This window comes from Magnolia sinica, chromosome 8 (assembly GCF_029962835.1).
Source record: "Magnolia sinica isolate HGM2019 chromosome 8, MsV1, whole genome shotgun sequence".
Taxonomy (NCBI): Eukaryota; Viridiplantae; Streptophyta; class Magnoliopsida; order Magnoliales; family Magnoliaceae; genus Magnolia; species Magnolia sinica.
The window spans coordinates 53,945,870-54,090,048 of record NC_080580.1 but is presented as its reverse complement, the minus strand read 5'-3'; the positions used below and the strand labels follow the sequence as shown (position 1 = coordinate 54,090,048).

The following is a 144,179-nucleotide window of genomic DNA, read 5'->3' as shown; positions in this document are numbered from 1 at the left end:
GCTTAATGTGGAAACCATTAGATGTTGGTATCGTAGGTTGATCAGTGATCACGGTCCTCAATGAGCCGCTGGTCATTTGTTTTAAAGCATTAAAAACTAATTCCAAATGGGTTATTCATGTTTAGATGGTTAGAAGAGACATGCTTCAAAACTAATGGTTGGATCACTTTTAAATCACAAATCAAGGGTGAAATAAAAGATCCAGAAAATGGTACTTTGTTACACTGTCATTAAACAAAGATGAGTTACATGACCACGCAATGGACAACAATGTTGCCATATTACTAGCTCGAAGGTAGATTGCCCAGCTTGAACAGAAGCCCTGACCATGCAATAGGAACAGGATGCGCGACTGCGCAACAACGCTCCATTGTGCAGATATGGCAGTTCACACGTGTGGAGGCCTATAAATACCCCTCTCCTCTCTCATTTGAGACATTAGCAATCGAGCAGCACCAAAAGAATTAGAGAGATCTTCAAGAGTCTTCCAGTTTAAGAGTCGCGGCATTCATGTATCCCGCGGTGCAGCATGGGAGAAGAAAAGAGGAAGCAATTGCAATGAGCAGAGCAGAAGATTAGCCTGTTGCACAATAATTGCGCAACAGAGACTGTTGGCGTGGCCATGCAACATGAGTCCTCGATATATTCGAGAATTATGCATATCAACAAATTAGTTCAGGATTCGACCTCCTGTGCATATATTTTATGCATATCGATGTAAAGTAAGGGGTTTCGAACTTGCACAACTCTTCTGTCATTGTGACAGACTCCACACATGCTGAGATTTTGATTCGATATATGTATTTATGTTTCAGAGATTTTCTAGATTACACGTATTTTTGGACTTTTATGTATTATTTAATTTGGCTCTAACAATTGTTTGGATGCCAATATAACTGTATAGAGTAATCATGTTTATGAAAAGAAAAAGTTCACACCCAGTATATCGGGGATCGAGTGTGTGCTCGACCCTTGAAATTTGAGGCATGTCATAACTACCGTCAAAATCACAATCTAAGGACCTTGCTCATGGATACGTATACATATACATACCTCTACGTTATATATATATATATATATATATATACACATATATATATGTATGTATGTATGTATATACATATATATATATATATGTATGTATGTATGTATGTATGTATGTATGTATATATATATATATATATCTCTGTGTGTGTGTGTGTAGCGTAGGGGTATGTATATATATACATATCCATGAGGAAGGTCCTTAGATTGTGATTTCGACGGTAGTTATGACATGCCTCAAATTTCAAGGGTTGAGCACACACTCGATCCCCGATATACTGGGTGTGAACTTTTTCCTTTCAGAAGCATGATTACTCTATACAGTTATATTGGCAGCCAAACAATTGTTAAAGCCAAATTAAATAATACATAAAAGTCCAAAAGTATGTGTAATCTAGAAAATCTCCGAAACATAAATACATATATCCAATCAATGGAGTACACTTAGCTAGGGATTTCAATATATACATGTTCAAAATGAATAAAATCTGAAGTTTTTATTTTTGCCCAACGTTCCAAAACATCATGGCAATGGTGCATGCTGGTCTAAGCCTGCTTGTCTGACATCTCAACCATCACTGTTATGGGAGCAGATTAGATGCGGTCCTTATCATGGGGCCCAGCTTGATGTATGTATTCTATATCCACAGTGTTCATTTTAGGGCATGATCCCAAAAATGACGAAGATCCAAAACTTCCTAGGACCCACTGTAATGTTTTCCTATGTTTATTTACCATCCAACCTGTGATAAGGTCACATAAACCTGGATAAAATATATCAGCTTGATCCAAAACCTAGGTGGTCCATTAATGGTTAATCACCATTTTTTCCTATAGTATGGTCCACCTGAGAATTGGATCTGCTTCATTTTAGGGCACGAGTCCTAAAATGAATTGGCTAAATGGATGGACATCATAGATGTAGAATACATTCAACAAGGTGGGCCCCACGGTAAGGACCGCATCATCTTGGGTAAGGTTGGGCTGCACCTAATAGGTTCCCCATTATTATTGTTTAATATTTTAGTTAGGTAAACTACAAAGATGCCCTTGGATAATGGGGTAACCATCCAATCAATCACTTTTATTATTAAATGATAAATGCATAACAGTTCAATTAATTAATCTGAAGCGTCTATTAAGTCTAGGATACAGTTCATGGATTACTATGCAAAAATTTCGTGGATCATATGATCTTATCCATCCTTAATTTTCCCTATTTTCTATAGCCATATTTTATTCCAAGCTAAATATGGAATGACTATGATCACCTAACAAAAGGGATTCTTCATAATCATAGACATTATTTGATTAGTATTTGCATTTGTGTTGTAATTGTATTTCAGATGGCTAGATCACATTCTACCATATTTGAGGTACCAAAGTTCGATAGATCTAATTGCATGCTAGGGAAATTAAAGATGAAGGTGGCGTTGGTGAGGAAATCATGTGATTGTGATTAAAGGAAAAGAAAAGAAGCCTATAAAGCTAGAAGATAAGATATTTGAAGGGAAAAGCTATGGAGAATTTTCTTCTTGTACTAGATGATTTGATTTTATTCCATGTTCCTGATTAAACAATTGCTAAAGGTTTGTGAGACAAATTGTAAAATCTGAAAGAAGGCAAATCGTTGTCAAACATGCTTTGTCTCTGATGGTAGTCGTACAAATTGAAGATGAAGGATCCTCTTTGCAAAAACATTTGAATGAGCCAAGTTCGAGCTAGGGTTGCCTGTTAGTCGAGCCAAGTCGAGTTGGGCCAAGTTCGACTCGGTTCGGCTTGTGTATAACTCTATTATGGGTATATTCCCAACTATGGTAATGGTAACTTCATCATCTTATAATTGTATGTCGATGACATGTTGTTAGAAGTATTAATAAAAATAGTATACGTGATGAATGGTGGATCTTGTGAGTTAGGTCCTAATGATTTGGATTGATGGTAAATCGAGTATGTAATGATATATTAGCTTAGGATGAGTAGAAGTGTGTACATGTGTATGTATACAAGAGTATGGACCTTAGATCATGATTCTAATAGTAGATGAAGCATGTATAAGGGTAATGAGTAATATGAACGGATCGGATTCTTGATTGGATGCATGTACAATTGGATATAGAAATCTTGTTGTTGGTTTACTATAATCGAGTAGTCTAAAATTAAAGCAGACGATCATATATCTTTATCTAGTAATGAATAGTTATTGGATGGTTAGTTTGATTAACGATCGAGTAAATAATAATATACAAGGGCCCAAAGTTTATTATGATGTATTGTGAGTCTAAGAGTATGTACATGCACGTTAATCAAAGCATCTCTAAAAACTCTATTCTCTAAAATACACATGTGAAAGGGCACTCATGTGCATACTCATGCATGGAATGTTTTAGGTTGTGGAAGATAAGACAATCTCCACCATCATGGCCAACTTAGTGTTGTTTTGCCTTCTCCCTTACCCCATATACGAGTGCACATGTGCCATGGATATAAGATCCACAGTAGGACCTTTGAGTACTTGTATTGATAGGATCAAGAGAAAGCCAATGGTCTTGGGGGCCATTATCTTGGACTCTGTGACCATGGTGATAAAAGAGTTGATGTTATATGAAAGATAGTCAATCCTTAAACCTAAGGATATGTAAAGGGTTGTTGTGTCGTGTAGTCGGTTGAGCCTTTGAAAAGTGAAGACCAAAGACACAAGCAAAGATGGAGCATTAAGAACTAAAGAACAAGTAAAACATGTGCCTTGGTGACCCTAACCCTTGACCCAAAACAACCCATATGCCTTTAGATGATCTTGACATAATAAGAATACCCAATTGATCATCGTTTAGGTAAGACTTTCAAAGTGACTCTCGATAATTTGTTGTCTATGACTCTTCGTGCTACCATTTTTTTGGTTGAACACAACTTATATATCTTTTATTTTTTAAAAAGATGAATTCACACTCTTTTATTTTTGTTTCAACTTCTGTTTTTATTTTATTTTCTTTCTATCCAGGTACCCTCTCTTAGTTTATTACGCTTCCTCTTACCGCCTTTTTTAGTCTTTTGGAGTTGCCTTATCAAGTGGGCAATTTTCAAATTGAAAATAAACTGGCCATTCTAAATTCTTTTCTTTCGCAACCCGATCAGGATCCAGACTAGATTCAGTGGATTCAATTGAACCTCGCAGTCACCTCCACAAGTGGTGTTGTCGAAGAGATTTCAAGAGTTGATTTCACTGGAGGAGAACACACAAACACGAAAATCTATAATGAAATTGTTTATCAATTTATATTACAGCTGCAGAATTCATCCTCTAGTGGACCCCTTAGCCTTAGGAGACCAAGAAAAACATGATAAATAAGGCTAGCAGAGATTCAGAGCTATTGTGTAAAAGATAGTCCAAAACAACAGTTTTCGATGAGTCTTCGATGGCATTGAAGGCATGCTTGATGACATCAATCGAGATTCGAGAGTCAGAACTATCCATCAAGATTTGACATTTGTTCTAATTTTCTCGATGGCATCGAGAAACCTTCGATGACATCAAAGGGTAAGTTCGATGACATCCATCAAGATTTGACATTTGTTCTGATTTTCTCGATGGCATCGAGACACCTTCGATGACATCAAAGGGTAACTTCGATGACATCAAATGACATTCAATGAAATAAAAAATGATCCAATATATCCAGCAACAAATCAACATAAATGTTTGGATTTCATCGATGGCATCGAGGACACCTTTGATGACATCGAATGGTAAGTCCGATGACATCAGAAATGGTCCAGACATGTTTAGCAAGAAATCAACATAAATGTTTGAATTTCATCGATAACATCGAGGAAACCTTCGATGACATCGAAAGAGCCGTTTTCTGCTCCCTCTCTTTTTTCTTTTTACCGTTGGAACTCGAACTTTTTATAAAAGGCATTCGGTTCTTGGGCATTTGGATGGATTTTTGAAACAATAGAAGGTAGGATGATTCCATATTCATATCCCTCATCCCTAGCCTTTATTCCATGGAGTTCTAAGCAATCTCCCTTGAGATTACAACTCTAATGAGGATTCTAATCTCGACATTGAGATGTGCTTGAACTCTTCCATTTCCTAGAGATTGGACTTAATATATCTTGGCAAACTATTGTCTAAATAGTCTAGGAGACCCATCTAGTTGAATCCCCTAGGAAAAACTTCCCACTATTTGTAGGAGATTCAACCAACCTCCCATCACATTAGTCACCTCAGAAGAGCATCACATGTAAGGTGATTGATCTTTGAGCTAAAGCCTTGGCAAAGCGGCGGCATTATGATCGGGGGAGCATCAGGGAGCTGATTAAAGCACATGAGAGCGGAGTTCAAGTAATCTAAGAAGGCGCTACAAAAGGGGCTCAATCCGACGAGTAAGTTGTCAATTGTAAGAGTCCAGGTTTACTCTCTTTCATTGTGTAGGATTGAGCGTAAGAGTTTGTAAACCCAAACTCGAATTAGGTTTTTATGTAAGACCTTGGCCTTTATGTAGGGCCTAAATTCTAGGTTCTTATGTAGAACTTTGACTCTAGTGTGGAGTCTAAAATTTTAGGTTCTTATGTAGGACCTTGACTTATTAATAGAGCCTAAATCATCAAGTTCTTGTGTAAAACCTTGTCTCGGGAGTAGAACCTAAATTTTTAAATTTTTATGTAGGACTTAAATCTCTGGGTTCTTGTATAGGACCTTGGCTAGGGAGTAGATCCTAAATTTATAGTCCTTTTAAGACCCGTATCCTAGCCTGTACCGTTCCATAGGCTTCCGCGGTCCTCCCGGTCAAATTTCAGCGACCCACGATCTGTTATCGACGTTTGTGCGTGATCCTAAGTCGTGTCCTGTATATCAGATTTGACTCAAATCGAAACTTGTACCCTTACAACCACGTCGTCACCGCGGTTCTGATGTCGCATCTCACGCGCTGAGGCAATACCCGGGCCAGGAGATGTGGGCCCGTGTTCAGTTCGAGGAAAACGCCACGCATTTGCAAAATCCAAGAGAACATCCCATCAATCCCATCAATCAAGTACACATCACCTCACATGTCAAGTACATGCCCCATCCCTAAGCAACCCCTAAAGTCAACTCTCTCTCTCTCCACCCATCAAGTACACCCATCACTCACTTCACCCATCACTCCATCACTCACGCAACCCTCTCTCTCTCTCTCTCTCTTTCTCAAACCCATCTCCCAAGCAAGCAACCATCCAAGCTCTCCATGAGAAGAGCTTGGTGTGGCCCATCTTCCTCATCTCCCATCTCCACCGTCCAATCTCCATCATCTTCCATCATAATGGTAGCCAAGGAGTTAGGGATGGAGCCAAGAAGAAGCAAGAACGGTGGGGTGATTTTTAATTAGGATTTGATGATTTGAGGGCCTACATATGGTGGGACCCACTTGATGTATGCATTGTATCATGTATGGGGGAGCTCATAGTGGCGGAGCTCCTTCCACCTCATCTGATCTCCCTCTCTTTTTCTCTATATCTCTCTCTCTCTCTCTCTCTCTCTCTCTCTCTCTCTCTCTTGTGATGGGTGTGGCCCACTTGATCCACGCCATGTAGCCATGTGGACCCACCTGTTGAATGTGATTCATCCAGCTATCCAGTTGGGATGGTGGAGCCCACCGTTATGAATGTATTTAATCTAAACCGTCCATCTAACGGTGAACCCCATCCATGTGGGACACACCTTGATGTTTATATGTTATCCAGTCGTCCAGATGGGACGGTGGACCCCACTGTGATGTGTGCACTCCCCCTGTCCAGTAAGTGGACCCAAGGTTTGGACGGCCAGGCCCATCCAGACGGCCAGAAGGCCTAGATGGGCCAGCTACTGGCACCGTCCAGCACCCTTGGACAAAGGGAAATTAAATATCAGCTTGGTCCGTGGGGTGGCCCACCCTTTTGTGGACCCCACCATGTACACGTGCCATCCAGACCATCCATTCATTTCGCCTAGGTCCAGCGGAACCACCATGCATGTGCCTTAATCCAGGCCCTCCATTTGTTAGGGGCAGTGGACCCCTTTGACGCATGCATTCCATCCAGTCGTTCATTGGCTAGGATGGTGGACCTCACTTTAATGTATGGGTTTTATCAAAACCGTCCACGCGGGACCCATGCTAGATGTGTCTTACATCCAGGACGTCCATCCAGCGTACCTGGATGCTGGACACTGGTGCCTTATCATCACCATCCAGAATATCTAGACAGTGCTGGATCATTTGGACGGTGCTGTCCTGCCCCACCTTAATGTATTTATTTCATCCACACCGTCCAGATTGTGTTAGACGGTACTAGACAATGTTTAGACAGTGCTGATCATCATTAGTGAGTCATGTGCCCCATATAATGATAGTGTGCAGTGATACACATGTTGCACATGCAAGTATTGAAATAATTTTAGATGTAATCCAGGCTCTCACCGTGAAATGTAAAACCTCCACGACCCACATCATAGGGGGACCCACCGTGTTATGTATGTTCACGTCGTCCATTTGTGTGGCCCACTTGATATATTTGAGGCCCATTGGTGTGGCCCATTAATGCGGCCGACTTGATGTAATGAGGCCCATTTGCTGAGTATACGGGGCCCACTTGTTATGTATATTAGGCCCATGTGATGGGGCCCACCCATTATGTATTAAGGCCCATGGGTTGTGGCCCATTGTAATGTATTTTTGGCCCATATGTGCGGCTCATTGAGTTATATATGTGGCCCTGGAATGAGGCCTATGTGATGTATTTATGGCCCATGTGCAGGGCCCACTTGTTGTGTATTTGAAAACCATATATTCCGGCCCTTGAATGAGGCCCGACTTGATGTATTCATGGCCCATTGTGATATATTTCCGGCTTATATGATGAGGCCCATTGTGATATATTTTCAGCCCAGATGGCAAGGCCCGATGTGATGTATGAGAGGCCCATGGTTGTGACCCATTGTGATGTATTTGAGGCCCATGTCATGTAGCCCATTGTGATGTATATTAGGCCCATGTCATGCGGCCCATTGTGTTGTATATTAGGCCTGTGTGAGCGGCCCAATTTGATGTATATGAGGCCCATGGGTGAGGCCCGATGTGATGTATATGTGGCTCAGGAGTGAGGCCCAGTGTGATGTATATGAGGCCTAGATGGTGAGGCTCGATGTGATGTGTGAGAGGCCCATGCGATGCGGCCCACTTGATGTGTATATGGCCTTATGTGGGGCCACGAGCTCGCTATATGTTTGGCTTTATGTGGGCCACTCCTTGGGAGCAATGTTGGTTAAATGTCCACATTGATGGCCAATGATGGTTAAATGTCCACATTGTAACCTTCCCTTAGGCCGATTGTCGAGGCCAATTATCAATACCGATTATCGAGGCTGATTATCAATGCCGATTATCGATACCGATTATGAGTATGTGACGGCATGGCATCATAATACATGCCCATGCACATCATCTGCATGTTTGTTATGAAATATGATTACCATTACATATGTCATGGGGCAGGTTGTTTATGGGACTTCCTGAGAGATGAAGTTGCCCACATGAGTGCACGGTACGTATAGGATTGCTGCATGACTGGATGGTATGACTCATGCATTTCGCATTTTGTAATATGACCACCGTACGCCCTAGCGACATCAGGGTCATGACCTCCATAGGCATATCATAGACAGCCAAATGGGACATCAAAAATATTTGGTTCTAGCATACAGGTGTCATAGATGTCCCTAAGTGAAAATTCCTAAACCTCCATGGCCAGGAGATGCCCTAACGTTGAAACTAAGTGGATATATATATGAGCGCATGAGGACCGTATACCAGTAGGCCGCATCTCCCATTATGTCGTAGTCGATTGGAAGGGGGTGTGACCTTACCCGCCTGAGTGAGGGGATGATATCTAGGTTGAGTTTGACCAGCTTAAGGAATGGGTCCACTATCGACAAGTTGTGCCCGATATTGGCAGGTAGATAGTGAGGTCTCTTCCACTTACCTAGTTGTGCGCTCTATAGGGGCGACAAGTTAGCGTAGAGTGTAATAGACCCCAGTGATGATCCTAAAGATGTACGGTACTGATATGTGGACTTATTAAGCATGAGTTGCATACTCATTCATTCATTCACTATCCACTCGGGCTGGTGGTGCGCAACTATTTGTTACATGTACCTTCGCAATGGCCAGAATTTCGGTTGAGGCGCACGACTAACTTCAGATCAGGATTTTATCACATTAAGTCTGATTTTTCAAATTTAGGTATGAGACTAGTTTGGATAGAAGTCCCTTATGATGGACCCCATAGCCTGCGATACTACGTACTATCATCCCGACTTCACACTCCAGCTTGGTCATGTCATTCGCATCGTATATTGCATTGCATCCTTAGTATATGATATTTAGCTTACTATGTTTCCGCATTGTATAGCTGATCTTCTTCCTCAGTATATCATATTGGCTTATTATGTCATTACATCGCATATCATGGATAAGGTTGATGATATATTTATGAATTGCTAGTATTTTCGCTTACTCTGATATTCATATGCTTGGCACGTGCATCGCACACACTTTCACCACCCTCTAAGCTTTCTATAAGTTTATGCACGATAGATGCATGCAGGTGGCGTTAGGTCGCAGCAGTGTTGAGCTTAGAGCGTGCAACCGTCTTCTGGAGCTTTAATTTTCGATATATGTATTTCCCTTTCTGCATTGTATTTAACTGTTTATATTAGTAGATATGTGATGATGATGTTACCTTTGTGATCTGGGTAAACTTGCGGTTATGCTTATTACGAGTTAAATGTACATTGGAAAAATTCTCCTTGTAATATCCCAGGATCGGAATCTGGCGTATAGATGTTGGGAGCCAAGAATGGGGTACTAAGGAGGCGGTCGGCACTAGATTCGACGATCGGGAATTTTGTGAGCCTAGTTTACAAGTTTGGGGCATGACAATCCTTATGTAGGGCTATAAAGGTTAGAGGTGAACCTGATTTAAAACCTCCAATAGTGATTTTTAGTACACTCATGGGTTGAGTGCGTCCACCGGGAGTGGAGTAGGCAAGTAGCTGAACCACTATATATGATTGTATTTGGGATTGTCTTTTACACAATTATTTAATTATGCTTATGAGTTTGAATGTTTTACATTATGCATGCATGATTAGATGAATGCTTAGTGAATGATAGGTAGCACATCCCACAAACGCATATACACTCTCTTGATAAAGACTACGTAAGTGCTAAGGTTTCTAGCTCCTATATTGTCAAATTTGGTAGTGCCAAAACCTCTCTTAGAATCTGTGTCTTGTGTAACGCATCTACATAATAAAGTTGTGCATCTCTCAAGAACAAGGGTCTTATGTTCAAGAACTTTAAAGGCAAGTGTACTAGTTCATGTATAACGTCAATAGTGAATTCAAGCTTTCAAGATTCAAGAGTTCAAAGCTTCATACAAGTCAAGACAAAGTTTCTAAACTTTAATAGTCAATTTCAAGCTTCAATGTTAGTCGATTTCAAGCTTCAAGAGTCTCAAGTCAGGCTTCATCCTATGACAAGATCGTAAGCTTCGTCAACTTCAAAGAACGACTATCAACTAAAAGAAAAAGAAGCTCAATGTTCATAAATCACTAACAAGGTATAAATGACCTTAGATTGACCTTTAGGTAGGTCATTTTGAATACATGATTCAATTGATTCATTTTATAAGTGAATAAACTGTTTCTCGACTAGTCCTGGACTCTGTTCGACTAGTCCAAAAAATTCCACGACCAGTCTTAAGTTTGTTGAAAAAATTTTTGAAATTTTTTGTTAAGCCACGACCAATCCTAGAGACTGCTCGACCGGTCGTGTGAACAGTGCACGACTCGTTCACGATCAGTCCTGCAGCTATGACTCAAACTCCAGCGACTAAATCAGGCTCCACATGACCAGTTGTGGAGGTCCCTCGACCGGTCGTGGATGGCCTGTGACCAGTTGTGGAACAGTTTTATCCGATCGCGCTCAAAATTTCAAAAATCTGTTGGTCTTACGACCAGTCGTAGTGTCCAGAGGACTAGTCGTGAACGTGATTTCTTCATCTATAAATATGCAACGAATTTCAGGGTTTTTTAATTTAATTTAAGCTAAATTAATATGATATTCTGAGAGATAAGTTAGTCATTATTTTAAGTTAGCCAAGCTATATGTCCTAGAGGGGTGGGGTGTCACGCCCCAAACTCAGAAAACAGTCTCACAAAATTCCCGATCATCCAATCCGGCGCCAACAGCCTCCGTAGTGCCCCATTCCCGGATTCCAGCACTCACATGCCAGATTTCGATCCTAGGATCCTACAATGAGGATTTTCAGTATGAAATTTTATTTTTGTAATGGAGCATAACCACAAGCATAACCAAGTCACCAAAACAACATCACCACATATCCACTATATCAAAAACTTTAAGTACAAAGCGGGAAGGGAAATACAAGGTGATCAAAAAGCTCCAAAATAAACTGATGCGCACTCCTACATCAACGCTGCTACTATCCAACGCTACCTGCACGCAACAGTCGTGCATAAGCTTACAAAAGCTTAGAGGGTGGTGTAAGTGTGTGCGGAGGGCAAGCCCCAAGTGTGCAATATCAGAGTAATGCGAAAATATGCGGTAAATCCATGAATGCTATCAGATGTACCAAAGCTATATGATGCAAGGCATGAATGCTATCGGCCATACCAAGGCCATGTGATGCGAGGCCTATGTAGCCGAATGTCATATGTAAGATGCAAAGCAATCATGTCAGTCCTCATCAAGTACACATATTAGTACAGTTCCTCTCTGGATATCATCGGGGTCTAATACACCTCACACTGACTGCCTCCTCCCTAGCTGCACAGTCAAGTAAGTGGAAGAGACCACACTATCCGCCTGACCAGTAGTCTGCCAATGCTTACTCGGCTCATCGATAGCGGACTCATTTGTGAGCTGGTCAAACTCAACCTAGCTTATAGCCCCCTCACTCGGGCAGATAAGGTCACACCCCCTTCCAACCGACCACGACACAGTGAGAGACGCGGCCTATTGGTATTCGGCACTCGGGCGCTCGTGTATCCACTTGGTCTAGATGTTGGAGCATCTCCCGGTACCAAAAAAATTCTGAGATTTTCACCCAAGGACATCCTAAGTACCCACAATGCTAGAACCAATATTTTTAGTATCCGATACGACCATCCACGATGTGCCTGTGGAGGCCACGACCCTGATGTCGCTAGGGCGTGCAGTGAATCATGACACACAATGCGAAATGCATGAGTCAAACCGTCAGTCATGTAGCAATCTCACGCGTATCACGCGCTCATGTGGGGCACTCCGTCTCATAAGGAGTCCCGTAAATGTCTCAGCCCAACGGCTTATGCTATGATCAAACATTCCTCATATCAAGCATACATATGATGCATATAGGCATGAATCATGGAGATATACTAAGCATATTACAAAGTGGTGAACCATCAACAAATATGGCCTACCAATGGGCCCTAGGGAGAGTTATGATGAGGACATTTAATCAACATTATTCTTACAACGTAGACGTCAAACCAACATTGCTCCCAAGGCATGGCCCGCCATAAAACATCATTATACAAACCATGGAGGAATCACACATTGCAATGGACCTATATACATCTCATTGGGCCTCGACCCATAGGCCTCAAACACATCAAATGGGTCGTATCATATGAGCCTTATATAATCAAGTGTGCCACATCAGTGGGCCGCACCAATGCACCTTATGTACATTGCAATGGGCCATAACCCATGGGCCTTAGAATACATCACAATGGGCCTTATAACATGGGCCTTATATCCATATTAAGGTGGGCCTCAACAACGAGCTACAATTACATCAAGATGGGCCTAATAACATGGTCATTTATATTAAATGGGCCACCCCAACTGGGCCCTATGCATATTAAATGGGCCATATACAAGATAAGTGGTGATAATGAATTCCACCATTTAAAATTCCTAAGGCCCACCATAAAATATGTTTCCCATCCAACCTAATCATAAATTAACATAGTGATAGATGAAGTGGGAAACAAATATCAACTTAATGGGAAGCTACTATGGCCCTTAGAGGTTTTTGAACGGTGGGCGTCATTGACCACTACTTAAAATGGTGGGGTCCACTTGAACTTAAATCTGCCTCATTCTTTAACTCATGCCATAAAATGGTCTTTCAAAATGGATAGACGGTTTGGATGCAACATATGCATCATGGTGGGGTCCACTATCCGTCCAGCAGCCAGCAAGCAAAATGGCTGGACGGCATGATAAAACACATACATTAAAGGTGGCGTGGACGGTGTTAATAAAACACATACATTACTGTGGGCTCCATCGTCCGCTTGGACAGTGGGAATAAAACACATACATCACTGTGGGCTCCACCATCCGCTTGGACGGTGGGAATAAAACACATACATCACTGTGGGCTCCACATAGGGCCCACCATGATGTTTACCTGCAATCCAACCCATTAAGAAGGTCGCACGGACCTGGCTGAATGGGAAAAATAAATTTCATCTTGATCGAAAACTTTTGTGGCCCAGGGAAAGGGCTTCAAGGGAAGACATTCAATCCCATTGTTTCCTCTGATGTGGGCCACCTAAGCTTTGGATGTGACTGATTTTTGGAGGGGGCCCACTGCTGGAAGTGGCCCACCATATGAACGGGTTGGATGACAAATATACATCATGGTGGGGCCCACATCTGGAGCCGTGGGTCCCTTTCATCCGCCCGCCAGCAGCAAGCACTGGCGCTGCCTGCGTCTCTAACGGCAGCAGTGTCAGCTGTTGCATGTTTGAATTTTTTTTTTAAACGTGTTTTATCACGGTTTTCCATACATGGGGCCCGCTTAAGCTGAATCCACCCCAGCCACTGGATTTCATGGCCCGATACCGTCCTAAAGAGTCCAATATCCAGTATGTTTTAGCTCAAGGTGGGTCCTAGTCGATTTTTAACGGTAAAAATCAATATTTTCTATGCTATGGCCCACCAGAAAAATCGGATTAATATCATTTTTCGGCTCAACGCCTAAAATGAGCCGTGGAAGGGAATGGACAGCGTGGATTGAATTTATACATCCATGTGAGGCCTATACAAGTGACCCACCCCAAAGTTTTAAACCCAAGCAAATATTTAAGTTTCCAGGTTCACGTCCAGAGACGCTGGACTCTCTTTTTCTTTTCTTTTTTTCTTTTTTTGTTTGGGCATACAAATAACGTTAAGGTGGGCCCTGCTTAGGTGGGCCACCACATGGCTGGATGGTGTGGGACATACACACATATAAAGTGGGCCCCCACTTATGGATCACTTGGATAAAATACATGCTTCATCGTGGGGTCCATCCGAGTGGGACATACGGCCACATCATCACATGAAAAGAAAAGAAAAGGAGATGGAGAGAGAGAGAAAGAGAGTGGGACGTGTGTGATGGAGGGCTCTACCACTATGAGCCCTCCCTTGCAAGAAATCATACATCAAGTGGGTCCCAATACATGTGGGCCTACCAAATCAAGGATCAACGGTGGAGATCCATTCTCCACCCAAAATGGACGGTCTAGATGACCTCTTGACATGCAAGGAAAAATAAACATCATGATGGGGTCCATTGAGAATGGCCCCATCATGGAACGATCATGAGCATCAAGGTGGGCCATCGGCCACGCTTAGGGTCCAAAGTGAGATCCATACCATCAATCGGTAGGCCTTACTTGACCCATCATCAAACATGAAAAATCTAGCCTAATGAGCACCCACCGTTCGATCTTCTCGGTCCGTTGGAACGCCGGTCACCTTGTGCTTCACTTTGATGGAGAGGATGAGAAATGAAGGGCTAGGATGATGGATTTTGGGATGGAAAGTGGGCCACACAAATCACATTTTTCTCTCCATGGGAAGGCTTGGACGTGTGCACCTCTTGCTAGCTTGGGAGTTGTGTTGAGAAATGAGAGGGAGAGAAAGAGTTGTAAGGAGAGAGAGTGATGGATGTGAGTGATGGGTGAGGTGATGGTGTACTTGACATGTATGGGTGTGTAAGAGAGAGGGTGAGAGAGAGTTGACTTGGTGGTTGCTTGGGGATAGGGTGAAAGGTGATGTGTACTTGACATGAAGTGATTGATGGAATTAATTTGACATGTTGTAGAGATTCTCTTCGGATTGCAACGCGCGGTGTTTTCTTTGAAATAAACGCCGGCCCACATCTTTTGGCCAGGGTATCGCATCGGTGTGCGAGTCGTGGCGTTGGAACCACGACGATGGTGCAGTCGCAATGATACAAGTCTCGAATTAAGCTGACTCAATTCTACAGGATACGACTTAAGGTCGCGCGCAAACGTTGATTATACGTCGCAGGTTGCCGAAATTCGCCGGGAAGGATCGCGGGAGTCGACGAAATAGTACGGACTAAGATACGGGTCTTACAGGGGATGAATAGGACTATGCCAAATAAAACTTTTAACAGCAGAAAATAAGAAATAGGATAGCCAACAACATAAAGAAAACAAACCACAATACAGGAACGTAAAGTAACCTCAAAATACAAGTTTTGAGAGGTTGATACAAATATTGTTCTAAGGACAACCTTACACCAAAAACCAGAGTTTATGGTAGGACAACCTTATTTCTAGAAAGCTCTTTGTATCAAAAATTTAAACCGAAGAGGAATAAATAAATAGCAAGGAATTGAAATAAATTGCAGGAATTTAAATCTAAGTTATTACAACATTCCCCACTGTGCTTGAAAGGTAAAAATTACAACATTCACATCCACACATACATTCCACAATTATGAATGATAAAAGATAGGAAATATAAATCACACATCCACAAAACATAAAGAATTATAGTGGTTCGCCTGTGTGTTCACCAACTGTTAAACAATAGCCACACAGATTGCTACTCCACTCCTAATATCCTCACACAGGAGATATTAGCGTTCACTATCAAATAGGTTTTCACAGGTTCACCCAAAACCTTCATAATTATGTCTTTTTCAAAAGGCTTACACAATTCAAAAACCCTCACTTTCTGAGTTTTCGGGCTCTCCTCAGACAACCAACAACTTTGAGATTTTTCTCGCTTAACCTCAAATAAAACCAAATAAAGTAAATTACCAAATGTAAAATACTTGTTTTTCTCCTTTGTAGTAGCCCGGAAGAACTAAGTCGGAGTAGAGATTCGAATGTCAAAGCTCAATGTCCAATACTCACTTTATAATGGTTCTAGGTTCTAATAGATTTTAAATTAAACCAAAATGGGCTAGCTTTAATTGATTTTGATTCCAGAAAAAGGAAAATAGAACTTCCTCTTTTTAGATTAGATTGGAATACAAGAAACAAAATCAATTTAAAAAGCTAAAGAAAGAGAATATTAAATATGCACATTTAGCTTAAAATGGAGCACAGACTTATCTCTTAGAAGGCCGGATTACAATTACTTCAGATATCCCTCATATTCAGAGATTCGTGCTCTATTTATAGGTGATCAAATCGCATCTTTGACTGGTCCAGAGATTGCTACGACTAGTCTTAAAACCAACGGATATTTGAAAATATGAGCGCGATAAGATAAGGCAGTTTCACGACTGGTCGAAGGATACCTTCGACTGGTCTTAGGTTGATCACGACTAGTCGAAGCCAAGCAAAATACATCGTTGTAGTTTGAGTCATAGGTTCACGACTGGTCGAAGGAACAGTCGACACTGTTCATGCGACTGGTCGAACAGACCCCATGACTAGTCCAAGCCTAACAAATAATTCTGAATTTTTGCAACAAACTTACGAGTAGTCCAGGAAAATCTTAGACAGGTCGAAGCAGTGCTAAGACTAGTCGAGAAAGATTCAGGACTAGTCTTAGAGCAGACCAGATTCCCAAATATAAAACATTTGCATTATGTATCCGAAATGACCTACTCTAAAGGTCAACCTAATGTCAAACATACCTTAATAGTGAAGGACATTGAACCCTTAAGATATGTAACCTTTAAAGAAAGTGAAGCTTGAAATCTTGATGTAACTTTTCCTTAAAAGCTTCAATTACTCAATCTTGAATCTTGACTTGTAACTAGTAAATTCAATTGAACATTCTTGAGTCTTGACTTGTAAACATGTCTTGTCTTTCAAAGTCAATCTTGCGAGACAATGTCGTGGCTTGACATATCTTGAGTTGAGCATTGTGCTTCACTAATGTAGTCAACATTCATACACTGAGACTCGCTTCATCCATACATGCTTCATCCATACTATGTCTCGAACATTTACAATTATGCAATTTCACAAAGTACAAGTAGTGTTTTTGGCACCACAAATTTGACAACATAAAGGGGTTTTCAACCATAACACTTACAGAATGTTACTAGGTTAAATAATTATAAGTTTAATTCAAAAATATACAAAATCAGAAAGTGTAATGTTCTCTATCCAAAACCCTGTAGCCCCATCAGCGTAATTCCAGGTCTACATAGACCCGCCAAAGAGTTGCATATAGGAGAACTCCTCCTCGTCATCAAAAAAGTACGGATCCGCTTTATGAGTATCGCCATCATCTGCATCTACAACAGGGTCTGGTTGGTGTTTAAGCACCATCCTAGAACGTGGGAGTGAGTGATCAACTCAGTAGAGCTATAAGGCAAAGGTTAACATGTTATCAATTCAATCAAGCAGTAATGATAAAGCAATATAATCGCCTGCACTCCTTTTTGCGACAACATCTTATGATCGCGGCATGCATCCCTTCCTCTGTGCACTTCCTCGCCAAAGCACTATGCAATGCGATGCATAGTCATGTTAGCTAAGTTCTTAATTAGACATATGCATACAACAGGATTGGGAAGCTAAGGCAACTCCCTTTATATCATAACCCAAATATTGATCCATCTAGGGTCGTCAATCCCAGTAGTCACATACGATAGGTTTTTTTCAGGTCGTTACGAAGAGGCTAGTCACCATCAGCGTAGGCTTGGTTTATACTCTAGTTTACTATGGAAAGGCTCGTCACCTCAACGTAGTTTCTAGTGTATGCTCGAGGTCACCATGGGCTCGTCACCTGATCGTAGGCCGACAGCTCGAATACAGTGTCCCATACCACCGTATTCGGCTCACGAGTTGGTTTGCTCACTGGACACTATGGGGAGGCTCGTCGCCCCAGCGTAGGCCGATAACTCGACCACGGTGTCCCATACCACCATGCCCAGCTCATGAGTCTTAGCGAATCGAGGTACCAAGGTTAAACGGGCTTTAGCACTGGTAAGTTGGTACCTTAGATTCAAACAGTAGCGTCCATACGTGGTGAACATACATCAGGCTAATCGGGTTACTTGACAAGCTTGACTAGTACAAGCGTACATCGACTTAATCGACATGGAATGCATAAGCATTCCGCGTGGCCTAACCACTGCCATCAAACGACATACGACTCGAATTCGTCGAACGTATCCGTCGTGGCTAAATCAATTCGGCCACCAAATGTAAATCGTTACCGATTGCTTGGGCTACATTGTAGCCCCAATCACACTCCAACATTAACATCCACGTGTACAACCAAAGCCAGCATATGACAACCAAATCTGAATATAAATCTTATTTGAGCATTTCAATATAACACATACTACACATGTTACCATACATAGGCAGTTCATCCATCGATCACGTAGTAGTAAGGTAGGTTACATACAGAAACTATAACTATAGATAAGGGGATTGAGAATCCTATCTCAACACCCTCATTACATACATTTAAACAAGCATTTTCTCATCCAGGCATTTTATCAAACACTTAGACTACACATATTACATACATGTAATAAATCAGTTAAAACACATGTTATAGCAAATCCTTCTATATAGGAGTTGCCATACATACAACAATCAGGTATTCCCAATCAGAAATCATGGTAAACACAAATCATAATTCCATACTCATTCAGACATTTTGACAAACACGTGGAATGCATTTAAAATCAACATAGTTTACATACATGTCTAATATACGGAAAATATTGTATCTAGGCATATGTGGTAGCAATCAAGTCAGACATAAATCAGTGCCAACATTGAAAGCCTTGAAAACCATAACCTAAACATTTATGGTCCGTACCTTTTGTCGATAAACAAGTATTGAACTCAGTTTGTATGTCAAGTCTTCGTCTACGGCACGACGGCCACCTATAGCATGAGATAGGTTAGCTATTTCATCACTTACACTATTTAAAACCCTAAAATAAATTAGGGTTAGGTTTTCTTACCCGAAACAGAATCAGGATCGCTGGTATAGCGACACGGTAGCGATGGTTAAGCGCGTGGAGTGGCAGGGAAGAATCCCAGGAACAAACTCCAACACTCTCTCTTCTCCTCACTTTCTTCTTCTCTTTTCTCTCTCTTCACTCTCCTAGGGTTAGGAATTCGTATGGAATGAGAGAGGGGTGGTTTAGGCCCTTATATAGGCCCAGAACTAGTGGGAATGGCCCCAGGGCCATGGTATACTTAGCTTATAGCTAAAAGTTGGTTGTTTCGGTCCAACGGAGCTGTTCTGGAGGCCCCTTTTCCATATACGGTCGGACTTAAGCTTCTTGATGTTGGATCTAGGTCAGGCTAAGATCTCGGCCCAATCGGATCAGTGGATCGACCGCGGAGGACCAGTTTCAGTTCAATGGTCACCGGTACTCGATCAGGGTCACAAGTACACTGACCCGTGTTGGAAATTTTCCTTGATCCGAGTGTGTAATTGGGTCAAATTCCTACAGTCTGAATCCTTAGATTTGGCCTGCAAGCGAACGACTCAATTCACTTAAGTTTTAGTTCATTTCCTAAAGATATTCACATTTCTCACACACTTCGCTCCGGGCTCAAGTTGTGCGTTTCGGGATACTATCTGGACTTAATTTCTGAGGTGGTAGTCAAGTCCAACAAAGCGGTCATAACCATATAGTTTTTGGGTAATCGGACTTTCGACGTGCGGTCCAGGTCTGATACGGAGTTTCAAAGTGCTCCCAAGAGCAATTGGGTTTTGAGATGGATCCTAAGTTTTAAAATAATGTAGCGTTAACGGTTTTACTCGTTTTGTGTCTTATAGATCGTATTTAAAGTGATTAGTGCTAATTTCATAGGTAACCTAGTTTAGCACTTAGTTAATTCTCATCTAATTTTTAAAGGATTTGGTCCTTTGTGATTTCTACCTGAGGTGGTACTCGGGTCTTTGTATGGATTTTTTTTTCCTGAGATGTTACAATAACTGGTGCATAATTCTTTAACCAGGTTGTAACTGGTTTCTTTTTATAACTGGTGCATGATTCTTTATGCGTATAATGCTTATGTTTGTATAGAGTGTGTTTTGTCACAAAATTGACAAAGGGGGAGATTGTAAGTGCTAAGGTTTCTGGCTCCTATATTGTCAAATTTGGTTGTGCCAAAACTTCTCTTGGAATCTATCTTGTATAGCGCATCTACATAATAAAGTTGTGCATCTCTCAAGAACAAGGGTCTTGTGTTCAAGGACTTCAAAGGCAAGTGTACTAGTTCATGTACAACGTCAATAGTGAATTCAAGCTTTCAAGATTCAAGAGTTCAAAGCTTCGTACAAGTCAATACAAAGTTTCTAGACTTTAATAGTCGATTTCAAGCTTCAATGTTAGTCGATTTCAAGCTTCAAGAGTCTCAAGTCAAGCTTCATCCTATGACAAGATCTCAAGCTTTGTCAACTTCAATGAACGACTATCAACTAAAAGAAAAAGAAGCTCAATGTTCATAAATCACTAACAAGGTATAAATGACCTTAGATTGACCTTAGGGTAGGTCATTTTGAATACATAATTCAATTGATTCATTTTATAAGTGAATAAACTGTTTCTCGACTAGTCTTGGACTTTGTTCGACTAGTCCTAGCGCTGGCTCGACCAGTCTAAGAAATTCCATGACCAGTCCTAAGTTTGTTGAAAATTTTTAAAATTTTTTGTTAAGCCACGACCAGTCCTGGATACTGCTCGACCGGTCGTGTGAACAATGCACGACTCGTTCACGACCAGTCCTACAGCTACGACTCAAACTCCAGCGACTAAATCAGGCTCCACACGACCAGTCGTGGACAAGTTACGACCAGTCGTGGAGGTCCCTCGACCGGTCGTGGATGGCCTACGACTAGTCGTGGAATGGCTTTATCCGATCGTGCTTAAATTTTAAAAAATTTGTTAATCCTACGACTAGTCGTAATGTCCACAAGACCGATCGTGAACATGATTTCTTCACCTATAAATAGACAACGAATTTCAGTATTTTTTAATTTAATTTAAGCTAAATCAATACGATACTCTGAGAGATAAGTTCGTCATTATTTTAAGCTATATTGTACTCATTTAATATTCTCTTTTATTAGCTTTCTTTGCATTTGATTTTGAATTTTCGCATTCCAATTTTATTTGAAAGAGGGATTGAAGTATTCCCATTTCTTAGAATCAAAATCAAATCAAGCTAGCCCAAGGTACTTTAAATATAAAATCAATTAGAACCTAGAGCCATTTTATAAGTGAGTTTGGACGTTGAACTTCTACTCTGACTTGGTTCTTCCGGGCTGCATCTAAAGGAGAATATCCAGGTATTTTACAGTTTTTGTAAATTCCTTTGTTTAGGTTTTCATTAAGATTGAGCCAGAAAAATCTATATTTTGGTTTGTCTGAGTTGATTAAGAAAACTCTGAGTGTGGGGTTTTTGAATTGTGTAAGCCCACTTGAAAGACACAATTGTGAGGTTTTAGGTGAACCTGGAAAAACCTATTTTTATAGTGAATGCTAATATTCATTATGTGAGGATATTAGGAGTGGAGTAGTTGTGTGGCTGTTGTTTAATAGTTGGTGTACACACAAGCGAACCACTATAATTTCTTATATTGTGGTTCGAATGTTTATTTATTTTTGTGGATGATTGTAATTTTCCTTTTTACATTTGTGGAGAATGTTGTAATCCTTATGTGAATGTGTGGGAATGTTGTAATAGCTTAGATTTCATTCCATTGCTATTTATTTTTTCCTCTGTATCAGTTTGAGTTTTTGATACACAAACCGTTTTAGTAAGGTTGTCCTGCCACAAACCCTTGATTTTTATGGTGCAAGGTTGTCCTTAGAACAACATTTGTATCAACCTCTCAATATTTGTTCTTTTGAGGTTGTCTTTAAATTCAACATTGTGGAATTGTCTATTGCTATCTGTATTTAATTTATTTAAATTCCGCTGTTATTTTTAATTTGACATAATCCTATTCACCCCCCCTCCCCTCTAGGACATATAGCTCGGCCTTTTCAGACTAGTTGCTTATTTGCAAATCCTTTGTAGTCTATGTGATTAGACCCTTTATTGGCTTAAAAGCCTTAGAGTTAATATTGCCTTGATTAGTTTATTTGTTAATTAGTTAAAGTTAGGCAAATATTGTTTTAAATAGGTCCTAACGACCCCCTTTAGGACATAACCTTCATTCTTTTACTCCGTTAACTTTTCGCAAAGCACATCCGTGGTAATCTCATTATGCCACATGCACACAATTTTAGGTGAAGCTTCTCATTGACTGGTTGCCGACTTTACTGAAATATTCGTAACTGTTTTGAAGCAAGTATCTGTCAGATTCGCGTTGACGCTGGTTGCCTAATATGATCTCCAGCCGGAGTAGATGGATGTGAAGACTACCTTCTTGCATGGAGAATTGAGTAGATTTACATGAAGCAATCAGAATGTTACGAAATACAAGGGGCAGAGAACAATGTTTATAGGTTAAAGAGGTCATTGTACAGCCTGAAACAGTTACCTAAGTAGTGGTATAAAAGGTTTGATTCTTTCATGGTGAGTCAAAGGTTTATCAAGAGTTAATATGATTATTGTGTTTATTACAAGATACTTAGTGATGGAAAATTCATTATCTTGGTATTGTACATCGTGACATGCTTATCGCTAGTCACAATATATTTGAGATTGACTTACTAAAGAGTCAGTTATTTTGACATTCGAGATAAAAGATCTGGGGGTTGCAGAGAGGGTTCTTATCATTGATATATATAAAGATAGGAAGATGGGCATGCTTGGTTATCTTAGGCAAAATACCTTAAGAATGTATTGATGAAGTATGACATGGACAAGGTAAAGCTGGTCGGCATTCCCCACGCGGCTCATTTGAAGCTATTTTCAGAATAGTATCCTAAAACAAATGAAGAAAAGCATGATATATCTATTGTGCCTTATTCGAGTATGGTTGGTAGCTTGATGTATGCCATGTTTGTATGAGATCGAATATTTCACATGCAGTGGGTGTTGTTAGCAGATACATGTCTAACCCCGACAAACAACACTAGGAATAAGTGAAATGATTACTTTGATACATTTAAAGTACACATGACTACGTCTTATCATTCGAGAAATCAAGGGCCAACTTGGTAGGTTATATAGATTCTGATTATGTGGGCAGTGTGGATAGTAGAAGGTTGACTTTCAGTTACTCGTTTGTGCTAGCAGGTGAAGTGATCAGTTGGGTGTTGAAGCTTCAGTCTATGGTGACTCTTTCCACAACCGAAGCTGAGTATATAGCATTGACCAAAGCATTCAAGGAAGGTGTTTGGTTGAGGGGGATGATAAATTAATTGAGACTTCAATAGGAGGCTGTAATAGTCAATTGTGATAGCGAGAACATGATCAATTTGGCTAAAAATTTTGTTTATCACTTACGCACTAAATATATTAATGTGCACTACCATTTTATCTGACATATACTCAAGGAAGGAGGTGTAACTCTAAAGAAGTTCACACGAGCGTGAATCTTGCCGACATGCTTACTAAGGTAGTTCCCTCAGAGAAGTTCAAGTTTTGTGTGCAATTTCTCTGGGCTTGGCGAAAGCATAAATGGAAGATGGAGTATACATGAAAAGTGATGGTGGAGTTATGATGCAAGGCGGAATTAGAGATGAGGGAAAGAAGTTATGAAGAATGGTAATTGAAGACATGATGGAGATTATTGTTAATTTCTTAAATCTGTAAACAAAAAGGTTTGTTGACGTCATTGATTGACGTCTCGATCCCATTGACGTATGCTCGATGTCATTAGAAAAATATGGAAATTTCACATTTTATCGTTGTATTGTTTTGGTGCATTCCTCGATGCCATCGAAGGTGTTCAATGCTATCGATGATCTATCGATGCCATCGAAGGTGCCATCGGGCGTATATGTAGAATTGCGTAAGTATGGGATTTATTTCCTATTTTGATCGTGATTCTCATGCAAGCTATATATGGGTGTAATCGGGATTTGAGAGAGGAGCGGGCTTTCTAATTCGTTCTAGGGTTTCAAGGGCATAGCTTGGGGAGATTTAAGGCTTGTTTGAATTGGGTAATCTCTATCTCTTATAAATTTTGCTTTCATAATGTATTACTGTCGTTTTCTACTGTGATTTTTTTTTTCTGAAAGATTTTTCCACGTTAAATTTAGTTTGTTTGTGTTTGAACTTAGTTGTGTGATCAAAGTACTTTGCTTAATTCAACTTTGTGTGCTTACGCGGTTTTGCAACTGACACCGCAGATAACAAATGGTCATTGAACAGCCATCATTAAAAGCTTTCTAGCGTCCACCGTAATGTTTATTGAACATCCAACCTGTTAATAAGGTCGCACAAGCTGGGATGAAAGGAAAAAACAAATATCATTTTGATATAAAACTTCCGAGGCCACAAAAGGTTTTCAATGGTCAATGACTACTGTTTACAGGGGTGTGTTCCACCTGAAAGTTGCATCTAATCAGTTTTGGGATCATGGGCTAAAATAAGCTAGAACAGGGTGGATACATAATGCATAAATCGAGGTTGGCCCCGCTACTCAGGGTCTCACTCGCATCGCTGGTTCCGGAGTCGGAGCCAAGTTCCACTACCTCTCACCGAAGTCGCGCCCTGTTTCAAAACCCCTAAAGCCATTTCCCTCTTTTCTCGTCTCGTCAGCTTTGTACCTTTGTTGCGAAACCCTGGGAAGCGAAAATCTCAGTTTCCCAACCTCTGCAAGTCACTTTCCAATACACTCGCCATTTCCCTTGGATATTCAATGTTTTGTTTCATGCTTAGAAGAAATGTCCTCCAACAAATCATGACCACTGATTTAACAACACCATCACTTACCCATCTCTACTCTTCCCTTCTTCTACAAAACCCATCATCTCTCTCAAACACCACCATCAATCATCCCTCTCAAACACCACCATCACTACAACTCAAAATCCCTCCTCTTTTATAGTCTCATACCTCATAAACTCATGTGGGCTCTCTCCAGAATCAGCTCTTTCAGCTTCCCAAAAAATCCAACTCAAATCCCCAGAAAGGCCAGACTCTGTTCTCAAACTCTTCCAAAACCATGGATTCACCAATACCCACGTCGCAGAAATCATCGCCAAGCGTCCATTGCTTCTCTTGGCCAGCGTTAACAAAACCCTCGAGCCCAAGCTTGATTTCTTCCACAGCATGGGCATTACTGGCCCCACCCTCTCAAAAATCCTATCTGCCGACCCTGTTCTCTTAAATCTCAGCCTAAACAATCAGATCGTTCCAGCCGTCGACTTCCTTAAGTCTTTTGTCCACACCGACGAAAACATTGCAACTTCCTTTAAGCGCAATACCCGCGTTTTTCGGAAGAATCTTGAGAAAGTGATGGGACCCAACATCTCGATCTTGCGGGAGAATCCAAGATCTCGAAGCTGATTACATCCCACCCTCAGACAATGATGCTAAAACCCGATCGGTTTCATGAGATTGTCACATTGGCTAAGGAAATGGGGTTCGATCAGTCAGGCTCAAATTTCATCCTCGTGATCTGCGTGATGTCAAGGATGACCAAGTTGAATTGGGAAAGGAAGGTGAAGGTTTTTAGGAGTTTGGGGTGGTCTGAGGATGAGTTCCTTTCGGCATTTAAATTGCAGCCAATGTGTATGATCACGTCACAGGAGAAGATTAGGAGAGTGGTGGATTTGGTCGGGACCCAGATGGATTTGAAGCCGTCGAGTCTATCAAAACATCCCAATGTTTTCTTACTAAGTCTTGAGAAGACGATCGCACCAAGATGTTCGGTTCTGCGGGTTCTAATTCAGAACAGTCTGATTAAGAAGGATTTGAGTATAACTTGGGCACTGAAAATGAGTGAGGACGACTTCTTGGAGAGGTTTGTGATCAAGTATGAGGAGAATATCCCAGAAATACAAACAATTTATCAAGGTAAGATGGGATTTTAGGATTAGACATTGGGTCTCAAGAAGTGGTCCGGTATCTTAATGTTTCATTTCGTGATATTGGAAGTGCATACATTTGCTATGCATTTTTGCTACATAGACAAATGTATGTTTTTCCAAATGAAATGCATACATTTGTTTTGTATTTCCAATGTCATGAGCAAATGTAAGAATTTTTGTGCTTGTGTGGTAGTTGTCTCTTGTCATGTTGGTTTTGTTCAAATTGCTTTCTTTTAATACAGAAAATTCTTGTTCATTGGAGGCAATGTTAGTTTATTTTGACTTGTTTTTCCAATACATGCATGTTTGCTTATCTATGAGCTGGAACTTGCATTGAAGAGTTTGGCATGATGTTAATCTCAGGATCTTTGCTTGTTTCACATGAAGTACATGTGACCACAAATATTTTAGACATCTGAGCCATGCATCAAGCGAGCCACACCATGTAGGTGAATTGATCCCAAAATCAGGCCGGTCTATTCAGTAGGTCATGTGGGCCACACGTGTGTGAAAACAATGGATGGCTTAAGGAGATACCTGCAGCAGTCCACATGCAACGTGCATGTAGCCTGATGAGTGGATTGGCCTGATATTTTGGTCGGGTTGTCAATATGGTCTGGACAATCCAATGCATGGTGCAGATAGCCAGATATCCCATGTGTGAACACATGTAGAGGTGAACATGGGGTTAACAAAAACTCTAGTCAGAGTTGCTGAGTTTGTATAGTCCAAGAATAAACACAATCCAGAAACTTTCTGCTACACTGGTCATTGAATGCGACAAATCCAGAAACTGCCAAAACCCCTAGTTCTGATATCCTTGTTTTTTCATCCAAGAAACACCTAAAAACTGTTGTTCCAAGCCCAAATTGTTATGTATCAGAATTTTAGTTTTTTAAGAGAAAATCATGGGTTGAAATTTAAAAAAGTATAGTGGCCAAACTTAAACCAGAGTTTAGGGTTTATGCATACACAAACATGCATATATAACTGGCCAAATTTGTTGGAATAAGGCTAAGATGATGATGATGACGACGACGATGACACACACGCACACAACTAGTTGTACATCCAACGAGTTGGTGTGTGGGGCCCACCATGGTGTTTGTATTATATCTCACCCGTCCAATAAAGTTGTCCCATCATGAAAGTTGGATGCCCCAAAAATCAGGTTGATCCAACTATCAGATGGGACACACCATAGAAAACCATGAACAAAGAGCCAAAAAACTCCACATTCAAACTTGGGGCATCCCTTTTTCATGATTGGATCAACCTGATTTTTGGGGCATCCCATTTTCATGGTAGGAAAACCTTGCTGGATTGGGCGAGATGTCATACAAACACCATGGTGGGCCCAACACGCCAACTAGTTGTATGAACATTTCTATATATCTGTATGTGTGAGTCTGGTCTCTCTCTCTCTTGCAAAAGACATGGCTATCCCACTGGCATTCCTATGAATAGCAGAAAATGAATACTAGTTATCCCTACACTTAATAATCACAACTATGCAAGAGAATAACCTACATGTACTCATTGTCTCTGGTGATGCCCATCTACAGTTTTGTAAGGGTCCCCTTCAATAATTATAGGACTAGAACTCCAAGCTGCAACCAAGTGGAAAACTTCCCAAAGGCCACCACATCCGCATGAAAAGAGCCCACCTTACCACCTAGACTAGAAAAAGCCAAGAGATCTCAACATTCTTATTACAAATTACACCTACAAGATTGGAATTAAGCCCTATCCCCGACCAAGCATCCAACAAATTTTAGCTTGAGATGTCCCGGAGGCAGGGGCACCATCCAGGATTACACCTTGATGGGCTTGCATCCACACCTCCAATCCTGTAAATAGCCTGCCTTGGAAGCATCCTCAAACATCGATATTATTGGGGCCCATTCAACAATCAAAGATATTGCATTACTTTTGATGGTTTCTACTAATGCTGCTTTGTTCTAAAAAATTTGATGCAGGATATGAAATTCAAGTATGATGTGCAAGAATTCAGGCTTAGATCATACCAATTCAGAAACAATTACACAAATTCCACATCCCACATGATAGTCCAAACATTCAATGAAAGGGGAATATATGCGGGTCTAGGCCGACACAGGCTAGGGCTGGACCAATAAAAATTATAAGCCAAACGATGTCAAAAGGAAATAGAAATCAACCACACATGCATAAGAATCAGTTCCTAATCCAAGGGATTTCCCAATTTCAATTCAAGGAACCCTAGGGTGAAAAAAAGGGACAAATAAATTAGGGCTAATGCAAATTAAGGCTAGGGTTTAGGAAATAGGAATGAAAAGAGGAAAACCAGAGGAAAAACTAACCCGGAGAAAGCTTTTGCTTGCAGATGGTGACCCGGAGCTGACACACGTGCACGGGTGGGTTGGCTGCACGTGTGATGGAAGCTCGCCTCCCCAAAGTGCACCTAGGCCTTGGTCGGCTGGGGGGGACCTCCAATCCCTCCAAGTTTGACGACGATCCGACGTAAGGTCGAGGCGTAGTGCTCCGCCGAAGTTTCAGCCCTCCTACAAGTCCAGATTATGGAAACTGGCTGTAGGGGGATGAATAACTGTAAAGGCTGAGAAATTAAAAGCAATTATGACGATAGAAGATGAGAGATAGATGGAAGAAGGTAGGGGCGGATGAGGATAGATGTGGTTTCGCACCACGGTAGTTAGCCCTTCGAAGAAAGGAGGGCTTCACACCCACTTTTGAATTCTTCCACAACTCACGAAGAGAGGAGAAAAATAAAGCAGAATTTTTTTAAAAAACTTGAATGAATGAAAAGAACTACAAGGGGTGCTTATTTATAGGGGAAACCCTATACCCCAAAAACTCGCACCATGTGCGCAAGCTATTACTTGGCGATGAAGTAAACTAAAATAAAAACCAAACAAAGAAATCTAAAGCGTTTACGATGTTCTAAATAATAACAATAAGCAAAACCTAAAATATGAAATCCATCCGACGAGTGGGCCACGATCATGAGATCCCATGATGGGCTTTTCTTGACTATCGGGCCCACTATTTTTTGAACCAAAACTTGTCTTCTAGCTAGGAGGCCCACCCTGGACGTTGTCATCGAGCCAAATCGATGGTGAGGTCCTCCTTCTGCGTACGTACATGCTTAGGGGTGGTGGTGTGCGTGCGCATGTGTGCATGATGTCCTCATCAAAATTCCTTCCATTTCTTTGTTTCTATAAAATCCACATGGTAGTGAAAGGCAACAGTCTACCCAAAATTTCACCTCTGATCAGAAATGTGGACTACTGTCTGTCTTGCTGATAAGACCCCCCAGAGAGCCATTCAATGATAACTCTATGCCAAATAACGTGAATATTGGCTATAGAGCTCTCTTGCTAGTGGACAACGCAAATGTCACTGGTCCGTATTTCCTCATGGGCCTAGGACATGAAGCATATTTTGGAGCTTCATAATTCTCTTTTTTATATTTTTCAAAGAAAAATTGTCCACTGTTGATATTTTGTTTCTAGAAGCTAACTAAACAAACACTTCCTTTTTTGGTAGAGTACCATTCCCCACACCCTTGCGTTGGGAGCACCATCACTTTCCCCTGATGCAACTGAAGAATTATTTAGTAGAGAACAACCATTTGATGTCCATTTCCATTATTTTACAATCTCGCACCTTGGCTTCTATGATCTCCTCTTTTAAAACCTCAGTAGCAAGGTATTCAAAATCGGTTACGTTTATGCTATAACCAGTGTTTTAAATATGGACGATATCAGCTGATATATCCCACGATATATCTTGTATCCCACATGTGCGATACGAAACACACGAGTGGTGCTGATATATCTCATCTATTTGATCTAGTGAGCATTTTCAATTTTCGATCCATATTTTTGTTGTAAATCACGTTAAACCAGTGTCAAATGGTTACAAATCTATGATTCTTCATGAATCATGGATTTGGAACTTTGATTTCGAGATTTGGGGGAGATGGGTTAAGTAGCAAAAAATTGAGAAAAATAAAAAATTTCTCAATTTCTCACAAATCAATTACAATCTTTGTATCCAAACACAAAATTAAACATGTATGTAACCTGATCTAGTGATTCTTCTTTTGCTTTTAAATGTATTGCTTGTGTTTCCATACATTTCTTCTTATGTTTATAAATTTTATGAATAGACTTTGAATATACTTGCACCAGTTCAGTTGGAAAGCACATATATTAGGACCCCATACAAAGGAAACCCCTATTATGTGTACTTTTTTTTTCCTGTAATGTTTTGATTTCTAAGTGTGTATTGATGTCTTTTTCAACAATCCCTGAAGTTTCATTAAAAAATTCGACCAATTTCCCAATGTTCCCATGTTTCCTAACAACAATGATACATTACGTGATACGACCAATATATACCATGCGATAACTGATATTTATCTGTATCCCAAGGGTGTGATACATTATGCGATAACGATATTTAAAACATCGTTTGATACGTAACGATAACGATCGACACCGTTACCCAATATGAGGTTGAAACACTGTTACGCAATGCGGGTTGAAATGGTGACCCCCTAAGTTTTGGGCTCGAAAGGGTCATTACGGGGCCATAATGGCTGTTACGGCTTATAATAGCCGTTACGGGGCCATAACGGCTGTTACCTACCGTAACAGTTTTTTTTTTCTTTTTAAGTTGAAAATTTTCTTATTTTATGAAACTTTTCTCTTTCAAATTCTTTTTGAAACTATTCTACTACAAATTCCAACCACTCTTATCTTGAATTTGAGGATCAAAACAAGTTATTTTAAGGATTTTGTTGAATCGAAGATACGTGTTTTTTATTTTGGAAAATCTTCAAAAATGGGTATTTATACCCTTTTCTAAAAATCTCTGTTGTTATTGAAATTGCACATCATGGGCCCATGGGCCATGCGTGAAAGCTTGGCGGAGCTAAGGAGTGGGATGGCTTCCAATTACCTACTTAAACTAATATGAAATTTAAACTAAGCAAGACAATTAACTCTAATGCTTCCACGCCATTAGAGAGTCCAATCACATAGACTACAAGGATGTGGCAATAAGCAAGTAGTCTATAAACATGATAGTGTACTTGTGTGTGGCATATGTTAGCTATAAACCCCTAGCATTCATCTAATCATACATGCATATATTTAAACATTCATCACATAAGCATAATCAAACAAATGCTCAAATAACAATCCCAAACGCAAGCATGTGTAGTGGTTTTGTTTCCCTACTCCACTCTTGGCGGACGCACTCAACCCATGAGTCTGTCGGATTTCACTATCGGAGGTTTTAAATTAGACAAACCTCTAACCTTTACAATTCTACACAAGGAAGGTCTCCCGCAAGAGACTTTGTGGTTTTCCATAGGTTCGCCACAAACCTCGGTCCTACACAAGAACCGACTGATGTACACTACCGTCGGAGGCTCCCGCAAGAGACTTTAGTTGGTTTTCCATAGGCTAACTAACAACCTCGGTCCTAGTCCAGTGACTTACGTTTACTCCTACCGAAGGCTCTCATAGAGACTAACACGTACGCACCCGTATCCAGTGCCCTACACAAGAACTTTGATTTATGCCCTACACAAGAGTTAAGGTCCTACACAAGAACCTAATCGGGTTTGGGTCACAAACTCTTATACTTAATCCTACACAAGGAAGGAGTGTATATGGACTCTTACATATTACAACTTGTCGGATTGAGCCCCTTTTATAGCACCTTCTCGGGTTGCTTGATCAATGCTCTCCCGTGCTTCAATTAGCTCCCCTTTGTTCCCCCAATCCTGATGCCGATGCTTTGCTAATGCTTTAGCTCTAAGATCAAACACTTTACATGTGATGCTCCGATGTGGTGACCAATGTGATGGGAGGTTGGGTAGAATCTCCTACAAGGCTACAACTAATGGGAAGTTGTAAAACCTAGGCAATTCTTCTTGATGGACACTCTAGAGGTTGATAGATACATGGGTTTGCCAAGAGAAATGGTGTCTAAACTTTAGAGAGGGCTTGAGATCACGGTCTTCTTGTAGAAGAGAATGAAATGCTCATTATAGTGAAGAATTACTAAGAAGAGAGCATGGATCTCATTGAGATAGAGCTTAGGAGGTTTGGTAGAGCTTGGTATGCACTAAGGTCTTTATAATGTCAAAATCTATTATTTCCACAAAGATCCGATTGCTAGATTTATAAGAAAAAGGCTCTAATGGATCTATAATGGCTAATCTTCGGTCCCACCAAGTTATGTTTGGTTGCACCGATTTTGAAGTTCGGTCGAACCAAATTAGACTAGATAGCCGCTGGATAGAATTTGTCATTTTCGATCGCACCGAAGGTGATCTTTGGTCGCATCGAAAGTGTCTTCGGTGAGACTGAAGGTGACACTCGGTTGCAATCGAATTATCCAAAATTCTGCCTCAGCTTGCTGTCCTGTTTTAGCCGTTTTTGGTCGGATCGAAGGTGGGTTCGGTGGGACCAAAGGTTACTGAAATTGTAAAGCAATCAGGGATCTCTAAAGCCAATCTAAGGATGACCAATTTAGGCTCTTATGGCTTAAGGGATGATCAATAAAAGGTTTACCTATTGAGTTTAAAATAATCTAGATGTTTAGGTTATTTTGGGTCAAGGGTTAGGGTCACTAAGGCACCTTGTTTACCTGTTCTTTGCTCATTGATGTTCCACATTCACTTGTGTTTTTGGTCTTTAGCTTCCAATGGCTCAACCGACTGTATGACAGGACTCGTGTGATTGACAAATATGGTGCATAAATCAGTGCACTAACAATGGTTAAATATGATGCGCTATTCAAATTAGAACATAGGAATGTGCATTTTACAGATTATGCAACTGATTTTATATATATATATATATATATATATAAATTTTTAGACTATTTTCAGCCGATTTTTAAAAATTAAGGAAAAAAATATATTTTTTCAATCATTTTCGGTTTTAATGGTTGAATATGATGTGTTAATCATAATACAACATATCAATGTGCATTTAACATATTATGCAACTGATTATTTTATTTTATTTTTGGTCGATTTTTAAAAATTAGGAAAAATCATTTTTTTTTTCAATATTTTTCTATTTTAATGGCTGAATGTGATGTTTTAATCATAGTAGAACATCTCAATGTGCATTTAACGTATTATGCAACTTATTTTCTAATTTATTTATTAATTTTTAAATTTTTTGGATTAATGACTTTATGTTTATATTTTCTTATCTTGGACTGGTTTTGGAGTTTCGTAGGGTTTAGAACTTAATTTCTTCTTTATTGATTAGATTCGGTAGTTTGAACTTTATTTCATTAATTTATTTACATTAAGTTTTAAGATTTAATTAATTCATTCTCTTATAAAAATTGTATTTAAACTTAGAGAATCGAGTAAACTCTCACATATGCTATATCTACCTAAGAAAATGTTGGGTCTGGCAAATAAGTGAAGATATTGGATGACAACATTGTCAGACGGTGGGTGGTAGTAGGTACCAAATGAAGTGCAACTATTGTGATAGACTAATAACTGATGGAATGATGTGACTCAAACAATATTTCGCACATTGAAAGGGTAAAGTTGCGGGATGTACCAAAGTACCAAAGAGATAAATGACCTTGATGCAAGCTAGTTTGGATGAGTCGAAGGGGAAATGTGCTGTTGTGCAGAAGAAGCGGCCCGACAGGAGGTGTTTGATCCTATATATATGGGTGTTCGTGATGAAGATATTATTGATTCTGATGAATATTCAGATCGGGAAGTAACTATAGTTACAAGAGATAATGATTAATAACTGATGGAATTACGTGACTCAAACAACATTTGGCACATCGAAAGGGTAAAGCTGAAGGATGTACCAAAGTACCAAAAGAGACAATGACCTTGATGTAAGCCAATTTGGATGAGTTGAAGGGAAAACGTGCTATTGTGCAGAAAAAGAAAAATGAGATTTTGGAGGCGGCCCAACATGAGGTGTTTGGTCCTGAATATATGAGCGTTTGTGATGAAGATATTATTGATTCTGACGAATATTCAGATCGGGAAGTAATTATAGTTAGGAGAGAGAGCTTGCGCTTTGCTCCTGAAGAGGAAGAATGTCAATGCATGTTTGGCGCGAGGGAGTCTATACGTGATACAAGGGAGGGAGGGGAGTGCAATTGCATCCGCAGCATGGTAGTATCTTGTGTTATTGTCCCCCTCCAAAATCCATTTTGATCCCGATTTCTGTCCCCTGAAAGCCTCTTCTTCAACCAAAGCTTGATTCATATCGACTCATGCATCTTTTATAATTATACCGTTTTCAATATAAAGATTGATTACCAATGAAGATTCTATGCTAGAATATTAGGGAGCTAAGAAGTCACAAAAAAAGAATCCAAGTTAAAAAGGTATGTAAAAAATATAAGATCCAGATTATTGCCCTTCAGGAGATGAAAATGGAAGCTTTTGATGATAGAACTCTTGATTCCATTTGAGGGATTAAGAACAATGGATGGATAGCCTTGAATGTAGAGAGTCTGGCAGGGGTATTTTGGTAGCTTGGAACAAAGACATATTGCACTCTGAAGGCAGCCACATTGGGGCTTTTTCGGTGTCAATTGTCTTCAGGTATCTTTCCCAGTTCAGATGGCTGTTTACAGAAGTTTACGGGCCATGTATTCTGACTAGGAGACACCTTTTTTGGGCAGAATTGAATCAAAGCCAGAGCCTCCTTCAATCTTCCCGGTGTGTGGGGGGTGATCTTAACGTCATAAGATTTCTTCATGAGAAGTCGAGTGGTGGGTGGCTCACTAGAAGTATTAGGGGATTTAAGAATGGTTAAATCAGACTGAGATGATGGATATTCCGATTGGGGGGCAGAGGCAACCCAGTCTTGGCAAGGTTAGACAGATTCCTGACTTTAGCAGACTGGATTGACAGATTTCCATTGGTAAAGTTGCGGGGTTTACCCAGAAGATCATCAGACCTTCATCCAATATTGCTGGAAGTATACAAGGAGAGTTGGGGGCCAAAGCCCTTCCACTTTGAGGTTGCATGGCTAGAAACCAACCACTTTGTCAACTTGGTTGAAAACTGGTGGAAGTCCTTCACGGTTTCAGGTTTGGTTGCGTATCGGCTGGCCCATAAGAACCAACTTCTGAAATATAAATTATCTGAATGGAAAAAAAGGAATTCTTTACTAAGAGGGCTGAGAAGGCTGAAATTGGCGAGCTTGATATAGAGGAAGAGGGGTCTGTTCTATCTGTGGAGGAAAGAAACAGACATTCAAGCCTAACAGCAGAATACTTGAGTTCTTGGAGGAAGAAATAATGTGGAGATAGATTGAGGGCCATTTGGCTGAAAGAAGGTGACAAGAACACCAATTTCTTTCATAGTATTGAAAGTGCCCGGGCTAGAACTAATCACATAAGCAGCATTTTGGTTAATGGTCAAAGACTTGAAGCGAAGGCCCAAGTTTGCTCCGCTATAGTTGAATTATTTTCCAAGCTCGCATCTTCTAAAGGATGGAGAAGACCATTGTTAGATAATTTACCTTTTTGGTGTATTTCGGTTGAAGATGAGGAATCCCTTGAGAAGCCGTTTTTAGAAGAAGAAATCAAGGATGCAATTGACTCTTTGGGAAGAGACAAGGCTCTGTGCCCGGATGAATTTCCCATAGCTTTTTATCAAGTCTCTTGGGATACCATAAAAAAGGATGTTATGGAATTTGTCAAGGAGTTGACTGATAAAGGAAGGCTTGCTAAAGGGATGGGGGCTACATTTATAACCTTAATTCCTAAAAAAGGAGTAGCACTTTAAGATTTTCGGGCAATCGGTCTAATAGGAAGTCCCTATAAGATATTGGCATAGGTTTTGGCCAATAGATTCAGATTGGTGTTATCTTTGGTTATATCAGAAAATCAAGGGGCATTCATTGTGGATGGACCGATTCTAGATAGTGCATTACTTGTCCATGAATGCATCGATTCAAGACATAGGGAAGGCAAAAGTGGGGTGGTATGCAAGTTGGATATCGAAAAGGCATATAACCACATAGGTTTGGATTTCCTTTAATGTATGTTGAGTTGGATTGGTTGTGGAAGCAAGTGGATTAGATGGATGATCGGATGTGTATATTGGCCTCATTTTCGGTCTTGGTCAACGGTTCTCCAAAATGATTTTTTCAAAGCTTCGCGTGGACTAAGGCACGGGGATCCGCTCTTTCCCTTCCTGTTTATAATGGTTACCTATGCCTTAAGTGATATGTTATCTAATGGTCAGGAGATGGGTTTAATATCTAGGTTTCGAGGATCTTAGGAAGGGGATAAGATTTCTCATCTTCAGTTTGTGGATGACACACTATTATTCTGTGATGCAGATGTATTCATGATGGACAATTTAAGGAGGATTTTGGTATTGCTTCGAAGAGGTATGAGGGCTAAAGATTAATGTGAGAAAGAGTGAAATGCTTGGTATTGGACTGTCCAGGGAAGAATGATTTTCTTTTGTGAATGCTTTCGGCTATCAAGTTGGGTCTTTCCCCTCCACCTATTTGGGCGTTCCACTATGTTTGGGTAAACCCCCTAAGTATTTATGGAGCAAGGTGATATAAAGGTTTGGATGGAAGCTTTCAAAGTGGAAAGGGAGGCTTTTGTCACCGGGTGGATGCATCACCCTTATTAAGGCGGCTTTGTCTAATTTCCAATTGCAGAGGGATTTCCTTTGGCATGGGGCTGAAGATGAACATAGATTTCATCTTCTTAGCTGGGAGGAGGTTTGTAAATCTCTAGATGATGGTGGAGCGGGTATTAGAGTTCTGGAACCGATGAACGTGGCCCTTTTGGGTAAGTGTTGGTGGAGGTTTGGGTTGGAAGAAGGCAAGTTATTGAGGGAAGCCATTGCATTTAAATATTGCTTGGAGGCGGGAGGTTGGGAGGTCAAGAGATCTTCAGGTCAAATCCTTTGGTTAAATCCAAAATGGGCTTTTCTATTGGAAACTGAAATAGGATATGGTTTTGGGAGGATCCATGGTGTGGTAATAGACCTTTGGTGGAGGAATACCCATCCTTGGCAAGATTAGCCCGGTAAGAGATCTGTCTGTGGCTAGCTGTTTCTCTTTCAACGGCGGGCAGGGGGTATGGTGTCCCCCATGTCGTAGAGGCTTATCTGATGAGCAGGTGGGAGAGTATGCTAGTTTATTGGCTAGCCTACATAATGTATCCCCTTCCCCACTCTCGGAAGATTCATTGGTTTGGCTTGCATCGCCATCCAGGAAATTCTCAATCAAGTCTTTCTATTTGAAGATTCGGAACTCGGACCTAGGCCCAAGTTGTGAGTTCTTTCATGCTTTCTGTTTTTATGGCTCTCACCCCAAGGTGACCTCTTTTGCTTGGTAGGGAGAAATTGCATCCTAACCGTTGACAATCTTCAGAAAAAGGCTACGATCCTCCCTAATATTTGCCTTCTTTGTATGAATGACGCGGAATTGATTGACCAGTTATTCATCCGATGTCTGTATGTTCATTGAGTGTGGATGCATATCCTTAAGCTTTTCAACATAGATTGGGTGATGCCTAGCTCAATGATCCAAATGTTTTGGATGTGGCATGGATCCAGCTTCCTATGCACAATGCTTCCACAAGAAAGTGTGGAAATTGAAAAGGGATTCCATTGAGTGGGCAGTGGGGTCAAAGAATGTTAACACTTTGGGCTGTAATCCCGCTTTGTATTCTATGCTCTGATGTATTCTTTGTTGTGTTGTATCTGGTTCTAGTAGTGTTTAATAAAATTAACTGATTACCCTTTAAAAAAAAAAAAGACAGATTGATCTCAAATTGATTTTCAGCCTTTCCAAGATGAGCTTCAGATTCCAGAACATTGCTAGAAACATCACCAAATGTCTGTTTTTTCCAAACTTTTGAGGAGTTTAGTTCATTGGACGTTTTAGCTTTTTCGCTGCTCAATGTTATGCCATTAGCTTTGGACATTTTTGCCCGCAATTAGTCTTCATAGCGTTTGTTAAGAAAAGGGTGAATTCATAAAAAATGTAGTTGCTTGGCAAAGTAATTGAAATTTTACCGAACAAGGGACGGCATTGATCGCACCCAATTCCTTGAACTGCTAATGCATGTAGCCCGAACCTGCATGAAAGCGTAATCACGTAGAGCATGCATCAAAGGCTTTGTGGGGTCTACTCTGGTGACATCTACTGCTCACATCTATTACATAGGCTCATATTAGGACGCCTGCCCAAAAATTACAAGGATTGGGAACTCAAGCTGGCTACAAAAAGGTAAATTATGAGATGGGTTGCCCACCGTTCCTCTCTCTCTCTCTCTCTGTGTGTGTGTGTGTGTGTGTGTGTCTAGCATTCATTGTACATGGGGAGGAGGAAATTAGGGGGCCCACTTTTGACGCAAGTTTAACAGGTTAGGCTCAGGTTAGAAATGCGCACCATTTAAGTAGTGGCCCTGTTTGGGTTTGGATGAAACCTACCCAGCCCAACCCATATAGAAATGTGGCCCTGGTTGGGCTTGGTATGAAACGCATGCAGCCCAACCCACATAATATACTCTATGTATGAGTCATGCCAGATGACCCGACCCAAAACCCAAAATAACATAGAAAAGAATTGTATAAATGAATTTTTTATTTTATTATTATTATTTTTATGTATATATGTATCTAAAACCCCAAACAAAATAGAAAAAGAAATCTACACATGTATAGATGGGTTTTTGAAGACTGTTGGATGGGCTTGTTTTCATGCTCTGGAGTGACCCATCAGTTCGGATCTTACTATTCCAATCAATTTTGTTTTGAGAAGATAAAGCAATGAAATTAAATGAAGAAGGCTCCCATTTTTGGATTTTGACAATGTTCAGATTCTTGTTTAGTAATTTTCTAATTTCTTATGGTTGAATGTCGACCGTTGGCATTGTTTAAGATGTTATTGGCTTCAACTTTTGCCAATTGATGTTGGACATTGATAATCTTGTTGGTCAGCTTCAAATGAACATTCCATCTGCACTCTTCTATCCTACATAATCACTCTATTTGCTCTGTTTTTAATTTTTAATTTTTTTAACATGCGCACCCCCCAAATGGGCACTCGAACTCATGACCTCAGTGTTGAAATATGCTCTTTCTACCATTGAGCCATGACTTGGAACCTTCGTCTGTCCACCACTTGCACTTGGATAATCAAATAGATGAAAGCCAATCAGATCCACTTTCAGTGATTCAACCAACAAAGCAGCCACGAAACCCACTTATGCATAGTTGCATCCAAACAGGTCCATAGTATGGTCAATATTGCAATTTTTCATAAAATTTTCTTCTTCAAGAAAATGGTCCAGTTTGTATCAATTTGAATTTAGCTATTAAAAGACATGATTTCCAAATAAACAATATTTTGATACTTTCATAAGTATGTTTCCTATTTGGATACATGTGGATATGTAAAAACCTTGTGGAATCCTCATTAAATTGAATTGAATGGAGGACGGTGAAATCTATCAATAGTTGGGTTGTTTGGTTTTGAGTGTTGTTTTCCACGTGAATGTTTAGTCACGGTAGCATGGGAAATCAACGTGTAACCGTTTGCACAATTCAATCAAATACAAGGCCACACGTGTGATCAAGGGCTTGTATTCGGATTTTATATGCGATTTAGAAGTGCGGGTGTGCCAATCGTGCTCGACTCAATATTTGATTGAACGTTGCTAACTGCCATACCGAAATGAATACGTTGTGCCATATTCGAAAACCTTGCTATTGAGTCAGCCAACGGTTGTGATCAACGATCAAGCAATTTGCGAAATGATAGGGGTTAGTCCTTCTCGATAGATTCTTTTTACCTTACGACTTTTTGACTTTTCTTTCACCAATAAATACAATTAATATTTATCAAAGAAATAAAGATGAACAAATAAATAAAAAGAAGTTTAAAACAATGTCAATTTTATTAATATATAAATGTAGCTCATTATAATCGACAAAGTAAAAATAGCTAGAGACAAAGAAAGACAAATATCTAATTTGTCTATGAGAACAGATGATCCATGTGGATGATTAGTAGGATGTGACTAGAAAGATGATCGTTCAAGTAAGAATTCAGTTAATTGGGATCCAATAACATATGTTTGTGGATGGTTAATCTAATCCTACGGTACTGTAGTGATAGCGCCGGACAGTAGTGATTTATGCTAAAACTAGGCCATGCTATGATAGGATGATAAGTTAGGATAGATGTAAAGGTATATGTAAAAGAAGAAAGATTGTGTTTGGCATTGGGCCTTGAGCTCGACACTCCTTTTATAGGTTGTCTAGGCAGAAAAAGACTTGTTGGATTTCCTTGCTAGTCCAGGATCCTCCGCTTTTACGGCATGCATTCCAAATAGGTAGATCCATGTAGATTTAAAATCGTTGGTTTTCGGATCTCCTCTTGTGTGGATGATCTCAAATTGGAGACCTTCAAGACATACCACATCTCAATTTGAGATCAATTGGGGAAACCTCTGCCGTTGATCCCGGACCTCAGATTGATCATAGTCATGCATCTAGATGGCTCAATCAAACCACCTCCTGCAAGACCTAATTGTGGAGCTAGTGGGATTGGATCTACTAGATCGAGGTTTCCCATTTTAATTTTGATTGATGTATGGAGAGTGACGCAATTTGCGGAGTGTCCATCTTCTTTTGATTTGGCTTTGTGTTGCATCTATATTTGCTTGGAGATCAGTTCAATCTTCGGATATTTAGAATCTCCATGACTATTGTGAACCTCCAAACGTCTCTATGAAAATCTCCCATTTTAGAAGGATTGTAAGAGATGACCTCTCCGATTGTATCATAACTGAACCGTAATAGGATTCTTTCTCTCGGCGAGTCTTTATAGTCGTGCTGGGTACGTTGCCTCATCGAAGCGACACGCTAATCACGGCCATGTGGCATCTGATGATTCAATTTCCTAAGGCATGCATACAGCTCTATGCCATTGCATTATGACAGAATGTGTATCATTGAAGCAAAATCAACCGAAGATATCTTTGGGTGTAAGTATGATTTTCATCAACATCTAACCCATAGTGTAGACACATGGCGACTTCTCATTGGTTCATGTCGGGGCACCGAAAATGGGTGTAAACAATACCTCCCACGTTCCTTCATATCAAGAGATGTGATGGGACATTTGACATTCAAGTTTCGACGGCTGTTTTGTTATGGAATGTGGCATCACAAGGTTCTTGCTCGACCATCGTGTGAGTTAATGCGAGCATCGAAAATCACCTGGCATGACTGCTAGCTTTTATTGTGGACATAAAACTCGATGTTTCATTGAATGCACAAGCTTAAAAAATGATGCCCTCGATGGGCAACGACCGAAGCTAATTTCTTAGCCACTATTTTTATATAAAGAACAAAGATAACAATTATTCAATCGATTGAAAGCTACTCAGAGGAGGATGTAATCAATATCCGTAACAACCAATCTTTTAACTCTTGCTCCATCTTTAGTCTTCATTTTGATCAGCCTGCTCAGTGGCCAATCCTTCTTCTGTTTGCATTGATTCCCATAACGTTAGTTTATACTTCTTCAGGTGCCGTTCGTTGATGGAATTTTTTCTCTCTCTCGGTTGTCCATATCACGTAGCAGATATGCTTTTCCATGTAAAACTCGTTTTACTTTCAGTATTCTTTCTCAAGTTCGTGACCACTTACCATACTATAATCCCTTGTTCTAACGACAATATGGTTTTCTAGACCAACTCTCCTTCAGCAAAGCTTTTCTCATTGACTTTCTTTGTAAGCTTTAACAAAGTTGAGCTTGTGAACCTTCAACATATCTAGAGTCCGCAATCGAACGCTATCTCTTCCAACTCATAAGCAGAGCCTTAGTGAACTCTTCAGGGGTCAGCTTGTTCTAATATGTAACCCTTGAGAAGAAATAATAACCTCCATAGGTAACACGACATCATGCCCATATGTCAAGGCAAACAACATTATCCCTTACTAGTCCTTTGTGAAGTTATGTGTGCCCACAATACTTCGGACAACATCATATGCCACGACTGCAGATTGTCCTCTATCATCCATTTAATAATCTTTAAGATTTTGTAGATTTTTTTGGTCGACTTGGCTTGTCCATTGGCCTAAGCGTAATACGGTGTAGAGTATACAAACTTGAACTTGTACGCAATAGTAAGAGCTTGAATATGTCCTAAAAATGTGTCTCCTCTGTCTATTGTGCTTGTTTTGGGAATACCGAACCGGTGGATAATATTCTCCTTGATAAAATCTATAACATCAACCTGTTCGACATTCTTCGTTGGCTGCGCTTCCACCCACTCGGTTAAGTAATCAGTTGCTACGATGATGAAATTGTGATACTTCGAGGAAGACGGGTATATCTGCCCAATTATATCAATGGCCCATCCTTGGAATGGCCCATAATTTTACAATTGGATGGAGCTCTGATGCTAGAACATGTTATAATGGGCTATGCCTTTGACATGCCTAACACCCTTTTGCATATTTCATGGAGTCTCTCTGAATTGTCTGCAAATAGTACCCATGCCTTCGAATCAGCCACTGCATCTTTTGGCCCGCCTAGTATGCTCCACAGATTCCTTCATGTACCTCACCTATGACCACCATGGCTTCATCTTTCCCTCGCTATTTAAGGAGAAGGCCATCAGTCCCCTTTCTGTACAGATCATCGCCTAGGATCAGATAGTGCAATGAAATCCTTCATATTGCCTAGTCAGTCCTGGTACTTGGGCCTTATCAGATACTAAATGATTGGAAATCGCTAGTCATCTGTTGATGTCTCCAGTGAAGCTATCTCCAGAGTCGGGGACCTCTATTGCACTGCTGGCAATGAGCGTTTTTTAATTATAAGAAACCTCTTGGATAAGAGTTTCAACCCTGCTACAATTTATGCTATCTCATTGGCATTGACATTACATTCCCTATGAATACACCTTAACAGAACATCATAAAAGTGGACCATCAATTGTACGACCGTTCCATAGTAGGGAAACAATCCCCAACTTGTGCACTTGTATGTTCCTACCAACTAATTGATCACTAATAAGGAATCACTAATGATTTCCACATTTATGGCTCCCAGCTCAATCAGAATTTCCAAACCAATTATCACTAGTGCTTCATAATCGACCTGATTATTTGTACATTCGAATTCTAGCTGGAAGGTTGTTGGAGCACAAAATTAGTAAAGATGGAGCTATGAAAGTAAGAAGATTCAAGCAATAAAGGAAGAGAGGAGCAAGTGATGTGAAAGAATAAGTTATGTTGCACGTGACCGCGCAACGACCGCGCAACATGATGTCAATCTGTAATCCAGTTGCGTGCAGTGGGCCATTTGACACAAAATTCGAGACTTCACACGTGTAGAAGCCTATAAATACCCTCCACCCCCGCATTTGACAGACATGCAAGTTTGGAGCTCTCAGAGAAAGTTATCTGAATATCTCTGCAAGGTATTCTGCGAAGGAGGAGGAGGAGGGAGTAAGAGGTCTATTGCGCCTGACCACACAATAGGGTTCTGTTGCGCTACTCGCGCAATAGGGCTCTGTTGCGCACATCCAATGTAGATTGCACATACATGCTGCCAGATTCTTCAGAGAGTTTTCAATTCTCATTGGAATTAAGTCATTCCTTGTAAGGATTGTCATTTCATACGAATCAAAGGAGAAACAAATGATTCTTGGACTTGCGCAACACTCCTTCCATTGAAATGAGTGCATCGCAAGTTGGAATGCTGTCGAAATCATCATTTGGACCATCCCATATGATTTTACTTAATGTTTTGTACTCTATATTGGAATAAAGGGAAATATGAGGATGTAAATGGATTCTGGAATCAATAAAACGTATTCAATGATGAATGTTCTCCCATATTCTTTGTTATTATTGAATGGTAATCCTCCAAACAAAATGCTTTCGTTTCTTGTCGAAACAAAGGCGTAATCCTCCCTCTTCTCTATTGGGGAGATAGTGATGATCCCTTCTCCAGAGGAACGCTCTGTCCATGGTCCATCAAATATTAGATGCCATGGGACCATATTAATATTGTATATTACCAGGATGTCTGATGGAATGTGGTTGTCGATCTTGTTAGTGCACTGATTTGTGCATATTGTTTGTCAATCACATGAATCTGGGTGTCATATAATCGGTTGAGTCTTTGGATGCTGAAGAATGAAGACACAAGAGAACATGTGCATCAAAGAGCAAAGAACAAGTAAATGATGTGCCTTGGTGATCCTAACCCTTGACTCAAAACAACTAATTGAACCTTTAGATGATTCTTAGCCTTATAGGTAAACTTTGTTGATCATCCCTTAGCCTTAGAAGCTTAATTGGAATATGATAAGTAAGGGTATAAGAAGTATAAAGCTGCTGTGGAATCATATGCTCAAAACAATAGACTTTCGATAGTACTTGATCTCATCGAGCAGTCCTCGAGGGGTCTTCGATGACATTGAAGACCACTCGATGGAATTGAGTAGGTAACTCATATCTGTCCAGCAAGATATGATTTTTTTATCTGAGTTTCTTGATGGAATCGAGGAACCTTTAATGACATCAAAGGGTCTCCCGATCCCATCGAAGACCACTTGATGGCATCGGATAATACTATGTAAACAGTCCAGCACCAATTTAGCCAGAAACTCGATTTTCTCAATGCCATCGAAGCCACGATCAACGCCATCGATAGAGCCATTATCTGCCCATTTTTTGACTATTAGAGCTTGAACTCCATATATAGGGCATTCGCTTCTGATGCAGGACATGGAAAATTAAATATGATATGCAAGATTGCAGGCTTAGATCACACCAATTCAGAAACAATCACACAAATTCCACATCCCACATGAAAATTCAAACATTCAATTAAAGGAGACCAATAAAATTATGAACCAAACAATGTCAAAGGGAAATAAAATCAACTACTCATGCATAAAAATCAGTCCCTAATTCAAGGGATTCCCTAATTTCAATTCAAGGAACCCTAAGGTGATAAAAAGGGGCAAATCAATTAGGGATCATGTAATATAGGGTTAGGATTCATGAAAAAAACGGCTATGAGAGGATAAAAGAAGATAAAAACCTGAACCAAAAGATGATCCCGCGTGTGGACAGCAACAATGGTCCAGATGGACGTGTGTGTGATCCCGGCCGCACATGTATGGGGCCCACTATTCAGAAAAAGGCCACCTTGGCCCTGGTCGGCCAGGGATGGACTCCAAAACCTCCAAATTTCAGCTCAATCCGATGTACGGTTTGTGCGTAGTGCTCCGCCGAAGTTTCAGCTCACAAGGACAAATTCGAAGTACAGATGGTGGGGGAAGATGGAAAAAAAAGATGATGGAAGATGGGGGTGAATTGGGATCGATGTGGCTTCGCACCACGGTAGTTAGCCCTTCGAAAAGGGAGGGCTTCACACCCACTTTTGAATTCTTCCACAACTCACGAAGAGAGCAGAAAAATAAAGCAGGAATTTTTTTATTAACTTCAATGAATGAAAAGAACTACAAAGGGTGCCTATTTATAGGGAGAACCCTATACCCAAGAACTCCCTATAAATAAAATAAAACTAAAATAAAAACCAAACAAGAAAATCTAAAGCGTTCACGATGTTCTAAATAATAACAATAAGCAAAACTTAAAAATATAAAACCAATCGGACGAGTGGGCCACGATCATGAGATCTCATGGTGGGCTTTTCTTGACTATCGGGCCACTTTTCTGAACCAAAACTTGTCTTCTAGCTAGGAGGCCCTCCCTGGACGTCGTCATCGAGCCAGATCGATGGTGGGGTCCTCCTTCTGCGTATGTACGTGCGTAGGGGTGGTGGTGTGCGGGCGTGCGTGTGCACGATGTCCTCATCAACTTCTTAGGCATTTTGATGAATTTCGACATTTTAGAGACCCTAGTGCATCCCAAGCTCTACCAAACCTCCTAGGCTCTATCCTAATGAGATACATGCTCTCTTTATGGTGATTCTTCACTGTAATGAGCATTCCAAGCTCCTCTATAAGAAGATCATGATCTCAAGCCTTTTATAGAGTTTATACACTATTTCTATTGATAAATCTTAGTGTCTATCAACCTCTAGAGTGTCCATCAAGTAGAATCTCCTAATAATTCAACTTCCCATTAGTTGTAGGAAATTCTACCCACCTTCCATCACCTTGGTCACCACATCGGAGCATCGCATGCAAGATGTTTAATCTTGGAGTTGAACCATTAACAACGCATCGACATCATGATCGAGGGAGAAACTGAGGAGTTGATTCAAACATGGGAGAGCTTTGAATAAGCGACTCAAGAATGACACATCAACGAGGCTTAATTCAACAAATGTCCTTGAGTGAGTCCATAGTCTCTTTCCTTGTGTAGGATTGATAGTAAGAGTTTATGACCCAAACTCGATAGGCTCTTGTATAGGACCTGGCCTCTTGTGTAGGGTCTAATTCACTGGACATGGGTGTGTACGTGTTAGTCTCTGTGGGAGCTTCTGCAAGAGTAAATGTAGGTCCTTGGACTAGGATCGAGGTTGTTGATTAGGCGATAGAAAACCAACTCAAGTTTCTTGTGGGAGCCTGTGGAAGTGTAAGTCAGTAGATTCTTGTGTATGACTAAGATTTGTAGTCAGCCTATAAAAAATCATGTAGAGTCTCTTGTGGGAGCCGATCCTTATGTAGGATCGTAAAGGTTATTGTACACTCCAAGGAAGGAGGTGGTTGACCACATAGATCTCTTATGGGATCCGGTTGATCACGACAATCAGACCGTGATAGGACCCACTGAGAATGAGACAATGTCTAAGTCTTTGTTGAGGACAGTCGCAAGACGATCCTTGCCCCCAAGCTTCTAAAGTAGGGGGGAGCTCCCTCCTGACCACTTGGGGTTGTGGAGGAATCAAAGGAAACCAACGAGGTATACGCCATGGTGGTAAAGGGCGAGGAATTGGAACTCTTATACATTTCTCCAATTTTAAGTCGTTGCCGAACGAATTTAAAGAAATTTGTCCCGAAAAGTTACTCGATGAATTGCCCCACCATGCGAGATATCTAACATCACATAGACCTTGTCTCTCGGGTTGGCTTGTCCAACCGCCCTCACTATCAGATGAGTCCGAAAGAGTGTAAGATACTTCATGGGCAGGTGGGAGAATTGATCCGTAAGAGTCTTTTGAGAGAGAGCATGGATTGTCTTTGAGCACTTGTTTAATTATGCTTATATGATGAATGTTTAATTATATGTATGCATGATTATCTGAATGCTAGGAGTTGATAGGTAGCACATCCTACACACACATGTACACTATCATGTTTATAGACTAATTGCTACATCTTTTGTATTCTATGTGATTGGACCCTTTGTTGGCTTGGATGCTTTAGAGTTAATTGACTTGCTTCATTTAATTTGCATATTACTTTAAGCAGGCAATTGTGTTTGAAAGGTGAAAATTTTAATTAGTCCTAATCACCTCTCCTCAAGGACATAATCATCATTTCTTAGTTGCGCCAAGCTTCCATGCATAGCCCATGGGCCCACCATGCACAATTTCAGATCCTCATCAGGAAATCGGCTAAGGATTGCCCTTTCACCGCTTTTTGTAAAACATATTTAAAAGTGAATTCAGATAGGGCGAGAATCCACTTATCAATCCTTTTGTGTAACATTTGTCGTTTAAGCATGTACTTGATCAGATCAGTTGATGAGATAACATGAATTGTGCTTATTATCAGATAGTGACAGAGCTTGGTGGCGGTGAAGAATAATGCAAAGTACAAGTTTTTGATACCCGTATCTTCACTCTGTATCATGCAATGCCCGTGACAAGTAGTAGATGGATTGCTCCTTCCTGTCGTTGTTTTCTTGTGTGATAATGCACCGATTGACTCTTTTATAGATAAGATATATAGAACGATTTATCTTTCCTTGGAGGAATCAATACCGGGGGCTTCATGAGATCCCATTTCAACTGATCAAAGGCAGCTTGATGTTCTGGTTTCTAGACAAACTCTTGGCCGACCTTTAACTTGATCAAGGTTGAGAATGGACTGATCTTCCTTGTAGAATTCAAGATGAATCAGTGTAGGAAATTTATTTGGCCGATGAACCTCTGTAGTTCCTTCTTGTTCTTAGGAGGTGCAACTTTGAAGATTGCTCAAACTTTGTTGTTGTCCACCTCAATGCCCCATTGATGAACGAGAAACCCAAAAAATTCCTTATAGAAACCTTAAATGCGCACTTCAAAGGGTTTATTTTCAATTTGTCTCCTCATGCACTTGAATGATCTCTTTAAATCGGTAAAGTGATCTCCTAAATCGACAAATTTTACCATCACATTGTCGATGCATATCTCTATGAATTTTTCAATCATGTCATGTAAGATGACATTCATCACCCTCTGATAGGTTGCCCCTGCGTTCCGAGCCTGAAAGGCATCACAACCCAACAATAGGTTCTGATCATGCCCGAACATCGGAGCGCCATCTTCGATATGTCCTCTTCAACGATGAAGATCTTGTTACAGCTTGAATGGTCGCCCATGAAGGACATGATCTTGTGTCCTATGACCCTATCGATTAGTTGATCTGCAATTGGCATGTGATATTCATCCTTAGGGGTCGCTAGATTCAGGTTTCTAAAATTGATGTAGACCCTTAAATTCCAATTCTTATTGATTACCAGAACAATGTCGGAGTTCCAATCAGTGTAGTTGATTGATCATCTTGATAAATCCTGCCTTCAAAAGTCTCTCAATTTCCACCTTGATTTTAAGGGTAACCTTAGGAGTCATTCTCCTTAGGGGCTACTTGAAGGGCTTAAAACCTTCCTTGATCGGAAGGCGATGCTTGACTAGATCTCGGTCCAATTTGGGCACCTGGTGATAATCCCAAGCGAAACAATCTGAGTATTCTCTAAGGAGATAGATCATCTCCATCTGCACCTGTGGATGCAGCTCTGCGCTGATGTATGTGAGTTGTAGATCTTTTTTTGGTCTAAGATTTACCTCAATCAAGGTATCTTGAACATCGACCTTGGTATTATCTATATTGGCGGGTGTCGAATCCAATTCATGGACCGTTATTCCGTCTTGCGCTATTGTGTCCTTCTCCATCAAGCACTCCATAATGTTGACATGACATCCATAGTGATCAATGGTGCTACTGAGATATTGCTCAAGCTTGTCGATGATGGCCATGATTTTAGCCTCTCTATCTTCCTTCCTTATGAGATTCATTATGGAACCTCTTTGACAAAGCATTGGGGTTGTTTTTGATATGGGGTAATCACATTTGGCTTTTCAGAGGACTTTGGGATTCTTCAAAAGTAGTAATAGTCAATTTTATAGACCAACCTTCTATTATAGGCACAACGAGAGGACGTGGCCAATTCTGAATTAGAATAAGAACTGGCCCAGTCGGTAAGTCCCTCAACAGGGTAGTGACACTGGATAAAAGCGTCCACCCCTGCCTCAATTCCAGTGGAGTCCACTTTACTAATGAGAGAATCCCAGTCATGGGCAGGATTCAAGGCGATCATCACATCCATATCGTTGGTTGGATTTATTGCGACCATGACCATTGTTAGTTGCCCATTCTTGTCTCGATGATTAAACATGAAGGGCTATACCTTCCATTGAAATAATTTGCTTCGACCAAGTTTGAATCCACAACGAACGGTCGTTTATCGGCCCAAATGATTTTCCTTGCTCTCATTCCATAGGATTAGGAACTGATGTAGGGAAGAAGGAATGCGCCAGTTTGAATGGATCTAATCCCTTCCTAATATTGCATTGTAGCTGATTGTTAGCTCGATTGCCAAAAAGATGGCCATCACCGTGCTACTTCTTGTCCGTAGTTCTACAACAAGAACCCCTTTTGTATTGGTGATGGCCCCTGCAAAACTAGATATGGTAACCTCGGTGGGCATAAGGTCTTTGGTTGATTTCTTAAGCTTTCAGACTAATGACATCAGCTGCTCCATTGTCGACCATAACCTGTGAGACGGGGTAACTGTCCATATGCGTGGATACGTATAATGGCTTCAGATGCTTGGCCATCGACTCTGGAGGTTTTGACAGGATAACCTCCCGTCCTCTTTAATGGTGATTGTCACTTTGACACTGGGACAATGACCTGCAATGGAAACCTCAGCCCCTGGCGATGTAGGGACTTCATTATCTTTCCCATCACCTTCCTCGTCTTTGATGATGGGAACATCCTTGATGTCACTTTGAGTGAGGGTACACGCCACGACATCTATTCTCGTTGAGGTTTCTCCCGTCTCTTCCACATCCTTGGCCATATGGTTTGGCTAGTCAAGGTGTGCTTGAAATTTCATTGGTAGGATAAATGCCATATTGCAGCTAAAGGTGATAGGTGCCAGAGTCCCAAAAGACATGGTTGTTGCGAGTCCTTCCTTCAGGGTTGTTGCAATTTCTAGATCGACCTCTTGCATAAAATATTCCAGGGTGGGTGATCCTTGGAATGATTGCACAATTGTAGCCGTTTGTAGGGTCTTCACTCATCTTCTTGTTTAGAGGAGAGCTTGTTGAATTGGGTTGCGACCCTTTAATAGCCGTTGTGGACCTGGGGAGTGGCCGGAGGTTCCCCCCAAGTGCTTTGACCCTCTAGTAGCCTTGATAAGTGGCTGACCCCGCTGGAGGTTGCCCCCCAAGGTGTTTGACCTGGTAGAAACCGTTATGGACGGCCGACCTTGTCGAAGGTTGCCCCCCAAGTAGTTTGGCCGTGAGACCATATGGTAATGACTAAGTAGCTGGTTGCCCCCCCCCCCCCCCTCGGTGCGTAATAGTTTTGTTGGTAGAGTATTGTGATTGATTTTATGACTGATCATCTCGGTCATTCCTCATCGTTGGTGGCAACGATGAGGGTCTGGAACTCCCTAGAACCCGCCACCCGAGCAAGGGACCCTGAATCACTGAGTTCATGGGCGTTAACTTAAATACATGCGTACGTGGGGTGGAATTCCCACTTGTTTATATGGCATGGTTAGCATTGGCTCTAAATTCACAATCAGAGTCACACACGATAACACAACAGTAAACAAAAGGCATGTATAAACATAACTGGAACAAAATCAATATAAGTTATCATTTAAAAAGTATAAAAGTCAAATACCATAATCAGGGATGTACAAGATAATGTCTAAAATCAAGAGAGTATAAGGCAACAAAAATAAAAGGGAGTTCCACAACTCTCAATTTGGCCCTACACTTCTAACAATACTCTTCAAGTGCCTCAACCTACTCCTAAGCCACCTGTATATGTCAAATAGAAGGCGTCAGAGGCCTACATACTGAAGAAGTACCTCATAGATTATACCCATAACATAATAATCGTGTATGGAACTACAACAAAACAATCAAGTACACATGCAAGTTACACATGTTATCAATGTGCATAATTAAAAGATGCAAACACGTCCGCACAATAAGCATTTGCAGAAAGTAAATTCTAATCCAACATATAAACACGTGAATTGGACTCTAGGATTGAGGATGAGCATTCGACTGACATGTGAGTGGCCCCTCATGGCTAATTAGTCAATAGAAGTAAGAGAAAGCACACCCATACTACTAGTCACCCGATAAAATTCTTAATAGAAAATGGACACTCATAGTGTACTAGTCAACTGATAAAATGCATAAAAGTACAACTTGTCTAATTAAGCATCCAGAGTAGCCCCCATGCCTCAGATGCATATCTTCAATCAGACATATTCTACTCACCAACAACAAGTTCACAACAATTCTACCTATTTAACTATACTAGTAATGGAGGCACAATCCTTGGCATGTGACACCTAGAGTGAGCTAACTAGCTAATAAAGTACATCGATGGTATGCACATACTGTTTGGCACGTGGTAAAATGTTCATGCTTTGGATGTGTATCTACAATTAAAGGAAACCTAGTATAACGACAAACCAATCTATACCAAATCCAAGTTGGATATGTGTGACCAGCTAGCATGCGGAGTTAACTAGCTGGTAAAGTACATCGGTGGTACACCCATACTGTTAGGCACTTGGTAAAATCTTCATGCCTCAAGATATATATTCCAATCGACACTGTTCCTATTTACAATTGGCAGACCATGTCATATGAGTCTACCCATAATCGCCCATAATCTCTGTGGATATCCCTGGTGATCTCACCTATGACAGTATAATTTACCAGGAGTATTTCCAACTAGCAACCCTTCCACACAAGGTCTAACCCAAAAGGCATCTATGATCGAAAAATCCAATTAAAAGGACAACATGTCTTTTCAAAAGACGGGGTCCATTAGTATGGGGTTGGGTTGCCAGTCCTAGAATACTCAAATAGCAATCCATACAAACATTAACAAATTCCGCATGATCAATCCATATGCAACCATTTACTTATACCAATAATTCATAGGATTGCCAGATGAGTTCACACGAACGTGCATCACACAAATTCTAACACACACAAGTCATGCATACACAAGTAATTCAACACATATTCCTAATATAATGCATGTTAGCATGATTCAGTCAATCTACACAAAATTTTATACATACAAACAATCATAGCATACATCATAAATACTAGCACAATCATACATGCATATGCTGAAATTGCATGGGATAGTCTACCACGGTATGTGTGGAAGCTTGGCGGAGCTATAAAATTATGGCTAAGTCTTAGAGGGGGGTGATTAGGACCAATTTAAAAAAATCTACAATTAAAAATACAATTACCTCCTTAACAATTTATCAATTGAAACTAAGAATGAAAATTAACACTAAGTCTTCCAAGCCAAAGTGGGTCCAATCACATAAACTACTAATAATATGAAAATTATGCAACTAGTTTATATGATAGTGAACTTTTGTGTGCTTTGCAAGTTAAGTACCTAGCATATAATCCAATTTAAGCATTCATATAGTTAACTAAACAATCACAAAGATGAATAGAATTGTGCTCAATTGACATTCACAAACACAAGCATGTAAGTGGTTTGGTTTCCATACTCAACTTTTAGAGGACGCACTCTCCTCGAGTGTACCGGTATTCACTATCAGAGTTCTTAAATCAGGTCCACTTCTAACCTTAACAGCTCTATACAAGGAATTAGACACGCATACTCTCTCGTGTTAGAGGCACACGTTTCCACCCATGTCGATGGCTTCCGTAAGAGACTTTAGTTGGTTTTCTATTGGCTAACCAATAACCATTAACGGTGTTAATCCAAGACCCTACGTACACTTCTGCCGGAGGCTCCCATGGAGACTAACATGTATGTACTCGTGTCCAGTGGACCACGTACACACTCGTGTCAGTGAATTCAGCCTTACACAAAATCCTAGGTCCTACACAAGAACCTATCGAGTTTGGGTAACAAACTCTTATACTCAATCCTACACAAGGAAGGACTGTATATGGACTCTTACAAATGATAAGTTACAGGTCGGATTAAGTCCCTTTTGTAGTGCCTTTCTTGGGTGACTTGATTGATGCTTTCCTATGCTTCAAAGATCGGGAGAGCACAAGGGGAGATGATTGAAGCCGGTCTTCTTTCGCTACCTTGTATCAATTACCTTGCACTTGTTGCTCCAGTGAGGCTACCAAGGTAATGGGAGTGGTTTGGTTCAATTTCCTACAACTAAAGGATTAGTTGGTTTCCAAATAGAGATTCACCTAGATTGGCATTCTAGAGGTTTGAATAACAAATGGTTTTCTTATTGAATTAGTGTCTATCATCTAAAGAATGTAAGGAATCAAAATCATCTTCATAAGGAGCTTGAAATGCTCATAAGAGTGATTAAACACATGCAAGATGACTTCAATCCTTCTGGGTGAGAGCCTAAAAGTGTTGGGAAGTATTGAGTTACACTAGGGTTTATAACTCACTAGAAAACTATCATTTTTCCTAAGAACTGAATGCCTATTTTATAGGAAAAAGTTTAAAATGGCTATAAAATGGCTAGCTAACGGATCTGTCGATAGGATCGAAAGACCATTTGATGGGATCGAAGGTCATTCGATAGGATCAAACTGTCATTCGATAACATATCTATTTGATTGCTAGACTGTTTCTTCAATCACATTGAGATGGTCCTTCGATGTCATTGAGATTCATCGATAGACTGTCGATGGTATTGAGGACCACTCGAAAACTGTTGTTTTGGGCAATATATTTTACAGCAACTTTGCACCTCTTTTAGCCTATCTTATCATGTTCCAATTTGGCTCCTAAGGCTATGTGATGATCAGTCAAGGTTTAGGGTAGTCTGCAATCAAATACAGTTAAAATGTCAGGCAAAGCTTGAGGGTAGTCTGCACCTAAATTGTAGATAGGGTTTGTAAGCTATGAATGCTCTAGCGCGGGCGACTCACGTCGGCAATGAGTTTTATAGTTGTTGGCCTAGGGAAATTAGGGAAAACCTGATCTTAACAATATAGCTTGTAGTTAGAACATGAATTAACGCAAATTAGAACTATTAGGGAAATCCTTCTACTTGATTACTTGAATTGTCTAGCTATGACGACATGACTCCAAAAAATCGCGCCCTAATTGGACAATTGAATGCCACCATGCCCTTGCATGACATGTGCATGCAGTCGGGTTACGTCTTTGGACAACTAGAATGCTTGGAATTAGACATGCACAGGTCCTAGAATTGGGATTTTAGAGAATTTAAGGAAGCAACGAGGAATTCATGGAAATAATCATTGAATAGATAAGGATGGATGGAGAAAACTTGCACACAAGGGCTAGAAGGCTTGCTACCAGGCCGGGACAAGATCTACATGGCCTAGACTTGAGGGCTCTTATGGTGGGAGAGACGGGCAGTTCACAAGCGATGGAGAATGGTCTGAAGCAGAAGTTGACTGGCGGGATGAGTTCCAAGCTCACCCTCCCTCTCTCTCTCTCTCTCAACTAAGAAATGTAGGAATGAGAGAAATGAATGGATTAGGGGCTTATATATCCCCCCCCCAAGGATCAGTTTGACAACCTACTAGGTGATTCAATAGAACAAAAATGCAGCCTGTTAGTCAGACTGGTGAGGTTACCGGTCCGAATGATGGGGATCGATAAGACTACCGGTCGGGCCGACCAAACATGGGTTTTTAGGTTTCCTATTTTAGGTTTCCTAGACTACAAGTCAAGTGGTCAGACCAACAAGTCAATCGTTTAGACTGACTAAGCCTAGATTGGGTTTCCGAGGTTCACTTAAGGTTTAAGCGCGAGGTTTCAACACGAACTCCCATGTATGGGTGTCAATGGGACAAACCAGATATGCTTCATGGCTACGCATGAATCTAAGGTTTGGCTAAAGGGGTTTCAAGTATAGATTAGGCTAGTTACTCTTAGGGTCCTAAAAGACGGAGATTTGATAGTTTGGGTCCCACTGTGGGTACTGGAAAGTTAGGTTAGTCAATATGCAATATAGCTTACTCACGGGCTAAGTGTATTGGAGTTTTAGGGTTTCAGGGTTTGGGCTCACTCAAGGTTCCTAAAGGTTAAGGTCAAACTAATTCACCAAGTTTCTAACCCCAAACACATGTGAATGCATGCATGAGCGCGCAATAAATCGAAAAAAATAAAATCTATCGGTGACAGTTGAGGATATCTGATACTCGAGTATTGAGGTTCGATTTGGTTGGCTCTTGTTGGGAGCTTGGTTGGCTGTTTTGCTTCTCGTTCATCAAGGTGAGTAGGGGTAGAGCGGATGTTACTAATCTTGAATCTCTGGAGGAAACTCTCAGCCATTCTCTCAAATATCTCTAATCATGCCTTATATCCGCCAACAATCTGCTGCATGTATCTGTCCATTTGATCGATAAATGCAGCTAGGTTGCCCAAGATTGGATGGGAAGATGATTCTACTTCAACATTGACTATGGGTTCATAATGCTGGTGCAAGTCTTTTTTCTCTTCCGCAACATCAACAACAAAAGTAGTATTTTTCGATTTAGGATGCATCTTGTTCTCTTGAGAAATAAAAATAGCTTACTGGGTCTCACCAGGCGTGCCAAAAATATATTTGCGCAATTCAATCAAACACAAGGCCACATGTGTGATCGAGGGCCTATATTTGGATTTCAAGTGTGATTTAGAAGTGCAGGCGTGGCAGAGTCGTACCCGACTCAATGTTTGATCGAATTTTGGTGAACCTCGTAACGAAACAAATCTGTTGGATCAGATTCAGAAATCCATCTATCGAGTCAGACACCGGTTGTGCTTGGCGATCAGGCAAGTTGCGAAAGGGTAGGGATTAGTCCCTCCTGATGGATTCCTTTTGCCTTACGACTTCATCGCTTTTCTTTGACCAGTAATTGTAATTAATATTTCTCAAAGGAATAAAGATGGACAAATAAATAAGAAGATGGCTAAAACAATGTAGATTTTATTAATGAAAACCAAATTCTGCAGTTAGTTTTTATTCAAACAGCAGAAAAGTCAATTTCCATGGAAATTGACCCTTAGTGTCAACATGCAACGACCTTATTGGTCCACGTCAGCGCGCTCAAAATGGGTGTAATTAGTCAATGAAAACCAAATTCTGCAGTTAGTTTTTATTCAAACAGCAGAAAAGTCAATTTCCATGGAAATTGAATTCATATCCAGAGTATTCTGGCAATCCAAACACCCATGTCCAAAAGGACTTCTTTGGCATTATTGCTTGTCAAAATGCTCCTACCCATTTCAAACTCTCAAATATGCCAAAATCTTTGAACTCTCCACCAAATTTCACATTGTCTTACCGTCTTTCAGCAGATAGAGATGCATCTTTGTACTATACTTTTGTGAAAATAATGCTTTTAATTGCTTGTGTTCAAGTTACAGAAACCCGCATGCATTCACATGCACCCTGACTTGAATTATCGCGATCCAATTCAATAGAACATCCAAACTAAGCCTTTAAGAGATTATATTGTCATTTTAGCCTTAAAAGTTTACGGAGAAGAAATAGTGTGGAATTGAAGAACATACAATATAATAATTGCAGAGCCTTGTCGTGTTCAAAAATCCATAAAGCCTCTTAAAGCACTCTTCTTTTGCATCCAAGTCTCTAGAGTGGCATTAGGAATTACAGTTTTTGGTTTTGGATTCTTTTCCTCCTCCCCCTTTTCAAAGCAGTATAGAGGGGCTTGCCATTTTGAATCCTCCAACACGACCCCCACTTCAAATGTCATTACATGAGTAGACATTCCTGCAAAAATCATGTAAATTGGAATAAAAATCCTTGTGAGTTAATATGGGTCTAATTGGATTGCTATGTTTTAGTTAGATAAAGTGAAAATGGGGAAATTTTTGTTAGCTCCCTTGGTATTTGAATTGAGGGATTTGAACCCAAATCGCAATTACATTATTTTCAATTGGGGCTTGAAAGGAATTTAACAACAATTTGGGGGCCAATTCCTCAGTACTGAATATTATGATATGTCATTATGATTTGGTCATTGTCTTGATTAAGCTGGATGATTGCAATTTGATCCAACAATGCGTCCAAATTTGTCATAGAAAGAGAGAATAAAATGATTTTTTATACTATGATAGTGTTCTGGATGATACACCAGGTCACAAGCACTTCGAAATATATTTAAAATTGTATTAGCCAAAAGGCTCAGATAGATGGATCCACAAGATTTGACAGTATGTACATGTACATGATTTTAAGGACTTTCATACAAAACCAAAAATAGACAACCTACATTTAGTGATTTAGGAGTAAAAAGGATCTAATCACCCCTCTAATATGATGAGCGTGTGAGGTCGAGCACTGTCTTCCTCAGGGGATAATTACTTTGAATCCATGGAGCTTCTCTGGACTCCTCGCAAAGATTTCTTGAATCTACGAGGAGAGATAGAAAATAGAAATAAATTCTAATAAAATCTGAAATAAATTGATTGATAATAAAAAATGAGTTTTACAATCCCTTAAATAGTGATATGAACCCTATGAAGAAGTTTCGAATCAAATTACAACTCAAACTCCCTCAAATCGTGACTTACTATAAATAGTAACCTTAATATTTATAGATGGTCATGATTTCCACTAGACCTCTTGGTTTTCAGCCAAAAATAGTAAGTGTCCTATTTGGCTTAACCATGTTATTCTCCTAATTTTTTAAAACACTTTTCATAGTGGACACAATTCGTAAAGCTCAAAGGATGAAGAGTTATTATCAAACTAAAACTTACTATAAAGAGTAAAAACGAAAATAAAATGGATTTTTGACCATTGATTTGATGGAATTTCGCAAATTCAGCATGGGAAACCCAACCCAATAGGGTTGGGTGGCTAAATTAGTTTCTCCTACCCTAAAATCATATGTGATACATCGAATAATTCATTCCGGTTTGCGAGATATGCCTGTTTTAAGGTTCCGACTGTTCGGATCACTTCCGCCTTCAATTGGGCCTTCTCTAGTCCATCTTGGACATGAAAGTGTCCGCGGCCTGCTCTACATCATAATCCTATGATTAAGATAGCCCTGACATGATAATGGATAATAGATACTAATTCGTTGTTTCTCTTCCAATTTTAGATGGGATGCATTTATCGAGGGAATCTCTCCGCTTTCATAGAGGGAAGAATATCAAGGATTGGAAGGAGTTAAAATGTGATATAGATCTTATTCCTATTAATTTTCAAGTTCTTTCTCTTATCTTAATCCTCTCTCTCATTTGAATTTAAAATTTAAGAGGAGATGATGGGGACATCACGCGCACACATGCACGCACGCCGCCCTCCTACGCACGTACGCACAGAAGAGGGCCCCATCGTCGATCTGGCTCGATGACGACGTCCAGGGAGGGCCTCCTAGCTAGAAGACGGAGTTTTGGTTCATTGGAGTCGGCCTGATAATCAAGTAAAGCCCATCATGGGATCTCATGATTGGGGTTCACTAGTCGGATTAAGTTCATACTTTAGGTTTTGTTTATTTATATTATTTAGAACATCATGAACGCTTTAGATTTCTTTGATTGGTTTTTATTTTAGTTTACTTCATCGCTACGTAATAGGTTGCGCATATGACACGAGTTTTGGGGTATAAGGTTTTCTTATAAATAGGCACCCCTTGTAGTTCTTTTGATTCATTGAAGTTTAATAAAAAATTCTCACAAGTTTTTTCTACTCTCTGAGTTTTTGAGTTGTGGAAAAATTCAAGTGGGTGCGAAACTCTCCCTTTTCAAAGAGCTAACTACCGTGGTGTGAAGCCACATCTATCCCCATCCGTCCCTACCCTCTTCCATCCATATATCCCACCTTCTACAACCGTTCTCGCCTCGAATCCATTAGTTTTACAGCGGATCTTCTCCCTACAGCCAGTTTCCAGAATCTGGCCCTGCAGGAGGGCTGAAACTTTGGCGGAGCATCGCGTATAGCCCGTAGCTCGGATCGCCCTAAAACTTTGGGAGTTTGGAGCCCACCCCTGGCCGACCAGGGCCAAGGAATTAGTTTCCGAGTGTGGGACCCGCTCGCATGTGCGGCCAGGCTAGTGCACACGTGCGCTAGGCCCTGGCCCATCGTCCGCTTGCGGGAATTGTCTTCCGGTTTAGGTTCTCTTATTTCCCACTTTTCATACATATTTTCATAAACCCTAACTCTAGATTGCATTACCCTTAATTTATTTGCCCCTTTTTTCACCCTAGGGTTCCTTGAGTTGAAATTAGTGAATCCCTTGGATTAGGGACTGATTACTGTGCGTGTGGATGATTATTTCTTATCTTTGAGTATCGTTTGGTTCATAATTTTTATTGATCTAGCCCTAACATGTGTAGGCCCAGACCCGCATAGATTCTCCTTAATTGAATGTTTAGACTTTCATGTGGGATATGGAATTTGTGTAATTGTTTCTTAACTAACGTGATCTTAAGCTTGAAATCTCGCACATCATATTTGAATTTCATGTCCTGCATCAACTTTGGTATCAGAGCTTGGGGTTCTTGTAGGGGAATGCATTACATGTTTAGGGTTAGTTTGTGTAAGTTCATCATACATCCAGTTTCATCACATATAGTTGTTTAGAAGACCGTAGTCCCTGATATTAGTTGTTGAAATTTTTATTAGTAGAGAGTTAGCAATTCACATTGCTGTAACTTTCTGTTTGTCCTTTATTTCGACAACTATATTGCTGGATTTTAGTAACACTGCGTAGTTTCCCTCATATAGAGTCTCATAGGATCATTTAGTCCCATTTAGTTGTATATAGTCGTCATAGAAAGTCCTTAGGTAGAGTTAGCAGTTGTATGCCCCCATGTACGGGTCGTGGTTGGTTTGCACCCTAGACTAAACATGGAACGATTGCAAGAGTCACTAAATAAACTGTTCCAGCAGATTGAGTCTTTAGGTAAGCGCTTGGATATGGACCGATGCTTTGAACAACTTGATGTGCACATTACCCAACTAAAAGCCTTCGCTAGGACAAACCCCACCATTGGGTTAGATGTCTAATCTCAGGCAAGTGGCCAGGAGGATAGACCAATGAATGGAGTTGGCCAAGGAATCAGTCATGGGCATGCACCCGTGCACCCACCCCATGAGGGACATTAAGACCACTATTTTGAGTGGTACAACATGCACGGCCTTGTGGCTAGAGAGGGTGCACCAGAGGCTAGTGTAGAGTTACCCACTGATGCCATTCCGGTAGTGGATGAGTTCCGTGATGTCTTTCCTGATGATTTACCGGATGAATCTCCCCCTAGGAGGGATATAGAGCACACTAGAACATGGGACACCGTAATACTTACAGCCGAGTTTGCTTTTAATAGTTCTGTCGATAGGTCCACAGGTCTCAGTCCTTATGAAGTCGTGACTAGTTATAAACCTGAGAAACCTATTGATCTTGTCCCTATGTCACTGGCCCATAGGCCGTCAGAGCCTGCAAAGTCTTTTGTGCATCACATTCATTCATGGCATCAAGAAATCAGGCGGAAGATCACTACTAGTAATGAACATTAAAATTTTTATGCAGACTAGTATAAATGTTTAAAGGAATTTAATGTGAGGGACTCTATGATGGTCCGCATCAGGTTCGAGTGGTATCCTCTGGGAGCCGTTTGTAAGTTACACGCGCGTAGCGCTGGACCCTTCAAAATTATAAAATGAAATGGTCTCAATGCGTATGTGGCAAATCTTCCACCCTCCATGGGAATTAGTTCTACATTCAATGTGGAGAATCTAGTTGCATTTAAAGGGACCATTGATGCATTGTCCAGCCTTTCGTGTAACCATCCTGATTCCTTAGACCTTTCCCTTGATCCATGGCCCCCTCCCAACCCATCTTCCCAACTTCTACCTCCCATACCTACCCTTCCCAATCCATTTTCTCAGCCTCTAGGTCCCATACCTACCCGTCTCGACCCATTTTCCTAGCCTCTACCTCCCATACCTACCATTTTCGACCCATTTTCCCAGCCTCTACGTCCCATACCTACCTGTCCCGATCCATTTTCCCAGCCTTTACTTTCCATATTTACTCTTCCTCACCTTTCTTCCTAGCCTCTACCTCTCATACCTAACCTTCACACACCCAGAGAGGAAATAGAGGATATCTTGGACCATCAGATAGTTTCAACGTTGGACGGCGGGTTTCAGAAGTACCTGGTTAAATAGAAGTCACGCCCAGCTTTAGACAGCACGTGGCTCACTGAGGAGGAGCTTTAGAGACTTGATCTTGACATCTTGGAGTGGTTTAGGAGTTTTATATCGTTGGTGGAGAAATCTTCACAGCCGAGGAGAATTAATGGGGACATCACGCACACACGCGCACGCACACCGCCCTCCTATGCACGTACGCACTGAGGAGGGCCCCACCCTCGATCTGGCTCGATGACGACGTCCAGGGAGGGCCTCCTAGTTAGAAGATGGAGTTTTGGTTCATTAGAGTGGGCCCGATAATCAAGTAAAGCCCATCATGGGATCTCATGATCGGGGTCCACTAGTCGGATTAAGTTCATACTTTAAGTTTTGCTTATTTATATTATTTAGAACATCATGAACGCTTTAGATTTCTTTGATTGATTTTTATTTTAGTTTACTTGATCACTAAGTAATAGGTTACGCACATGGCGCGAGTTTTGGGGTATAGGGTTTTCTTATAAATAGGCACCCCTTGTAGTTCTTTTGATTCATTGAAGTTTAATAAAAAATTCCTGCAAGTTTTCTCTATTTTCTGAGTTTCTGAGTTGTGAAAAAATTCAAGTGGGTGTGAAGCCCTCCCTTTTCGAAGGGTTAATTACCGTGGTGGGAAGCCACATCTATCCCCATCCATCCCTACCCTCTTCCATCCATATATCCCACCTTCTACAGCCGTTCTCGCCTCGAATCCATCAGTTTTGCAGTGGATCTTCTCCCTATAGCCAGTTTTCAGAATCTGGCCCTGCAGGAGGGCTGAAACTTCGGAGGAGCACCGCGCACAGCCCGTAGCTCAGATCGCCCTGAAACTTTGAGGGTTTGGAGCCCACCCCTGGCCGACGAGGGCCAAGGAATCAGTTTCCTGGTGTGGGACCTGCTTGCATGTGTAGCCAGGCTAGTGTGCACGTGCGCCAGGCCCTAGCCCACCGTCCACTCACGAGAATTTTCTTCCGATTTAGGTTTTCTCTTATTTCTCCCTTTTCATACTTATTTTCATAAAACCTAACTCTAGATTGCATTACTCTTAATTTATTTGCCATTTTTTTCACCCTAGGGTTCCTTGAGTTGAAATTAGTGAATCCCTTGGATTAGGACTGATTACTGTGCATGTGTGGATCATTATTTCTTATGTTTGAGTATCGTTTGGTTCATAATTTTTACTGATTCAGCCCTAACATATGTAGGCCTGAACCCGCATAGATTCCCCTTAATTGAATGTTTGGACTTTCATGTGGGATATGAAATTTGTATAATTGTTTCTGAACTAACGTGATCTTAAGCCTGAAATCTCGCACATCATATTTGAATTTCATGTCCTGCATCAAGAGAGTTAGAAGATAGATATCTAATTGAAAATGTTCCGAGTTTTAACTGTGTGGCATCTATCTACTAGTGGTTGTCCACAAGTGAGCTCCATGGGTTTATATCTAACATCATTCACTTAATTATGAGGTGGAAGAGGCACAACAAAGATTATTCATTAACTTATTATTATTATTATTTTTTTAAAAAAATCATGATGAAAAGAATCAGAAGTGTGGGACCAACTGAAACCATTATTTTTCATGGATGTTTGAGTACTAAGTGATCATCATAGTTATTAATAATAACTTGTTAGAAAGAAGAAGAAAAAATAAAAAGAAAATGGATCAAAATGCCCCTGATCAAAAGAAAATAAACGAAAAGGAACAAGTGAGAAAAGACATGGAGAATGAAAGAAGAATGAGAGGGGTAAAGTTTGGCTAGACCCTTCTTGCTTACATACTTTTTAAGTAATAAAACAATAAAAAGATCAACTTTTTTTTTATATGCCTTACAATATACTTTTTATACCTTAAATTCACAAAATAACATGAAGTGAGAGGCTAAAGGGCCAAAATACCAAAGACAAGATGAGACGTATGATTGTATGGCCCTTATTATCTTCACCTAGATGGGCCATCCAATCGCACCAACTCCACCTATCATGTGAGTCTTGTGGTCAGTTTATCAATTCGACAACGAGTCACACTAAGGAGCGAGTTTTCTAGTGACTCAGTTTGAAATCTCATCGAGTCAACTCAGCTAAGTTACAACTCGAGTCACCAAATTTTAGAATTATAGCCCCATACTTTGAAATTTAGGTCCCAAAATGGCATTCAAAGCTAAGAACGTTTGGTTAGGAGTCATGACTCAGTGAGTCACCGGTGACCCAGTTGCATTACCTGTGTAGAAGAGCCAATTCACAGGCCTCTTAGTGACAACATCCTCGTAGTACCATATGAAGTCCACCTTCGTCCATACATTGCAAAGGAAGCCGTCCATGTACTCCTGGCCTAGGTAATCGGCACCGTCGAGCCAGTCAGGCTGCAGGATCCCAACGTTGAAGTGCATTGTCTTGCATTGCTTTGTAGAGTCCAAGGTGTAGTAGAATGAGGTGCCATTGGTCCACTCAAGATCATAGAGGATGTTACCAAGTTGGTGTTGTATGATGTTGAAGTTCCTGCCATTGGGCCAATCATAGTAGAGATCTGGTTATCTGGAGTGGCCCACTTCGATTGATGTAGAGGAGGGAGTGGAATTGGGTGGGCCATGGAGTGGGTGTTGGGTTTGATGAGATTGATGAAGGTAGGAATGAACTGATGATGCATATCAAGATCAAGAGGCACTACACCAAAATCCTTAAACTGGAACGGTTGGGATTTTGGTTCAGAAACGGCTTTAAGCCGTTTCTGATTTGAATCGGTAATGAACCAGGGTCTTTAGTTTTGACATGGTTTTTAGACCGTTCCAGAACCAAAAACGCAACCCTGCTCCCCGGCCCTAATCTCTTTCCCGCTTCCTCACTCCCAGCCCTCTCTCTCTCTCTCTCTCTCTCTCTCTCCTCCCCCCCCGCCACTCTCTCTCTCTCTCTCTCTCTCTCTCTCTCTCTCTCTCTCCCTCTCGATCTCTCTCCCTCTCTCCCACTCCCTCCCTCTCGATCTCTCTCCCGCTCCCTCACTCCCTCCCTCTTGATCTCTGCCCTCTCTCTCTCTCTCTCTCTCTCTCTCTCTCTCTCTCTCCCGCTCCTCACTCCCTCCCTCTCTATCTCTGCAGCTGCAGCAGATCACAGATCGATCGACTTTCGCTGCATCAACAATTAGGGTTTGGACTATCGATTTGAAACAAATTGCGGCATCTACTGCAGATCGACTGACATTTGTGTTGACATCAACATCTCTACCTACAACCCAGACACCACCGTCGAAGGGAAGCTCATCCCCAAGAAGAAAGAGGGGGTGTTTTGTGTTCAAGTCAATGTTCTTCCCCTACAGGCTTTCTTTTCTTTTTTCCTTAAAAACTGGTGTTCATGCCCCGCATCACTTCCATGGGTTCTTCCTGTTCAAAATCATTTCTTCCTCCTCATAGGCAATATGCAGACCGTACTGGGGTTTTTTACTTTATACAAGTGGGGCCCATGTTTCAGAGATCCACAACATTGGCCTCATGGGCCTCACCAGAACATCTCCCATATATATATAAAGCCTCTTGAGTGGAGATCCAGGGTAATCCCCCACATCAGCTTATTAATCAAGATTTTGATTAGTTTGATTTTGTAGTAATATTATTATTAATATTACTTATTTTGCGAAATCATTTTTACCCATTGAAAGATTGTGATTAATAAGGGATTAACATTATCCCAATAAGAGGGCCATTTCACCTTGGGATAGCTGATGATTTGATCATTACATAGGTCAAGTAAAAGGAGATAAGTAGCCCCATTGCATACATCACAACAAATCAAGAGAAAATTACTTGTGGTCAGTAAAGCACTCATCCACTGTGATTCCCAGTCCCTCTGCACTCTCCTCATTTGGGTGACGATCAACGGTCCTGATCTTCTAATTTTTAGGCCAAGTGCTTAGGTATTTTTGGACTGTGTCCACTAGAGGAACAGTTCTGATCATCTAAGCATGCAGCCACATGGACTTCAATTCATCTATAATAGCATCAGCATGAGCCAACCAATCAATTGAACTCCATTGCTCAGCACGTACTATCCTTTCTTTGAATGCTTGACGATGTAATGAGACTTGAAAATCTCAAGCGTTTACAATCCAACAACCGCTTTACATGCCATCACATGTGCCTAGATAGAAAACAACTGCAAGATCTAAGCTGTCCATCAGTTGGGCCCTGTTCCTTCAACGGCCTGGCCCAGTAATCAATTAGATCTAGCAGTCGATCCATCAGATGGGGCAGAGTCTAGAAAACAAATGGACAGCTAAAACATGCTTGGCCAGCCATCAATTTGTCCTATATGCAGTGGCCTACACAATCATACAGATGGGCCATTGCCCAAAAATCAGGGGAATCGACTATGTTAGTCATCTGATCAATGGTACAAATGGAATTAATGCAATACTGAGTGCACTTACAGAGCTTCTGTTGGGTCGCTTCAGTGTCATTTCTCAAAGAAGAAAAAAAACATTCTTACTTGATGGATAGATTGGAATCTGGTAGCAAATCTAAGTGCCACTCTAATTTGCAAACCTTGGTCAGTCCTGCCTGGTGCAGGGTAGTGGACCTCCCACATGTGCCCTCTTTCAAGCATTTATGCACTTTGCAAAAGTCTCAAATGACACCATAGCCTATACATGTATTACTTTAAAAAATTCAATAACTCCAGGGGAGGGTTCTTGAATCTGGAGATGTCTAATGATATATGAGGGTGAGTTTGGATGTGGCACTGAATTGAATTGCATTTGTGAACTTTGGGTGAGCTAGCAATTGAACTATTAAAAACGTTCAATCCATTTGAGGTGACTGATTGATGGATGACCAAATTGGTGGCAATGCATTACAGTCTGTAGCTAATGCGTGAGATGGTTTGTCTTCATTACAGGGGAAGCTAGACCATATGAAGAAATAGATAATATCTGTCCAGAGCAAGGAATGATCCTCGCAAACACCACTGCTGTAGGAATGCAACCTAATTCAGATCAAACACCTATTGCCAAGGTTCGATCACATGTTACAATGCATACTTGGTTCATTTGAAAGGAATTTGTGCAAGTGGGGTCCGATTGTATAAGTACTGTCATAAGTTACCTTATCTGTTGGTTTGCATGAGTTTGGTATTATTCTTTCACATATTTGCTATTGTTGGCTAGTTTGATTTTCCTTCAAAAAACTACTGCCAGGGTTATATTGTTTATGGATATGGATTGCATTTTATATTTATAAAGTAAATAGAAGGTATTGTTCTTTCACAGATTTCCAACAATAGAAGGTATTGTAGTTCCTTCAAATTGCAATTACATTCTGCTCAACTCCAGTCACTAACAATTAGAAAGTCATTTCTGATTTATTGAACTAATAAATGCAATTCAATTTGCTAATGGCACAAGTGAGTAATAAATGCATATTGTGTCCATGGTGTGTGAATGCACATTTATTGAAATATGACAAACTTTCCCCCTTTCATTGCCACAGCTCCACACTCATCAATTCCCTTATTGCTCTCCGATCGTCAAAAAGTATTGCTAATGGCACAAGTGTAGAAATGACCCCACCTTCAAGTGAAAATGGATCTAGCACGAAGGTCAGTGTTCTTTTCAGTCGGCATATTTACAGGATTAAAAAAAAAAAAGCAAAAAGTTTTACTATTTCAGTAATCTTCATACCATTTATCCAACTACGTTCATTTAGTTCGCGAAGGATTATGGTTAAACCCCAATTTAAACCTGACAAGGGGACTGCTCAAGGTGTCCCGTATCGGTATCGGTTGGTGTAACGGTGACCTCCAAAACCGATACGGATACGGGGGCGTAACGGTGATACGGGGGCGTAACAACCCGTAACAGCGCAAATTTTTTTTTTTTTGCCAAAAAAATATGAAAAATATGGATTAAATCCTGATTATTCTAAGCATTCCAAATATGCATTCATTTATAAATTGGAACATGTTTATGGTGGTGTAACGGTCCACTCTTTGGTGAGAAGTTGTATCGAATTGTCTGATGAATTTATGAACCAGATAACCTGAATTTGACTACAAAATTCATATATTTAATTTTCTAACTTTCTACTATCAATGATAGATATATTAGAATGAATGTAATATGAAAATATCTTACATTTAGGTGTTTGCAATTTTTTTTGAGGGCCAAAATTCACGCGTAAATAGAAAAAAAAATATATAAAAAATATAAAATGGCACCCCAAATATGTAAAATGCACATTAACATGTTCTACTATGATTAACACATCATATGGCATCATTAAAACAGCAAAAGAATCATTAAAAAATGATTTTTTGAATTTTCAAAAAAAGGGCCGAAATAAATGCGTAAATAGAAAAAAATATAAAAAAATATAAAATGGCACCCCAAATATGTAAAATGCACATTAACATGTTCTAATATAATTAACACATCATATGGTATCATTAAAACAGCAAAAGAATCATTAAAAAATGATTTTTCGAATTTTCAAAAAAAGGGCCGAAATAAATGCGTAAATAGAAAAAAATATAAAAAAAATATAAAATGGCACCCCAAATCTGTAAAATGCACATTAACATGTTCTACTATGATTAACACATCATATGGCATCATTAAAACAACAAAAGAATCATTAAAAAATGATTTTTCGAATTTTCAAAAAAAGGGCCAAAATAAATGCGTAAATAGAAAAAAATATAAAAAATATATAAAATGGCACTCCAAATCTGTAAAATGCACATTAACATGTTTTAATATGATTAACACATCATATGGCATCATTAAAACAACAAAAGAATCATTAAAAAATGATTTTTCGAATTTTCAAAAAAAGGGCCAAAATAAATGCCTAAATAGAAAAAAATATTAAAAAAATATAAAATGGCACCCAAAATCTGTGAAATGCACATTAACATGTTCTACTATGATTAACACATCAAATGGCATGATTAAAACAGCAAAACAACCATTAAAAATTGATTTTTCGAATTTTAAAAAAAGGGGCCAAAATTCATGCGTAAATAGAAAAAAATATAAAAAAAATTATTAAATGGCACCCCAAATCTGTAAAATACACATTAACATGTTCTACTATAATTAACACATCATATGACATGATTAAAACAGCAAAACATATTAAAAAAAAATATAAATATCTATTTTTGACGAATTTCTGAAAAATGGCCCACCGAGCTTTGATTCAAAAAAATCTGTAATATAATGTGTTTTTATCTCAAATACCTAGCCAAGGTTGGTCGAAATTAGTAGTAGGAGTGAGAAACAGTTTGGAAGCAAGAGGTTTCAAAAAAACAACTTAAAATGAAGAAAAAAAAAAGTTACCGTTACGGGCCCGTATCGGCCGATACGGGTACAAAATCGGGTAACGGCTGACACGACCCCGAAACACGTAACGGTTCCCACCGTTACCGTACGGCCGATATGTAACCATTTAGGCACACCTTGGGACTGCTCCTAGCTGGCTTGAAACTTGATTGGATACTCGTTGTTCATATCCAACATTGTATGGTTTACTGTGCTATGTAATTTCAGTTTCTGAGACAGAAGGTATGAATACAGAGGTCTTAATAAGGCCTGGAAGGGAAAATTAGCAGAGGCAAAGGCAGAAAGAATAATCAAATGAAAATGCTGCGATTCCGAGGTGCCTTTTAAATGGTAGATTGGCAAGAGTTCTACAACGGCTCTGCCCACCAGACATTACTCTCCATCACTAATAGATTCATATGTGCCGCTAATTAGATGACAGGTCATTTGAGTACAAGTAAAACTTAAAATTCATACTGAAAGTTTTTTTTTTTTCCTTATATTTTCTTCCCTTCATTTCTCTGATTTATGCTCTATGTTTCTGTCTGTATTGTGTTATTCAAAAAGGAAATACAGAAGCAGGAAGGACACTGAAGTGGCATATGCACAAGGACAGAGAAGTTTACATTTACTTCATTCTTCTTTTCACCTCTAGTCTTTTTTCTCCTTGACCTGAAAAAAGAAGCCATTCATGTTCGCAAGATTATTCTGCAATCTTTCTTATGAGTGGTATGTTGTAATGTCTGAAACTTCAATACATGTTTTATTTCTTTCCTGCTCTTTCAGGTCATTTATTGAGGCGAGGCTCATGGAAAACATGATACTTCAGATTAGGCTCATGGAAAACACATCATCACACAAGGCTATCATGTTTGTTTGGTTGCACCAAACATCATGAAATTAGAACTTGGGAGAAGATGGTTAACTTTTTTTTTTCTTTAATGAATTTGCAGTATGTGTTGCGGTATTTTTTACTCCTTTATTTGATTATGTTGTTGGGATTTTGATGTTTTGCTTGATATGAGTTGCATTGAGTTGTGTTTTTTTTTTTTTTGAGAAATTGGCAGGCTTCATTCACTCATTTTTTTAATTTCCATTGATGATGAAATTTTGGATTTTGTGACATGATTTTCTGTTAGAAATTGGAAGATGGATTGGATTGTGAAACGGTTTTATCTAGTGTCAATTGTAGAGGAATCATTCTATCCTCTTCTTCTTCTTCTTTTTTGGGTTAGTTTCGGTCTTCTATGATTACTTTGTCGACTCTATGAATGGTTCATTGCTTCCCGTATTCTATTGTTTCCACATGCTTCTCTCTTAGTAGTTAGTTACTTGGAGTTCTGCAACAATTTTCCTTTTGTGGACAAGTATAGCAGTAGGGAATACTAATGTTAAAATGCTCCAGGCCATGGTCAGATAATTTCTTATGTTATTTGTATTGTTTACTTCTCGCAGTTATGCATGACTTGCGACTTATTCGCACAGATCTGAAGCCGGAAAATATTCTTCTTGTTTCTGTAGAATATGTGAAGGTGCCTGATTATAAGCCTGATTATAAGGTGTACTTAAAACATGCATGGTTAGGTTTACAATTTCATATGAGATTTTTATTGGTTTACAATTTCATATGAGATTTTTATTGAAGTTTAACCTAGTAAATTTGTTTTCCATTTTTTTTTTTGTTGAAATATGTATCCTCTGGCATGCATCATCATCTCAATTTTATTTATTTTATTTTATTTTATTTTATTTTTTTGCTTTTTTGTGATTTGTTTATGTTATATCGATATGTTATATGTATACAAACATGCTACAAGGATTTAATTGTGTTTATTTCATTTGTATCCTGCAGAAGGCTTCTACCAATGTTCAGTCACTTGACATAAATGCACTGTAGTTTTAGAAATGAGGAGGTATTCCATTTATGTGAGTTTTTGATATAAATTTCCATTTTCAATATTGTTATCCATATGGTTGTTAATGAGTTGGGCCTGGGTTGCTTTTGGCGTAGATTTTGAACTGATTGGATGTACCTATTTGGCTGGCCCTATTAAAAATTGTTAGTTCGAAGCTTCCAGCAATGCTTTCCGTTTGCTTTAGGCAGTTTGCTTTCTCTCAAGGATAGTTTCTGATCAGCCAAAAATTGGATACCTTTGAATTTATCATGCTTCTTTTTCACCACCTTGCTATCCCTCATAAACAGTTAAACACATTTGCAATGGATGGATCCAAACCAGCCAATTTATCTTTACATCAATTCAACTGGGGGTATTTAGTCATTGTTAATATTTTAGTCAAATAGATATTTACAATTAGAATTAATGAATCATTGCGATTAGATTTGGGTTTCTTTTGCTATCTGTCCACTTATTTTATACACGGTGGCCCACTTGATAAGTAAAACTGACATGTTTTCTGGCTTAGAGATACAGAGTGTGTAGCCCACCTGATTGACTGCTATGATCTTTCCCATATGTCCAACATTGGCATGTGCAATTGGGTATAGATGGACAGGACTGTACATGCATGTGGGCTTAGCAAAAATACTGTCATTATATTATCTTTCACAATATATATATATATATATATATCTGTAGAGAATTTTGTAGGAAACTAATGTGTCCATGTTTTGGTTCCGTAAATTATGACTTCAACAATAAGAAAGTATTTGTAGCAAATGCTCTATTTTTTGTTGTTGTATGACAATAGTCAGACATCTGAATCCAAAGATTTCATTTATTATCTCTTGATAAATAAACACAGCTTTTTATTTGATTCCTTGAAAATTTTAACGTACAACTTTCCTTTTGAGTTATGCTACCAAATCCTCATGCCAGATGCACATTTGATATTGTTTTTACGTTTATTCTGAGTACTTGCTTCCTTTGAAACACTGTAGTTTATAGTAGCTATTCATGTATGGTTGTTGAATGGATGTCTCCTAGATGATATTTTCTTCTTCTGTTTCCAAAATTACAGCACCATATCTAAGTTGAAGGATATACAAACAAGGGAAATTGTTGCTTCAAAAGAGATATTAATAGGTTCTTTAACAAAGGAGGTATTGTTGCTTCGAAATAGATATTAATAGGTTCCAAAATTCATGCATCTCTTCTTTTTTACTGTCCTTTTCTCAAGTTTTAAACTAAAAAACACTTCATGGATTTGACCACCAAAATCTTATCTTTTGTAGTTTAGTCTGGCCCAGCATTTGCTAACTACACACGCACCTTTACACGTATGGAACATCATTCCATGGCACAAGGTGGCCCATATGGGAAATTCAGGCTGTATTTTCTGAGATAGAGAAGCGTGGGTGTAGCATCGAAGATCTGCTCATTGAGATGGATCGGATGCTTTGGCCCAATGGGTTTGTGATTTTAAGAGATAAATACTATGTTATAAACTACATTTGGAAGTTTATGATGGCACTGCAGTGGGATGGCTGATCAAAACTTTGATTAGTCAGCAAGGCATCATATTTCTCCCACCTGCTACTCATTCTCCTATCAAAAAATCACTAGCAAGGCATCATATTTTATTCTGATTTATTTTTTGTTGAAGTTTCTGTCATTAGATGTAACCATGGTCTAAAAAAGTGACAAAATCTTGATTATCAACTGCATTCCGGTGGTTTTCTAATAGTGACTTCTGTACATGTTTGATAAACATACAGTCCATCTGTTGCATTTGATAAAATGTGCTTTAACCACATTTTTGCTTTGATTGAATTGTGAATCAAAATTTGAAGATCTAGGTCTTAGTTTTCCCTGGAAAACCCATATGTGCATACAAATGTTTATTTTCTCTCATTCCCTTTGGAATCATTCAACAGATCAACAACATTGGCTTAGATGGAAAGAGAAATAAAATCATGTAGAACTCTTCTATAACTTCTTATTTTTAAGCTCATGTATTGTACTCTCTATGGTCTACTGGGGCAATCATTGGAGCCTGTTGCTGTAAAAACTGTTTTCCTTTGGAAAGTAGTGCCTACAACATGTGATCTTTAGAAGGTCATGGTTTAAGCTCAAGGGGAAGAAAACTAGGAAATTTGATGAGGATTAGGTGAATGTTGCCATGTCAAGGTAGCTGGTGGTATTTGTGGTGGTTTGCAGCAGTGCCAAGCATCACTTCTGATTTAATATGTCAGTGGATGGCTTTATTTTGAACTTTTTGTGCATTTGGGTTGGCATGAAATATAAAACTGAAATGGACGGGTTAATGTTTTACTGCTTTTGTGCCCCAAAAACTGTATTTTGTTCATTTCACATACCGCTTGGAAGTTAATAAAATATTATTCGGTGGAAAGCATTCTTCCTGCTCTATTCTGTTTTTTTCTTCAAAACATTACATTTCTCTTAGTCTAAACCATTTTCTAACTTCTTCACATCTTTTGATTTCCGGACAGGCTCCACTATATTCATGAATTTCCATCATGGGCGTCAACCCTCGAACTCAGAGCAACCATGTGGTAAGTTGTTCTGGTTTTTTTTTTTTTTCAGATGGCTTTTTCATTTGTGTGATGCTCGTGCCCTTGTTGGAAAACAATTCTCTGCACAGTGGTCATGAAATTCCCCTTGGATGGGAAGCAGATTTTACCTGTTTGTGATTCTTTTCCATATGCTGGCTTCTTTACACGCCCAACCAAGACTCGGTGAGTTTGGTATCCCCGATTCAGTGGTTGTACAAGATTTCATATAAGTATTTAGCAAATTTGAGTTGACTCGGCATGTTTTCAATTGTGCTTGGGTCAGGAAGCTATTAGATTCTTTATGAATTTCTTGTGGTTTTCTAACTAGGGATTGGGTGCAGGATTGGCTATTGGCTTGTATTCCGGCATCACATATGGCCTACAAGAAGCTCGGGGAGCTCATGATTGGGTAACTTTCACATGCTTTTATTTGTCCGCTTTTTATCTTAAAGATTCGATTAGTTACATGTGTGGACCCATGCATGCATGTGGGAGGCATGATCTTCAGGTGGGGCCCATTTAGAAGTTAGGCAGGACCATCCATCAGCTGGGTTAGAGCACAAAAACCAATGAACAGGCCCAAGTCTTTTTAACAGACCACCCTTTGTTTATTACACTGGTGTTGGCTTCTTACAGTGGCCCACAAATCACAGTAATTTCAAGTTACATGCAATGACTAAAGGAGTGAATTTCCTGCAGAAAAACAGTGTGGTGGCAGGGGCGTTGGCAGGAGCGGCATTGGTGCTCATTTGCGAGGACGCCTCTCATGAGCAGGTTATTCATTACGCCATCACTGGAGCAGCGCTCTCAATAGCTGTGAATCTTCTTGCCCGGGTATTCTAGATCTTACTCATCTTTGTTTAGTCTCCTTTGAAATCTCTCTCTCTGTATGGGTTTTGGGTCCTTGGAGAGAAAGGAAGTTCTTCCTTCATATGAGGCATGTGATGTTTGGAACTTTGAACAATCTCTCTTTTAAGAACTTGCATTTCCTTCATTTTGACTAGGTTTTGACTAACTGGGCATCTTTTTTTTTTTTTTGGGTTAGCTTGTTAGTACACACCCATGTCAGTACACACACTCCATGTTAGCCACCCCCACTAGGGATCGATACCAAGACCTCAAGTGTTGAAACAAGGTATCTCCACTCAGTCTACCAGTTGAGCTCATCTGAGGAGATGATCTTCTAGCAAGATTTAGACAGCAACATATTGTTTTAAATAAGCATCGTATGGTACATATGAGAAAATACTCTTTGCTTAGATTGCAGATGGAATCTGATGCATGTTCTATCTTTTCTTTAAAATTCGTAGTATACTTGCATAATCACTTTCCTTGCTGGTGAAATGTACCTTTTTTGTTCTTAATGAATAGTTACCAATTCGTAATTTGTGCAAGCTTGCTCATTTCCTTGTTTGGAAGTTCTTTGCTCAACTAGATATGAGTTCTAGGCCAGTTCTTTGCATTTTCACTGACGGCCACAACAAAACTGGTGAATTATAGTTTTCCTAGTTGCATCATGTAATTTGTATGGTTCAATAGAATGATCTAAACTGTTCGTTGAGTTTAGAACACATTTCAAGGGGTACCATGTAAAAATAAGACTGATTGGATGACTTCTGTCGCCCCTAAGATTTGATCAACAGTAGAAGTTCAATTCAAAATTTTCATGTGGTATGGTCTATTTGAACATTGGATACCTTTAGATTTTTGGGCTCAAGCCAAAAAATTATCCGTTAAGTTTGCCTCGCTCAATTTCATGTTTGCCCCACTGATTTTCTAGTTTGCCCCGCTCAATTCCATGTTTGCCCTGCTGAATTTCATGTTTATCCCACTGAATTTTATACTTGCCCCGCTCAATTTCATGTTTGCCCCGCTCAATTCCATGTTTGTCCCGCTTAATTTCATACTCATGTTTGCCCTGCTCAATTTCATGCTTGCCCCACTCAATTTCATGCTTGCCCCGTTCAATTCCATGTTTGCCCCGCTCAATTCCACGTTTGCCCTGCTGAATTTCATGTTTGCCCCGCTGAATTTCATACTTACCCCGCTTAACTTTCAGTTTGCCCCACTCAATTCCATGCTTGTCCCGCTTAATTACATGTTTGCCCCGCTAAATTTCATATTTGCCCCGCTCAATTTCATGTTTGCCCCGCTCAATTCCATGTTTGCCCTGCAGAATTTCATACTTGCCTTGCTTAACTTTCAGTTTGCCTCGCTCAATTTCATGCTTGCCCCGCTCAATTTCATGTTTGCCCCGCTCAAGACCGTGGCAAACTGAGTGAACTTGACCCCATTTCAAGTTGGGCCAATTGATCCAAACCCAAGTTGTAGTGAGGGGTAGGTTGGGTTGGGTTGAGGGCCACCTGAGCCCAACATGACCTCTAGAGGACCCAACATATCAATTGTAAAACATGAAGAGAAAAATTACAATGATTAGTAAATCATTGTTTTTGTCAGCAGGGCAAACATGGAATTGAGTGGGGCAAACTAGAAATCAGCGGGGTAAACATGAAATTAAGCAGGACAAACTAGAAGATCAGCAAGGCAAACTTAACGGATAATTTCATGGCTTAAGCCCAAAAATCTAAACGTATCCAATGTTCAAATGGACCACACCGTATGAAAATTTTGAATTGAACTTCTACTGTTGACCAAATCTTAGGGGCCACAGAAGTTTTGGATCAAGCTTATAATTGTGTTTTCTATTAATCCATGTCTGTATGATCTTACGAACATTGCGTGAGGCAAGCATGAACATTGCGTGAGGCAAGCTAAATTCAGTGACGCTGTCTATTATGGAATTGCATGAGGCAAGCATGAAAATTGAGTAAGACAAGCATAAAAGTTCAGCGAGGCAAGCTAGAAATTGAACGAGACAATCTTGAAAATTGAGTAAGGCGAACTAGAAATGGTGCGAGGGAAGCATGAAAATTCAGCGAGGGAAACATGAAATTCAGCGGGAAAAACTGAAAATTGAGCAAGGCAAACATGAAATTCAGTGGGGGACACATGAAATTCAGCGGGGCAAACTAGGAATTTAGCGAGGCAAACTAGAAAATCAGCAGGGCAAACTGGAAATTAAGTGGGGCAAACTAGAAATTAAGTGGGGCAAACTGAAAATTCAGCGGGGCAAATATGAAATTGAGCTAGGCAAATTAGAAATTCAGTGGGGCAAACTGGAAATTCAGCGAAGGTAACATAAATTTCAATGAACTTGAAATGCAATTGAACTAGCCTAACAAATAATTGAAATGCTATTAAACTAGCCTAACAAATAATTGAAACACAATTGAACTAGCCTAACATAAATTTCAATGAACTTGAAATGTGATTGAAGTAGCCAAACATAAAATTCTAAGGTCATTACTCGGGTAATTCAACCAATCATGAACCGGGAATGTTGGCGACAACTCGAGCATATTGTCGAGAAGTAGGTTAAATAGACTAAGAACTCTTGAAATTTGAGATCATTTTAATCAGTATGCTTTTATCATGCTGAGTTAACTGATTTGGGCCCACCTCGATTTGAATGTATGTGGACTATCCACGACATTCATCCATTTTTCTATCTATATTAATGGTTTGAGCCCAAAATCCGATGTTTTATTTGTAATCAATTTCATGTTCATCGGATGATGTATACTTCTGGGCAATATGCTCGAGTTGTCGTCGACATTCCCGGTTTATGATTGGTTGAATTTCCGGAGTAATGACCTTAGAATTTGATGTTTGGCTACTTCAATCGCATTTCAAGTTAATTGAAATTCATGTTAGGCTAGTTCAATTGCATTTCAATTATGTGTTAGGCTAGTTTAATTGCATTTCAAGTTCATTGAAATTCATGTTACCCTCGCTGAATTTCCAGTTTCCCCCCCTGAATTTCTTGATTGCCCTGCTCAATTACATTCTTGCCTGGCTGAATTTCATGCTTGCCCCGCTAAATTTCTAGTTTGCCCTGCTGAATTTCATGTTTCCCTCATTGAATTTCATGTTTGCCCTGCTCAATTTCTAGTTTGCCTCGCTGAATTCCATGTTTGCCCCGCTGAATTTTCAGTTTGCCCCGCTCAATTTCGAGTTTGCCCTGTTGAATTTCATGTTTGCCCTGCTCAATTTCCAATTAGAACAAATCTGGGTCACCATTACATGGGCCCACTAGCAAGGACCTGCACATCAGGACTCACATCATATGACTCTTTTTCTCAAATCTTGCCCATCTGTTTCCACTAATAAGTTCAAAATGCCATTGTATGATCCCACCACACATGTTACTTGGGCAGGATATGACGTTGACACCTTGTCCAAGAGAGTGAACTAATTTCATGCCAGTATCTCCAGGTATGCTAGCAAGCAAACAGTTCCTAGATGGGTAAGCATCGCCGCTTCTATCCCTTCGACATCGATCTCTTGACATGTTGATTGATTTTGCATGTTTAATTACTGGATGCGGCTTCATGCGCGCTATTGTGTTTCTCCGGTGAGACTAGCCAATCTTATACCGAAACTTCCGAGTCCACAACAGCCTCTCACCATTATCCCTGTTCTAACCTTGAGGCCATCCTAATTCTATCTTCTCCTCACCCTAATTACGGGACACCTGGTAGCTTCAACTCTTCTGTGAATCTTGTAAGGGACTTTTCAGAACTTGGGATTAAATGGTATGTGAATTACATTAAGTGGAATTAATATCATTATTGCACAATGATTGTATGTTTGGAAATACCATGATATTTTGACCATCCAATCCCATCATTGGACCGATTAAAGAGGAGACAACAAGTAAGTCTCGGCCAACTGATCCTTGTACTTCATGTGACATGTTTGTTTGGCTTCCAGAATATCATTATTCTATTACCCATTCGAAGTCTTATGACCTCTCTTATGTTATTTCATGTTTCCCTACTACTGATATCTTTTATCTGGATGTTGATTTGGGGGTAGAAAGGAGACCTCTTGACATCCTCATTTTAGCTACACATCCTACCACATTTCTACTATTTAGCCAAAAAAGGGCCAAATCAATGAGCAATACCCATATTTAGCTGTATGGAGCAATGTTACTCAGATACATCCCAACTAATGAGGTTGGCTACACAAATCTTGTTTTGCCATTCCACTCTATCAAGGACTCTATCGTCTGTTAAACCATAGGTCATCGGATATCTTCAAAACACATCCTCATGCTTTTGGAATTTGAGTTCAGCGGGGCAAACCGGATATTGAGTGGGGCAACTTACATATTCAGCGGGGCAAGCATAAAATTGAGCGAGGCAAACTAGCAATTGAGCAGGCCAAACATGAAATTGAGCGGGGCAAACATGAAATTTAGTGGGGCAAATTGAAAATTTAGCTGGGGAAAGTAGAAAATCAGCGGGGCAAACTAGAAATTCAGTGGGTCAAACATAAATTTGAGCGGGGCAAACTGGAAATTGAGCAGGGGAAACTACAAAATTAGCGGGGCAAACTAGAAATTGAGCGGGGCAAACATGAAATTGAGCGAGGCAAACTGAAAATTCAACGGGTGAAACACGAAATGAGTAGGGGAAACATAAAATTCAGCGGGAAAAACATGAAATTCAGCGCGGGAAGCATGAAATTCAGCGGGGCAAACTAGAAATTCAGCGGGGCAAACTAGAAATTCGGCGGGGTAAACATGAAATTCGGCGGGGCAAACATGAAATTGAGTGGGGCAAACTAGAAATTCAGCGGGGCAAGCTAGGGAAACATGAAATTCCACGGGGGAAACATGAAATTGAGGGGGGGAACATGAAATTGAGTGGGCCAAACATGAATTTCAGTGGGGCAAACATGAAATTGAGCGGGGCAAAATAGAAAATCAGCGGAGTAAACATGAAATTGAGTGGGGTAAATTAGAAAATTAGCGGGCTAAACTGGAAATAGAGCGGGGCAAACTGAAAATTGAGCAGGGCAAACTAGAAATTGAGTGGGGCAAACTGAAAATTCATCGGGACAAACATGAAATTGAGCAGGGAAAACTTGAATTTCAGTGGGGCAAACTAGAAATTCAGCGGGGCAAACTGGATAATTAAGCGGGGCAAACTAAATATTCAGCGGGGCAAATTGACAATTCAGCGGGGGACAATAGAAAAATAGTAGGACAAACTAGAAATTGAGCGGGGCAAATTGAAAATTCATCGGGGCAAACATGAAATTGAGCGGGGTAAACTTGAATTTTAGCGAGGCAAACTGAAAATTGAGCGGGGGAAACATGAAATTCAGCGAGGTAAACATGAAATTGAGCAAGGCAAGCTTGAAATTTAGCGGGGCAAACTAGAAAATCACCGGTGCAAATATGAAATTGAGAGGGGTAAACTAGAAAATTAGCGGGGCAAGCTTAACCAATAATTTCATGGCTTGAGCACAAAAATCTAAACATATCTAATGTTCAAATGAACCACACCACATGATAATTTTGAATTGAACTTCTACTGTTGATAATTTCTTAGAGGCCACGGAAGTTTTAGATCAAGCTTATAATTGTGTTTTCTATTAATCCATGTCTGTATGTGTAACATCTCGAAAAAATCCGTACAAAGACTCGAGTACTACCTCAGACAGAAATCACTAAGGACCAAATCCTTTAGAAATTAGATGAAAAGTAATTAAGTACTAAATTGAATTAATTGGTAGTTTAGCTTGAACAACTTTTCATACGAATTGTAAGACCCGAAACTAGTAGAATCGCTAACGCTACATTACCTAGAAACCTAGGATCAATACCAAAACCCATTTGCTCTTGGGAGCATCTCGAAACTCTGTATCGGACCTGGACTGCACATCGAAAGTTCGATTTTCGCGAAGCCAAATAGTTATGATCACATTATTGGACTTGACAACCATCTCGGAAATCAAATCCAAATAGTATTCAGAAGCACACAACTTGAGCCCGGAGCGAAGTATGTGAGAAACACAAATATCTTTAGAAAATGAACTTGAACTTAAGTGAATTGAACTGTTCACTTGCCGGCCAAGTTTAAGGTTTCAGACCGTCAGATTCTGACCAACTACACACTTGGATCAGGGAAAATTTCTAACACAGGTCAGTGTACTTGTGGCCCTGATCGAGTAACGCTGACCGTTGAACTGTACCATGGCCCTGAGGCCATTGGGGTTAGTTCTGGGCCTATATAAAGACCTAAACCCACCCCTTTCTCATTCCATACGAATTTCAACCCTAGGAGAGAAAGTGAGAGGAAAGAGAAGGAAGAGAGAGGAGAAGAGAGAGAGAGTGAGAGATTGTTCCTGAGATTCGATCCCACCACTCCACGTGCTTAATCACCTCATCTGTGTGGCTATACTGGTGATTTCGATTCCGTTTTTAGGTAAGAAATCCTAACCCTAACCTGTTTTAGGGATTCAAATAGAGCAGATGGTGGAATAGTTAACTTATTTCATGTTATGAGGTGACAAGCCTTTCCGTAGTAACCTCGAGTATAACCGAGGCCTGCATTGAGGTGACGAGCCTCTCTGTAGCGACCTGAAACCATCTATTGTATGTGACTAACTAGGATTGACGACCCTAGATGGATCATTGTTTAGGTAAGTGATATAAAGGGAGGTACCTTAGCTTCTCGAATCTGCTGTATGAATAAGCCTAAATAAGAACTTTGTTAACACGATTATACATTTGCATTACACGGTGCTTTGGTGAGGAAGTGCACGTGTCCGGAGTGGTGCATGCCGCGATTGTGAGATGATGTCGCTGAGTGAGTGTAGGCGAGGGCATGCATCATTATCGCATACCATTCCTTGCATTAACAAGAGTACTTAGGATATGATTGATGTACTGCTTTATCATTACTGCTTGATTGAATTAATAACATGTTAACCTTTGCCTTATAGCTCCACTGAGTTGATCACTTACTCCCACTCTGGAACGATGTTTTAAAACAACAACCATACCCTGTTGTAGTTGCAGATGATGATGAGGCTTTTGTGACGGAGCCTGACTTCTATGATGACGAGGAGGAGTTTTCCTATATGCAACTCTCAGGCGGGTCTATGTAGACCTGTAGTTGCGCCATCGGGGCTACTGGGATATGGACTAGAGGACTTTACACTTGATCATTTTGTAAATTTTGGTATAGTACATGTAACTATTTGACCTGGTGACGTTCATACTCTGGGGACTTACAATCACTTATATGTTTATATGTACTTATCACAGTCTTCTGCTTACGTAATTTAACTGTCTCTGGAGTATGATATGTTGATTTGGTATAATCCCATTCATGTTTAAGGCACTAATACGGACAATATTTAATCATCATTATCTATGTTGCATAAGTGATGTGTTGGAACTTGGGAGTTGGGCTCCTACTCGACCCCCAATTTTCAGGGTGTTACAGTATGATCTTATGAACAGGTTTGATAACAAACAAACATCACTGTTGGGCCTACCGTGGTTTCAACGGTGGAAATCATTATCCACACTGTTTCTCGTGGTATGATCCACTTTGATCTTTTCATATGCTTCAATTTGGGGCTCATCCCTTTAAATTAGATAGATAAACGGATGGACGACGTGGATATACTACATACATTCAATGTGGGCCTAACAGAGTTTAAAATATACCTGTGGTGCGTGCTTTCTTGATTGAACCCAACATTTTCGGAAGAGGGTGTGATTGCTGATGTACAGGGAGGATGCACTCCAATGCTGTTAAGAAAGCGACGGTGAAAGCAGCAATGAAACCGGAAGTGGAAATGGGTGAAAGTAATGGAAGCAGCGGTGGAAAGGGGAGGGAAAGCAATGCAGTGAAAAGGGCAGTAAAAAGAGGGGTATTTTCATCCTCAATTTCGGTGTCCGTACGTGGAGGTCTAAGTTTGCAAGTTAAGTTTGTATTGCTTCAAAAAAACCATTGGATAAAAGATGGGGTCCACAGTTGTAAATTTCTCATCATGTCACCTCGTTTTACCAAGCAATTACATGCTACGTGTCCGGCATCTTTACAGTATACACGGTTTTCAGTTCTGACGAGTTTAACTTATGATTTGATAATCCATACCATCGGTATGCTATGACCCGCCATGGATTGATTATGATTTAAAAACATCATAGATGGGAAATCTTAACCTTTGGATTTGTGGCCTACTAATAGATGGTTAAGAAGAGAAAATACAGCAATGGTTCACATTCAATCGAAATAGGTAATGAAATTTCTAATTAGGGATGATTTTGTATTTTATTCAATCCATGGTGGGATCCAAACATACCAATGGTCCGGATTCCTGAAACATGGCTTTGACTGTGAGAATTGAAAAAACACGTGTATACCGTGCAAAGACGCTGGCCACGAACGATGATCTAATGAGAAATTTATGACTCTGGACCCCACCTTTTATCTAGTGGTTTTTATGAAGCAATATAAACTTACTATACGAACTTAGACCTGCACGTGTGGAGACTGAATTTCAGGACGAAAATACCTCTCCTTTTCACTGCTGTGGCTTTTCCTCTCCCTTTCCACTGTTATTTTCACTGCCATTGCTTTCACCCCCTTTCCTCACTGCGTTTTCGGTAGAAAGACCCAAAAAACCCTTTTTGTGGGCCCCCCTTATCAACATTTTATCTTCTTCTGAAAATGGTCGGTCCAGTGAAGAAAGCACATAGCACAGGTATATTTTAAACTCAGTTGGGCCCACATTGAATGTATGTAGTATATTCACGCTGTCCATCCATTTTTTCATCTATTTTAAGGGGTTGAGCCCCAAATTGAAGCATATGAAAAGATCAAGTGGATCATACCACAGGAAACAGTGGGCATAATGATTTTCTAGTTTGCCCCACTGATTTTCTAGTTTGCCCCATTCAATTTCATGTTTGCTCCGCTGATTGTCTAGTTTGCCCTGCTGAATTTCATGTTTCCCCCGTTGAATTTCATATTTGCCCCTTTCAATTTTCAGTTTGCCCTGCTCAATTCCATGTTTGCCCCGTTGAATTTCATGATTTGTCCTGCTGAATTTCATGTTTCCCCCGCTGAAAATCAAGTTTGCCATGATCAATTTCTTATTTTCCCCACTGAATTTCGTGTTTTCCTCGCTGAATTTAATGTTTCCCCTGCTGAATTTCATGTTTGCCCCGTTCAATTTCATGTTTGCCCCGCTCAATGTCTAGGTTCCCTCCCTCAATGTCTAGGTTCCCTCCCACATATGAGGTTTTGGTGTATACATATTCTGATGAAAACGGAGGGGTATTACATAATCCGATGAATATGATGTATTATAAATAAAACATCATTGTGGGGCGTAGCAAGTGTAATCGGATTGCATACTGAGTTAATCAGTACGCTCCCATTGTACTAAGTAAACTCAGTTGGCCCCACATTGAATGTATGTAGTATATCCACGCTGTCCATCCATTTTTCCATCTAATTTTAGCAGTTTAGCCCCAAATTGAAGCATATCAAAAGATCAAGTGGATCATACCACGAGAAACAGTGGGCATAATGATTTCCACCGTTGAAACCATAGTGGACCCAATAGTGATGTTTGCTTGTTATCAAACTATTCATAAGATCATACAGACATGAATTAATAGAAAACACAATTATAAGCTTGATCCAAAACTTTTGTAGCCCCTAAGAAATGATCAACATTAGAAGTTCAATTCAAAATTTCATGTGGTGTGGTCCATTTGAACATTGGATACGTTTAGATTTTTTGACTTAAGCCATGAAATTATCTGTTAAGTTTGCCGCTAATTGTCTAGTTTGCCCCGCTCAATTTCATGTTTGCCCCGCTGATTTTTCAGTTTGCCCCGCTGAATTTCTAGTTTGCCCTGCTGATTTTCTAGCTTGCCCCGCTTAATTTTATGCTTGCCCCGCTGATTTTCTAGTTTGCCCCGCTGATATTTTAGTTTGCCCCGTTGAATTTGTAGTTTGCCTTGCTGATTTTCTAGTTTACCCTGCTCAATTTCATGTTTCCCCTGCTGAAATTCAAGTTTGCCCCGCTCAAATTCATGTTTTCCCACTGAATTTCATATTTTCCCTACTGAATTTCATGTTTCCCCTGCTAAATTTCATGTTTCCCTCGATCAATTTTCTAGTTTGCCCCACTCAATGTTTTCTCAAAGAGATCGTTTTTTATATATCGCAATGGACAATTCCATCGTTTATAGTTGAAAAGAAGAGTCAGAAGAGGATTTTCAATCTAGAAGAGGTATCTATCCTCTTTAAGTATTTCCAACTTTTAATTTTCTTGAAACCCTTAATTCCCATATAGTTTGTCTGGATCCTTATTTTCTTTCGAACAAAGGATAGTGACCTCTTTTGTGGATGCCTCTTGTTCCTGTTTAGTCCCCATCGTTTCGGAAGTCATTTCTATTTCTACATCTGTTTCTTCCGTACTTTCCCCCTTTTCTTCCGATTCTAAGGTTTGTTTCAGATTCTTAGTGACAATAAGTGATGGTATTTTGCCTAAATAGTAGACACATGTGATGAATAAAAGAATACTAAAGATTCGAGGCAAAGACTTTCTCAATTCTGACACAAGGTACTTATTATATTGAATAAGTACATTAGATCTACTAGAATTATTTTGCCGTATCCAAAATAATACGAATCCAACCCATTTCATGAAGAAAATGTGACCAATTAACCAACTGACAAAACTAGTTACAAATAACATTTTCTTGTTGATACTACCAATATAAATGTTCCTAATCTGGGTAACGTTGAACGTGGTAAAATGCAATGGTTGAATAATTGAAAAATGAGATTATTCAGGAATATACATTGAATGTTGAGATTACGCATTGAATTTCGGGTAGTTTGCCCCAATGAATGTCTATCTTGCCTTGTTGAATATCCAGTTTGCCCCACTCAATTTGCAGTTTGCCCCGATCAAATTATAGTTTGTCTCGCTTATGTTGATAGTTTGTCTTGCATAATTTTCGGTATTTCCCCGCTCAATTTCTATCTCTGTTTCATATAAAGCTTGTTCAAATTAATGAAATGCTACATTGTTTTCAATTATGTTTGATTTTGTACACTATGTTTTTCTTGTGAATTTTATGTTTGATATGTTTTTCAATTCATCTCTGCAGGCGACGAATATTCTGCCGTAATCTCTAACCCAACATCTAGGTGTACACTGACATGGTAGTTTGACAAGGTGAAAGGTGGAGCGGAGAAGCACGATAGTTGGCTAAATTTGTTTAGGCAATCCCCTTTCTCGTTTCTATTGCATGTTACATCCTTTATATTTATAGGGGCTCTATTTCACCTTCTTTTAGTAAGATACAAAGGTGATTTAGTATTTGAGACCAAAGGGAGGCGATTGTAGTTTTTCGAGATGGACTTCGCCCTCATTACCGGTCTTAAGACTGGAGATCTTACTGTACCGAAGAATCGTTGCACTACGAGTACACTAAGAGACAAATACTTCGAAGAATATCCAGTATTAAAGAAGCACCTAATGGATGTATTTGACAGATTAGTTGACACCAATAAGCATGAGGACGTCGTGAAGGTTGCCCTACTTCTAGTTGTGTAGTGCTTTCTTAGGGGAACCGAACCGAAAACCATGTGCAACATGAATTATATTCACCTGGTGGACTCATTAGATGATTTCTATATGTATCCCTGGGATAGTTTGAGATACTATACAATGTCGCAAGGAATTGAATTTGCCGTTTGAAAAGGCAGAGCTAAGAATCCTAGGGGGGGGGGGGGAGGTGAATGGGACTATGGCAAATTAAAAATAAATGCGAAATTTTAACAAATATAAATAGAGATAGCACTAAACAATCCCACAATGCAGAAATGAATAACAACCTCAATTATACAAGTATTGAGAGGTTGATACAGATGTTGTTCTAAGGACAACCTTACACCAAAAACAAATGGCTTATGGTAGGACAACCTGATTTCTAGAGCGATCTGTTATCAAAATCTCAAACCGATACAGAGGAATAAAGAATAAAATAGCAAAGAAAGAAACTAAGCTATTATAACATTCCCACACATACATAAAAAGATTACAACATTCTCCACAAATGCGTAAAGGGAAATTACAACATCCACACAATACCACAATTAAATAATCACCACAAGACCAGAAGTTATAGTGGTTCGCTTATGTGTACACCAATTGTTTAGAAAAACAACCACACAACTACTCCACTCCTAATATCCTCACACAGTGGATATTAACGTTCACTATAAAATAGGTTTTTCAAGGTTCACCTAAAACCCTCACAATTGTGTCTTTCAAGTGGGCTTACACAATTCAAAAAACTCCACACTCTGAGTTTTTTGGATCACCTCAGACAAACAAAAAGAAAGAGATTTTTTTGGCACAATCTCAAAGAAACCAAAAGAAAAGATTTACAGAACTGTAAAATGCTTATCTCGATATTCTCCTTCGATGCAGCCTGGTAGACCCAATTCAGAGTAGAAGTTCATTGTAGATGTTCAATGTTCACACTCACTTATAAAAAGGTTCTAAGTTCTAAATGATTTTTTAGATTAAATCACTTTGAGCTAGCTTGATTTGATTTTGACTTCAAGAAATGGGAAAACTTCAATCCCTTCTTCAAATAAGATAAGAATATAGAATACAAAATCAAATGCAAAAAAGCTAATTAAAGAGAATATTAAATGAACACTAAATAACTTAAGAATATCACTAACTTATCTCTCAGAGTGGTGTCTTGATTTTGCTTGAATTGAATGAAAAACTCTGAGAATCGTGATCTATTTATAAGTGTAGAAATCGTTCCTTCGACTGGTAGAAGGACTAACAAACTTTTAAAAATTTAGGGACGATAAGATCAGGCCGTTCCACAACTGGTCGAAGGGCCTGCTCGACTGGTCGAATGACCTCCACGACCGGTCGAGTCTTGTCCACAACTGGTCGTGTGGGACCCAATTTAGTTGTTGGATTTGGAGTCGAGCTTACTGGACTGGTCGAGTACTATTCACACGACCAGTCGAGCAGTCTCCACGACTGGTCAAGGCAATAACAAAAAATTCTGAAAATTAGTAACAAACTTAGGATTGGTAGAGGATTTCTTGGACTGGTCGAGCCAGTACTAGGACTAGTCGAACATAGTTTAAGATTAGTCGAAAAACAGACTATGCACTTATAAAGTGACCCAATTAAATTATATATTCAAAATAACCTATCCTATGGTCAATCTAGGGTCATTAATACCTTATAAGCGATATATGAACATTGAATCTTCTTTTGCTTCAGTTGATAGTTGTTCTTTGAAGTTCACGAAGCTTGATATCTTGACATATGATGAAGCTTGAACTTGAGACTTTTTAAAGCTTGAATTTGAAGCTTGAGCTTGAGGTACTTGAGTTATATTTCACCTTGAGCTTTGAGTACCAAAGTAAAGACTAATGTCTTGAGTTGGATGAAGCTTTAAAACCTTAAACAATTGAAGCTTGAAAGAGTGACCTAACACATGGTGTTGTACTTGAGCATATATATCTCTTGATCTTGTATTTGAAGTTCTTGAGGTAAAGACCTTTATTCTTGTACATGAGATGCACAGTCTTGAATATGTAGATGAGCTACACAAGACACAGATTCCAAGAGGTTTTGGCACTACAAAATTTGATAATTATAGAAGCTAGAAAACATAGCACTTACAATCTCCCCCTTTGTCAAATTTATGACAAAACACATTTCATTAAAAGAAGATAAGCAATACACGCACAATAAAGAATCATGTACCATATATGCAGAAGAAAGAATTATGCACTGGTTACAACAACCATATTAAGCCAATACGCATTAACATCAATACTCATCAATACTCTCCCCCTTACTTACTCCCCCTTACTATCACAAAAAAAAATAATTTCTACTATCCACAATTCTTCTAAATTTCACAAGCATGATAAAATTCTCCCACTTTTTGTCACAATATGACAAAGGAAGGAACCAATAAATGAAAATGGAAGTAGATAAATAAGAAAGCAAATAGAAGAGTAATGAAAAAGAAATGCATATAAGATCAAGATTACCAAGTAACTAAAACCATAAGAAAGCATATTCAAGCATGTCCAAGCCCATAAAATAAGAAAAAGTCAAGTATCTTAAAAGTTATTACAAACCACATAATCAAATACTAATCTGAACTCGATGAAGGAGCAGGTATGGTAGGATCAATTTGATGAAGTCCCTTCTTAATGCGCTTTAGATACTTACGCATATATTTAAATTGCAAGTCATGGGACACATTCATATTTTCAACCTTCTCCTCAAGAGAGCGCAAACGTGCATCAAAGTCAGATGGCTGATAATCTGGATCATCTGCTGAATCGGATTCAATTTCATGAAAAAGGTCATCCATATTGATGTCATGTGGAGGCAAATCACCCTCCTCTTCCTTTGTGACACCAGCTCCACCAACACCCACATTAACTTGGCCTGGGGCCAACTTCAAATTCATCTTGTTTATATTAGAATTGTTGAAGGTTAAGTGGTGAATGAGAGCTTCTCCAACAGTCATAGCCACTAAACTATGGGTAGCCAACATAGTCATAAGATAAGTGAAGGGAATGTCACTGTGTCCAGGATGGAGACAAAATTGAGTGATATAATGACAAATTAGAGAAGGAAGACATATAGAGGTTCTAGAAATGATGGAATGAAGAATACGAACCATGAATGTAGCAAGTTCAGTTTTGTTAACAGAACGAGAATAAGCATTTGAAATGAAAATTCTGTGAAGGATTCTGTATCTGGGTAACAAAAACTTGGAGGCAAGTGCATTTCCAGCAGTATTCCATTTTGCATCTATATTGCATAAATCCCTTGTAAGCATTCGCTTCTCAGTTTCAGATGGTTTTGCCACTAGAGAACTATTAGGAATACCTCATCATTAACTGGAATGTTCATTAGACGAGAAATAAGATGACGGTCCACATCAATTGGACCTTCTCTAGTCGCAATCGTAAATGTTAGATTTTCAATAGAAAAATCAGTAATGCAAGCATACATAGCCTGCGCAATGGAGCGGTATACCGGCCCACCCCAATGTAGTATGTTATCCCATCTTACATACTGAAGGAGATGAAGGATATTAAACGGAGCCAAATGATCAACATTAACAGGCCGTTCTACTATAACATTCAATAACCGAATATCCCTCACATAATGGGGATCATCTTCGGGTGACTGAAGGTGGTGCACTGTAATAGGAGTTGACCGAGATGAAGAGGGACCACGAGATCCTTTCTTCTTGGTTCTACCTTCCATTTGTAACAAGGAAATCAAGTAATAAAGAAATTACAAAAGATGGAAAATGGGTTTCTAGGAAATCAGATTTTTGAGTAGAAAACTCCAAAAACCAACATAAAACATGAAATAAACTTCACAAATGAAGAAAATGAAGTGCAAAGGACTAGAATCTATAAGAAAATCGAAAACAACGCACTAACCACGGAGGAATTATAGATAAGTTCGACCGGTCGACGTTGGGCTCGTTGGAGAAGACAACCAAAATGAGGAAAAAGTGTTTTCCCCCAAATAAAGCACCAAACCCGTAGTTCACGGCTGGTTGAGTACATGCTCGACCGGTCATGCCACGACTGGTCGAGTATGTACTCGACTGGTCGTGCACAGCCCAAAATGTGCAATTTTCATAAAATTTGAAAATTTAAAAATTTAAAATACCTAATATATACATTATGATAGAGAAAGACATGAATCAACAATTCATATTGCACATACCAAGATTAAATTTTAATTTAGCAAACCTGCTTTTGTCGAGCGGTTTTATAAATATGTCAGCAAGTTGAGTCTCGGTCGGTATATATTCCAAAGAAATTGTCTTGTCTTCCACTAATTCATGAATGTAATGATATCTAATGTCAATGTGCTTGGTTCGTGAATGCTGGATTGGATTTTTGGAGATATTAATTGCGCTTGAATTGTCAAAATATAAAACCATAGTATTTTATGAAATTCCGTAATCGCTTAACATTCTTTTCATCCACACAAGCTGAGTACATGCATTACCTACTGCAATGTATTCAGCCTCAGCAGTTGAGAGCGATACGAAACTTTGTTTCTTACTTCACCAAGAAACTAAACAGTTCTCTACGTAGAAACAACCACCACTGGTTGATTTTCGGTCATCAATGTTACCAGCCCAATCAACATCCGTGTAACTAGCTAATTGCACACTAGTAGCATGTGGATACCAGAGACCAAGATTTGTTGAACTAGCGACATATCGTATAATCTGCTTAACAACATTAAATGTGACTCTTTAGGGTCAGATTGATATCTAGTGCAAATTTCTACGCTAAATGAAATATCAGGTCAGCTCGCAGTTAAATAAAGTAAACTTCCTATCATACTGTAATACAGCCTAGGATCCACACTCTTACCTGTAAAGTCTTTTGAGAGTTTTAAAGTAGTACTCATAAGAGTATCAAAATTTTACCACTCTCAAATCCAAACTTTTTAACTAAGTTCAAAGCATATTTAGTTTGAGAGATAAAAAAACCATCAGGTAGTTGTTTTACTTACAACCCTAGGAAATAATTCAATTATCCAACCATGCTCATTTTGAACTTAGACATCATAATATCTGTAAATTCAACAGTCATGTTAGCATAGGTAGATCCATAGATAATATCATCAACATAAATTTGCACAATTAAAATGTGATCATTATGTTTCTTTACAAATAATGTCCTATCGACACTTTCCATTATAAAGTTATGACTTAGTAGAAACTTAGTCAACTTTTCGTACCATGCCCTGGGTGCTTATTTCAAACCGTAAAGTGCCTTTTTTAGGCGGTAGACATGATCAACATTCTTAGGGTCTTCAAAACCCGTTGGTTGTTCAACATACACTTCTTCATGCAAATTGCCATTTAAGAATGCACTCTTTACATCCATTTGGTATATTTTAAACTTTTTAAAGCATGCAATGGATTTTAATAGTTTGATTGACTTAAGACGAGCTACTGAGACAAAGGTCTCATCATAATTGATGCCTTCAATTTGAGTGTACCCTAGGACAACTAGCCTAGCCTTATTTCTAATAATATTACCAAGTTCATCAGACTTATTTTTAAAAATTCACTTTGTTCCGATAATGTGTTTATCTTTAGGTCTTGGAACTAAGTACCAAATATCATTTCTAACAAATTGATTGAGCTCTTCTTGCATCGCAACAATCCAGTTTTCATCAGTAAGAGCTTCTTTTCGTTAGCCGGTTCTATCTGAGATGTAAAGCACACGTAATTACACATATCTTCAAGTTGTTTACGAGTGCGCACACCAGTGAGAGGGTTTCCAAGGATCTGATTAGTTGGATGGTCTTTAACAGTCCTTAGTTCAGTGTTATGTTAACTTGATGAAGAATCTGGTTTATCAATTAGAAGAATTTCATCATTTTCTGAACTTGAGACAGGTGTATTCAAGTGATCGTCAATAACTACATTAATGGACTCTTGAATTACACCAGTCCTCTTATTAAGAACCCGATACGCTCGACTATTCAGAGCATACCCTAAAAATATCCATTCATCACTTTTGGTGTCAAACTTACCTAGATTTTCTCGGTCACATAAAATATAACACTTGCTGCCAAAAACTCGAAAGTATTTAATAGTAGGCTTCTTATCAAACCACATTTCATAAGCCGTTTTACCATTTGATTTTCTAGTATAAACGCAGTTAATTATATAACTAGCAGTATTTACGGCTTCGGCCCAAAGATTTTTAGGAAGCTTCATACTATTTAGCATTACATTTGTCATTTCTTGAAGCACTCTATTTTTTCTTTTTAATATACCATTTTGTTGTGGTGTTTTGGACGTAGAGAATTCATGTGATATTCCCTGATCACTGTAAAAATTTTCAAAACTGCTATTCTCAAATTCTGATCCATGATCACTACGGATCTTACAGACTTGAGATCCTTTTTCCGTTTTGATACGTTTAAGTACCCTTTTTACTTCATCGAGAGTTTCTGATTTGTCCCTTAAGAAGACTACCCAAGTATATCTGGTAAAATCATCAACAATTACCAGAATGTACTTCTTACCACCTCGACTCTCCGTTCTAGTTGGTCCAATGAGATCCATATGGAGAAGTTTGAGTGATTTAGATGTACCATTGGAGTTCACCTTTTTGTGAGTACTCCTGGTTTGTTTGCCAATCTGACATTCGCCGCATATTTTGTCTACTTTCTTTATTTTGGGTAAAATTCTTACCAACTCTCTTTTGCTCAATCTATAAAAGTTGCAGTAGTGTACATGTCCGAGGCGCTTATGCCATAATTCGGTCTCATTGGTATGGACCATGTAGCACGATAGATTAGATGAGCTTGAATCACAAATAATATAGCAGTTTTCAGAAGTTCTGCGACCAATTAATATTACAAAACCATTTTTATTTAAAATTTCACAACGTTGGTTACTAAATTTTACACTATGATTATTATCGCATATTTGAGAGATGCTTAATAAGTTGTGTTTTAATCCTTTAACATATAAAACATTCTCAAACAGAGGGAGGTTAAAGAGCTGAACCGTACCTTGTCTAATAATTTTGCAGTTGCTAACATCACCGAATGTGACTGAACCATCAGTCATGTCTTTAAGATTGGTAAATAGATCTTTTTCACTAGTCATATGTCTGGAGCATCCATTGTTTAGGTACCACTTTGAATGACTCGAAGCTTTGAAAGCGGTGTGGGCAACTAAACACGTAACCTTAGGAATCCATTTCATTACAGTTTTGGGTTTAGGAGTAAAGTTGGTCTTCTTGTATTTGTAGTTGTTATAAGACCGACCCACCGAGTTAGATTTTAAGAGCTCCTTAAGTAAATCAATAATTTTCTCAGCTAAAGGATTACGATTTTGATTTTTATAGTTGATATGGTTGCTTTTAGGTTTTAAGGTTTGAAAAGTCTTAGCATTTTTAGAATAAATTTGATTTAGACTTTTCCCTTTTGAGTTTGAAGACTTCCCTTTCACAAATTTGGGTGGAGTATTCTTATGTTTTAGACGAATACTTTTGTCGTAGCCCAATCCAGATCGATCACCACATTTTCTGGATCCGGATAAGAGTTTTTCTAACTTAGGATCACCTTGGTCATACCTCCATGTGTCTTTTAAACTCAAAAGTGAAGAGACTTTAAGTTTTAGCTTTTCATTTTTAGATTTTAAGTTTTCAAGTTGGGAGGTTTTGAAATCTAAGTCGCACTTAGTTTTTTCAAAACAATCTGAAATGTGAGATTTTTTCTAAAACAAGATTATCAAAATTTTCTTTTCATTAAGTTTTTATGAATCAACTCTCTTTTTACTTTTGAAAATCTTATAAAACTTTTTAGCTAAAAGGGCCATATCATCTTCAGAATTTTTTAAATCAGAATTACTATTTTTTTGAGAAATACTTTTAGAAGATTTAAGGGCGATGTATTTACCTTTAGGATCTTTAAAGTTTAACTCATGGGTCTGTAATGAGCCAACTAATTCTTCTGCCCTCATATTATCCGTATCACGAAGTTCCTGGATCACAGTCACCTTTGAATTGAACTGTTCAGGCAGTGAGCCTAGTATCTTTGCACAAACTTTACTTTATGAGATTCTATCACCGAGACCCCACATAGAATTGATAATGTCATTCAATCTTGTATAGAAGTCCATGAAAGTTTCACTTTCTTCCATATATATTTCCTCAAATTTGGTTGTGAGGATTTGGACTTTAGATTTCTTGACAATTGTTATTCCCTCGTGTGTCATTTCCAAAATATCTTAGGCTTGCTTTGCAGTATCACAAGATATAATTCTCTTGAATTCATCTGGTGATAGTGCGCAAGTAATAACATTTAGAGCCTTTGCATTAACACTACTTTCACTTTTCTGAAGACTGGTCCAAGTAAAATAAGGTGTTACTTTTACAGTTACAGATCTATCGGTACCAGTCACTTTAGTGGTAGGAGGGGTCCAATTGGTCACTGTGGCTTGCCACACGCTCTCATCCATGGATTTTAGGAAAATCCTCATCCTGGCTTTCCAAATAGGTATAATTGGAGCCATCAAATGGTGGAGGCCTAGTGACTGAAAGACTATCAAAATTTGGCATCTTAAAAAGCTAGATCGATTAGCTCAGGAAATAAATGCAAAAAAAATAAAGCGAGTTATTAGGCTTTGATACCACTTGAAAAGGCCAAGCTAAGAGTCCTAGAGGGGGGGAGGGGGGTGAATAGGACTATGCTAAATTAAAAAATAAATGTGGAATTTAAACAAATATAAATAGATATAGCACTAAACAATCCCGCAATGCAGAAATGAATAACAACCTCAATTGTACAAGTATTGAGAGGTTGATACAGATGTGGTTCTAAGGACAATCTTACACCAAAAACCAATGGCTTATGGTAGGACAACATGATTCCTAGAACGGTTTGTGTATCAAAATCTCAAACCGATATAGATGAATAGAGAATAAAATAGCAAAGAAAGAAACTAAGCTATTACAACATTCCCACACATACATAAAAAGATTACAACATTCTCTACAAATATGTAAAGGTAAATTACAACATCCACACAATGCCACAATTAAATAATCACCACAAGACTAGAAGTTATAGTGGTTTGCCTGTGTGTACACCAACAGTTTAGAAAAACAGCCACACGACTACTCCACTCCTAATATCCTCACATAGTGGATATTAGCGTTCACTATGAAATAAGTTTTTTAAGGTTCACCTAAAACCCTCATAATTGTGTCTTTCAAGTGGGTTTACACAATTCAAAAAATCCCACACTGAGTTTTCTAGATCACCTCAGACAAACTAAAAGAAAGAGATTTTTCTGACACAATCTCAAAGAAACCAAAAGAACAGATTTACAAAACTGTAAAATACTTATCTGGATATTCTCCTTCGATGCAGCCCGGTAGAACCAATTCGGAGTGAAGTTCAACGAAGATGTTCAATGTTCACACTCACTTATGAAAATGTTCTAAGTTCTAAATGATTTTTTAGATTAAATCACTTCGGGCTAGCTTGATTTGATTTTGACTCCAAGAAATGGGAAAACTTCAATCCCTTCTTCAAATAAGATTGGAATGTAGAATACAAAATCAAATACAAAAAAGCTAATTAAAGAGAATATTAAATGAGCACTAAATAGCTTAAGAATATCACTGACTTATCTCTCAGAGTGGTGTCTTGATTTTGCTTAAATTGAATGAAAAATTCTGAGAATCTTGCTCTATTTATAAGTGCAGAAATCGTTCCTTCGACTGGCCCAGAGGACAGCTCGACTGGTGGAAGGACTAACAAACTTTTGAAAATTTAGGGGCGATAAGATCAGGCCGTTCCACGACTGGTCAAAGGGCCTGCTCAACCGGTCGAATGGTCTCTACGACCGGTCGAGTCCTGTCTACGACTGGTCGTGTGGGACCTAATTTAGTTGCTGGACTTTAAGTCGAGCCTGCTGGACTGGTCGAGTACTGTTCACATGACCGATCGAGCAGTTTCCAGGACTGGTCGAGGCAATAACAAAAAATTTAAAAATTAGTAACAAACTTAGGATTGGTAGAGGATTTCTTGGACTGGTCAAGCCAGTACTAGGACTAGTTGAACATAGTCTAAGACTAGTAAAAAAACAGACTATGCACTTATAAGTGACCCAATTAAATTATGTATTCAAAATGACCTATCCTATGGTCAATCTAGGGTCATTCATACCTTAAAAGTGATATGTGAACATTGAATCTTCTTTTGCTTTAGTTGATAGTTGTTCTTTGAAGTTCGCGAAGCTTGATATCTTGACATATGATGAAGCTTGAACTTGAGACTTTTTGAAGCTTGAATTTGAAGCTTGAGCTTGAGGTACTTGAGTTGTATTTCACCTTGAGCTTTGAGTACCAAAGTAAAGACTAATGTCTTGACTTAGATGAAGCTTTGAAACCTTGAACAATTGAATCTTGAAAGAGTGACCTAACACACGGTGTTGTACTTGAGCATGTATATCTATCGATCTTGCATTTGAAGTTCTTGAGGTAAAGACCTTTGTTCTTGCACATGAGATGCACAGTCTTGAATATGTAGATGAGCTACACAAGACACAGATTCCAAAAGGTTTTGGCACTACAAAATTTGACAATTATAGGAGCTAGAAAACATAGCACTTACACCGTTGCCGCATCAAGTTTCCCTCGGTAAACTGTATGTGGTTGCGTCATTCCTCTACAAGTAAGGACACATTTTATTTTCTATATGATTTCCCTCTATAGTCAATTTTGGATTTTTAACCTGGTGCAATTTCATTCTAACAGGTATGGGTAGTAGAGATATTACCGGCCCTACAAGAGTGTGTTGTTTCATATGTTCCCCATCAAATTCTACGCTTCATTCAATATCGAGGCTGGAAGGGTTGGAGGTACAACAGAATACATGATATTTTTGAGAGTAAAGCTATAAGTTTATATATATCTCCGACATTTACTTTGCTTAACTTGACAGCCTTACCGATTTTTTATTTAATTTTACTCTTTGTTCTTTTGCAGACATCAATAGTAATGAAATTAGAACCAACGCTACGAGAATGGGAAACGGATGCCATTCGATCTGTGCGTGACAGTTTCCAAGTGAGATGTTATGAAAAATGAACTATATTTTTTTTGCCATCGTAAAGTTATCCTTACTCTTACATATCCATCTATACATTTTGTAGCTCATTGAGACCCAAGAAGATGATGAGGAAGGTAATGAGATTGATCATGAGGAGGATGACAAGTAAGATGATAACAATGAGAAAGGCGTGGAGGGAGAGGGACCAAGGGGGGGTATACTGATGGGGGGTATTATGAAGAATGTTGTTTTTATGGAGAAATTTCAGATTGAGAGGGAAGAGTTAAAAAAGGAGAGAGAGGAATTAAAGAAGGAGAGGGACGAATTGAGAAAAGAGAGGGAAGAGATGAGAACGAAAGAAGCAATGTTTGATGAGAGGCAGACGTTACTGAAAGAGAAAGAACAATTGAATAGGGAGAAGGATTTATTTTTTGAGGACAAGGAAAAGTTAACGAATGAGAGGGAGGAGTTTAATAAGGAGAAGGAAGGTAGTCGTACATAGAGGGACATTTTTTGATGGAGGAGGAGGGTGAGGAGTTGAGGAAGAGAGGGGAAGTTAATGATATTGAAGATAAAGAACCTGGACATGGGGATCTGGATGTACAATCGCATAGTAATGCCAAATGTAATGTATTGAATGTATCCACTTCTCATCCCATTTATGAAAGGAGAACCAAATGGATACCGAAGCCGTCATATTATAAGATTTCTCCGTACTTGTCCCTGTTTGCATTCGATACAACCCCTGGGGCGGTTCCCGAACCCGAGCAATTAACAACTTTTGCTACTTCTCCGATATCATTTCCTCTGCAGATGGATCCTTTTGGGATACTATCCGCACAGGAGGTAAAAGAGGTAGAGGACTTGTATGAAGCAAACAAGGACATGGTAGCGGGGAAATGGTTCAGTACGATATGGATGAAGGATGCGTGGGTTGATAGCGAGGTAATCATTACTAATTTATTCTCTATATGCATTGATTAACATATAATTAATTGTTATATTAATCTACGGCTAAATCATACTATCCTATTGATTAGACTATCGACACATACATCGAGTTCCTTGAGAAAAGGCAGAACGACCTTTCAATAGCATATCCTCAGGATTACAAATTCTGTCCTACGTATTTTACGATAACTATTTATTTCGACAATCCTTAATCTGTTCGAAAATTTTATTTTCTTGCATGTATTGAACTTTAATCATGTTTGTAACAGCAAAGCCTTGAGGGGTGTTTGCCGGTTTTGATCACATACCGGTCCTCCAAATCGGTGTCAGAACGGGCCTCGCTAATAGGCCAGCTGACCATGGCCTACACAATTGCCAAGCAGCGAGATAAACCATACGCCAAAGCGATTTGGTGTTATGAACAATGCACTCATCACATAACATCTCTTACTGTTATGTATTATATCATGTTTTGACTAATATATTATTTTGTGAATCATGGACAGGTTTATACGCCCATAAATCATGAAAATTCACATTGGTTTTTGCTGGTCATCTATCCTAGAGTAAGAGAAATCATTATTGTGGATAGCTTATGCACAAATCTAATGCCGAAGTACAAGCAGAATATGGAGAAGATGACTGATGCACTTCCTATTCTCTTCCATGTCACTGGAGACAGCACTGCGCTTGAAGGGAAGAAGTGGACCGTCAGAGTCGATGAATCTGCGCCGAAGCAGGACAATGCTTATGACTGCGGCATATTCGTAATGAAATTCATTGACATTTTGTGTAGCGGTCTTACCTTGGGAGGAATAGACATGCAAAACTTCACCGCCGATTGGAGGAAGTTAATAGCATATGATTGCTTGTCTCTACTTTGTAGATGATATTTGTCTAGGGCATGGGAGGAATTTTGAAAAGATGTTGTATTATATGGAGTATTAATTTCATTGTTGAATATATATTGTGTATTGTTGTCCCACTCATATATCATTTCATGTTATATACACTGTATTATATACATCAGTGAATATACATTGTTGTCCAAGGCATGGGAGGAATTTTGGAAAGATATTGCATTATATAGAGTATTAACTTCATTGTTGAATATACATTGTATATTGTCGTCCCACTCATGTACCATTTCATGTTATATACATTGTATTATATTCATCGATGAATATACATTGTACGAGGTTTACAGTAATCTTGGAGTGCAAAAAATTTCCAAGTCTGTGTATTTCAGTCCGAGTTCCTTCTCTAACCACGATAGCCTTCTCTACTAACCTCGTAGAAGTGGTTAATACTTTTAATCATTCAATGTCCAACTACTATACATTTTTCAGCCTCATCTGCTACTATATATCAGAAATAAGGTCATTAATGGCAGTTTCATTTTGCCCCGCTCAATCTCATGTTTGGCCTGCTCAATTCCATGTTTGCCTCGCTGAATTTCATGTTTGACCCGCTGAACTACCAAAGCTAGCCATTTCTTTGCATGCCTTATAAAAGTTCCTAATTCCTCATCTTTTTAAAGAGAAACAAGACGTTGCTAGATGTTGGGTGCTGGAACTCCATGATGGGTGTGGAAGCAAGGTTATAACAAATCAAACATACAAAGAGAATAAAAAAGAAGCAAACACAGAGAACACAATGGTTTTTTTTTTTTTTTTGACATGGAATACCCTGGCAAAGAAGCTGAAGGTTTGGTCAACTTCTTTAGGCTTGGCAAAGAGGAGATGAAAATGGAGTAATGACCCTAAAAATAGCCTAAATTTAAGATTGGAAAAAAAAAAAAATAACTCAAAAAAAATTGCCTCCGATATTATCTATATACGGTCGATATTATCAATTATAAGTTATCGATAATATCGACAGCGTATCGATGATATCATTAACTTGCCATTTATGTCTAGTGAGGTTGATGGAAAAAATGATATCGACATGTATCGAACACACATCGATAATATTGAAAGTAAATATCTTGATATATCGATAAACTATCGATAATATTGAAATTACATACAAACTGTCCAGCAACCACCAAGGAAAATTGCATTATTTAACAATATATCGACATGCTGTCGATAATATCGAGTCAACACATTGCATTGTACTAAAAAATTTGCCATCGATATTATCGATGTATGGTCGATATTTTTGACTTTAAGTTATAGATAATATCGACAGTATATCGATATTATCGATAACTTACCATTTATGTCCAGTGAGTTGATGGAAAAAGTCATATCGACATATATCGAAAATACATCGATAATATCGATACTAAATATATCGATATATCGATAAATGGTCGATAAAATCGAATTTGCATACAAACTGTCCAGCAAGCAACTATGAAAAATGTATTATTTAACAATATATCGATATTATCGATATATTCAATGTTCGATATATCAATTTGTTATCGATAATATCGAATATGCCTCTGAAATGTCCGGAAGCCAACCATGAAAAATCCACAATTTTTCGATATATCGATGAGATATCGATAATATTGAAATTTGAAATTTGATATATTGAGTATGGATCGATAATATTGAAAATGGCCAAGATCTTTCCAGCAAGCTAACCCTGAAATTTCTAGAATTTATCGATATATTGTGGATTTCTCGTTAATATCCACTTCTAAAACTCGATATATCGACAGGGTGTCGATAATATCGAACGATGTATCGATTTAACATAAATGAGGTGTAATTTCTGCATTTATTGTTTTGACCAAACCCTTCATTACTTCTTACGTTTGCCTTTTCTTCTCCACTTTGCATTGTTTCTTCCCTGAAATCCTCTCAAGCCTTCTTCGAAGCCATTTGGAGTATCAAAGGTGATCTTCCAAGCCCTTCCTCACATTAATCGACATTGTGTGGGTAAGTTTCTCACTCTAAATCCATGATTCTTGATGAGCATCAATAGTGGTTGTGTATACATTTTATGGAGGGTTTGAGCTACGAATAGTTTTGAGCAGATGGACAGAGATTTTACCTTTCTCTTTTCTTTACTTTATATTAGATGGTGGGGTGGGGATTTTTCAATGTGAATGTATGGTGTTTATGAAGAGAGTAAGCCGGTACGGTGTGTGTACAAGCTTCTATAGTTCTCCTAGCTGATTTTCATTGTATTGCTATGAAAAATGGGAGATTTGTCTTGTGTTTGTAGATGACGGAAGTGTATTGAATTGCAATGAATAAGAAACTGGAGTTTCTGGTCATACTTTCCTAATAAGAAACTGGAGTTTCTGTATTGCTATCGGAGCGACTTTCTGAAACTATAAAGAATGGTTTGGAGCGGGTGGAGCAGACCTTACCAAAATCACCTGCCGGCGTGATGATGTCACTCCACCGGATGGGGGTCTGTCCAGCTAGCCTGTGCTTAGTCATAACTGTTCGCTTGTGCATCAAATATCTTTTTGGGATGCCAAGCCTATTGGGTCTTATTTTCGAACTGTTTCCTTAGATAATGGCGTGGATATAATTTTGATTCATGCAGTAGACTGATGATTTTACTATCCAAACTTAGGGTGGTTATTTTGATTACAGTATGTGGTTTTATGATGATATTTATTTATATTCTTCATGTTATGTTGCATGTTCTCATTTATCCCTATTCAAGTTGTGTTTGATAGTATCTTGATGATATCGGTAGCATGCATATAAATAATTTCTTGTAAGTCAGTCCTTTTTTCTTGTATTTGACAGAAATCTTCTTTACCAGCCGATGTACTTTCCATTTGCTTGCTCTCATTGGAAGAATAGGTTCGTTAATATGGATGCTTTTGTTTTTCCAGTCCTTGTTGTCATTGTCATTGTCATTGTTGTTTTTGTTTTTGTTTTTTTTCTTGTTGTCTTTTGCTCATTCTAGGATCTAGAGCAATTACCAAGTGTGTTTCTGCTTTTGCTCATTCTAGGACAGTATAATATGGTTGCAGGGTTTCTCTTGAGGATTGCATTCTTTGAATGATCTAAACCATTCTTGTTCCCTACCATTTGGAAGCCATAATCTACCAATCATGCTTCATTAATGATCCTGGCCTTTGAACATTGGATACATATGAATATGAGTTTCTAAATAGTCGTCTTCATACACAAATATGCAGTCCAACAAGTGCTTCTTAAAATAGCCCAGATAGTATAGAGTTCATAACACGAGTAGATATAATTTGTAGTTGATGTTGCGTAGCATGCCAACAACCTAATGGATGAATAGGTTTGTTAAATATGGATGTTTTTTTTTTTTTCAGTCCTTGTTGTCATTGTCAGTGTTGTTTTCGTTGTTTTTTTTTTTTTTTTTTGGTTTGTTATTTTTTAAGTTTTTAACATTTGATTAGAATATTTGAATAAGATGGATATAACGTTAGCTATTTGGACTCAGAAGGTTATTTCCTTTTTCAGCTTATGTGAATGTAATTTATTGATTGCGTATCTAATATTCGGAATACTACAACAGTTATCCTTGGAGCAGTTTTGTGTTTGATATGCGTGGCCAAACCTAACTTTCAAGAGATGTAGAGGGTCTAATGATTGCTTCTTACTCTAGCATCTCCGCCTCGAGACTAAAGTTGAGCGGGGCAACGTAGAAAATGAGTAGGGCAAACATGAAATTTAGCAGGGCAAATTGAAATTTGAAAGAGGCAAACATGAAATTTAGCAGGGTAAACATTAAATTGAGCGGGGCAAACTAGGAATTCAACGGGGAAAACTAGAAAATCCGCGAGGGAAACATGAAATTGAGTGGGGCAAGCTAGAAATTCAGCGGGGGAAACATTAAATTGAGTGGGGCAACCATGAAATTGAGCGGGGCATACTAGAAAATCAGCGGGGGAAGCGTGAAATTGAGCGGGGTAAACTAGGAATTCAGTAGGGAAAACATGAAATTAAGCGGGGCAACCATGTGAAGTTCTTGTTTATCAGGCATGTTTTTGCTTTTGCTCATTCTAGGATCTACGCAATTACGAAGCATTGAGTTCCTTGTGCATTTTCCTTTTCGACGAGAATAGCAGGACAAACTGAAAATACAGAGGGACAAAGTAGAAAGTTCATTTCATCATCCACCAAGATTATAAAATATGTTATACATAAAAACAGTAAATAAATTACAAAGTATGCTATTTTTCAGGTATAAGAAACTTGCACTTTCGGCGATTATGCCCTGTTTGTTTGCATCGCCCACACTTTGTTATTTTCGATTCCTCTCCACGCGATAGAATTCTAAGCTTTTTGGGTCTTCTAGCTAACCTCCTTTGTCCTGGGGGTTTAATCTGTGCACAATACTCTTTGAAGCCCACTAAAATTTCTTTCCACTCACTCTTGTCACGTACTGGGTACACCGATTCACTATACGTGGCCATGTAATTTTGCGCAATATAGAATGGAGAGCAGTATGAGTAATGATGGAGATTGTAGTTTATACATGCTGATAGGACATGCATACAAGGGTACCCCTTCACGCCAAACTCACGACATGTACACAAAAACTCACTGAGCTTGACTGTATCATTATAATCTCACACAACTTAGTACTCATCTCGAGAAATAGGATGGCAGCGAACATCTCACGCCTTCTGCACAAGATCCTTTAACTGTTGCTCCACCCATGGTGTCAACAGCCGTACAAATGAAGCCGTAGATTCTCTTCTCTTATAAACAATTCCTGTATCTTAAATCTAACCCCTTCTATCAATTTTGTAACGGGGTATTTGCGTGCTTCTTTAAAGAGGGCATTAACACACTCGGAAATGTTTGTAGTGATCAAGTTAAATCTTTTTCCTGGAAAGTGCGAAGATGCTCGTCTCTTATATTCGATTTCTTTCAGCCATGCATGTACTACGGGGTTGGCCATTTCGATATCATGCATTAATTTTTTGAATTTAGCCCTCTTAAATGTCTTCACTGCCCGCCAGAAGTACATCTCCAATGACTTATCTTTAAAGGTGTCCACCAAGTTTCTGTAGATATGATATGCGCAGTAGCCATGAATTGCACGTGAGAAGACTTAGGGAACCTCTTTCAATAAACCTTTATGTCAATCAGATATAATCACAAGATCCTTTAGAGAACTTAACGCATCGTTAAGGTAGGTAAGGAGCCAATTCCAACTGTTACTGTTCTCCGATTCCCCGATGCCAAATGCAACTGAAAATATATGATTGTCCCCATCTAAGGCCATGGCGATGAATTGAACAACATTGTATTTGCCCTTTAAGTGTGTTGCGTCAATGGCTAATACCTTCCGCAATGATTTTTGAAAACTTCTAATGCATTGTCCGAGCGCAACAAAACATCTCTCGAACCTGAAAGTCTCTTTGTTAACAATCAGGGCAGTCACTGTCCCTGGGTTGACCGTCCTCAACTCATGCAAATACAAGGGGAGTTGATTGTAGGAGTTTTCATAAGACCCCATCACTTGATTAATTGCAAGCTCCCTGGCTGCCCATGCCTTCCTATAACTGATAACAATATTATACTTCTCTTGTATGACGAAGATAATATCACGTCGCCTCAACTCCAGGCGTTGCTCAATGTGGCTAACAACCAGATCACACGCTAACTTACTGCTTACTTGCTGGTGATTGCTCTTCATCCATGACATCCTGCATGTGTGGTTTGGCGTAAAAGTCCGTATCTTGAATATCCCTGCATCATTCACGCGAGATGCATGAACCCTCCATTCACATCTATCTTCGAAGCACACAACCGTAAATCTCTTAGAATTTGATATAGTACCATGTATTGAAATTTATTGCGAATTGCAAATTGGCTCAAAACATATGGGCACCAACTTGTGTCCTTAAACGTTTGCCCAATGGCTATATCGATCAGTTCACACAACAAATCCGTATATTCTAGCATTGCTGCATTGGTGAATGCAGCATCATCAAATGGCGTGGGACTTGATGAGTGATGAAGTCGAATGTTTCGGGAAGGTCTGGATGCGGGAGGTCGCTTTTAGGTTTGATGTATCTTCGAGTAGTGGATGATGACGGCAGATCTACTGTTGTTGCTAGAGGCAGTGCCATATAATCATAAATGAGGTCAAGGTCACATGCACCGTTAACTTGGCTACTCACAAAATTTGATGTTTGGGGTAGCTCGGGTAGTTGATCATTTGTTCCTCCTACTTGTAATGGATTTGGCTTATATTCAAATTCCATGTCGTGCTCCTCTGCCACACTATCCACATGTGTTGTCATATTAATGTGTTGGATTGTCTCAATGACTAAAGGGATGAATTTTTTCGAATGCTCCAACTGTGTTGCTAGGAACTCTATGACGTCATCGTCGTCCTCGAGTATGGTTGGAGGGATTGATTTATTGGAGTAGAGATACAAAACTTTCATCCTAATATCACAATCTGTTGGTATACTCTTAATAATCCTGTACATTCTGGTCAGAAGTTCCTCGTACGTAGTATCAACATGTAGCGAAATAGTTTTCGTACTTCCACTTGTGTACGTCCATTGCTTGTTTTCACATTGTAACTCCCCGCGATAGCAATTGATGATTCTCGTAGCCATTATCTGGAAATCAATACAATGACAAATTATCAATAAATCGTTAAACAACGGAAGCTTGCCATAAGAGAAAACTCAATTAAATAATAGAAGACTGAAAACTTGCTTTCCCTTATAGATGAGAATGATACAAAGCTTAAGGAAATAAAGAGTAAGCAATGCGTTAAATTTTCAAGTAAACAACCAGAGCTTATATGGATTAGGCCTTCTACGAATGATTTCGTGTCATATTTTATTAAATAAAGTAAGGCAATCTACCATGACATTGAGCGGGGCAAACTGGAAAAATGAGTGAGACAACGTAGAAATTGAGCAGGGCAAATATGAAATTCAGCGGGGTAAGCATGAAATTCAGCAAGGCAAACATGAAATCGAGAGAGGCAAACATGAAATTCAGCAAGCATAACATGAAATTGAGTGGGGCAAACTATAAATTAAGCTATGTAAGCAAACATTAAATCAAATGTATGCAATCCCCATCAACGCATACAATTAACTAAGCCTAACGCATGAAATTGACTAAGCCTAACACATGTGCATCAACTTGCATTAAATTGACCTTAGCTAGTATCAAATAACTCCATCAGGAAATTAACTGAGCTAGCATCAAATAAACAACCAGAGCTCATACGGATTAGGCCTTCAACGATACGAATGATTTCATGTGGTGCTTGTTTAATTTTGTGACAATATCTATCATGACATTGAGCGAGGCAAGCATGGAACTTGATCAACCCAAACTAGAAATTGATCAAGGGAAGTATGAAATTTTAGCATGAAAATCTAGAAACTGAGCGAGGCAAGTATGAAAATTGAGCGGCGTAAATTGAAAAATTGAGCGGGGGAAACATTAAATTGAACGGGGCAAACATGAAATTGAGCGGGGGAAACATGAAATTGAGCGGGGCAAACTAGAAATTCACCGGGGCAAAAATGAATTTCAGCGGGGCAAACTAGAAATTGAGCGGGGGAAACATGAAATTGAGTGGGGCAAACATGAAATTCAGCAGGGCAAAGTAGAAATTCAGTGGGGGAAAAATGAAATTGAGCGGGGCAAACATGAAATTTAGTGGGGCAAACATGAAAATTGAACGGGGCAAACAAGAAATTCAGCGGGGCAAACATGAAAATTCATTGGGAAAATATGAAAAATTAGCGGGGCAAACTAGAAATTGAACGGGGCAAATTGAAAATTGAGTGGGACAAATTATAAATTTAGCTATGCAAGCAAACATTAAATCGAGCAAGTGTAGCATGATATTGAGCTGGGCAAACGATATTTCAAGCGAGCATAGCATGATAGTGAGCTAGGCAAACATTAAATCGAGCAAGCATAACATGATATTGAGCGGGGCAAACATTAAATCGAGCGAGCATAACATGATATTGAGCTGGACAAACGATATTTCAAGCGAGCATAACATGATATTGAGCTGGATAAACGATATTTCAAGCGAGCATAACATGATATTGAGTTGGGCAAACATTAAGTCGAGCAACCATAGTATGATATTGAGCGGGGCAAACATTAAATTGAGCGAGCATAGCATGATATTGAGTGGGGCAAACATTAAATTGAGCGAGCATAACATGATCTTGGGCGGGGTAAACTTTAAATTGAGCGAGCATAACATTAAATTGAGTGATCCTAGCATGAAATTTATCAAGGCAATCATTAGATTGACCTTATCTACCATGAAATTAAGCTGGGCAAACATTAAATTGAACGATCCTAGCATGAAATTTATCGAGGCAAATATTCAATTGACCTTATCTACCATGAAATTGAGCTGGGCAAACATTAAATTGAGCGATCCTAGCATGAAATTTATCGAGCCAAACATTAAATTGATCTTATCTACCATAAAATTAAGCAGGGCAAACATTAAATTGAGCGATCCTAGCATAAAATTTATCGAGGTAAACATTAAATTAACCTTATCTACCATGAAATTAAGCTAGGCAAACATTAAATTGAGCGATCCTAGCATGAACTTTATTAAGGAAAACATTAAATTGACCTTATCTATCATGAAATTAAGCTGGGCAAACATTAAATTGAGCGATCCTAGCATGAAATTGAGCAGGGTAAACATGAAATTCAGTGAGCATAGCATGAGATCGAGTGGGCCCTAACATGGAATTGAGTGAGCTTCAAATGGAATTGAGCGAGTTTCACATGGATTTGACCATTCAACGCATAAACTTAACTAAGCCTAACACATGAAATTGAGTACGCCTAAAACATGGAATTGACCAAACTTCCCATGCAATGTAATTGTACAAGCCTAGCATTTTTTTTTAAATATCTGTACCATCGACTATCGTAGTACCGGTCAAATGCAAGTTGAAGAGAGGTGCTTTGGAGAGAGGGAATATTTTGAACCTTTTCAAGGATTATAAATTCAGCCACTTCATGGGATTTCACGTAACCCTAGCCAAGATGGAAAATGGCAAATGTAAAATGATGATATCTAGATGATTCACGGAGATTCTGGTCAGGAAATGAGAAGAAAAACCTCCGTATGTCGGTTTATTGTTGCAAGGGAGTGAAAGGTGGTTATTTTAAGAAGGAAGGTTTTTTCGTTAAGGGAGTGAAAGCAATAGAGTAAAATATAGCCGGTGAAAAGGAAACAGATTGGCTACTCCCCCACCACTTGCCAATGGTTGGGGGTTGGTGGTCTGTTAGCCCCACCATGATGTATGTGTTTCATCCATTCCATTTATCCATTTTTACAGTTCATTTTAGGGCCTATTCCAAAAAATGAGAGGGATATAAATCTCAGGTGGACCACACCACAGGAAAATAATATTGATTGGATATTGACAATTAAAATTCTCCTAAGGCCCAATGAACCGTTTATTTGACATCTAATCTGTTGATTAGGTCATACAGGCCCAAATGAAGGGAAAAACAAAAAATCAGCATCATCCAAAACTTTTATGGCCCCCTAATGGTTTCTAATGGTTGACGCTCATTCAACACTGTTTCCTCTAATGTGGTACACTTGAGATTTGGATATACCTCATTTTTGGTCTCATACCATTAAATGATCTGGAAAAATAGATGGACAGCATGGATGAAAAGCATACATCATGGTGGGGCTCACAGACCACTGACCACCCACCATTGGCTAGTGGCAGGGGGAGTAGCCATTACGTTTCCGTGAAAAGGAGGGGTATTTTCGTCCTGGAATTCCGTGTCCGTACGAGGAGGTCTAAGTGCGTATGTTAAGTTTGTATTGCTTCAAAAAACTGCTGGATAAAAGGTGGGGTCCACAGTTGTAAATTTCTCGTTAGATAAATAATGTTTCAAATTACATCATGGTTGTTTCTACTATCTTTCGATTCTTAAATGAATATGGCTTAAATATATTTGTTTCTTTTATTTTTTTATTTTTTGCACAAGTTTTTTGGTTTAAAATAGTTCTAAAATAAAAAAAAAACACTATTCCCAAATATGACCGTTGGCACTAGAACGGTTTAAAACCGTTCCTAAAATTCCATCTCTAAAATTTGTAACGATACCCAAAACAGTTTTGAACCGTTCCTGATTTTTTATGATGCCTCATTTAGGAACGGTTTAAATCCTTTCCTCAATGACGATTTTGGCGTAGTAAGGAGGTTGGATTTTGCTGTGGCCATTGTTTATGAGAGAGGATGAGGAGAAGCTCTCTTTTTACATGGAATAATATATGATACATAGGCATTTAAAACTTGTTTAGACATTGTGTAGTTAAAATGACCAAATCATGGGTCCAGTTTAGATTTATCAGGAACCAAAATTCACCCTAATTTGATTACCTGATCATTGGTTTGGTGGATATTTAGTTGATGGATAAAATGAGAAATATCCAGCGGTCCTATCTCAACAAATAGTTTCTATGAATTAGAGGTGAGGGTTGTTCAATCAATCCAATTTTGGGGCTATGATTTACCCATGTTGGATTCCACAGTTTAGTCTGTTTAATTGAGGTAATGAATGCCACATGTACCATTTCTGAGTGCTGTGTATTAAGTGTCATGCTCTGCCAAAGTATCAAATAACTATCATTTAAAGTGGGTGTCAATGGGCCGGGCTTGGGCTTGAAAAATCAGAATTTAAGTAGAGCTTATCGGACTACCTAGCCCAAAACAATTCAAAATCCGGGCTGAGACCTACCAAGGCCTGTTCTATTGACAACCCTAATTCAAAGGAAAATGCTAAGGGGGTGTTTGGCGCATGGTATTGGGAAGGCTTATGTGGGATGGGATTAAAAAAAAAAAAAACGTAATTATTACATATGGCAGGGATTGTCCCTTGTTACCATGGGATAAGCTTAATTCCATGCTATGTTTGTAATATGGTGGTACATTGAAAGGATATACCCACCATCATTTGAAACTATTGAGAATAACACATATGTGTTATATCCAAACCGTTCATCTGTTTTATAACCTCATTTTATGGCATGAGCCTAAAAATGAGGTAGATCCAAAACTTATGTGGCCCCAACGAAGTTTTCAACGGTAGGTATTCAATCCCCGCTACTTTCTATGGTGGGGTCCACTTGAGCTTTAGATCTACCCAATTTTTTGGCCCATGCTCTAAAATGATCTCGAAAAATGGGTGGACAGTGTGGATATAGCCCACACATCGTGGTGGGACCTACACAACTTGCTAACATTAAGTGGAATTGGCACGGGACCTAATGCAATTCCATCTAATCTAATTCCAAGCTTTTCCATTCTTCCCTAACATTGAGTGGAATTGGCACGGGACCAAATGCAATTCCATCACACCTAATCTCATCTAATACCATGCGCCAAACGCCCCCTAAAGGAGCTCTCTCGAGCAGGTGCACTTGTGAATGGTGCCGGTGCTTGAGATCCAAGCCTTTGAGCAGGCGATTCTCACTGCAGATGCCATAGCTGAAAGAAATCAGGCTGAAATGTTGATATAGTGCTCTACATGTGTCAAAAGGTGATCATTAAGGGAGACTCGACCCTTAAAATTAGTGTTTTTCTATTAAAATTGTAAGCCATGGAAAGAATAAATGAATTTAATCTACTTCTAAGAGGGCTAATATTACTTAATGGGCCATGTCATGCATCACGATAGGAGTTTAAGCTTCTCTTGCACTCAAAAGCAAGTACGACTCAACTACCATGCCAAGGAGCATTTTCATCCGTATAAAACATGAAAAATTATGAGGAGAAAATAGAAGAAAAAAAATGGAAAGGAATGTTAAACATGTGCACGAACATATCCTAGGCTACTTTGGTAAACATCCCTAAAACATATATGGGCATGATGCAGAGCGGGTTGCGGACACTTTCATGGCAAAGATGGACTAGAGTAGGCCCAATTGGAGGCAGAAATGATTAGGACCGCAAGAACCTTAAAACAGTTGTTTTTCACAACTCATAATGAATTTTTCAACATATCATATATGATTTTGGGTAGGTGAAGCTACTTTAGCCAACCAACTCTCCTATGCCAGGTTGCTCACGCCAGATTTGCGAGATTCCATCATATCAATGGTCAAAAGTCTATTTTATTTTCAATTTTCCTATAAACAATAAGTTTTAACTGACATATAACTTTTAATCCTTTGAGTTGTAAGAGTCATGCCCAACATGAAATGACTTAGAAAAGTTAGGAGAACAACATGGTTAGGCTAAATAGGACACTTACTATTTTTGCCAAAAACCATGAAATCTAGTAAGAACGGTGACCTTCTATAAATAATAAGTTTATTATTTATAGTGAGTCACATTTTTAGGGAGTTTGAGTTGGAGTTTCAGTCTAAAATAGGTTTGAGATTGTTGAGATGTGGAGCCACATTTGGGGGCCACACGACCGGTCGTGGGCCGTGCTCGACCGGTTGTGGCCCCTGCTCAACTGGTCGTGGATTGGCTCGACTCAAAGTTTAGCGAGCATAAGATTTTGGTTCCGAGGTGCTCGACCGGTCGTGACCCATACTCTACCGGTCGTGGGGTTCGTTCGACCGGTCGTGCAGTCTACTCGACCGGTCATGGTTACGTAGATTCGTTTTCGAATCTGATGCGGACTGCGGTTTTTTTAGTAGCCTTTTGTAAGGGTGCGAAAGGGAGAGGTTAGTATATTGCCTTGTAATCTTCGTTTTCCTCATAGTGAAAGTTTGCATCCGTGGTTTTTTACCCTAGTTTGGGATTTTTCTACATATATCTTGTCTTGTGGTTTATTTGGATTGCTTTGATCTGTTTCTATTTTATATTTCTTCTTGTTTATCGTTTGTGGGTAAGACCAGAGATTGGATCTCGGTTCACTACGTTGTTGGCGTGTTATGCAACAACTGGTATCAGAGCTATTGGTTTAGTTATATTGGGAGCGATGATGGAAGAAGGGAAAACTAGAATTGAGAAGTTTGATGATTCAAACTTTGCCTTCTGAAAGATGCAGATGGAGGATTATCTGTATTAGAAGGACCTCTATATTCCTCTAGGAGGAAAAGAGAAGAAACTAGAGAAGATGACAGATAATGAATAGTTTTTACTGGATAGGAAGGCTTTAGGAATGATCTGACTCTCTTTGTCTAAGAGTGTCGCCTTCAACATATCCAAGTGAAAACTACAAAAGAATTAATGGAAGCCCTAGCCACCATGTATGAAAAACCCTCAGCATCCAAAAAGGTTTATCATATGAAACAACTATTCAACATGAAGATGTCAGGTGGTGGGAGCATGGCTGAACATCTAAACGAGTTCAGTACAGTCACGAGCCAGTTGGAATCCGTTGGCATTATTTTTGAGGATGAGGTCGGGGCGTTATTGATCTTGTCCAGTTTGCCAGACAGTTGGGATAGTTTGGTGATTGCTGTGAGCAATTCTTCAAAGTCGATAAAGCTGAAATTTGACGATGTGGCCGGTCTAATTCTTAGTGAAGAATCTAGAAGAAAGGCATCAGGAGTTTCAGGGGATTCAGGGAATGCTCTAAACATTGAAGGAAGAGGAAGATCGCTGAACAAAGGAAGCAATAAACACGGGCGTTCTAAGTCGAGGAATAGGTCCAACGGATCAAAAGACAAAGAAGAGTGTTAGCATTGCGGTAAGAAGGGACACATGAAACATGATTGCAGGGTGCTTAAGAAACAAGAGGGAAGCTCTCAAGGTGGGAAGGATTCAGTGAATCTATCTGAGGAGAGTGACACAGAGGCGTTGATCTTATCTCTTGATGCGAGGAATGAGTCTTGGGTTATAGACTCGGGTGCTTCATTTCATGTCATTTCATGTAAGGAAGTTCTGCGTAATTATGTGTTAGGTGACTTTGAAAAAGTCTACCTGAGTGACGATGAGCCGTGCAGTATTGTTGGAAAGGGAGACGTTCATATAAATCAGAAAGACGGAACGACTTTGAAATTGAAGGATGTTAGACACGTACTAAGTTTGAAATGTAACTTGATCTCTGTGGGGTAGTTAGCCAATACCGGTTATGTGACGACATTTACCAATGATTCCTAGAAGATCACAAAAGGTGCCTTGGTGATATCTCGAGGAAAGAAGGAAAGTACTTTGTACTTGACTTTAGGATCGTATAGTTCACTCGCATTCGCATCAACTGGAGTGAATGAGCAGTTATGGAATCAGAGGTTGGGACATATGAGTGAGAAAGGGATGAAAGTGCTATTGTCAAAAGGGAAGCTACCAGGGCTAAAGTGTATTGACTTGAAATTCTACGAGGATTGCGTGTATGACAAGTAGAAGAGGGTAAGTTTTAAGAAGACAGGACGCGCTCCAAAGATGCATCTGTTAGAGCTTATACACACTGATGTGTAGGGATTGCCACATGTATTATCTCTTGGTGGCTTATGTTATTTTGTTTCCTTTATTGATGATGCTAGTAAAAAACTGTGGGTCTATTTCTTAAAGCACAAATTTGATGTATTTGATGTATTTAAGAAGTGAAAAGTTATGGTAGAAAACGAGACAGGTAAAACAGTAAAATGTCTCAGATCTAATAATGAGGGAGAATACTGTGATAAGAGGTTTGAGAAGTATTGTGCAACAAATGGAATTAAACATCAGAAAATGATTCCAGGGACACCGCAGCAGAATGATGTGACTGAGCGCATTAAAAGGACCATCCCTGAGCACGCCAGGAGCATGAGGTTACATGTAGGGTTGCCCAAGACCTTTTGTGCAGATGCTGTGAATACTGCCACATATCTCATCAATAAAAGTCTCTCAGTACCATTGGATGGTGGGCTACCAGAAGAAATGTGTACTGAGAAAGAAGTGAACCTTGCACATTTTAGAGTGTTCAGTTGCACTTCATATGTTCATATTAATGCAGAGCACAGAAATAAGCTCGATGCGAAGTCCAGGAAGTGCACGTTTATAGGTTACGGGCAGCATGATTTTGGTTACAGGTTTTGGGATGCAGAAAACAGGAAAATCATCAGAGGTAAAGACGTAGTCTTTAATGAAAAAGTGATGCATAAGGATAGAGTGCAGGAAAATAAGGTCGAGGAGAAAGAATTCGTAGAATTGGAAGAGTTACCAGACACGGGTGTTATAGCACCACAGGATGATCATGCACAGAAGCATTATGAGGCAGAGCCGCATACACCAGTTGTGAGGAGGTCTACTTGGGAGAGGAGAACAACGGTCCGATACTCACCCTCCTTACATTATCTACTGTTGACAGATAATGGTGAACCAGAGTGTTTTGAAGAGGCATTACAGTCGGATACACGGGTTAAGTGGGAGCATACCATAGATGATGAGATGGACTCTCTTGAGTCTAATCGTACATGGGAGTTAGTCACTCTACTCAAGGGTAAGAAAGCTCTTTATAACAAGTGGGTTTACAGACTGAAGGAGGAGCACGATGGTTTGAAGTGGTACAAGGCCAGATTGGTTGTGATAGAGCTTCAACAAAAGGCAGGTATCATTTCACTGAAATATTTTCACCTGTGGTGAAAATATCTACGATTCGCATGGTCTTAAGTATAGTGACTACAAAGGACTTACATCTAGAGCAGCTAGATGTTAAGACAACCTTTCTTCATGGGAACCTTAAAGAAGAGATATATATGCATTAGCCGACAGGATACGTGGCACTAGGAAAGGAGAACAAGGTGTGTAGACTAAAGAAGAGTTTATATGGGTTGAAGCAGGCCCCGAGGCAGTGGTACAAGAATTTCGACAGTTTCATGTCGAGAAATGGTTACAGGAGATGTCATGTTGACCGCTGTTGTTATTTGAAGAAGTTCGATATGTCATACATCATCCTTCTTTTGTACGTTGGTGATATGCTTGTGGCCGGTTCAAGCATGAAGGACATCTCAGATCTCAAAAGACAACTGTCTAGAGAATTTGCCATGAAGGATTTAGGAGTAGCAAAACAAATCCTAGGCATGAGGATAAAGCGTGACAGGAAAAATAAGAAACTGGTTCTGTCACAGGTAGAGTACATAGCCAAGGTACTTGATCAATTCAATATGGGAGGTGTTAAGCCGGTTAGCACTCCATTAGCCAACCACTTCAAGCTATCTAAGGAGCAAGGTGCAAAAATGCAGGAGGAATGAGACTACATGACTAAAGTCCCATACACGTCAGCTATTGGGAGTCTCATGTATGCTATGGTGAGCACGAGGCCAGACATTGCTCAAGCAGTGGGAGTTGTTAGCAGGTTCATGAACAACCCCGAGAAGGAACATTGGGAAGCTGTGAAGTAGATCCTCAGATACCTGGTAGGTACTGTGGATATAGGGCTGTGTTATGGAGGATCGAAAATCAAGCTACAAGGCTACGTAGATTCAAATTTGGCAGGAGATATCGACAAGCACTACAGGTTATGTCTTTACTCTGGGTAGTGCTGCAGTCAGTTGGGTCTCTCAGTTATAGAAGATAGTATCTATCAGTATGACGGAAGCAGAATATGTTGCTACTACAAAAGCATGCAAGGAGATGGTATGGATGCAAGGTTTTATGGAAGAGTTGGGAAAGAAGCAAGCAGATTGCAAGCTGTACAGTGACAGTCAGAGTACAATACACTTGGCTAAGAATTCTGCCTTTCATTCAAGGATCAAACATATTGCCATCAGATATCACTTCATACATTCGTTACTGGAAGATGGATCGATTGCTCTGGAGAAGATTCATACAAGTGAGAATCCTGCGGATATATTGAACAATGTGGTCACAGGAGAGAAGCTGAAGCTCTATTCAGCTTTGATTGGTATTCAGGCTTGAAGACAGAGAGGTGATGCACTCCGGATGTAGAAGACGAAGGTTTATGCCGATGTGTCTCCAAGTGGGAGATTGTTGAGATGTGGAGCTACATCTGAGGGCTTCACGATCGGTCGTGGGACCTGCTCGACCGATCGTGGCCCCTGCTCGACCAGTCGTGGACTGGCTCGACTCAAAGTCCAGCGAGCATAAGATTTTTGGTTTTGAGGTGCTCGATCGGTCGTGGCCCATGCTCGACCGGTCGTGGGGTCCGCTCGACCGGTCGTGCAGTTTACTCGACCGGTCGTGGTTACACAAATTCATTTCCAAATCTGATGCAGACTGCAGTTTTTTGAGTAGCCTTTCGCAAGGGTGCGAAAGGAAAGTTGCCAAAACTATAAATTGGAGTCCCTAGGGCTATTCTAGGGCTAAGGTGAATATTGGGGAGTTATTCTAAGGTGTGGGCAAAGGGTTTTCTTAGTATTTCCAAGGGAGAAGTTAGTATATTGCCTTGTAATCTTCGTTTTCTTCATAGTGGAAGTTTGCATCCGTGGTTTTTTTTTTTTTTTTTTTTTTTTACCCTAGTTTGGAGTTTTTCCACGTATATCTTGTCTTGTGGTTTGTTTGGATTGCTTTGATCTGTTTCTAGTTTAGATTTCTTCTGATTTATCGTTTGTGGGTGAGACAGGAGATTGGATCTCGGTTCACTGCATTGTTGGCATGCTGTGCAACAAAGCTCATTATTTAAATGATTGTAATTTCATTTTATTCATCAAGTTATTTATTTCAAATTTATTAAAAATTATTTCTATATATATATATTTTTAATCCTTGTGGATTTGAAGAATCTATGTGAGGAGTCTAGAGAGCTCCATGAATTCGGAGTAGTTATTCCCGGAGGAAGACGGTGATAGACCTCATCACGTCCTTCATTAGAGCCCCACTGAGCCGTGGGTGAGGTAGTACCCAATCCAAGTCCGAGAGCAGTAGCCGCCTAGCTACTGGTAGTGTCAGTCGGACGTGGATTGCTTGCAACAGCTCTAGCACAGCTTCCTGTAGCAGGAAACTAGGTAGGGTCCACTGTGGTGATTGTGAGAAACCAACCCTGCCCATCTGCTTTGCCAGATCATATTAGGAGATGCGCCCAAAATCAAGGCAGATTCAAAACTCAAGCAGGCTGCACGACAGGAAACAATGAAGATTGAACGTACGTCCACCATTAAAACATTCACGAGGCTATAAAAGTTTTGAATCAGGCTAATATTTTTGTGCTTTTGGTTCATCCCGGTAAGAACGACCTTATGAAAGTATGGATGGCATATAAACATCACGGTGGACCCTAAGGAGATTTCAATGGTAGGCATCTTGCTACCTGCTTTTTCCTATTATGCAGCCCAATTGATTTTTTATATGACTCATTTTGGGGCCATGTCCTAATATGATTTGGTAAAATGAATGGAGCAGATTTCTACTTAATTTTGGGCTCATGTACTAAAATGAGCTGGCAAAACAGATGTACGGCCTGGATGCAATACATACATAAATGGTGCATGGTACAACGAGGCCTATGAAACATGTCAATAACTCAGCTATTTGGTTGAGTATTGTTGAATGTTAAATCACGTGTGATTAAAGGATGAGAGCCGTCTCTTATGGCTTAAATTCTTCTTCTTCTTTTTCATATTTACTTTTACCCAAATAGGATCAAAATGGATTTCATTGAAATTGAATTCATATTCAGAGTATTCTCACAATCCAAACAACTCTGTCCGAAAGGACTTTTGTCATTATTGCTCCCACCTGTTTCAAACTCTATATGAAATATGCCAATTTGCCTGAACTCTCCACTAAAATCTCACATTTGTCTTACCCTCAGATAGAGAAGTATCTTTGTTTACTTACGTGAAAATAATGCTTTTAATTGCTTGTGTTTAAGTTAGAGAAACCTGCATACATTCACATGCACCTTGAATCACATATCTTCTTTACAGACAAAATGATAGTATACCTGTGGTTTGGGAGCCCGCCCCTCGTCATGAATGTAATCGACTTATTGTGATTCAATTCAATGGAACATCCAAACATAACCTTTAGGCGATTATATCACATTGTCATTTTAGCTTTAATGTTTATAAAGAAGAAATATTGGAATTGTAAGTACATACAATATAATTATTGCAGAGCCTTGTCGTGTTCAAAAACCCATAAAGCCTCTTAAAGCACTCTTCTTCTGCATCAAAGTCTCTAGAATGGCATTAACAATTAGAGATTTTGGTTTTGGGTTCTTTTCCTCCTCCTTTTCAAAACAGTACACAGGGGCCTGCCATTTTGAATCCTCCAACACGACCCCCACTTCGAATGTCATCACATGACTGGACATTCCTGGAAAAATCATGAAAACTGGAATCAGAATCCATGTGAGTTAATATGGGTGTGTTTGGATGTCTTGTGTAATTGGATTGCTATGTTTTAGTTCAATAAAGCAGAAATGAGGAAGTTTTCATCACCTCCCTTGGTATTCAAATTGAGAGATTGGAACCCAAATCGCAATTACATTATTTTCACTTGGGGCTTGAAAGGAATTTAACAACGGTTTGGGGGCCAACTCCTCGGTACTGAATATTATGATATGTTATTATGATTTGGTCATTCTATTGATGAAGCTGGATGGTTGCAGTTTGATCTAGCTATGTATCCAAATTTGTCATAGGAAGAGAAAAAAAAATCCATATTGTTGTAGAGTGTGATGGATAGTACGCTAGGCTGCAAGCACTTGGAAATTCACTAAAAAATGGATTAGTTGAAAGGCTCAGATGGGTGGGTCCACATGATGTGATAGTATCTACATGACTTTGTGGGATTTCATATAAAACCAAAAATGGGCAGTGTTGTTGCTCGAAATAGGATGGGCAGGGGCCACACCTTTTGGGTGTGCGAGTACCTGTACCAAGAGTATATGAAGGACAACGGAGTACTGGCTTTGGCCGTAGACCCTCCAATGCCTAAGTCAAGTGAGTTGAATTAAAGTGGAAATGAGACTCGAGTTAAGGTTTTTTGTGTGTACTTCATCCCATTAACAATAAATGTATTTACAAGGTGTTTAGCTCCTGAGCTTGCGTATCTTAGGGGGATATGGTAATCTCACATATTTGGATAGGATATGCCATGTACGCTAAAAGGTCCTTATTTGGATGGATATCTACTTCCGAAAGTTATCGAGCTTGCCTCAGTCGGCGTGATCTTCGGTTAGGATTTTGCTAGATCTCTCATTCCTTGGTACGGGGCAGGATTCTCTCCGAATCTCACTTCTTAGGTTGGGATTAGTCAGGTTGGCTTGGTAGGTAAGTCACGCTTTTGAGCTCTGCTTTTGAATAGTTCAACTGGGTGTTGGTCCTTCGAGGTCGGCTCATCCCATAATTGATGCCTTGATAGTTTCAGGAGTTCGTTCAGGTAACTCTTAGTCAATTTAGTTCTTATACAACAGTTGTGATTGATCACAAATTTTGTACAATAGGATTGTTCAATTTTCCCCATAACAGTTGCCCCCTACTTTTGAGCTCGACATGTGTGAGCTTAGGAAGTAAGAGCATGAACTGATCCGGAGATGGGGGAACTAAATTTCAAATAGTGAGTAGCTTGGTCCTTTCTTTTTTGAATTTGTCGTCTAATGATGAGGGTGGAAATCGAAAAAGGCAGCGCCTATCACAGGAATCAAGAAAGATATGATGGTAATTGTACAATATGAGGGGACACCCATTAATTGGTGAGCATCGTTAAGCTTTTACCCGATTCACTGATGGACACCTGTCATCCAATCCTTTACCGTTCTACTTGGGCGAATCCAGTGATGCCGTGTAGAATGGCACATTTGTCGAGGCACCTCCTCGTGCCTTCGTGGATGCCGCTCGCATTAAATGCCCTACTACTTAATCCTATATAAATAGAGTCTCCCCCCCTCATAGTGCATCTACCCAACTCTACGAGGCTCGAGCTCTACCGACCTGAATCCCTGCACGTCTTTGTCTGTTCTTTATCTTCTACATCTCCTCCCCATCAACTCACAGCGGCCAAAGTTCAAAGTTTTCGGTACGCTTGTGCTTGTTATGTCTCCTTCCGTCCTTTGCTCTCTCCCTTCTCCCCTCTCTTTTTTTTTTGGTTTCTGAATGTCTTCTAGAGAAAACTTTGGGGCGGCCTCCATTTCAGGGGCCTTCCATGTGGAGTTCGTACATGACAACACAGACTCCCGGTTAGCTTCATCTTTGGGGGGACCATCACCGGTCATGGCACCTTACATTAGGGAGGCCCATTTGCCTCAAGCGGAGCCTGCCTCCTCATCCTCTCAAGATCTTGCCTTGTCAGCCAACATTTTTGTTTCTCACCTGTGGTTGGAGTATATCCGACTGGAGTTCGGATCCCGAGCTAGGTGGGGCTACAACTTCCTTGAGCAGGAGAGCTCCCAGGCTATCCTCCTGCATGGGAGGTGGCCTTATGTCTCATTTTCTTTTCTTGTGGCTTGCGACTGCCTTTCCATCCACTGGTGAGAGAGGTGTTACACCGCTTGAGGCTTGCTTTAGGACAGCTCAACCCTAATGTATGGCGAGCTATTTTCGGATGTTATGCTTTATGGTAGTAGGTCGACAACTTTGAGCTCTCTGTCGATGAGCTCCTTTACCTATACAAAGCCAAGAGTATCCCCAGCTCTCGAGGTTAGTATTACTTTTCCTCTTGGCCGAGTAAGGGCCAGGCTATTATAACAAACAACCCGTCATCCGACAAGGTCTGGAAGGACATATGGTTTTTCGCGTCGGGAGAGTGGGAGGCTTCTGCGTCGGAGTTGGGAAGGCTGCGGGCCAGAGTTCCTACCTCCTTCGCCCTCCCAGGTCAGAACCTGAGTTGCAATATTATACTTGTCTTAATCTGTTTTAATATTCTGCGGCCATCTGATCCATTTTGTTTTTTTCTTCACATCTCTTCCCAGATCTCAAACTAAACTCTCAACCTCAGTCCTTAGCCTAGTCAAGATGGATAATGGTTGAACATAGATAGACCGACCTTTTGTAGGAGGCCGAAGTTTCTTCGTAGCTCGTCCCAAATTAATAGTCGAGCACATAGACTTAATAGGATGATGGTTGAACATAACAAGTTTTTCCTTGCATTCGAGAGGAGAAATTATACAAGTAGAGTCTGTTCAACTCGTCGATATGTCTTTGTAAGAGTCCTTGGATCCCTTCTTATTGATAGTGTTTCTTTAGGTGCTTGATGTTCCATGGATGGGGTAAGGGTCGCCCTTGCATGTCTTCCAGCTGGTATGTCCCTAGGCAGACTATGCCCATGACCTTGTAGGGTCCTTCCCACCTTGGTTGTAGGGCCCTCGAGTTGGGCTCCTTGGTGCTCTGAAAGATTTCTCGAAGTACCAAGTCTCCTGCTTGGAATATCCATAATTTAACCCTTGTGTTGTAATGCTAAACAACCCTATGCTGGTAAGCGGTGACCCTCAGTCGTGCATTTTTCCTTAGTTTTTCAAGAAGATCGAGAATTAGTGTCATATGTGCATCATTTTCCTCTATATCGAACAACTTGGTTCATCCTGAGGGTATTCCAATCTCTGTTGGGATCACAACTTTTACACCAAAGGCTAGGGAGAATGGAGTTTCCTCGGTTATTGAACAAGTAGTTTTTCAGTATGCCCATAGGACATGTGATAGCTCTTCTGCACAGGCTCCCTTGAATTTCTCGAGCTTGGTTTTGAGGTGGGTTTTTATAATCTTATTGGTTGCCTCTACTTGTTCGTTGGCCTGGGGGGGGCTTTTCGCACAACCCTTGAAAATGAGCGTTGTCAAATTGCCTACTGCTGTCGGTAACGATGGTGTGTGGGATTTCGAACCTACAAATAATATTTTTCCAGATGAGGTCAGTAGTCTTTTGTTCAATGATCTTGGCCAGAGAGTTGGCCTCTGCCCATTTGGTGAAGTAGTCAATGACAACAATGACAAATTTTGTTTGTCCCTTACCTATTGGTAGAGGTCATATGATGTTGTCCCCCCACTGTGCAAAGGGCCAAGGGCCGCACATTGGTGTCATTTGCTTGGGTGGCTTTCGCAACACTGTTGTGAAGCATTGGCACTTGTCACACTTCCTCGTGAATAGCTTTGCGTCTTCATGTATTGTTGGCTAATAGTATCCTTATTGGATTACCTTATCTGCTAGAGCCCTTGTACCTAAATGGTTTCCACAAATGCCTTCGTGGACCTCCCTTAATATGTATTCGACTTCATCAAGTTGTAAGAACCTTAGATAGGGTAATGAGAATCCTTATATATATATATATATATAAGACGTACCCCAGTACTGTGTATTGAGTGGATCAATACTTGATCTTTCGAGCTCCAACTTATCCTCGGGTAGCTCGCCCTATTGTAGATAGCATATAATTGGGTCCATCTAGCTTGGTGGTCGGTCTATCGTGAAAGCTTCTTTCTGGTCGGGCTAGTTAATGCTTGACTTGAGCAAGAATTCAATTAGTACGGTCCTAGCGAGGTCATCAACGACGACCGAAGCCAATTTACCTAGAGTGTTAACTTTGGAGTTTTTCAACATGGGAACCAATATGACCTCGTACTTATCAAATTCTTTGAACAAGTCCCAAGCTTTCTGTAGATAGGCAATCATTTTCTATCCTCTGGCCTGATATTCTGTAGTGAGTTGGTTTACCACCAACTGGGAATCACTGTAGATTTTCAATGCTCTAGCTCCCATTAGTTTGGATAATCTTAAACCAGTGATGAGTGCTTCATATTCAGCTTCATTGTTGGAAGCCAAGAATTCAAATCTTAAAGCATGTTCACTATTGGCTTGATAAGGCAAAATGAGGATCAACCCTGCTCTAGTTCCATGGGAATTCAACAACCCATCCACATGGAGGGTCCACACCTGTGCTCTGACATTCTGCTTGACTTTGGTTGGTTGCTGAGGGGCGGAGTAGGTGAATTTCGCGATAAAATCTATGACAACCTGTCCTTTGATCACCGCCCTGGGTCGGTATGTGATGTCGGATTCGCCTAGCTCGATTGCCCATTTAGTCAATCGCCCTGACACCTTAGGTTTTTATAGTACTTAATGGAGTGGCTGATTGGTTAGTACCATGATAGTATGAGCCTAGAAGTAAGGTTAGAAACATCAAGATGGATTGATCAGTGCTAGCTGTTTACAACCCCAAGTGTAGGGTCGCGATATAGTAATAACTTGGTAAGACTGAGGTTGAATCCACCGGGACTAAACTTATAAGTATTCTAAAAATAACTAGAACTAGAACTAGAAAAAGATCTAAATTGAAATCTGAATAATTGAGAGTAATGGTGAATAATGTTGATTAAAACTTATGAATTTAAAAGGTAAGAACTAGGGTGTCAAGGATCCACTTATAGCTATCAAGATGCTACCTTACTTGATTCAAGGAATACAATTGGAATTAGAGTCCTATCTTATCCAATTGGAAGATAAATCAATTTAAATCAAATCTAAACTTTTCATTGACCTAATGCTCAATGGAGGAGAATTGTGAAGATTGGAAGGGATTCCATCACCCTACTATGCCCATGAGACGATGGTGAACAATAAGATTTACCAATCTCACAATCTCAAAAGAGGAAAAGAAGATGTTTAAAGCTATTACAACATTTATTGTAATTTGAGTCATAATAAATCATAGAAAACTAAAAATATTTCTTTAATATTAAATTAAAAATCAATGAAGTTCAATAAGAACAAGAATCAAAGGAAGATAATCATCCAAATATGTTACAAGCTTTACCTCTTAGCCCTAGCTAAGAGGTTTAGCCAACCATAGATATGATTGAAACCAAATCTTTTAAACAAAGCATGAAAAATAAAGTAGGGAAGAAGAAAAACTCTTTGGGTGCTGCTCCACAATTGCGTATGCTCCTTGAGACCTTTCTAAACCCTAAAAGATGCTTTGGAGCATCCTAGAGAATCGTATTTATAGTTGTGGAACTCAAACTTTCGCATTGAGTTAGAAAAATCTACAAATTACCTCAAATTTACGCACTATGCACAGTTTTCCAAAGTAGGCTCGGAGTTTAAACTGCCTCAAATTTACACACTCTGTGCAGTTTTTCAAAATAGATTCAGAGTTTAAGAATATACTTTTTTAGGACAATTTCAAGAATACGTTTGTTTTTAGGACAATTTCAGGATTCTTTTTATTCACTTCCAATTTTTTATTCTCTTCATTCCTCACTTGGTTTACTTGGATCTTTGGCATGTGAATTCTTCATTAATGACTTCTAAATCTCCAAATCTTCATTTAGTAATATTTTAAGCATAAATCTTCCGTTTGACATCAATTTCACCTTAAGCTTTTGAAATCACTTCGCACATGAAAACATGCATAATTAAATCGATTAAGCACTATCATGTTTATGAAACTAAGGTATAAATATGAGAAATATGTAACATTTCACACTCAACACACCCCAACCAGTATTTTACAAGTCTCGAGCAAAACATGCATGAATTGATCTTCAATCTTCAATGTTCAAATCACTTTCAGAAAACAATCTTTTGTGCAATCAAGTTTGAATGAGTATAATTTAAAGAAGCGAGAGTGCGATTTTGAAAACCTAGAGCTGAATCACACGAGTAATCAATCAAAAAGTTTCTTTATCAATCATTTAAGAGCATAAGTTCATATATCAAAAGTTTCGAATGTGCTTAGTGAATTATATTTACTTTACATAACATAGTACTATTTCATAATGTTAACCATGCTCATCACCTCAAATTTTATTGAATAATCAAGTACTGATTCCGAACTTATTTCCTTTTCCTTCTTGTTTCAGTTTTTTATTTTATATCAACTGTCCTTTTATTTATTTATTCTTTTCAGATTTTTCATTCATTTTCAGTCTTTTCATCATACATGACCTTTTTGTCGATCTCTATGTTTTTTAACTAGTTCTTTTCATCTTTTTATGGTATATAAAATTCTCTAGACTTAATTCTCAATATCTATCAATGATATACATACTAACATTGAGAAATTCTTGTATAATTCACAGAAAGCAATTTGAATGTTGCTTGTGACTTAGAATAGCTTGATATTCAAACTTCCTCTTAATCAATTAAATGCAAGAATTTAGGCGATAGTCTACTCGGTTGATCAAACTCCAATAATAAAAAGTTTAATCTCCATCTTATCATTATACTCAAAGCATTCTTAATTCCACAAATTATCATTTCCCAAACATGTTTTTAACTTGAAAATTCAAAAAATTTCACAAATTTTGCTCAAAACTAAGAAAACACTGATTAGTTTACCTAATTCATACCCCCAACTTAAAACCTACATTGTCCTCAATGTAAAAGATATGAGCATGCAATGCATATGAGACAACGAAAAACAATGGGAAGTGATGGGAAGATAATACCTGAGGAAGGAGAATTGAAGCTTTTTCAAAGTTCTTAATATGTAAATGGGTTAGCACGATGACTAAACAAACTGAAATTAAACTATCCTAATCATAAATCCTATGAAAGCAATAAACCTAATTACACCTCCATTAGACTAGGAGGTCAATCTTGGTACATAGGATCAGTCAAAGGCATGGACATGTCCTATGAATCAAACTTCTTAATAAATGGCTTGAGATGATGTCCATTTATTTTGAAAACATTTTCATTCGCTAAATTCTTTATCTCGACAGCCCCATGAGGATAAACAATAGTAACAATGAAAGGGCTGGTCCAACAAGATCGAAGTTTTTTCAGAAAAAGATGTAACCAAGAATTGTATAGAAGGACTTTTCGGTCAGATGTGAATGATTTCCGAAGGATGTTCTGATCATGAAACACCTTCATCCCATCCTTGTAAATTCTCGAGTTCTCGTATGTATTGTTCCGAATTTCTTTAAGTTCATTCAATTGAAGTTTGCGTAGCAAGCTAGCATTATCTAAATTAAAATTTAGATTTTTGATAGCCCAGTACGCTCTATGTTCCAACTCTACAGGCAAGTGACAAGCTTTCTCATAGATGAGTATAAAGGGAGACATTCCAATGGGGGTCTTAAAAGCTGTATAGTAAGCCCATAAAGCATCGATCAAGCGGATTAACCAATCCTTATGGTCAGGGTTAACTGTTTTTTCTAGAATTTGCTTAATTTCTCTATTGGAAATCTCAGCTTGCCCGCTTATCTGCGGGTGGTATGGAGTATTCACCTTATAAGAGATGCCATATTTCTTCATTAAGTTCTCAAATGGCCTATTACAAAAGTGTGAACCTCCATCACTAATGATGGCCTGAGGCGTTCCTAATCGGGAAAGGATGTTTTCTTTTAAGAATCAAATCACCGTTTTGTGATCATTATTCCGGCATGGGATCGCTTTGACCCACTTAGTGACATAGTCTACTGGCAATAAAATGTAAATATTTTCAAAGGATTGAGGTAATGGCCCCATGAAATCGATGCCCCAGCAATCGAATGCTTTAATGATAAGAATTGGGTTTAGTGACATCATATTTCTATAGGACAATCCTCTTAATTTTTGACAACACTCACAAGCTTTACAAAACTCATGAGTATCTTTGAACATAGTGGGCCAGTAAAAGCCACACTACAGAATTTTAGCTGTGGTCTTTTTAGCATAAAAGTGACCACCACGGGCATGAGAGTGACAAAAGGAGATGACACTTTGATGTTCATTGTCTAATACACATCTCCTTAGAATTTGGTTTGGGCAATATTTAAACAACTAAGTATCATCCTAAAAAAACTTACGTACCTCAGCGATGAATTTTTTCTTATCTTGCACAATCCAATATGTTAGTGTGAAACCTGTAGCAAGATAATTTGTAATGTCAACAAACCAAGGTAGTTGGGAGAGTTTAAACAATTGTTCGTTATGGAACATATCATTTATTAGTGTCAGTTTAAGGGAATCGGGGAGGTCAAGTTGAGAAAGGTAGTCAGCCACTACATTTTCTACTTATTTTTTGTTTCGTATTTCAATATCAAATTCTTGGAGTAAGAGGATCCATCTCATTAGGTGGGGCTGACATCCGTCTTAGAAAGAAGATGTTTTAGTGCCATATGATCTGTGTAGATGATGATCTTAGATCCGATCAGGTAGGACCTAAATTTGTCCAAAGCGAAAACTACGGTTAAGAGTTCCTTTTCTATAGTAGAATAGTTCACTTGGGCATAATTTAGGGTTCTACTTGTATAGTGAATAACATAGGGCTTCTTTTCTTTTCTCTGGCCTAACACCGCCCCAATAGCATAATCAGATGCATTGCACATAATCTCAAAAGGGATGCTCTAATCAGTTGGCTGCATGATAGGTGCGGAAGTTAACATGCCCTTGAGCTTAGTGAAAGCTTCTTGGCATTGTTCAGTCCACTCGTATGGTACATCCTTTTGAAGTAGATTGCATAAAGGACGAGAGAGATGACTAAAAGTCCTTTATGAATTGTCTATAGAATCCGGCATGTCCTATAAAGGATCGCATGTCACATACGCTCTTGAGTGGAGGTAGGTTAGAGATAAGATTAATTTTTTCCTTATCTACCTCAATTTCCTTGGGTGAAATTATGTGTCCAAGCACAATTCCCTTGGGAACCATAAAATGACATTTCTCCCAAGTCGAAACCAAATTCTTTTCCTCGCATCGCTTCAACACATATTTAAGATTTTCTAAACACTTGCTGAAGGATGAACCAAAGACAGAGGAGTCATCCATGGAGACCTCTAAATATTGCCCCACCATGTCAGAAAAATTATTCAACATGCATTACTGAAAAGTGGCGGGGGCATTACATAGTACGAATAACAACCTTTGGTAAACAAAGATGCCAAAGGGACATGTGAATGTTGTCTTCTCTTAACCTTCAAGGCCTATCTTTATCTGATTGTAGCCCGAATATCCGTCAAGGAAGTAATAGTTAGAGTGGTTGACTAGCCTTTCCAAAATTTGATCAATGAAGGGCAAAGGAAAGTGGTCCTTCCTTGTGACGGTATTCAACTTCCTATAGTTAATGCACATTCTCCAACCAGTAGTGACTCTAGTTGGCATGAGTTCATTGTCGGCATTGGATACGATGGTGATTCTGGACTTCTTAGGAACTACCTGAGTTGGACTCACCCATTGACTGTCTAATATAGGGTGAATGATACCCACATCCAATGACTTAATTACCTCAGCCTTAACCACTTCTTTCATATTTGGATTGAGTTAATGTTGTGGTTGTTGACAGGTTTTCTCATTATCCTCAAGATGGATGCAGTGAGTACAAATCAAAGGGCCAATTCCCTTGAAGTCCGCAATCGACCATCTAAGAGCTCCTTTATGCTCAATGAGAGTGAAAATGAGCACTCTCTTGTTCTTTCTTATGGTGGGAAGAGATCACCACCGGGTGTGTCTCATCTTGACCTAAATAGACATATTTAAGATCGACGGGCAAAGGTTTTAGGTCAAGCTTCGATGCTTTGAGGTTAGACGATAGAGGCACTACATTAGTTTGAAGAAATTTTTTAAATTGTGGCCTCCACTAGTTAACTTCAAGTAACGGTGTAACATCAAGCAAGGCATCCATCTCCCTAATCATGTCATCATTTAAATTAGGGGAGTGGGGCAATCATATCTCTAGAGTGTCAGAATATAGAGTTAGGAGTGCTCTATCTTCCATGAAAGAATCGATCATGTTAATGTCGTGGGTATCGTCATCATCCTCTGGGTATTTGTTCATGTTGAAAAAGATGTTGAGCTCCAATTTCATATTTTTGAAAGATAAATTTATAATTCCATTCCTATAATTAATGATAGCATTTGATGTAGCAAGGAATGAGCGACCAAGAATGACGGGTATTTGAGTGCTCACATCTATGATGGGTTGAGTATCCAGGTCAATAAAATCTACCGGATAGTAGAATTTATCAACTTGGACCAACATATCCTCAATCATCCCTCTCGGTACACGAATTGAGTGATCGATAAGTTGTAATGTGGTTCAGGTGGGTTTTAATTCACTTAGACCCAATTGTTCGTAAATCGAGTAAGGGATCAGATTTACGCTCGCCCCCAAGTTAAGAAGTGCGCGCTCAATCCGGTGGTTCCTAATTACACAAGTGATGGTTAGACTACTAGGATCTTTGTATTTTTGTGGCACATCTTGCTTGAGGATGACACTCACTTTTTCTGTAGATTTTTTATTCTTTTGTATGTTTTGCCATCTTTTAGTCATACATAAATCTTTTAAAATTTTGGCATATGAAGGGATTTTTTTAACGGCATCCAATAGAGGGATGTTGACCTCTATTTATTTAAGCACCTCTAGAAAATCTGAGAGTTAGAGAGAGGTTTTAGTACAATCAACTGTTGAGGGAATGACGCAATCGACTTACTTTGAGGTTTCAGTTCTAACCCATGTGGAGCATTGCTAGGTCTATCATTCTCATCTATTTATGGGTCATTACGCTTTTCAACCCTCATCGGAATAGATTTGTCAATTGTCTTCCCTCTCCTAGGAGTGGTGATAGACTTAGCCTGCTCCATCTGTTTTGAAGAGCTTGGGTCACTAATTTCATATTGCTGTTTTGGGTTGGAGAGAGGCTGAGCTAGAAGAATCCCTTTCTCCCCCATCGAATTTTTTGTTTCAGGCCCTTGTATGGCCTTTGTAAGGTTTTGAAAGGCTTGCAACATACCCTGGTTAAAAAGTCCTTGGTTTTGTATATGTTTTAAGATCGGATTCTCTTGAGGTTTCCTTTGATTTAGAAATTGGTTGAGGATCCCTTGAGGAGTTGCCGTTTGTCCGTTTCTCCAACGGAAGTTTGGATGGTTACTTCATCTTGAGTTATATGTATTTAAGGTGGGTCCACTGAAAGGTTTTTGGTAGTTGTTTACGACATTTGATTGCTCATTCAATATCTCTTGAAAAACAGGAATTGTTGGGCAATTCTCAATTGTATGTATGTTACAAGCACAAATACTACAAACAACTTTCGCAGTCTTTTCGGGTTCTACATTCTTAAGTTCCATGACCTTGACTTTTCTTGTGAGTTTAGCCACTCTTGCATTTATATCTTCCTCTTTTAGAACATAAATTCCTCTCCTTTTTCTTGATTGAATAGGGTTAGAAGTGGTAATTCTTAAAGAGGTATCCCATGATTGCGCGTTTTCAACAAGTTGATCAAAATAATCCTACACATCATCGGCTTCCTTATTCATGAATTCCCCATTACACATCATCTTCACAAATTAGCACATGGGTGAGGTCAATCCCTCATAGAAAAAGGTTTGTTATACGCCATGTTTTGTAGCCATGTTGTGGACATGAATTTATGAGATCTTTAAATTGCTCCCAACATTGGAAGAAGGTCAGATCCTCTTTTTGCGCAAAACTCATGATTGTTTTCCTTAAGGTATTTGTTTTATGATAAGAAAAGAACTTTTTAAGGAACTCCCATGTCATCTCAGCCCACGTGCCAATGGACCTTGGTCTTAAGGAATGTAACCATGACTTAGCTTTTTCTTTCAAAGAGAAAGGAAACAACTTCAGTTTAACTGTGTCCTCAGACACGTTTGGGAAGTGCAATATAGATATGATTTCATCAAACTCTTTCATATGCAAGTATGGACTTCCAGATTCTAGTCTGTGAAACTTTAAGGAGGAGTTGAAGTACACATGGTTTAGTATCCATAGTTCCTGCATTCAATGGAAATATTATGTAGGAAGGTGTACTCGCCCCTGCTGGTTGTAAATAATCTCGTAGAGTACGAGGCAGGGGTGCATTTTACACCTTGTTTTCATCTTGAACCTCCTCAACTAGTAGTTGAGGTTGAGGTTGATTTGCAGCCATCACTTTAATTAATTGAGAGGATCTCACGTGGTGTCTAATCCTATGATGGATAGGTAACCCTTCAACTAATCCTCCTTCACTCAAAAGATGAAGGGTGTTGTCACAACTCACTTGGGCATGAAATACTCTTAGCCCTCAAGTAACTAAACAATTAAACGTAAAAAGAAAATTAGAAAAACTAAAACAAATAAGAGATCTAAAAAAAGATAAGAGAGAGGGTTGGAACAAAATTACCAATATAAGAGTTGCTATGTTAGGATCCTACAAAATAGAAAACAATGTTAGTTTCTAAAAACAATTTCAGAAAACATCCTAACCTAAAAAATATAGCAAAAAAATAAATCCTAATCTTAACCTAATTCTAATACCAATTAATTCCAGAAAATGTAGCTGTAGTCCCCGGCAACAGCGCTAAAAACTTGTTTACAACCCCAAGTGTAGGGTCACGATGTAGTAATAACTCGGTAAGACCAAGGTTGAATCCATAGGGACTAAACTTGTATGTATTCCGAAAAGAACTAGAACTAGAACTTGAACTAGAAAAAGATCTAAATTGAAATCTGAATAATTGAGAGTAATGGTGAATAATGTTGATTAAAACTTATGAATTTAAAGGTGAGAACTATGGTGCCAAGGATCCACTTGTAGCTATCAAGATGCTACCTTACTTAATTCAAGGAACACAATTGGAATTAGAGTCCTATCCTATCCAATTCGAAGATAAAGCAATCTAAATTAAATCTAAACTTTTCATTAACCTAATTCTCAATGGAGGAGAATTGTGAAGATTAGAAGGGATTCCATCACCCTACCATGCCCAGGAGACGATGGTGAACAACAAAATTTACCAATCTCACAATCTCAAAACAGGAAAAGAAGATATCCAAAGCTATCACAACATTATTGTAATTTGAGTCACAATAAATCATAGAAAACTGAAAATATTCCTTTAATATCAAACTAGAAATCAATGAGGTTTAATAAGAACAAGAATCAAAGTAAGATAATAATCCAAACATGCTACAAGCTTCCCCTCTTAGCCCTAGCTTAAAGGTTTAGTCAACCATAAACATGATTGAAACTAAATCTCTTAAACAAAGTATGATAAATAAACTAGGTAAGAAGAAAAACTCTTTAGTGGCTGCTCCACCCTTGTGTATACTCCTTGAGACCTTTCCAAACCCTAAAAGATATTTTAGAGCATCTTAGGGAGTCCTATTTATAGTTGTGGAACTCCAACTTTCCCACTGAGTTAGAAAAATCTAGAAACCGCCTCAAATTTACGCACTCTACGCAGTTTTCCAAAATAGGCTCAGAGTTTAAACCGCCTCGAGCATCTTAGGGAGTCCTATTTATAGTTGTGGAACTCCAACTTTCCCACTGAGTTAGAAAAATCTAGAAACCGCCTCAAATTTACGCACTCTGCACAATTTTCAAAAATAAACTTAGAGTTTTAGAATATGCTTTTTCAGGACAATTTCAGAAATATGTTTGTTTTTAGGATAATTTTAGGATTCATTTTCTTCACTTCAAATATTTGATTCTCTTCATTCCTCACTTAGTTTACTTAGATTTTTGACATGTGAATTCTTCATTAATGACTTTTAAATATTCAGATGTTCATTTAGTAATATTTTGAGCATAAATCTTTCTTTTGACATCAATTTCACCTTAAACTCTCGAAATCACCTCGCACATGAAAACATGCATAATTAAATCGATCAAGCACTATCATGTTTATAAAACCAAGGTATAAATAAGAGGAAATATGCAATATTTCACACTCAACACTAGCGCTAGATTTTCTATTTCTAGGTACCGTGTCTCCGCATCAGCCATGGCTTTGCTTACATAATAAATCGGTCGTTGTCTAGCTTCTTCTTGCACTAAGGCCGAACTGACCACTGTAGATGATACCGCTAGATACAATAACAACTCCTCCTTGGGCTTTGGCTTGGAGAGAAGTGGTGAAGACCCCATGTATGTTTTGAGCTGTTGGAACACTTGCTCGCATTCTTCTGTCGAGGTTGACTTTTTTTTTTTGACTTCCTTTTAGCTACTTAAAAATTGATAAGCATCTGTCCGTGGCTCGAGAGACGAATCTGTTTAGAGCCACCACTCTGCCTGTTAGGCTTTGAATTTCTTTCGTCGTACTGGGGGAGCTCATTTCCAGGAGAGCTCGGATCTTGTCAAGGTTCGCCTCTATCCCTCTTTGATTTACTAAGAATCCTAGGAACTTTCTCTAGTTGATGCCAAAGGAACATTTGCTAGGGTTAAGCTTCATTTAGTATTTTCTCAAGATTCCAAACATCTCCTTGATGTCTGTTACGTGGTCGCTTTCCTTGGAACTCTTGACGAGCATATCATCCATGTATACCTCCATCGTGTTCTCGATATGTTTGGCAAACATTTTGTTCATCAGGTGTTGGTACGTCGCTCCAGCGTTCTTCAGTCCGAACGACAATTCCTGGTAGTAGTACAACCCTTTATTGGTGATGAAGGCCGTTTTCTGTTTGTCGTGCTCGTGCATTGCGATTTGATTGTATCCAAAACTAAGGAGTGTTTGCCCAACAGTGCCTTCTACTAATTGATCAATCCTTGGGAGGGAAAAACTGTCCTTCGGGCTAGCCTTTTTAGTTAGTATAATCTACATAGACCGACCATTTTCCACTAGCTTTCTTTACTAGCACGATATTGGCCAACCAATTGGAGTAATGTATTTCCTCGATAAATCTATCCTCAAGGAGCTTGCTGAACTCCTCACTGATCACCGCATATCTTTCGGGGTCAAATGATCGCCTTTTCTACCTTAAAAGCTTATGATCGGGGTTTATGTTCAGTTGATAGACCATAACTCTTTGGTCTATACCAGGCGTATCCTCGTAGGGAAATACTAGCATGTTGGTTTGGCGAAGTTGTGGCTCACTTAATGATCCGAGTTGAACAATATATGATGGGTCAACTTTGAAGAACTATATCACAACGAGGTCCTCGACTGGTGACCCTCTTTCGACAGTTTCTTTTCTTGGGTCTAGGGAGGTAATTTGCATTGCTTGTTGTCATTGTGCCTTTGTTGAGAAAGCTGTCGAATAACATTGTCAGGCTTCACGCTAGTTGCCTTTGACCTGGTTGGCTCCATGCTCAATTAGGAACTTCATAGCGAGGTGATAAGTAGATACCATAGCTCGCATGGCGTTTAAGGATGACCTACCTAGGATCATGTTGTACACTAATGGGCAATTTACCACAAGAAAGTCGACCATAGTGGTGGCTTGGTTAATACCCTCGCCGGCTGTTATGGATAAGATAACACTTCCTTCGGAGATCACCTTTTCCCCTGCAAATTCGAGCAAAGGGGTTTGCACAAGTTGTAATCTCAATCTTTTGATTTTCATTTTATCAAATGTAGTTGCGAACGGGATGTTGGTCGAGCTCCCGATGTTGATAAATATTCGATGCACTTTGTGGTTAGTGACTATTGGGGCATCATCATGCAAAATGTTGAAGCCCTCGTGCATCATCTTCGATGAAGGTGAGGTTGCATGAATTCATCATAGGTTCCTTGTTGGTCATCCAGTAAGGTAAACCTGATGTTGTCTTTTACTGCTGATTGCACTTTGAGCGTGAGCTCGGTGTGCTCAATTTGAGTATCCAGTTCGGGCGGGTCCTTCGAAGATGATTCATATTTTTCCTATTGCTTCATTGTCGACCTGCTTTTCATGTGTCCCTTGCTGTTTGACTGATCGATCTTCTCTGCCCTTGTCGATGAATTCACGCAGATGTTCCTTCTAAATAAGAGATTCAATTTCCTCTTTGAGATTATAATACTCGGCTTTATTATGACCATGATTTTGGTGAAAGTACTTATTTTGATATGGTATTTAAGGGAGTATATTTGCTGAACTAGCTTTCTGAAGGCTAGGTATATCATGGACCATTACTCTGGTCATCGTCTTTTCTCCTCTCGGAGTTCATACCGGGTGCCTCCTTCCATTCCTTTCGTTTTCTGTCTTTTGTCGAGTTGTTTTCGCCTCGAGTGACTCTGTGTTCGCTAAATAACTCTTTAGCTTTCGAATATTTTTGAACTCAGTTATGGAGGTCGATAAGAGTTGTCGGAGGATTTTTTTCCAATTGAGAAAAGGACGTCCCTTGTTTGAGACTGGCTTTAAGGGCGACTTGATTAGAGTAACCATCCACTTGGACAACCTCAACATTGAACTGTACTATATAGTCTTTCAAAAGTTCATCCTCCCTTTGTGTTATTATGAGGTGGGTTGCGGGTTTCCTTATGTCCTTTCCCTTAATAAATTGGGTAGCAAATGTTATATTGAGTTGCACAAACAAGCTGATAGATTTAGGTTGTAGGTGCCTATACCACTTCCGAGTAGTCTCCGTAGTGTTAAGGAGAATGCCATGCACATTACAGGCCCAAAAGCACCATGTAGCTCCATTCATGCTTGGAAGGATTCTAAATACTCAGTTGGATCCCCCTGAACTTGAATATGGAGTTATTTAGGCATCCAGAATATGGATAACAGTTGGGCTTGCATAATATCATCCAAAAATGACATTTTAGTTTGTTCGAGTAAGGCATCGATGGAGGCTAGGGCTTTGGCTCGATAGGCTTGTTGAATGTCCCTGAGCTGATTTGTTATTTCTTTCATCTTTGCCCTCAAGGGACCTCATTTTCTGCGATGACCTCAAGGGCCTTATTCCGAGCTCGCCTTCTTTTTTCTAATGTATGCCACAAATCTTACTCCTTGAGCTCAGTGGTTCCCAAGGTTTGTACTGGGATGTATGCACTTCCCCCTGGTTGGGCCTTTGCAACGTGAGATTCAGGACGTGTAGGTACCTGGCAGGATTGTTTAGTTGTTGCATCTAACTCTTCATGCTAATCGACGGGGGCTGCATGTTGTCTCTCCAGCAATCGCATGATACGATCGATGTTACCGGTCAGAGCTCCTACCTGGTTTTTGAGGGAGATAAGTCGACTTCCTCGGTTTTGAGACCTTTGTGCAAGTACTAGTGAAGGTGGCTGACACTGGGGAGTTGACTGTAAAGCTTGAAGATTTTTTGGTTGCTCCCCCTGCATGGGCTCAGTTGCAGCCAATGTCCTTCCCTTTTTCTTGGCCATGGAGGTAGGGGAAGGTAAGAATGGTGTATCGTGTTGAGGTTGGGGAACTCTAATGGCCATGCTGAAGTTCCCATAGACAACGTCAAAATGTTGTTGCTCAGATTTGGATGGCCAAGGGCCACGCCTTCTAGGCCTGCGAGCACCTGCAATAGGAATATATGAAGGACAACGGGGATGCCGGTTATGGCTGGGGACCCTCCGATGCCTAAGTTAGGTGAATTAAATTAAAGTGAAAGCAGGACTCAAGTTAGGGTTTTTGTGCCTACCTCCTCCCATTAACAATGGATGTATTTATAGGGTGTTTAAGTGGCTCTTGAGCTTGTGTAGCTTAGGGGGATATGTTAATCTCTTGGATAGGATATGCCATGTACGCTAAAAGGTTCTTATTTGGATGGGGATCTTCTTCCAAAAGTATAACTAAGCTCGCGTCAGTCAATGTGATCTTCAGCTAGGATCTTGCTAGATCTCTCCTTCCTTGGTATAAGGCGAGATTCTCTCCGGATATCTCGCTTCTTAGGTCGGGATTGATCAGGTCGGCTGGGCAAGTAAGTCATGTTGCTAAGCTCTGCCTTTGAATAGTTTAGCTTTGTGTTGGTCTTACGAGGATGGCTCATCTCATAATTGATGCCTTAATAGCATTCAGGAGTTCATTTAGGTAACTCTTAGTCGGTTCAATTCCTATACAACACTTGTGATCGGTCACAAGTTTTGTACAGTAGGTCAGTTTAGTTTTTCCCATAACAGGCAATACATGTCTAACGATTTGGGAGTGGAAAGGATCTAATCACACTTGTGATCCTATAGTTAGTTTAGATCTGAAAACGATATATATTAACTAATTATTCCTCTTCCAATTTTCTCTCCAAAGATTCTCTTGGTTGGTATGTAGTTATCAAGGGAATGCCTCCCCTTTTATAAAAGGGAATGATTGAGAGGATTATAAGGTATTCGGATGTGATAACGCTTATCCTTACTGTTCTTTATTTCTCTCTTATCCTAATCATCTCTCTCATTTGAATTTGAATTTTAAGAGAAGAGAGTTAGAAATTTTATATCTAACTGGAAATGTTGCAAGTTTTAACTGTATGGGACCCATCCATTGGTGGTTGGCCACAGGTGAGCTCCATGGGTCTATATCTAACATCTTCCACTTAATCATAGTGCTGGTGGAATATGACATAAATTTTCTATCTATCTTATTTTATAACAATTAAGATTAAAAGAACAGATAATTTGTGATAAAAGAATCAGAGGCATGAAACCAACTAGAATATCATTATTTTTCATAGGTGTTTGAGTACTAAATGATCATATAAAGATATTAATAAATTAAAATCACTTTAAAAGCATATAATTTGGCATTAAAAAAAATATATTTTTACAACAACAACGTAATAAGCGAGCAAAGAGAGAATGAAAGGAGAATGAGAAGGGTTAGGATTTCGCCGATCTCTCCTCCGTTGCTTAGTACTCTAAATAATAAAACAAGGAAAAAATCAATTTACCCCTCTTGTTACAATATACTTTCTACACTTTCCAATTCACAAAAGTGAGAAGCTAAATGACCAAAGCACCAAAAACAAGATGGGCCCTATGATTCTACGGCCCTTAATTATCACCATCAGTAACGATTTCATCATGTAAATAAATTAAAATGGATACTTTAGTCATGTAACAAAGAGGGACTAAATCGAGTGGCTTCAGCCAGGCCATATGAATCGTACGTGTGGTCAGTTTATCTCTTCGATAATGAGCCGGACTAAGCTGTGAATTTTCTAGTGACTCGGTTTGAAATCTCATTGAGTTAACTCAGCCAAGTTGCAAGTTGAGTCACTGAGTTTTAGAATTAATTATAGCCCCATTCTTTGAAATTTATGTCCCAACATTTCATTCGAAGCTAGGAACGTTTGGTTTGGAGTCGTGACTCAGTGAGTTGCAATGATTTCACTCACTGAGTCACCGGTGACCCAGTTGCATTACCTGTGTAGAAGAGCCAATGCACAGGCCTCTTAGTGACAACATCCTCGTAGTACCATATGAAGTCCAGCTTTGTCCATACATTGCAAAGGAAGCCGTCCACGTACTCCTGGCCGAGGTAATCAGCGCTGTCGAGCCAGTCAGGCCGCAGGATCCCGACGTCGAAATGCATCGTCCTGCACTGCTTTGAAGAGTCCAAGGTGTAGTAGAAAGAGGTGCCATTAGTCCATTCAAGATCATAGAGGGTGTATCCAAGTTGGTGTTGATTGATGTTGAAGTTCCTGCCATTGAGCCAATCATAGTAAAGGTGGGTTATGTAGAGCGAACCACTGCTGTTGGTGTAGAGGAGGGAGTGAAATTGGGTGGGCCATGGGGTGGGTGTTGGGTTTGATGAGATTGATGGAGGGAGGAATGAACTGATGATGCAGATGCAGATGCATATCAAGAGGAGGAGGTTGGATTTGGCTGTGGCCATTGTTTATGCGCGAGAGAGAGAGAGAGTGAGAGAGAGAGAGGATGAGAAGCACCCTTTACAGGGGATATTATCTTTGATACTCTGGCGTAGTGAGATGGATGATACGCAGGCACTTTTCAAATTATTTATATATTGCCTAATTAAAATGACCAAAGTATGGGTCCAGTTTAGATGTATCGTGAACCGAAAATCATGCTTATTTGATGACTTGATCATCGGATTGGATCAAATAAAAAATATCCAACGGTTCTATTTCAACAAACTAGTGTTTATGAATCGGAGATGAGGACTGTTCAATCAATCTAATCTTAGGGCTGTGATTTAGTAACAGCGGATTCCACAATTTACTCTGTTTAATTGAGGTAATGAATGCCTTATGTATCATTTCTGAGTGCTGTGTATCAAGCGGGATGCCCTGACAGAGTATCAAATAACCATCATTTAAAGGGAGGTGCTACGGTGGCGTTTGGACCGTAAGTTGCTCAAGAAAAGTTATTTATGCCAAAGTATCTTATCTTAGTTTCTACTTTTTACAAAAATAAACATGTTTCGGTAAATAACACACTTATCAGCTCTCCTCCCTTGTACGCCTCTCCGCCACAGCTTCAGAAAAATAATAAAGTTAAAAAAATTAACTAAAGTAATTAAATACTTTTAATTAAAAGTAAAGGTACTTATAACTAATTATAATCCAAACTTATTTATACCAAATAAGTTACTTATTTACTATTCTAAGTAGAAAAAGTAACTTATTTGGTGGTTTTTGTTGGGGAAAAATATGACAAGTTCGGAAGAGCCGGTTATGGAATGGACCAACTCTACTAACATTGCCAGAAAGTCCGAGGCAACGGGTTGGACCGAGACAAGATGAAGCCTAAAGGAGAGACTTAGCTCGGATTTGTGGGAAATGAATCCCGACCGAGACTTAAAGAGTCAAGAGCCATAGACAAAATATATAAGACGCATAAAAGTTGACTCGGCTAACGAGGTAGCAACGTCTAAAGGGGCCAATTGAGACCCGAATGTTAGAAGTCACCTGACCGACTATAAAACCGACCTATATTAGGCCGGTTATAGTGTCGGTTATCGGACTGAGGAAGGACATCGGTCATAGGCTGACTCTGTTCCGTCCGACAAAAGGCAAAAAGCTCCGTCCTTTTAGCCAGCCGAGACTCGTTTACTACCAGAGTCGGTTAAGGCAAAGCCGAGCAAGGAAGAGACGGTGTAATCCTAAATACCGTCTCGAAAATCCAGCATACAGATCTCCGATCCCGAGAATCTCGGGATCGGATAAAATCCGTAACCAAATCAAATCTCCTAAAAATTAGGAAAAGAATCCTTGCACGTCAGGACCTCCTACTCCTATAAAAGATGGACGTCTCTAGGATCAAAAGTACACAGAAAATACCTCAAAAAGACCTTCTTCCTTGTTCATCAACTGACTTAAGCATTAGAGGTTCCCCGGCTTTAGCCAGGGTCCCCTTTACATTTTCCTTGTGTAAGTGGTGACGAAGAAGGAGGTGTGTCAAGTTTTTTGCATCAACAGATTGACTCCGTCCGTGGGAATCTGTACAAAAAGTCATTTTCCACGCTCCATCCAGAAACGGTGAACGCGTTATAATGGCGATAACTAGAAGAACAGTCCAAGAAGAGACAAATGAGGTCGCTGTCACTAGACTGTCGGGTGCGAGCGTAGCCCAAGGAACTCGGAATCAACTCGACAACCGTCGATATTCCGCTGCTCGTCCAGCGGCCTCTACTGCGACAAGAAACACCCAGCGGAACTGAGGCAATGAGCGATTAGATAAAGAAGTCTAGGAACTCAGATCCGACATAAACGTCATGAAACAAATGTCGGAGCAGATACATCGGCAGCAAGTTTAGCCCTATGGTCAGACAACGAACATCCCACAACAAGTAGCCGACCCTGAACCTATCGTTCTGCGATCAGTCCCTTGGTGAAGTCAGTCCCATGGTCCGTTCGAGTTAGCGCCCGCTCATTCCACGACTATCGTGCTGCCCCCCCACTAATCTCCGACATGAGATAGATCGACGGAGGCGCAGCTGGCCTCCGGTTGAAGGGATGGCAGAAAGCGACGAACCCTGGAAAGCCGACCTCTAGGACTTTAGGACGGAAGTATGGGAAGAGATTATGGACATGAAGCAGAGTCAAGATGCACATCAAAACAGGCCTGAAACAAAGGCATCCCCGTTTGTGGAGGAAGTAATGCAGACTCGGCTACCGGAACGGTTTCGTCTTCCACAGATTACACCTTTCACCGGTAAAACTGACCCACCTGAACACATCGAATGCTTTCGAACATACATGGAATTGCACGATACCTCGGATGCCGTGATGTGCCGAGCTTTCTCCCTCACCTTCGCCGACGTAGCTCGACTTTGGTTCAAATAGCTGAAACCAAAGTCCATTAGCTCGTTTGTAGAGCTCAGTGATGCCGTTGGTTTGAAAAACGCTGGAGCGACTTATCAAAGGTTAGTGAACAAAATATTTGCTCGATAAATCAGTCGAACCATGGAAGTGTATATTGATGACATGCTCGTTAAAAGTATACATGTGGCCAACCATATAGCCGACCTAGAAGAAATGTTCCTGATCTTGCGCAAGTTCCAAATGAAGTTGAATCCGATCAAGTGTGCCTTTGGTGTGAGCTCGGGAAAGTTCTTCGGATTCCTGGTTAGCGAACGAGGGATTGAGGCAAATCCGGAGAAGATCAAGGTATTGCTTGACATGGAGTCTCCGAAAATAATCAAAGACATACAAAGGTTGACTGGACGAGTAGCCGCACTCAACTGCTTTCTTTCCAGAGCTACGGACAAATGTCTTCCATTCTTCAAACAGTTGAAGGGACGATAAATGCTAGATTGGACGGAAGAGTGCGAAGCAGCATTGCAATAATTGAAAGCTTACCTCGGATCTCCACCTCTCTTTTCGAAACCCAAACTAGGGGAAGCTCTGCTATTGTATCTCACAGTGTCCGAGGCAGCGATTAACTCGGTTCTGATACGAGAGCATGAAGGAAAGCAACTGTCGGTCTATTACGTCAGCAAAGCACTACTACCAGCAGAGACAAGATATCCACTCTTGGAAAAAGTGGCCTTGGTCCTGGTGGTCTCCTCGCGACGACTTTGGCCATACTTTCAAGCTCATACCATTGTCGTTATGACCGACCTTCCATTACGCCAGATCCTTCAGAAACCAGAAGCATCCGGTCGACTTACAAAGTGGGCGATCGAACTCAGCGAATTCAACATTTAATACAAGTCGAGAGTAGCAATTAAAGGGCAAGCCGTGGCCGACTTCATTACTGAAGTAACACCACAAGCTGATCTAATGCCTGAACATGCTACTGAGCCTATTGAGGAATCGACGACCGCTTCTCCAGAGTCAACACTCGACCCACTCTCCTGGAAGCTGTATGTTGACGACTCCTCCAACTCTAAGGCAAGTGGGGCAGGAGTCATCCTGGAAACTCCCAATCAAACCTACATGCAGTATGCCTTAAGACTTGGATTTCAAGCCTCGAACAATACAACAAAATATGAAGCTTTATTGCTCGACCTTCGACTCATGACCAGTTTGGGCGTTACGCATCTCAACGTCTTCAGCGATTCACAACTAGTTGTCAATCAAGTTACAATGTATATTAAACACGGAAAGAACAACTGAAAGTATACATGGAGAAAGCCAAAGAATTGATCGACGGCTTTCAGATTTGTGTCGTCACTCGGATCCCTCGGACAAAAAACGCCAAAGCCGATCTACTAGCAAAGCTTGCCTCTGTCGACAAAGACGACATACCCAGGTCCGTTCCAATCGAATACGTTGTTAAGCCGAGTATCACTGACCCGGTTAGCTCAACCATACACACAATTGATTCAGAACCGACGTGGCTCGACCCGATCATCTGATATCTCGACAACGGAGAGTTACCCAAAGATCGTGCCAAGGCTCGACGGTTGAAGATCCGAGCCTCCCATTACACCATACTCAACGGGACGTTATATAAAAAGGGTTACTATGCTCCTTTATTGCGATGCCTAAATCTCGATGAAGCTAACTACGTACTACGAGAAATCCACAAAGGGATCTATGGAAATCACTCGGGAGGGCGATCACTCGCGCACAAGGTCTTACGTCAAGGATACTACTGGCTGACCATCTAGCACGATGCTCGTAGGCACGTCTAACGATGCGACAAATGCGAACGGTTCGCAGCCATTTTGAGGCAACCCCCGGAGGAGCTGACTCTTATAACCGGTCCTTGGCCCTTTGCTCAATGAAAAATTGACATCATCGGATCACTTCCTATGGGGAAGGGCCAGACCAAGTTTACTGTTGTAATGGTGGACTATTTCACAAAGTGGGCCAAGGCCGAGCTGTCACGCCCCGAACTCAGAAACCGGGCTCACAAAATTCCCGATCGCCGAATCCGGCGCCGACAGCCTCCGTAGAACCCCATTCTCGGATCCCGACACCCATTTACCAGGTTCCGATCCTGGGATACTACAAGGAGGGTTTCAAATCATTAGTCTGATTCATAATGAGCATAACAAAAGCATAACCCGCAAACAATAAGCACAAGAACACCACTACAAAATCCACTATGATCAAAAACTTTTTAGTACAATGCGACAGAAAGGGGAAATACAATGTAACAAAAGAAGCAAAACTCCAGAAGCTCAGCTGCACGCTCCAACTACGGCGAGACTATGGCTGCGGCTGCGTCCTGGCGTCACCTGCACGCATCAATCGTGCATAAGCTTATAGAAAGCTTAGAGGGTGGTGTAAGTGTGTGCGCAATATAAACGTGCTCAAAATGCAAGGTCAGAGTGATGCGGAAACATGGTAATGAGCACATGAATGCAATCAGCCGTACCAAGGCTATGCGGTGCAAGATATGAATGCTATCGGCCATAACACGGCCATGCGATGCGAGATGCAACTCAAGCATGCCAATCCTCATCATGTATCAGTACAGTTCTCATTCTGGATAATCACCGGGGTTCAATACACTCCAAATGGCACTGTCGCTCTCCTAGCCGCACAGTCCAAGTGAGCGTAAGAAACCTCACTATCCGCCTGATCAATAGTCTGCCAATACCTATCCGGCACGTCGATAGCGGACCCATTCGCGAGCTGGTCAAACTCAGCCTAGTATTGCCCCTTACCCTCGGGCGAGTAAGGCCACACTCCTTTCCAACCGACCACGACATAGTGGGAGACGTGGCCTCCTGGTATTCGGCCCTCAGGCGCTCGTACATCCACTCGGTCTCGACGTTGGAGTCATCCTCTGGTACCATCGGGTTTAGGGATTTTCACCCAGGGACGTCTATGGCGCCCGTATGCTAGAACCAAATATTTCCGGTATCCAACCCAGCCATCCACGATGTGTCTATGGAGGCTATGGCCCTGATGTCGTTAGGGCATACAGTAACTACAATCACACAAATGCAAATGCATGAGTCACACTATCAGTCATGCAACAGTCCTGTATATACCATGCACTTATATGAGGCAACTCCGCCTATCAGGGAGCCCATAAATAGTCTATCCAAAGATATATGCTATGATCGGTCACCCTCACATCAGGCATACATACGGTGCGAATGATCATGAATCATGGATCTATACTAAACATGTATAAAGAGATGGGCTCTAGATATAATAG

The 144,179-nt window shown here is 39.6% G+C and overlaps 1 protein-coding gene and 1 pseudogene across 1 annotated transcript; one reads left to right on the top strand and one right to left on the bottom strand.

The window, feature by feature from the left end:
* Positions 1 to 25,783: 25,783 nt before the first annotated feature.
* LOC131253999 (uncharacterized) lies at positions 25,784 to 38,273 on the top strand. Its single transcript, XM_058255065.1, has 2 exons — positions 25,784 to 26,305; positions 38,137 to 38,273. The coding sequence occupies exons 1-2, from the start codon at positions 25,816 to 25,818 to the stop codon at positions 38,139 to 38,141; spliced, it is 495 nt and encodes a 164-aa protein (XP_058111048.1). The 5' UTR covers positions 25,784 to 25,815; the 3' UTR covers positions 38,142 to 38,273.
* A 19,001-nt stretch (positions 38,274 to 57,274) lies between these two features.
* LOC131253326 (uncharacterized protein At4g14100-like) lies at positions 57,275 to 138,491 on the bottom strand (annotated as a pseudogene).
* Positions 138,492 to 144,179: the final 5,688 nt, after the last annotated feature.

What these genes read in the sequence shown, in the direction of transcription:
- LOC131253999 (XM_058255065.1), top strand. Translation starts at nt 25,816, where the DNA reads ATGATGCTAAAACCCGATCGGTTTCATGAGATTGTCACATTGGCTAAG.